The sequence below is a fragment of the Coenobita brevimanus genome, chromosome 68 (genome assembly GCF_032717465.1).
Source record: "Coenobita brevimanus isolate Jiangsu-jjx chromosome 68, ASM3271746v2, whole genome shotgun sequence".
In the NCBI taxonomy this organism is placed as follows: Eukaryota; Metazoa; Arthropoda; class Malacostraca; order Decapoda; family Coenobitidae; genus Coenobita; species Coenobita brevimanus.
In genome coordinates, this window is record NC_137021.1 from 42741093 (window position 1) to 42885271 (window position 144179).

The window sequence follows — 144179 nt, forward strand, 5'->3', positions numbered from 1 at the left end:
TCATGTCCTCACACATTCAAGGTATAACTGAAGACTGAGTTCTTTTGCGGACATGTTTAAGAGCAGATAATAAGTTACTAATGCAAGTGCTTGAGTTTACTTATTGTTCTCAATTGCCTTGACTACATTATTTGTTTCACAAGTCATTTCTCATAGCTGCCATTATGATTCCACTTTCCAAAATGTTCCATTTTGCATAAAGCCTTTGGACCTAGGCATTTTGGATCTGAAAGGTTGTACTGTACACCTACTACTACTGTTCTTCTTAGATGGATACAATAGTTTACATATCTATTATCATTATCATTGTGGTACGTGGTGGCGACCATCATCCACTCTCTTGATGTAGTGCTGCCTACTCCTTCCTTAGTCTTTATCATTCTTTTTCTGTGCCTGCCCTCCTCTCTTCCTATTTCTCCCATCTTTCCTGTCACTTCTTATTGCTTTTCTTTCCTTTACATGTGGCTTTACATTGAGTGACAAGCCAAATGGTTTCCTGTAAGCCAGGAAACCATTTACAACGCTGGGTGGTAACCATATAACCAAACCATACGTGTTCCCTACGTGTCAACAAGTGGGTTGGTGGAGGCTTAGTGCCCCTCCCCGTAAAACAAATAACTCAAAGTCAAATGGCCACCCCTTGCGGGATTGTGGCGTCTGGCGATAGATAGATAGATAAAAAATACAGTCTCATCATACTTCTTTCACGGTGTAGGATCCTGTGGCTAGGCTAACCTAGTCCAATACATGTAAGGGTAGATGACCTGTCTACATCCCTTGGTGGTGTTAAAAAAAAAAAAATCCAATTGCTTTTCGGGGACAAAGCCATGCATGGATGTCATTCTGACTGGGCGTTCTAACCCCTAGATGTCCTTTTCCGGCCGCATGCCCTTACTGGCACCAACCTGTGTCATTGTAGGGTATGGGGTATGATGCATAAAGTGCATGTATAGCAGTGAAGAGCAGGTAGTTATAAAAATGTTTGGCAGGGAATGCTGGCCTACCCTCTATGTTAGTGACACTGAAAAATGTCAAGGGGGAGCTCCAGCTCTCCCTGTCACCAGCTTTTCCACCTTCCTTGAGAGTACAGTACTGCCCTCACAGGCTGGTACCATACTACAGCCTGCTCCCGATAATAATTATAATAATAATTCATTATAATAAAGGACATGGTAATTGGAACTTGGAATGTACGGGGAGCGAATGATGAGGTGAAAGAGAGAGAGAGATTGTCCGGGTGCTTGAGGGTGCGAAAGTGGATGTATGTGGAATATCTATCTATCTATTGCCAGACGCCTCAATCCCGTTTGGGGTGGCCACAAACAAATCGCCTCCAAGTCGCCCTGTCCCTCGCCATTTCACTGCCCTGCTCCCAACTCACACCCCCCTCTCTCATATACCTCTCCACCCCATCCCTCCATCTCATCCTCGGCCTCCCCCTCCCTCTTCCCCCCTCCACCTCACTCACATACACTCTCTTCATCAGTCTGAAACAAAATGGAGAGGAGAAAGTGTGAGAGAATGGGAGTATGGATGGGGTATATGTGCAGGAGTAGGTGAGAATGAGAGGGCAAAGGAAGGAGTATATATTGTTGTGAGTAAAAGATGGAAGAGGAGCATAAGACAGTATGGATCAGTTGGGTCAAGGATTGTGTGGGTAAAGTTGAAAGTTGGAATACAAATGTGGGCGATTGTGTGTGTGTATGCACCAACGCAAGATCGTGCTAGAAGAGTGAGAGAAGAGTTCTGGACAAATGTAGAAGTGTGCATGGAAAAGTCTGGAAGGAATGACAGAGTGTTTTTGATTGGTGATATGAATGGTAAAGTTGGGAATGTGAAGGTGGATGCAATAGTTGGTGAGCGGGGTGTGCCTGCTGAGATAGATGAGAATGGGAGTGCGTTAGTGGACATTTGTGCCGGGAGGGGGTTGGTGATAGCCAATACCCTCTTCAGGCATAAAATGATCCACAGGTATACATGGCGAGCGATGAGAAGGGTGGGTGGTGAACTGAATGAAAGGAAGGCAATGATTGATTTATGTGTGTGTAGATGAAAGGATGCGAAGATGTGTAAAGGATGCAAGAGTGTATAGAGGTTGGGGGAGTGGACTTTCTGACCACTACTTGGTGGTGGCCAGAATTAGGATTCAAGTAAGATGGAGGAATAGAAGAAGGGAAAGACGAGAGGAAGGAGTAGTTGCAAGGAGAGTGGAAAGGTTACAAGAGGATGAGAAAAAGGCAGAGTATAAGAGAGAAGTGGAGGAACGATTGGGCAAATATGAATTGGAGCAGATGGGAGACGTGGAAGGTGTGTGTAGGATATTTACAGAAGAAATATGTGCAGCATGTGATGTGGTGTGTGGAAGGAAGAGAAGACGGAGGGGGGTGCAAGGAACGGCGTGGTGGACTGAAGAGGTGAGACAGGCTGTGGCACAAAATAAGAAAGCATACAATGAATGGATGAGAAATAGGGGCGTGGAAGAAGTTGAGAGGTGGAAGAGAGAGTTATATGTAGAAAGAAAGAAAGAAAGAGGTTAAAAGATTAGTAAGAGAGAGTAAGAAGAGAGTGGATGAGGAATTTGGAAGAAATTTGAGTGTAAAGTGGAGGGACTGTAAGAAAATGTTCTGGAAAGAGGTGAAAAGAGTAAGACAGGGTGGAAGTGAAGTTAGCAGGGGAGTGAAAGATAAAAATGGTAGATTACTAGTGGAGAAGGGAGAAAAGTGAGCAGATGGAGAGAACACTTTAAGGAATTGTTGAACATAGAGGACGGAAGAAATGCGAGTATAAGTGGCTGGGGAATGGCTGGGAGGAGGAGGGAGGTGAGAAGACAGGAAGAAATCAGTAGGATAGAAGTTGTGGAAGCAATGAAGAAAGTTAAATCTGGGAAAGCCCCAGGAATTGATGGAGAGTGTAGTGAAATGCTGAAGCATGGGGGAGAGATAGTAGTAGAATGGATGTGGAAGATGTGCAGATTGGCCTGGGAGGAAGGTAGAGTCCCGGAGGATTGGAAATCAGGTATAATTATTCCCTTGTACAAAGGAAAAGGGGAAAAAGAAGTGTATGGTAATCAAAGGGGCATTTGTCTTCTTAGTATAATAGGAAAAGTGTATGGTAGGATACTTATTGACAGAGTTAGAGAAAGAACAGAGAAATTAGTTGGAGAAGAACAGGGAGGCTTTAGGAAGGGAAGAGGTTGTGTAGATCAGATATTCATTCTTAGATCTTTAGTGGAAAAGTTTCTAGAGAAGGGAAAGAAGTTGTATGCGGCTTTCATGGATTTGGAGAAAGCATATGACAGGGTGGATAGACAAGGATTGTGGAAAGTGTTAAGAATATATGGAGTAGATGGGAAGTTGTTGAATGCGGTGAAGAGTATGTACGATGGTGCGAAGGCTGCAGTGCGTGTGGATGGTGAACTAAGTGAATTTTTCTCTTTGAAAGTTGGGTTGAAACAGGGATGTGTCATGTCTCCATGGTTGTTCAATCTGTACATGGATGGGGTAATAAAAGAGGTACAAGGTAGGGTAGTGGATGTTGGAGTGGCCCTGGTGAAAGAGGATAGTGTCTGGAAACTCCCTGTACTGTTGTTTGCAGATGATACTGTGTTGTTGGGTGAAGACGAAGGGGAGCTGCAAGGCTTGGTGGATGAGTTTGGGAGTGTGTGCAAGAAACGGAATCTCAAGGTGAATGTAGGGAAGGGTAAAGTGATAGTCTTTGAGAGAGGTGAAGTCAGTGAATGTACAGCGAGGTTGGATGGTGAGGAATTGGAAAATGTGAGTACGTTTAAGTACTTGGGTAGTGTGATGAGTAAGGATGGAGGTTTGGAGGGTGAATTGCTTGAAAGGGTACAGCAGGGAAGAAAGGTTGCTGGTTCTTTGAAAGCAGTGATAAGAAACAGGGAAGTGAGCATGGAAGTGAAAAAGTTACTACATGACAGTATTGTGATACCAACTCTAACGTATGCAAGTGAAGCTTGGACGTTGTTGGAAGGACACAAGTCAAGAGTGAGTGCAGTGGAAATGAGTTATTTAAGAGGAGCCTGTGGAGTCACATGGAGAGACAGGCTGACGAATGAGGATATAAAGAAGCGTTGTGGTGTGGATGTGGATGTGATAGGAAGCGTTATGAGAACACACTGAGGTGGTTTGGCTATGTGGAGAGGATGGAGGGTGAAAGACTGACGAAGAGAGTGTATGTGAGTGAGGTGGAGGGGGGAAGCGGGAGGGGGAGGCCGAGGTTGAGATGGAGGGATGGGGTGGAGAGGTATATGAGAGAGGGGGGTGTGAGTTGGGAGCAGGGCAGTGAAATGGCGGGGGACAGGGCGACTTGGAGGCGATTTGTTTGTTTCCACCCCAAACGGGATTGAGGCGTCTGGCAATAGATAGAGATAGATAGAAGATTAAATAACTAAAGCTAACACTGATTTGAACTAATACACATCTGGTCCACAGGTCGTGCTGGAGTCTGCTGCCTTGACGCTGCTTCCTTGCCGCACTTGTCATACCCTGCTGAAGTTTGATCTGCCCTGCCGTGAGAAGCCTGACGGTGGTGTGGTGTCTTCCCCTACTCTGAGATGCCTGGTGGTGGTGGTGGTGGTGGTGGTGGTGGCGGCGGAGGCGGCAGCGGCGGCGGCAGGGTGTCGTATCTTCCCCAGCCGTGAGATGACTTGCTGCTGCTGCTGGTGATCTGCCCTGACCTGCCGAGAGAAGCCTGGTGGTGATGGTGTGATCTGCCTTGCAAGTCGCGTCGCTCCCCTCGAGGATGTTCAGTGGACAAATGCTACTTTTGAATGCATATTTTATATTGCTGTCTCTGTTCATGTATTCTATACTGAAGTGTTAATAATGAAAACTTAAATTTTCTGTCTTGTTTCATTACCTTTTAAACTGTGGGTTTGACTTAATACAGGTGATAAGTATATTGCGCTCTGCAGTCTTGTGTGTTCTGGGGACGGCTTTTGTGATGAGCTAAGACATTCTGATCGCTTCACCAAATTACTACTCAGCCTTGTGATCGTGGACATAAAAGATTATACAATACAATGATATACAGCTAAGCATAAAAAAGGTTATGGGAATTCTCCACCATGCAATCAGTGGACCTAAATTAAAGCCTATATTATAAAGCTAAGCCTGAAGAGGGTTGTGGGAAATAGATAATGATGCAGGGTAGACACTGGTAATGTTCACTGAGCCGTGCCCGCAACACACAAGAACTGGGTGGCGTAATATATGGACCACCTTGTATAATGAGAGGCCGTAAGTGTGTGCTGACCCACAAACTTGCCATCAATGCCCCGTCATAACTATTATTGTGTCTTGTAGGAAGCACAAAGAAAACAGGCCACAGAATACCTCCTTGTCTCTTGTTCCTCCTACACAAACATACACGCCTTTCACTTTAACTTGGCACAGAGTTTTATTTAAAGCATACCAGAATGTCAGGCAGATCAGTAGCAGAAGTAGACAATACTACAGCCCTACATTCTTTCCACAGCACTCATTCGTGACTAACATCATATTCTAGTGATAACTATCGCTACTACTCAGCAAATTGTATGGAAACTATAAGCTATCCGTCTATCCATCTATCTATAGCCAGACGACTTAATCCCGTAAGAGGTGGCCACAAACAAGTCTCCTCTATGCCACCCTGTCCCCTGTCATTCTGCATCACTCCCTCTAATTCACACACACCCTCTCTCATGTACATCCCAACTCCATCCTCCACTTATAAGTAATACATTAAAACAGCCGTGAATTACTGTCGCACAAGCTGAGCCCTAATCTTACCCAACACAAACACGAAGAAGCTTTAAAGAACAGAAAACAATACCTTGATAGCAGAAGACACTAAGACCACAAGTACTGACAGCCTACACCAAGAAACATAACTAATTTCAGTCAGAGACCAAGTGAATATGAGAGGCACACAGTTCATCACTTCAGCTCAAGATCCGTCCCACCTTTGTAACCTTATGTTGCATCATCTTCTCCACAAAGAAACAAAATCGAACAACCGCCCAACACTACACAGATTATCTTAGCAACATATCCCCTCCTCCACCTGACTCTACACTTCCCAGACACATACATAAACTCGCAAACACCCCAGTCAGCCAACACTTTCTGCCAAACACATACATAAACACACAGACACCCCAGCCAGCCAAAACTTTTTATACCAAACACATACATAAACACGCAGACACCCCAGCCAGCCAAAACTTTCTACCAAACAGCATCCTTCATGTGCCACCACCAGGCATACACCCTTCAGACACTACCGAACCCAGAGACACGAGCACACCAACCTTCCCTGCTACAATACTAACACAAAATATAACACACATACAATCTCCTGTTCTCATACTGCAAAGTGGCACCCCCACACCACAGCACACCCACTCACTTCCTGCACCACACCACCACAACACAGACAGTCCTTCAACATAGCACTGGGTTCACATCCAGAGGAGCCTAAGATGTAACAAGAACAACAACAACAACTCAGGCCAAGTAAGAGTGAAACGAGTATAGTTACGAAAGGAAAATTATTTCGAGTTATTTTGTAAGCGCTTCGGGTACATAGAGTTACAAGGCCGCAGGGAACGAACTGCACACCGAGGGTTATAATACTGTGGCGGCTTAGGGGGCTTTATACCACCTTTTCTTCAGTGATTTATTGTTCAAGCGAGCGAGCGTACAGAGCAAGCGAGCGAGAACACTATGTGACATGGTATAATAGGGTGGCAGAGAACAGCGCCAAGACTGTGTTGTCTAGGGAACTATTAAAGCCACAACGGATCTATGGACAGCATTCGAAACCTAGTAAAAAAATAACAGGAGTTAGTTGAGGGACTTTTCTCAAAATTTGCCGCGCCAGTGCTGATAAAATGAAAATAAAAGTACCAAACTGAGCACCAGAACCGAGTTATTATAAAAGTTAAAAGCTACTGCAGATCCGTTCAGACAGCTGGAAAGCTTATGAAGAAGCAATTGGTACTACTTAAGTTAAATAGACTTAGCTTTTAACATCAAGCGAGATGGATGGATGGATGGATGGACGGATGGATGGGTGGACGGATGGGTGGATGGATGGATCGATGGATGGATAGGTGGATGTGGAATCGTGAATACTTGGACCGATGGTAGAGTTCCTGCTTTTGTCCTGTCCTTCCACCTGCCGACAAAAATCATCATCAATATCATCATCATTATAATCATCATCATAATCATCATCATCATCATCATCGTAGTTGTCGTCCACATTACCACCATCATCATCATCATTATTTACACCGTCATTCTCTTTATCATTACCATTCTCATCATCATCATCATCATCATCATCATCATCTTCATCATCATATTATCATCATCACCTACCTATTTATCTATATCGGTTTACCTATAGCCAGACTCCTTAATCCCGTAAGGGGTGACCACAAGCAAATCGCCTTCATGATGTACTGTCCTCTACCATTTAGCTCAAGTATCGCACTCATATGTTTCTACTCTTTCCCTCCATCTCATCGTCGCACAGTAGTCAGATTGTCCAAATACTTGAGCAAAAATCTAAGGATTTTAGCACCCCATTCTCACTAGAACAGTTATTTCTTTTCATCATAATCAAATGTTTGCACGTGTTTGCATATGTATTGTATTATGTATATGTTGTACTATGATTTTAATTGATACAATGAATATTAAGCAAACACTCGTGAAATTAAAAACACTCGTTTTGATCAGGTATGTAACAATTATTATATAAATTTACATACATATCAATAAATAATAACAAAAATTAAGTAGAAATCTTGAAATTAGTATACTGGATGAATAAATGTTAGTCTACCAGACTAGAATTACCCCTTTCTCACACACACACACACACACACACACACACACACGCACACACACTCTCTCTCTCTCTCTCTCTCTCTCTCTCACTCAGTCTCTCGTTCTCTCTCTCTCTCACACACACACACACACACACACACACACACACTTGCTCTGTCATATGTATTACTTCAAACTTCAGGAGACATTAACAGACGTATGACGTCTGATGGCAGCTGCTGTACCTTATGTGCACATTTTTTCCGTAAGCTAGCAAGGACAGGATCTGATATTAAAAGGAGCCAGTGCATGAGGTCAGTGTTGGATCTTATTCTTGATTTTTTGCAGGTATGGTGTTCCATCGAATTTCTCAGAATCATGTGTGTTCCCTCTAATCCCTCTTCAGATGCTTGCCCAACAGGTATACAGAGGGAATCGATAACCTGACTTCCATGCATCAGCATCTTATGGACTGAAATAGGCATATAGTACCAATTATACACGTCAATATAGAGTTTGGCAGTTTTCTTTGCATATTCTTCATACTTGGTACTGTCTATGCTGTATCCTGCATTAAGGGCACAGAGTAGAACCGAAAACTGATGAATAATTGTTCATTAACTCCAGTAATCCTGGATACAATATCTGTATTCGCAAAAAACCTTCTAGCTGTGTTTCCGTTGTTGGTGTTTCCTGACCCTTGAGCTGGACGGTCTACATTTAGTCCCAATTCTTCCTTCAATTCCATGTAAATCCTCTTCTTTTCTTCATTATATATCTTCTTGTTCTCATTCCCTTTAATCATCCACGTTTTTAACTTCATTCTGTATCCTATGTGCAGAATACATTCCATAGTATTAATGAGTAGGTGTAATGGTGATAGTCCATATGAAAGTGCATTTTCATCAACCTCTTTATCCTCTATATCCTTTAAGTTATTCATGGCTGATGGGTTTGTCCTTGGCTTGCATATGTAGCATGATGCAGCAGATGGGATATTAGTTAGAGCTTGACAAACTTTCCCATCAACCATAGTCAGTATTAACTTATGATGAACTTCAACATTTTCTAATACTGTAGGGACAAGATTTGTTATTGCCTCCTGAAGTTCCAATATCTCTTGACGTGTGCTCTCTGCCGTTTCTTTTCTGAAGCCGATTTTGATAGGACGACAATAATAAGGAGAAGAGGGAGATGGATTCTGCCAAATTATTTTCTTGTCATCTTTGAGGGACAACCTTACGGGGCAAATGAAACTTGATACTATGCTTGCCTCACTTACATCACTGTGCATCTCTTGATTAAATTTTATTGAATACAAAGATTGGTCCCCACTTCCATCTATTCCATACTTAGTCAATAGTTCCAGAATCAATTTTCTTGATTCGTTATTTTCGTTGGAGAGCCTGGACTTGATTATATCAATGGCAGTTTGTTGGGCCACTAACAGACGCTGAGCTGTGTGTGTTAATAGACTTTGAAGAGAAATTTGTGCTTCAAATTCAGAGACCTCAACACCTTCAGGGTAACACTTTTGTTTTTCACATAATACCTTTTCATATGAAGGATACATATAACACTCTTTCTGTCTATGAGCCTCTCTTAAGAAAATGTAACTCTCTTTACTCATGTCCGTTTTTACCATAATGTTTAATGCTTCAGCTGGCGAGAATGCAGACTCATTTCTATTGTTAGATTTTTTCAAAATTTTTGCCGCCTTTGATGTTCAGGAAGTAGCTTCATCACATAGCTTAGCGACTTGAACCTTTCCTTCATGGCGCAATTTCATATTAGTAGCATAAGCTAATTCGTCTGTGGAAAAGTTTTCTCGGAGTAGCCTGGTTCTCCTGCGTTTAGTGCTGTCACTTGCCTCACCAAATTCTGTCACAGGTCTTCCCCTACCACAGGTGTTCGAGCTCTCACTCTCAGTTCTCCTGTTTCCAATACTTGCTTCTACACACTCGGTCTCAAGTTTAATGTTACCAGTAAGCCAGTTTCTATTTTTACTTAAGAAGTACTTCTTCACACGGTGACATTTTCTCCACTTAATATTAAAATAACAAATTAGGTTTTTCTTTTGGGTATCTGATAATGTTTTGGAGTGGTTGTGAGTTTTTTGGTGGTTCTTTACTGTTATGTCAATTGCTTGTTCAAAGGTTATGTCTGTATCACTCGACAAATAACATGTCACTATGTCTTCTCTCTTAATAGCAGCCATACCTACAAAGAAAAGAAAAACCCATATATGAGTTTTTTTTCCAAGAGTATACGTAATTATCACAGTTTTCTCTAGTATTCAGTCGATGTTCTTTAACTTTATTTGAGTAACTATTTTAAAATTTTAAACTCATGTTCTGCATTTCATTGTATAATTATACCATAATCACTTTCTTGTTCACATATATTATATTCACATACGCAACCTTCGTATATTCATGTATTATCTAGATAAACAAAATACAACAAAAAGGCAGCTTTTACTTGTAATCTGTGTTATTGTCCATTAGATGAAATGTCAAGTGATTGATGTTTGTTTACATTGAGGAGCGAAGAAAACGGAGGTCACACTACTGACTCAGGCTGAGTGGGCGGTGGATTTGAAATGTCATATGAGTGCAAGCGTGAAATGATAGTCATATATACATTATTTTCTCACAGTATTGCGAATAGTAGCACCCATGTTGTGTTTTATTACATAGGTAAATACATAATCTTATTGTTAATATGTGTTACAGTCTGTAGAAATATGTAACTCTATTAATATTTTACATGTTTTCAAAATAAACTATAATGAAAACAGTATATGCATGTGACCACTCCAAATCATTATACATACTCTTTTTAATGTACATTCATTCGTGCCTCATTATAGGGTCCCTACTGATGGTTTCATTTTTGTGAGAGCAATGTGATGAATTTACAAGATTTTATTTTGCCATGTTTTTCAGCCTATCTTAATGATTATTAGTAAGACAGTCATGTAAATGAATAATATGTATACTATCTAAGATAGTACAAACAGCTTTTGAACAAAATTGTGACATTGATTTTTGCTCACATAATGATGGATTCTGACTACTGTGCGTCGGTCTCCCCATCCCCCTCTATCCTTCCAGCTAACTCATGTGCACTCTTCTAGTCATTTTCATATTCGCCATCTTCTCCACATGGCCAAACCATCTCGAAGTGTTTCTCTTAACGCTTTCAGTCTCATCCACATCAGCATCACAACGCTCCTTCATCTGCCCATTTGTCTGTCTGTCTCTCTATGAAACTCCACATGCTCCTCTCAAGTAGCTCATTTCCACCGCTCTCACTCTTGACTTGTGTCCTTTCAACAAGATCCAAGCTTCACTTATATACTTTAAAGTGGGAATCACAGCATGCTGTGCCTTTTTTTTTTTCATACTTTCATCTTCAGTTCCCTCTTCCTAACCACTGCTTTTTAGAGAATAAGCAACCCTCCTTCCCTGACGTATCATTCCAGTCACTTCATCCTCAAATCTTCCATCCTGATTCATCACATTACATAAATACTTAAATGCACTCATATTCTTCCATTTCCTGACTATGCAGCCTCACTGTGCATTCTGTAACCTCATACGTTGAGATGTTAAAGCATCACCACCATCAGCATCAACATCATTATCATCATCAATATCATCACCATCAGCCTGTGACACACCACTGCATGATAAGGACCCTCTCACCTTTCTCCACTCTGATCCATTGATTGGTAGCCTGTTCCGTCCTTGCTCGGTAGATCTGCATCATATGATCTCTCCATCTTGTTCTCTGTGTACCTCTTCTTCTCACTCCATCTCTGGCTTGCCATTCAGTTACGCTCGCTCTCCTTCTGTTATCTCTTCTGTGAAAGACGTGACCTGAGGTGTGTGTGTGGAGTTACCTGGAAACAAGCTCAGAATTACTAGATGCGGGAGCTTAAGGACCCTTTGGTTAATCCCCTTGGTGTGGTGTGGTGTGGAAGGGTGGTTGGTGTGGTAAAGTTTGGGGTGGTGTGGTGTGGGGTGGTGTGGTGTTGGGTGGTGTGGTTTGGTGTTGGGTGGTGTGGTTTGGGGTTGTGTGGTGTGGGGTTTTGTGGTGTGGGGTTTTGTGGCGTGGGGTTTTGTGGTGTGGGGTTTTGTGGTGTGGGGTTTTGTGGTGTGGGGTTTTGTGGTGTGGTATGGTATGGTATGGTATGGTATGGCGTGTTGTGGTGCTGTGCGGCTTCACTGTCCCTAAAATCTAGAGGAATGTAGAACCTCGTTCGAAAATCATTAGCGAGAAGCAGATGGACATGGCCGCTCTTTGATGTGCCCTGATAAAACGTAAACAAAACGTGTGTTGCATCCTCACAACTAAACCAATATAAATAAGGATAATTATTCCATTTAAATAATTCACGGTCCAGAGAAAGACCAAAACTGAGCTACTATTTCGGACACACATCCATCCCTTTCCTTGCGATAAATAAAGAGACAGTGAACAATGATTTTTGAAACCCATTGAGTGACCTTAGGAATCCAGTATGTTTTTTCAGAATATAGTGTAAATGTTTAGTATTTGTATGGCCAAGAAGAGCAATATCCCTGACCTCATTTGCACTCTTATGATATAAATAGTTCGAGTGTGAGGGAAATGCTGTACACACGCACGCACGCACGCAAATACACACAAGCATGCGCGGACACACACACACACACACACACACACACACATTCTCTCTCTCTCTCTCTCTCTCTCTCTCTCTCTCTCCTACACACAGTCACCAACTACATTTGAAGAGAAACGAAAAACAAGAGGTGACTCAGCCATAGACATGAAGATCGTCGCCGTCACCATCATCATCGTCATCACCATCATCATCGTTGTCGTAGTCGTCATCATCATGATCATCATCGTCATCATCATCGCCAGGAGCAACAGCGTCAAGCACAGCAATCATCACAACCCTGTTAAAGAGTTACTACATAAGTTCCATCACAGTCATCATCATCATCATTATTATCCCAACTGCTTCATCAACATTACAATCACCATAATCTCGGTCCAGTTAGTTGGTTCAGGAGTTTCAACATCACTATCATCATCAGCATCACTATCATCATTATCAATATCATCTCCGACACCCCTATTATCATCATCATCAGCCTGTGACACACCGCTGCAGGATAAGGACCCCTGTTCAATCTAACTTGGCGTAAAATTGCAATCTCTTTCTTAAATTTTGTGTTATGACAAGGGGTTAACACTAGATTGATGCTAGTCACGAAGAAGGGAGGTGGAAATGATGCAGAGCTGTATATTTGTCCAAATTTACCACTGCACTACGGGAAATCAGCTGCAAAAAAAACCGACGATCTCGGCCTAGGCAAATGAAGGAACAACACCATAATATACTTTGTGTGTGTGTGTGTGTGTGTGTGTGTGTGTGTGTGTGTGTGTGTGTGTGTGTGTGTGTGCGTCTGTGTGTGTGTGCATGCGTGAGTTCGAGCATGCGTGCGTGTGTGCGCGCGCGTGTGCGAGTGTGCGCGCGCGTGTGCGAGTGTGCATTTGTGTGTGTGTGTGTGTGTGTGTGTGTGTGTGTGTGTGTGTGTGTGTGCGCTTCAGGACAAAATAATTTACATACAATAATTTTTTCCATCACATTGTCCCTCTGATATCTGAATCGCACTTATCAGTGTACATTCAGGTCCCAAACTGTACTATTGGGTAGACATGGACAAGGAGGCAGGCAAGCCTAGTCCACCAGTCTGATCGGAACGAGAATCTACGGGATGACACTCACACTGCTATTTCACTGGTCTGAGACACCAAGATTGAGGCGGTACAAGGCCTCCTCATCTCCTTCACACCAACAGCCCCCTTGTCTCATTAGAATTACGTCTAGTAGCCTCATAGGTAATATTTCTTTGGGCCATGATACTTCCTGGCTGTCAGTGCGATATCCTTGTGTCCTAAGGGAAGAGGAGGGATCGGATTAACGGGATGGGGGGAGGGGGATTCCACCAGTGAAGAAGAAGGTTTAGATGAGGGAGACATGAATATCGAGTGATAGAGAGAGAGAGAGAGAGAGAGAGAGAGAGAGATTGTATTTTCAATGTAAATTTTAGAATACAATGAATATTTATAAAGGAAATGCTACTGTTGATCCTTCGATCAGTAATACTATTGTAAATCAGTTTATGTTTTTTCATAAAGAATAGTAATAAAACAATAAAATAAAATAAAATAATTTTTCTTCATCTTTCATGGCTATTTCATTGGCTTCCTTACCCAACCCCTCCCCACATTCCGACCCGGGCCACTCCCATCCTACATCCCTCCTCATATGGACCGATATCAGGACACTGACAGATAAATAGAGGCTACACATTGTTTTATTATTTAAGCGTCGTGTGTGTGTGTGTGTGTGTGTGTGTGTGTGTGTGTGTGTGTGTGTGTAGAGGAAAGAAAACGGAAGAGGGAAGGAGGAAGGTCCAGAATCCCCAGGGGACCTCTTAATCCTTCACACGGTCACTGGTGTTCCGATTTTGGCAAAGGCTTTGTAAAATTCTCTCCTTCATGTTTCCTGAGAAAGGGATAGTTCAGGATAATTTTCTTTATCAGTATATCAGGGAGCCCACCAGAGGTAATAATATACTAGATTTGGTTTTAGCTAATAAAGAAAATATCATTAGCGATATAGAGGTTGGTGGACGACTTGGTAATAGCGATCATGAAGAAATTAAGTTCAAATTTATTTGGGATGTCTGTTCCACTGAAAATACCTCCACCGTTCCTAATTTTCGTCAAGGAGATTTCGATGGCTTAAGAGCTTATTTTCGAACGGTATTCCACAGGGAGATTAGCTATTTGAGGGAATGTCAGGTCAGTGGGGATCCCCAGGTCATAGGTCAGGCGCAGGAAGCACGTGGGGATGTCCGTCAGGTGTCTGTGAGGGGGGAGGTGGTAGATAGGAATGTAGTCCAGGTGACGGAAATTAACTCAGCTCCAGTACCAAACAGATGTTCGACCAGTGAGAAATATAACGAGTTAATAAATATAATACACGGAGGCCAAGATAGATATATTCCTTCAAAACCGTTTAGAACTAACAATTCAAAACCAAGATGGTTAAACAACAGATTAAAATCTCTCATAGGCCAAAGGAAAGGAATATATAGAAAAATAAAACGTGGAGAGGAACACTTACGTAACCGGTACCCAATTTTAAATAAAGAAGTAAAGAGGGAGATAAGAAAAGCAAAGAGAAGTTATGAAATTAAGGTTGCAAGTGAATCAAAAGTAAACCCCAAGGGTTTTTATCAAATGTACCAAACGAAAAATAAAGATAGGATAGGACCACTCAGAACAGAATCAGGTGACATTACCAGTGAAGATAAAGAAATGTGCTCCATCCTAAATAATTATTTCATATCAGTATTCACCAAGGAAAATCTAAGCCTGGTCCCTCAAGCAGCAAATATTTACCATGAGAATACGGAAAGTATTCTTAGTAAAATAATCATTAGTAAGGAGGACGTATTGAAAGAAATTACTGTAATAGGTTAAAACCTCAAAAATCGCCAGGTCCGGACGATATATATGGAAAAATTATAAAAGAAACCAAAGAAGAATTATGTCAGCCACTTTTAACGTTATTTAATGACTCTTTAAGTTCAGGAGAAGTTCCAGAGGCGTGGAAAACCGCAAACGTAGTGCCCATCTTTAAAAAGGGTGATAAATCAGCTGCGTCGAATTATCGTCCGATAAGTCTAACGTCAATAGTAGGAAAAATCTTATAGTCAATTTTGGCAAATAAGATTAGAGAATACTTAGAAAGATTTAATCCTATAAACTAAAGTCAGCACGGATTCAGGCAAGGACGATCCTGCCTCACAAATTTGTTGTCATACTACTCGGAGGTCTATGAGGCAGTAGATAGCGATAAAGCTTACGATGTTATTTATCTGGCCTTTAGTAAAGCTTTTGATAGGGTCCCACACGAAAGGTTAGTTAGAAAGGTTCGAGCACACGGTATAGACGGCGATATCTTAAATTGGATAGAATCCTGGCTGAAAGGACGAAAGCAGAGAGTATTAATAAATGGAACTAAGTCGGACTGGGGATTAGTAACTAGCGGTGTACCACAGGGTTCAGTACTCGGTCCCTTATTATTTATCATATATATAAATGATCTAGACTTAGGAGTCAATAGCAGAATCAGCAAATTTGCCGACGATACAAAAATAGGGCGTATCATTAACTCGACTGACGATTGCCATAACTTACAAAAAGACCTCGATACATTGTCCAAATGGTCTAAAACTTGGCAAATGGAATTTAACGTTGAAAAATGTAAAGTACTTAACGTAGGCAAGACCATTGGAGATACTAAATACAGCTTAGATAACAAAGAAATTAGCAAATCGGAATGCGAGAGAGATCTAGGAGTTATGATTAGTAACGACCTTAAACCTAGGCAACAGTGTATTAATGCGAGAAATAAAGCAAATAGGGTCCTAGGATTTATTTCGAGAAGCGTGAGCAATAGATCATCTAAAGTAATACTGAAACTTTATCTAGCATTAGTAAGGCCACATTTAGACTACGCAGTACAATTTTGGTGTCCTTACTATAGAATGGATATTAATTCGTTAGAAAATGTACAGAGAAGAATGACTAAAATGATACATGACGTCCGGAACCTGTCATATGAAGACAGACTGAAAAGACTAAGTCTGCATTCGCTAGAGAGGCGTAGAGTAAGGGGAGACTTAATTGAGGTGTTTAGGTGGATGAATGGTATAAATAAGGGAGATATTAGCAAGGTACTTAAAGTAAGCATACAGGATAGAACTAGAAATAATGGTTTCAAACTAGAAAAATTCCGTTTCAGAAAGGAAATCGGTAGAAATTGGTTTGGTAATAGAGTAGTAGACGAATGGAATAAGCTGCCTAGTAAAGTAGTTGCTGCCTCTTCCATTGAGAGTTTCAAGCATAGGCTAGATAAGCATATGACAAATAAGGGGTGGATATAGAATAAAGAAAATCTTATAACCAATACTAATTCAAAAAAAAATTTCTTTTCAGGTTACACTATGATAGTCTCTATTCTCCTTTCACACTTTCCTGTAAAATGTCCACGCCAGTTTTTCTATACGGCGTGGTGATCTTTCTGACTTTTTCCTGCCGGCTTCGGCTGGAGGGTTTGGAGGGCGGGGGAGAGCCTTCTTCTTTGCTATCCTTATCTCATTCTAGTAGTTCAATTACTCTTCTAGGAGCTGCCTAGCATGGGCCAACCGGCCTACTGCAGTTATCCTCTCTTCTTATGTTCTTATGTTCAAACCCTCCAGCCGAAGCCGGCAGGAAAAAGTCAGAAATAACACCACGCCGTATAGCAGAACTGGCGTGGACATTTTACAGGAAAGTGTGAAAGGAGAATAGAGACTATCATAGTGTAACCTGAAAAGAAATTTTTTTTGAATTAGTATTGGTTATAAGATTTTCTTTTTTCTATATCCACCCCTTATTAGTCATATGCTTATCTAGCCTATGCTTGAAACTCTCAATGGAAGAGGCAGCAACTACTTTACTAAGTAGCTTATTCCATTCGTCTACTACTCTATTACCAAACCAATTTCTACCGATTTCCTTTCTGAAACGGAATTTTTCTAGTTTGAAACCATTATTTCTAGTTCTATCCTGTATGCTCACTTTAAGTACCTTGCTAATATCTCCCTTATTTATACCATTTATCCACTTAAACACCTCAATTAAGTCTCCCCTTACTCTACGCCTCTCTAGCGAATGCATACTTAGTCTTTTCAGTCTGTCTTTGGTAATAGAGTAGTAGACGAATGGAATAAGCTACCTTGTAAAGTAGTTGCTGCCTCTTCCATTGAGAGTTTCAAGCATAGGCTAGATAAGCATATGACAAATAAGGGGTGGATATAGAAAAAAGAAAATCTTATAACCAATACTAATTCATAATTTTTCCTTTTCAGGTTACACTATGATAGTCTCTATTCTCCTTTCACAATTTCCTGTAAAATGTCCACGCCAGTTTTTCTATACGGCGTGGTGTTCTTTCTGACTTTTTCCTGCCGGTTTCGGCTGGAGGGTTTGGAGGGCGGGGGAGAGCCTTCTTCTTTGCTATCCTTATCTCATTCTAGCAATTCAGTTACTCCTCTAGGAGCTGCCTAGCATGGGCCAACCGGCCTACAACAGTTATCCTCTCTTCTTATGTTCTTATCTATGTTAATGACCTCTCACAATTAATATCTGACTGTCGGATAATACAATACGCAGACAACACTCAATTCATCCACACTTGCGGCATTGACGATATAAGTGAATTAGTTCATAGATGTGAGTCCACCTTATCTCGTGCTAAAGAATACTTTCACACTAATGGTTTAATGTTGAACACCAATAAAACCCAGTGTATGTTTATAGGTACGAGAGGACTGTTGTCACGGATCCCACCACACACTCACATGCACATTGATGCCACACAAATCTTTCCCAGCAGTTCCTTTAAAAATTTATCTGTGTACTTTGATGATACTATGACATTCAACACACATATTGATGAAATGAGTCAAAGGTTTTTAATATTCTAATGTACATTAATGGAATAAAGGATAATTTTAATAAGGCCACATGAATAACTGTAGTACAGTCACTAGTATTAAGTATTATCAATTATGGCTTAATGATATGTGCTGCAACAAACTTAACACAACTTGAACGGGTACAAAACCTCAGAACTTGGCCGCTAAAGTAGCAGTAGGCGGTATCGCTAAATACGATCATGTTACACCCTGTATAAAAGAACTAGGATGGCTGACACTTCATCAGAGATATATGTATGTTCTAGGAATAGCAGTTTACAACATAATAAACAAAACAGCTCCCAACTGGCAATTCTCACTCCCTAAAGTACGAGAAATCTATACTGCCAATACAAGACAACAACAACATATGTACGTCCCCAAAACAAACACCAGCATCGGAGCAAAGTCCCTTAAAGTGGCTGCACCTAAATTCTGGAACAGTGTCCCATCTAATGTTTCCAGTACTCATACAATATAGTCCTTTAGAAAACACCTGAAAATGTTTCTTTTAAATACCTAGTTTAAACAGTAACATTTCTACTAATAACGTTAATGACCCCTTACTATGACAGCACGTTCGTATATACTGTAGGCCTATATGTATGTACACATGTGTGTGTCTGTATGTGAATATACACACACACACACACACACACACACATATATATATATATATATATATATTGTTACGCTGTCCGCCTGTCCTTTCCCACGGGTGTATCTGTTACAGCCGGGCTAGGGGATTACGCAGTATGTATCCGTGTCATTCGCGGAGTTTACATTAGCGAGTGTTACAAGTTCTTTTGTTTCTTTCGTTCCTGCCACTGAGGGCAATTTTATTTAATACCATGCTGAGAATGCATTTGATTATTTTGATTGTCGTGTGTGAGCTACCAGTATATTTAATGATGTTTTGCTTGCATTAGAAGTACCAGTTTATTGTAGAGAGGGGCACGAATATAAGTTCTTATTAATTAATTTGATTATGCGTTCGCGCTTGGCCGTGCGCGAGCCTTGATCAGAGCCAGTATCTTCCCAGCTAGCTTCCGTATCGTGCGTGCTTGTACACTCTCTCTCTCCCCAGTCATTTTTCTGCCGAGCTGGCGTTTTCATTTAAGTTTATTTTTATTCTTTTGTTGCTGACTGAGGGAAGTAGTTATTTTATTTTGTTTTTGTAACCGTGTTGTCTTTGGAGGGCCAGTTTGGCTCACCGTGGTCCTCTCGCTGCCTTTGTTAACGTTCCCCAACACACGTACATACACACACACACCCCCTACCCCTACACAGTTAATCCCATCTCTTTGCTCGAGGCTAGTGAGAACCATCGTGAGCTATTAACTGCGTTCCCCCTTGGACACGGGTTAAGTAGAAAGTCGTCACCACCGGAAGTAAGTGGGAGGTGTTCCTGTATACTGTCTCGGGCGGTATTACTTCCGGTAGTGACGATAGTAGGCTAGATCTATAGGTAGGCTGTTCCGTTTATTATCAAAGTACAGAGTGTTGCGTTTTAGTTTTTCCGTTGCGCAGTTTTTCTCTAGTTTGCGGAGTGTCAGTGCCGGGGTCTGCGTTATTTTTGCAACGCAGTGGAGGCCGATCAACTAAGGCTGACTTGTTGTCTTTTTGTAATAGCCCCGGGCTGGCGCAAACCGTAACAGTGGCGACCTCGCATCAGGATATCCTAACAGTGCCTTCTTCTTGCTAGGATATCGTTACCTTGGCGTTCTCTGTGCTTTGAGGTGAAGTTGATGTGTGTGTAGTTTCTCAGTCAGCATTAGTATTTCATTATTTAGTACTGCCATTGATTTGTCGCCATGGAGTCACGCGTGTCTACACCAGATCGCGTACGTGCTGAGTCACCTGTGGATATGGAACAACGAGAGGCACATAGCAAAGGTACTCCCCGTGTGAGCCCTGAGTTTGACTATGGTGCTGAAATGCCTCGTTTCGCTACCCCATTATTACCATCTATGATGCCGCCGAGCCAGTTTAGAGCAGTTCCCCCAGGGATGTCTGGTGCTTTCCCTGGAGTTGTTCATTCCACTCCCATATACCCTGGAGCCTTGTCACCGGAGGCTCAGTTGCAGTTGGAGTTGAAAAAGAGAGGGAGATGGAAATGCAGCGTGCCAGAGAGAAAGAAGAGAGGGAGATGGAGATGCAGCGTGAAAAAATGCGATTTGAGCTGGAGAAGACTCGCTTGGAGGTGACCGCTAATAGACCAACTTCAGATACCCAAACCTCAGGCCGTGCAGAGAATAGGGAGAGTTGGTTCTCAAGGAGTCTAAAATTAGTGCCAGCATTTGATGAGTTGAAGGTGACAGAATGGTTTGTCAGGTTTGAGAAGAAGGCTAGGGAGTTTGAGTGGCCAAGGCAGCGCTGGGTGGGGTTGGTATCTAATGTGCTGAAGGGAAAAGCCTTGGAAGTGTATAATAGGTTGAGCCCTGAGGATGTAGATGATTATGATGAATTTAAAACAGCCATCCTGAAGGCATATGAACTTAGACCAGAGGCTTATCGGTTGTTGTTCCGTGGTGCTCGGAAAAGGCCTGCTGACACCTATATGGCCTACGCTAGGTATCTGGAGGAGAGGTTAGACGAGTGGTTGCTGAGTGAGAGCGCCACTTCGTATAACGAGGTGCGTGAACTGCTTTTGATGGAACATTTTACCAACATGGCTGACAAAGAAATTGGTGTTAAAATTAGGGAGAAGAGATTTAAGACCGTGAAGGAAGCAGCGACGTGGGCTGATGACCGGGTGTTTGCCTTGCGGAGTATGGGGGTCAAGTATGCTAATTTTCAGTATTCCAGGGAGAGGACTGTGAGTGGCCCTGCCTGGGATAAATCTCCCGTGAATCAGTCCAAGGGAAGTTCAGAGGAGAAAAAGAATTCAGGGAGAAAGAGCCCTGTATCCAGTTCGAAGCTAGTTTGTTACTTTTGCAAACAGAGTGGGCACATGAAGCCTAACTGCCCTAAGTGGAAGGCCTCCCAAAATGCCAAACCAGTGGCACTAATTGTAGGTTCGAGTCAGGTGAACGAGAGGAGTTGGGAGAGTGGTAACGGTGAGGGAGAAGTCTGTGGAAAGCTGGAGTGTAGCCGGCTGTGCTCGCTGCCAGCTCAGGCTGAAAAAGTTACCCAACATGCTACGCCACCTCCGGATGAACTGCCTCAGAAATCGTCCCTAGACTGGTGTAAACCTTTTATGTGTCACGGCACAGTGAAAATTCATGGGATCAGTTATCCAGTTACTGTGGCTCGTGATACCTGTGCACAACAGTCTGTGTGCAGAAACGTGACTGGAGGGCCTGTAAACTCAGGGAAGTATGTGCTGTGTAGAGGCATGAACTCAGATGAATACTATGATTATGTTCATGTGGAACTCGATTGCCCCATTGTTCAGGCTGCAGCTCAAGTAGCTGTTGCTGATGTAATGCCAGTAGAGGGGATTGATTTTCTGCTGGGGAACGACCTGGCTGGGGAGAAAGTATTTCCATCTCTTCCCCCACCAGTTGTTGTGGCAGAGAAGTGTTTTGACGCCCCAGAAATTGGTATTGAAGTTGATGCAGAAGTGGAAGCCATGTTCCCGGTCTGTGCAATTACACGATCTATGGCACAGGTTGCAGCCCGGGAGGAAGAACTGGTGAAGTCACAGGTTCTTGGGGTCGACTGTGGTGAGGCAGGGCCACCAATGGAGGAACCTAGTGAGCAGAGTGTTGCTGTGGTGGGTGAGGAGAGTGGGAATGCGTGCATGGGTGCCGCCCCACTTCCCACTCAGGACACTAGAGGTGGTGCTGAGTATGTCTGTGTGGAGACTGAACCCAGCCCACCGACTGAATTAGAATTTCAGGACGCTGGGGTCGACTGCGGGGATGCAGGACCTCCGTCAAACGCGCCTGAGGAACAGAGTGTCACTGTTGAGGGTAGAGGTGATGATGTCAGTGTGGAGTCTGACATTCCTACCCCTGTCGAGTGTACTAGAGGTGACGCTGAGATTGATCGCCCTTCGCAATCCAGTGTCCCGACCAGTCCCTTATCTCAGTCCTCAGTAGAGCTGGCGGGTGTTGGGCCAGCAGAATTGAGGGTGAAGCAACAGGAGGATGTAACATTAAAGCCCTTGTTTGCTCGAGTAGGGGAAGAAAGAAGTATGGAGTGTGGTAAGGAGGAGTTCCTGATTAAAGATAATGTTTTACATCGCCGATGGACGCCCACTGGCGCCACGGTAGATGGAGGAGTGAGTGAGTTAGTGCAGGTGGCGGTGCCTGTGCAGTATAGGGTGCCGTTAATACAGTTAGCACATGAGGGACCTTTAGCAGGTCACTTGGGAAACAGGAAGACAGTGCAGCGCTTAAGATATAATTTTTGGTGGCCAAGTATGCCGGGACAAGTTGCTGCGTACATCAAGAGCTGTCACACGTGTCAGATGGTGGGCAAGCCTAATCAAGTTCTTCCTGTGGCCCCTTTGACTCCCATTCCTGCAGTTGAACCTCCGTTTACCCGGGTAATCATTGATATTGTGGGCCCTTTACCTCCTACTTCTGCTGGAAACAAGTATTTGTTAACCATAATGGATGTTACAACGCGATACCCAGAGGCTATACCAATCAGAAGCATGCAGGCGAAGTCAGTAGTCAAGCAACTTATCCTGTTCTTTACTCATTTTGGCCTGCCCAAGGAGTTGCAGTCTGACCGTGGAGTGAATTTTACGTCTAATTTGTTTAAGCAGACAATGACAGAGTTGGGCATCAAACACATTTTGTCCAGTGCCTACCATCCGCAGTCACAAGGTGCCCTGGAGAGGCATCATCAGACCTTAAAGACAATGCTGCGCACCTTCTGCTATGATAGTGGAAAGGATTGGGACTTAGCGGTACCCTTTGTGATGTTTGCAGTGAGAGAGGTACCAACTGAGTCGTTAGGGTTTTCACCCAATGAGTTAGTGTTTGGGCACAGAGTTCGTGGTCCCTTGGATGTGGTGCGAGAGGCCTGGAGTAACAACAAATCTGGCAACCAGGAATCCATGCTTGACTATGTCTGCCGCACTCGGGAGAGACTGCATTGCGCTTTAGAGCTTGCCCGTGACCATCTAATCGGGGCTCAAGCGAAAATGAAGGCTCATTATGATAAGAAGGTCAGAAGTCGTGAGTTTAAGCAAGGAGATGAAGTTTTGGCACTGCTGCCCATGCAAGGAAAACCTCTGGCAGCTAGATTCAGTGGTCCTTATATTGTGAAGAAGAAAGTTGGGGAACTTGACTATCTAATTGTTACCCCAGACAGGCGGAAGAGTACTCAGTTGTGCCACATTAATATGTTGAAGCCATACTACCGCCCAGTTGATTCTCATTGTGGGATGACTGCTGATGTCTCTCACCTGGGATGTGAAGGACGGGGAAGGGAGGACGTGGCATCAAGGGAACGTGCTGTGGAGGGAGCTGTTGGTGCCGGTGATGTGAGTGGTGGACCAGGGTTACAGCCACAGTCCCTGGAAGGTGACTTTGGAGTGGACGTTGAGGGAACCAGGGAGAGCGCTCCTGTAGTTTTGGTGGTTGGTAGTGAGTTGGAGGAGCAGGAGGAAGTACTTAGTTGTGGTGAGATGTTACCAGCTGACCTATGGGAGGGCAATGGTTATGCAGCTCTGGTGGAGAAATTGCGACATCTTGAGCCAGTAAAGCGAGGAGAGCTCTGCAACAGATTATGGAAACATCCGAAAGTTTTTGGAGATTCACCGGGATTGACAACTTGGGCTACTCATGACATTGACGTTGGGGATAGTAAGCCTGTAAAATTAGCTCCCTACCGCATCAACCCTATCAGACAGAAAGCTCTCGATAATGAGATCAAGTATATGTTGGACCATGGATTGATCAAGAGGAGTTTCAGTGAGTGGAGTTCACCAGTTACCTTGCAGCCGAAGCCAGATGGGAAGGTTAGGTTGTGTGTGGACTTCCGGAAAGTTAACTCACTGTCTAAGACCGATGCTTATCCCTTGCCTCGGGTCGATGACTCCGTGGACAAGGTGGGAAATGCCACTTATATCACCAAGCTTGACTTAGTAAAAGGATACTGGCAGGTCCCGCTGACGGAACGGGCTAAACAAGTGGCTAGCTTTGTTGTCAGTGGTGCAGTATATCAGTGCCAGGTGATGCCTTATGGATTGAAGAATGCTCCAGCCACTTTCCAGAGGCTTATGGATAAAGTGGTGGATGGCATACCTAATTGTGTCGTTTACATCGATGATGTCATTGTGTATGACACCAAGTGGGAGGAGCACCTTGATCATGTGGAAATGCTCATTAAGCGGTTGGAGGAAGCTGGCTTAGTAGTCAACTTAGACAAGTGCGAGTTCGTACGTGCTAAGGTCCAGTACCTTGGATTTGTTGTGGGACATGGGCAAGTGGCTCCACCTCGGGCTAAGGTGGATGCCATTTCCAACTTTGCAGCACCCCAGTGTCGCCGTGCCCTCCAGCGATTTTTGGGCATGATCGGCTATTACCGAAGATTTATTGGGAATTACTCCACAGTGCTTGCCCCTCTTACTGACTTATTGCGCAAGGATAAGAAGTGGCAGTGGACAGCCGAGTGTGTGCAAGCTTTTACTACTGTTAAGTCTCTGCTGTGCCACCACCCTATATTGCGTGCACCAGATTTTGACAGATCTTTTGTGCTGGCAGTTGATGCTAGCCGAGTAGGGGTAGGAGCAGTGTTGATGCAGCCGGATGAGGGCCAGGTTGAACATCCCATATCATACTTCTCAAAGAAGTTTAATAGAGCTCAGAAGAACTATTCCGTCATAGAGCAGGAGTTATTAGCGATTATCCTGGCCCTACAACACTTTGCTGTCTACCTGCCCCCTTTTGGCCCTGTGATCAAGATTTATTCAGACCATCATCCCCTGCAGTTTTTGAACAAGTTTAAATTTAAGAACCAGCGTTTGACCCGCTGGAGTTTGCTTTTGCAAGAGTACAATTTAGAAGTTAGGCATATTAAGGGGACTGATAACGTAATTGCTGATTGTTTATCCAGGGAGGGGTCAGGGTCTTGATTCGAAAATTTTGATCCAGGGCTCAAAATTTTCCCTTGGGGAAGGGCGTGTTACGCTGTCCGCCTGTCCTTTCCCACGGGTGTATCTGTTACAGCCGGGCTAGGGGATTACGCAGTATGTATCCGTGTCATTCGCGGAGTTTACATTAGCGAGTGTTACAAGTTCTTTTGTTTCTTTCGTTCCTGCCACTGAGGGCAATTTTATTTAATACCATGCTGAGAATGCATTTGATTATTTTGATTGTCGTGTGTGAGCTACCAGTATATTTAATGATGTTTTGCTTGCATTAGAAGTACCAGTTTATTGTAGAGAGGGGCACGAATATAAGTTCTTATTAATTAATTTGATTATGCGTTCGCGCTTGGCCGTGCGCGAGCCTTGATCAGAGCCAGTATCTTCCCAGCTAGCTTCCGTATCGTGCGTGCTTGTACACTCTCTCTCTCCCCAGTCATTTTTCTGCCGAGCTGGCGTTTTCATTTAAGTTTATTTTTATTCTTTTGTTGCTGACTGAGGGAAGTAGTTATTTTATTTTGTTTTTGTAACCGTGTTGTCTTTGGAGGGCCAGTTTGGCTCACCGTGGTCCTCTCGCTGCCTTTGTTAACGTTCCCCAACACACGTACATACACACACACACCCCCTACCCCTACACAGTTAATCCCATCTCTTTGCTCGAGGCTAGTGAGAACCATCGTGAGCTATTAACTGCGTTCCCCCTTGGACACGGGTTAAGTAGAAAGTCGTCACCACCGGAAGTAAGTGGGAGGTGTTCCTGTATACTGTCTCGGGCGGTATTACTTCCGGTAGTGACGATAGTAGGCTAGATCTATAGGTAGGCTGTTCCGTTTATTATCAAAGTACAGAGTGTTGCGTTTTAGTTTTTCCGTTGCGCAGTTTTTCTCTAGTTTGCGGAGTGTCAGTGCCGGGGTCTGCGTTATTTTTGCAACGCAGTGGAGGCCGATCAACTAAGGCTGACTTGTTGTCTTTTTGTAATAGCCCCGGGCTGGCGCAAACCGTAACAATATATATATATATATATATATATATATAATTATAATAAATGTGTGTGTGGGCGTATATATGTATATATACAGTTTGTACTGTATATATGTATGAATGTATATATGTATGAGTGTTTATATTTATATCTATCTATCTATCTGTCTATATGCACGTGTGTGTGTATTTATATAGAGTATATGGGTATTTACAGTACGTATATTTATGTATGTTTATACAGATACGTATATTTATACGTATATGTAGATTTTAAATTATAATCTGCCCTTTATGTACTGAATAACCACTGTAATAATGGAAATAAAATTCCGATTCTGATTCCTCCTCCACCTTCTCCTTTCCCCCCATCCCTTATAGCTCCTCCTCCTCTTCTCTACACACCCTATAGGGTCTCTACCCTTCTCTATCCTTCTTCCCTCCTCACCATAACTCCTCCCTTTTTCCCTCCCCCAACCCCCTCCCTCTCTCTCTCCTCCCTCCCTCCCTCTCTCCTCCTCCTCCTAATCTTGCTCCTCCTCCTCCTCCCCCTACCCTACATATATCGTTCTCTCTCACCTCTCAAGTCAGTTGCCTTATGGTCAGACTCAAATATGAAGTCCGTTTGGGTGGGGCCCGCGCGGGGATTTCCCTCTCTACAACTCTGCCAAACCTCCTCTCTCTCTCTCTCTCTCTCTCTCTCTCTCTCTCTCTCTCTCTCCCAGTTGATTGAGAAAGTTTTAATATATTTATAAGTTTTGTTTTCTTCTATATTGTTTCGACCTTTTTTCCACACCACCACTGAGGTAAAAGTCTTGGCGCGTTTTTTTTTTTTTTTTTTATAGAGGTTTCCTTAGTAGGAAAATACTTGTCCACATTGTAAATAAGTTCTTTCTCCCGACTGTGGAGCACACGAGAGCGAGTCGGAGTAGCTGCCATCGTGGGTGGGGATCAGGGAGGAAGTGACCGGTCACCTGTAGTCTGAGGTGGGTGTCCTTGACCTCTGGCAACGTCGGAAAGCGACGTTGTCACGTGGTGTGGAATTTATACAAATCATTGTTATTATCCTAAAAAGCGACACATTCATAGCACTATATAGCCTTATTTAATATATTTAATAAGTACAGAATATTTAATATACAATTTCAAATAGTAAATAGCTGACGTATGACAGAGAGAGAGATAGGTACTGGGGTTGATGCGGCAGAGCTGTAGAGAGGGATATCCCCTCTCGGGCCCCACCCAAACGGACTTCATATTTTAGTCTGACCATAGTGTCAACCAGTTTACCCAGTCCCGTCGGGTGAAACCTGATTAGTAACCAAGGAGAAGCATTCGCCCTCCAAGACGCACTGAATTTCCCGCCACCGCAAAGTTAGTATTTCTGGCCTAGTGGCGTAGGTTGAGCAGGCCTAGTAACCAAGGAGACTCGACTACGAAGCCTGTCCGATATGGCTGAAGGTGTGAAAAACATCCACCAAATGGCGATGGAGGTTGAGATTGTGGACGAAAAGACCATCAGCGAATTTTTCATCAAAGCTAAGGAAATGTTTGACCCTCACGAGATGCGGTGGACGTCCTTCATGCAGGTGAGTTGAACGAGTCTCTCTCTCTCTCTCTCTCTGATTTATCTCTCCTAGGAAATGTGTTTTAGCTAATTCATAGAGCCTAATATTACCGTGATCAAGCTGCGTGCTGTCTATCTGTCTTTCTGTCTCACTGTCTTCTCCGTATGTCTGTCTTTCTGTCTGTCTTACTGTCCTGTCTTGAGAACATAAGAAGCGAGGATGACTGCAGTAAACCGGTTGGCCCATGCTGGGCAACTCCTAGACGAGTAACTGAACTACTATAGTCGTTCTATTTTATGAAGGCAGTTTGGGTGGGACGCTCTGGGACCTTACACTGTTAGCTCTGTTGTCACGTCGCCGCCGACACTTGTATAATTATTTGTGTTCACCTCTCTCTCTCTCTCACTCTCCTATTTTAAGTTAGTAACTACTTATAAATGAATTTTAAACACTCTGTATAGATGTAACTCAATAAAAAAGCTGTAGTATAGTATAAATCTCATAAGACTTGTCAGGGTTGCCTTTGAGACGTTGTTAGGTGGTGGCACGAGGGACAGCCCTGCGTGAGTGGGTCATACTCGGTCAGTCTCCCGCCATGGAAGCTATTAAAAAAAAACAAAAAAAAAAAACGCACCTATAGACTTTTACCTCAGGGGTGGTGTGGAAAAAAAGTCGAAAACAAGAGAAAAAATTAAGAAAATACAATTAGTAGTAGTTAATATATAATGAGAGAGAGAGAGAGAGAGAGAGAGAGCACGTGTGTGGCGACGATGTGGCAACAGAGCTAACAGAGTGAGGTCCCAGAGAGCCCGACCCAAACTGCCTAGATAAAATAGAACGACTGTAGAATGTGATAAGGATAGCAAAGATGGCTCTCCCCCGCCCTCCAAATCCTCCAGCCGAAGCCGGCAGGAAAGTCAGAAAGGAGAAAAAGACATTATCATAGTGTAACCTGAAAAGCAAAATGAATGAATTAGTGCTGGTTATAAGATTTTTTTTTTTTTTCATACCCCTTATTAATTTTGTCATATGCTTCTCTAGCCTATGCTTGAAACTCTCAATGGCTGGGGCAGCAACAACTTTATTATGCAGCACATTCCATTCCTCTACTACTCTATTGCCAAACCAGTTTCTACCCATTTCCTTACTAAAACGGAATTTATCTAGTTTGAAACGATTACTTCTAGTTCCATTCTGTATGCTCACTTTAAGCACCTTGCTAATATATCCCTTATTTATACCCTTCATCCACTTAAACACCTCAATTAAATCTCCCCTTACTCTACGCCTCTCTAGTGAGTGCTGACTTAGTCTTTTTAGTTTGTCTTCATATGACAGGTTCCGAACATCATGTATTGTTTTTGTTATATATTCTATGTACTTTTTCTAACGAATCGATATCCATTCTATATTAAGGACAAAAATGCAATGCGTAGCCTAAATGTGGCCTTACTAATGCAAAACAAAGTTGCAAATCCTACGACCCTATTTGCTTTATTTCTCTCATTAATACACTGTTGCCCTGGTTTGAGGTCTTTACTAACCATAAATCCTACATCCATCTCACATTCAGATTTGCTAATTTCTTTGTTATCCAAGTTGTATTTAGTATCTGCAACGGTCTTGCCTACGTTAAGTACTTTACATTTTTCATGTTAAATTCCATTTGCCAAGTTTTAGATCATTTGGACAATGCATCGAGATCCTTTTGTAAGGTATCCCAGTTCTCAGTCGAGTTAATGATACGCCCTATTTTTGTGTCATCGGAAAATTTGTTAATACTGCTAGTGATTCCTAAGTTTAGATCATATATATATTATATATATATATATATATATATATATATATATATATATAATATATATATATAATATATATATATATATATATATATATACAGGAAAATGTGAAAGGAGAATAGAGACTATCACAGTGTAACCTGAAAAGGAAAAATTATGAATTAGTATTGGTTATAAGATTTTCTTTCTCTCTCTCTCTCTCTCTCACTCTAAGAACATAAGAAGAGGGGATAACTGCAGTAGGCCGGTTGGCCCATCCTAGGCAGCTCCTAGAAGAGTAACTGAACTACTAGAATGAGATAAGGATAGCAAAGAAGAAGGCTCTCACCGGCTCTCCAAACCCTCCAGCCGAAGCCGGCAGGAAAAAGTCAGAAAGAACACCACGCCGTATAGAAAAACTGACATGGACATTTTACAGGAAAATGTGAAAGGAGAATAGAGACTATCACAGTGTAACCTGAAAAGGAAAAATTATGAATTAGTATTGGTTATAAGATTTTCTTTTTTCTATATCCACCCCTTATTAGTCATATGCTTATCTAGCCTATGCTTGAAACTCTCAATGGAAGAGGCAGCAACTAGTTTACTAGGTAGCTTATTCCATTCGTCTACTACTCTATTACCAAACCAATTTCTACCTATTTCCTTACTGAAACGGAATTTTTCTAGTTTGAAACCATTATTTCTAGTTCTATCCTGTACGCTCACTTTAAGTATCTTGCTGATATCTCCCTTATTTATACCCTTCATCCACTTAAACGCCTCAATTAAGTCTCCCATTACTCTACGCCTCTCTAGAGAATGTAGACTTAGTCTCTTCATTTCTGTCTTCATATGACAGGTTCCGGACGTCATGTATCATTTTTGTCATTCTTCTCTGTACATTTTCTAACGAATTAATATCCATTCTATAGTAAGGACACCAAAACTGTACTGCGTAGTCTAAATGTGGCCTTACTAATGCTAGATAAAGTTTCAGTATTACTTTAGATGATCTATTGCTCACGCTTCTCGAAATAAATCCTAGGACCCTATTTGCTTTATTTCTCGCATTAATACACTGTTGCCTAGGTTTAAGGTCGTTACTAATCATAACTCCTAGATCTCTCTCGCATTCCAATTTGCTTATTTCTTTGTTATCTAAGCTGTATTTAGTATCTCCAATGGTCTTGCCTACGTTAAGTACTTTACATTTTTCAACGTTAAATTCCATTTGCCAAGTTTTAGACCATTTGGACAATGTATCGAGGTCTTTTTGTAAGTTATGGCAATCGTCAGTCGAGTTAATGATACGCCCTATTTTTGTATCGTCGGCAAATTTGCTGATGCTGCTATTCACTCCTAAGTCTAGATCATTTATATATATGATAATAAGGGACCGAGTACTGAACCCTGTGGTACACCGCTAGTTACTTATCCCCAGTCCGACTTAGTTCCATTTATTAATACTCTCTGCTTTCGTCCTTTCAGCCAGGATTCTATCCATTTTAAGATATCGCCGTCTATACCGTGTGCTCGAACCTTTCTAACTAACCTTTCGTGTGGGACCCTATCAAAAGCTTTACTAAAGGCCAGATAAATAACATCGTAAGCTTTATCGCTGTCTACTGCCTCATAGACCTCCGAGTAGAATGACAACAAGTTTGTGAGGCAGGATCGTCCTTGCCTGAATCCGTGCTGACTTTCGTTTATAGGATTAAATCTTTCTAAGTATTCTCTAATCTTATTTGCCAAAATTGACTATAAGATTTTTCCTACTATTGACGTTAGACTTATCGGACGATAATTCGACGCAGCTGATTTATCACCCTTTTTAAAGATGGGCACTATGTTTGCGGTCTTCCACGCCTCGGGAACTTCTCCTGAACTTACTGTAAAGAGTCATTAAATAATGTTAAAAGTGGCTGACATAATTCTTCTTTGGTTTCTTTTATAATTTTTGCATATATATCGTCAGGACCTGGCGATTTTTGAGGTTTTAACTGATTAATTTCTTTCAATACGTCCTCCTTACTAATGGTTATTTTACTAAGAATATTTTCCGTATTCTCATCGTAAATATTTGCTGATTGAGGGACCAGGTCTAGATTTTCCTTGGTGAATACTGATATGAGATAATTATTTAGGATGGAGCACATTTCTTTATCTTCACTGGTAATGTCACCTGACTCTGTTCTGAGTGGTCCTATCCTATCTTTATTTTTTGTTCGGTACATTTGATAAAAACCCTTGGGGTTTTCTTTTGATTCACTTGCAACCTTAATTTCATAACTTCTCTTTGCTTTTCTTATCTCCCTCTTTACTTCTCTATTTAAAATCGTGTATCGGTTTCGTAAGTGTTCCTCTCCACGTTTTATTTTTCTATATATTCCTTTCCTTTGGCCTATGAGAGATTTTAATCTGTTGTTTAACCATCTTGGTTCTGAATTATTCGTTCTAAACGGTTTTGAAGGGATATATCTATCTTGGCCTCCGTGTATTATATTTATTAACTCGTTATATTTCTCACTGGTCGAACGTCTGCTTGGTACTGGAGCTGAGTTAATTCCCGACACCTGGACTACATTCCTATCTACCACCTCCCCCCTCACAGACACCTGACGGACATTCCCCCGTGTTTCCTGCCCCACACCTATGACCTGGGGTTCCCCACTGACCTGGCATTCCCTCAAATAGCTAATCTCCCTGTGGAATACCGTTCGAAAATAAGCTCTTAAGCCATCGAAATCTCCTAGACGAAAATTAGGAACGGTGAAGGTATTTTCAGTGGAACAGACATCCCAAATAAATCTGAACTTAATTTCTTCATGATCGCTATTACCAAGTCGTCCACCAACCTCTATATCACTAATGATATTTTCTTTATTAGCTAAAACCAAATCTAGTATATTATTACCTCTGGTGCTCCCTGATATACTGATAAAGAAAATTATCTTGTACTACCTCTAGAAATTCCTCTGACTCTGCATCCCCTGTCTGATTTCTCCAATCTATCCTTGGTAGATTAAGGTCCCCTACAGTTATTACTAAGGTGGACTCTGATGCTTTCCTAATTTCCTCCCAAAGGTATTTACTATCAGCTCTACTTAATTTAGGAGATCTGTAAATTGCTCCTAAGACTAATTTCTCCCTATTGTTACTAGTTTCGACCCAGACACTTTCTGTGTCCCTATTTACTTTAATGTCTACTTTATTGTAATAGTTTAATTAATCCTTTACATAAATAGCTACCCCTCCCCCCTTTCTTCCCTGACGGTTTGACACAAAAATATTATAGTCTTTTATCTGATATTCTGCTAAAAATTCTCGTGTGTCCGTATTCATCCAAGTTTCACTAATAACGGCAATGTCTATTTTCTCTGTACAAATTAAAGCCCTCAGTTCATCCATTTTATTTCGTAAACTCAGGCTGTTTGTGTAGTACACTTTCAGATTATTACTAGTAGTTATGCCTCTACCTTGGCATTTACTGTTATTTATTTTGTTACTAACTGGGAAACTCTTTACTTTACTAATATAACAATTTTTTGTACTATCGCTTATCGCCCTTCTATCATCGCTTGTTCTATCATCTATCATCGCCTGCTCAATTTGAGGTGCCTGAGTGGATGTATCTACACTAATGGTTGAACTTTTGTTCTTAATTTTGCAAGTCTTGATGCATCTATCCAAACATGGTAATAATGATTTCTGAGTGTAGTTGCTGTAACTTCCTGTACACCTACTTCTCATCCTCGAAAAAATCCCTCCAACACCCTATCTATCATTCTAGCTAAAACAGTAACTCACTGCCTGCTAAGATGAGTCCCATCCCAACTATACAAGGCACTCCATCCATAAAACCGGTCCCAGCTGTCTATGAGAGGTATTGCATTATCTTTGCAATACCTTTCAAGGCGGCAATTAAACCCTATTGCCCTGCTCAACCACTCTCTTCCAACCCGCCACCTGGGTAAAACACCAAGCACTACAGGGGTTCCTCCCCTCTCCCTAACTTTTTCTCACATCACCTTATACCTTTGCCACAGTACCTCACTCTTACGGCTACTAATATCATTGCCTCCTACACTGAGGCACACAGTGGGTTTGTCACCACTATCCTTTACGATATTTGAAATTTTTTCTATCACATTAGCCACCCTGGCCCCTGGAAGACACACATGTTTAGCGAGTGGAGTATACATGGGCCTGTTCAGATATCTCACCTGGGAGTCTCCAACAACAGCAATATTTTTCTTACCTTTCTTGTTCTGATTATACTTACCTGTACTGGAAGTTCTCTCACCGTCCTTCTCCTCTACTTCCCTCTCTGCCTTCCCTTCACATTCGTCCCGTAGTGCGTTGAAGGCATTAGTGGTCTTAACTTTCGTTTGCTTCTTAAGAGTGAACTTCGTTGTACCCTTGTTAACTAGTGTCCAACCTTCAGCCTTTTTCTCTTTCTCCTCCAACATCTCCTCGAACAATTCCCTCATTTGTGCCTTCTCCTGCCTGAGAATTTGTACCTCCCGCTTCAGTTCGAGAAGTTCCTCCTTTAATTCAAGGTAGTCCTTTTCAATACCTGCAGTGGGGACACAGCTCTCTGCCGAGGAAGCCATTACGCACAAATTCACACAAGGTAACACAGCACTATCACGGGTCACTACGGGTCACCACAACACACTAGCACAGCACTTTCACGGATTACTAGCACAGCACTATCGCTGATCACTACAACACACTAACACAGATCACTAAAACACACTAGCACAACACTATCACAGGTCTCTAGCACGTCTCCCTATGGAATACCATTCTAAAATAATTTCTTAATCCATCAAAATCTCCTAGACGAAAATTAGGAACGGTGGAGGTATTTTCAGTGGAACAGATATCCCAAGTAAATTTGAACTTCATTTCTTCATGATCGCTATTACCAAGTCGTCCACCAACCTCTATATTATTAATGATATGTTCTTTATTAGATAAAAACCAAATCTAGTACATTATTACCTTTGGTGGGCTCCCTGATATACTGATAAAGAAAATTATCCTGTACTACCTCTAGAAATTCCTCTGACTCTGCATCCCCTGTCTGATTTCTCCAATCTATCCTTGGCAGATTACGGTCCCCTACAATTATTACTAAGCTGGACTATGATGCTTTCCTAATTTCCTCCCAAAGGTATTTACTATCTGCTCTACTTAATTTTGGAGATCTGTAAATTGCTCCTAAGACTAATTTCTCCCTATTGTTACTAATTTCAACCCAGACACTTTCTGTGTCCCTATTTACTTTAATGTCTGCTTTATTGTAACAGTTTAATGAATCCTTTACATAAATAGCTACCCCTCCCCCCTTTCTTCCCTGACGGTTTGACACAAAAATATTATAGCCCTTTATCTGATATTCTGCTAAAAATTCTCGAGTGTCTGTATTCATCCAAGTTTCACTAATAATGGCAATGTCTATTTTCTCTGTACAAATCGAAGCCCTCAGTTCATCCATTTTATTACGTAAACTCCGGCTGTTTGTGTGGTACACTTTCAGATTATTACGAGTAGTTATGCCTTGACCTTGGCATATAACATTTTTTTGTACTATCATTTATCGCCCCTCCATCATCAATTGTTCTGTCCTCTATCATCGCCTGCTCAATTTGAGGTGCCTGAGTGAATGTATCTACACTAATGGTTAACATTTTGTTCTTACTTTTGCAAGTCTTGATGCATCTATCCAAACATGGTAATAATGATTTCTGAGTGTAGTTGCAGTAACTTCTTGTAGGTCTACTTCTCAACCTTAAAAAAAAAACTCCCTATCTATCATTCCAGCTAAAACAGTAACTCACTGCCTGCTGAGTCCCATCCCAACTATACACGGCACTACGGCCCTAAAACCGGTCCCAGCTGTCTGTGAAAGGCATTGCATTATCGTTGGAATACCTTTCAAGGTGGCAATTAAAACCTATCGCCCAGCTCAACCATTCCCTCCCAACCCACCTCCTGGCAGAACACCAAGCACTACAGGGGTCCCTTCCCTCTCCCTAACCTTCTCTAACATCACTTTGTACTGCTGCCACAGTACCTCACTCTTACGGCTACTAATATCATTGCCTCCTACACTGAGGCACACAGTGGGTTTGTCACCACAATCCTTCACGATATTTGAAATTTTTTCTACCACATCAGCCACCCTGGCCCCTGGAAGACACAGATGTTTAGCGAGTGAAGTATACATGGCTCTGTTAAGATATCTTACCTGGGAGTCTCCAACAATGACATTTTTCTTACCTTTCTTGTTCTCACTATACTTACCTGTACAGTAAGTTCTCTCACCGTCCTTCTCCTCTACCTCCCTCTCTGTCTTCCCTTCACATTCGTCCCGTAATGCGTCGAAAGCATTTGTGGTCTTAATTTCCGCTTGCTTCTTAAGGGTGAACTTCGTTGCACCCTTATGAACAAGTGTCCAACCTTCAGCCTTTTTCTCTCTCTCCTCCAACAATTCCCTTATTTGGGACTTCTCCTGCCTGAGAACCTGTACCTCCCGCTTCAGTTCGAGAAGTTCTTCCTTTAACTCAAGGTAGTCCCTCTCAAATCTTGCAGTGGGGATACAACTCTCCTTAGAGGAAGCCAACACACACAAATTCACACTGGGGTATCACAGGTCACTAGCACAACACTATCACAGGTCACTAGCACAACACTATCACAGGTCACTAGCACAACACTATCACAGGTCACTAGCACAACACTATCACAGGTCACTAGCACAACACTATCACAGGTCACTAGCACAACACTATCACAGGTCACTAGCACAACACTATCACAGGTCACTAGCACAACACTATCACAGGTCACTAGCACAACACTATCACAGGTCACTAGCACAACACTGTCACAGGAGACGTCGGAGCAGACTGATAAAATATGCTCTATTTTCTACCAGCCTACCTACTTACCTACTTACCTACCTACTTACCAACTTGACTACCTACTTACCAAAGTGCAGAAGAAGAGAGGATTGCTGTAAGGTATTTGGTCCATGCTAAGCAGGTCGTACATGAATGTGATTAAACTACGAGAATAAGACAAGGATAGCAACGATGAAAGCTCTCCTTCTTGTGGAACCAAGCAGGAAAAAACAAGATAAAAAACAGCACTCAGTACTGAAAAAAAAAAAAAAAAAACTGACGTGGAAATTTTACAGGACAGTGAGAAAGTAAAATATTATTATTATCATTATTATTATTAATATTATTATTATCATTGCTATTATTATTATTATTATTATTATTATTATTATTATTATTATCACGTGTTGTGTTGCTTATGTACTGTTCTTGGCACAGGGTCTCAGGGAAGGCAGGATAATAGCAGAAGATTGTGACCAAGAAGATGACAAGAACAGAGTTAAATCTACAGTCACAAGAATGGCTTTGGACTCACTGGCCTCACGCACCTGGGAGATGTCAGGTACGGTTTAGGGGTTGTGTCTTGGACTTATTTATTTGTGAATGTTGGTATTAGTGGTGATATTATTATTATTATTGTTATTATTATTATTACTATTTTTATTGTCTTCCCTTTTATCCTTCAGTTATGTCCTCCTCCCCTTCCTACTACTAATAAATATTTTTTCTATCTCATTACCCACCCTGGCCCCTGGAAGACACACATGTTTGGTGAGTTGAGTATATATATAGATATATATATATATATATATATATATATATATAATATATTGTGGAAGAGAGTGACGAGAGTGCTAGAACTGATTATGGTGCTGATGACAGATAAAATAAGCCTATCTATCTATGTACCTATCTACCAACAGAGGAGTGGGAGGGAGTGCTGGAGTTGATTATAATGCTGATGATAGATATAAAATAAGCCTATCTATCTATGTACCTATCTACCAACAGAGGAGTGGGAGAGAGTGCTGGAGTTGATTATAATGCTGATGATAGATATAAAATAAGCCTATCTATCTATGTATCTATCTACCAACAGAGGAGTGGGAGGGAGTGCTGGAGTTGATTATAATGCTGATGAGGGAGTGGCAGCCTCACTACACACCCGCGGAATCCTCTAACACTGAAGCCTACAAGATATATATAATAAATCTATTCTCTCATCCACGTCTATGCCCAAATCCATGGTTGACAATGTATATGTTAATGGAGATACAGGTATGTGTGTGTGTGTGTGTGTGTGTGTGTGTGTGTGTGTGTGTGTGTGTGTGTGTGAGAGAGAGAGAGAGAGAGAGAGAGAGAGAGAGAGAGAGAGTTATATAGTTACATAGATACACAGACCACACAGACCTTACGGTCCCTACGAGGTGGTCCGGCCTTAATACTAATATGCCTTAATACTAATACAGTGCATAGGAGCAGGAGAAAAGGATAGCACAGCAGAAGGCTCTCTCCCCAACCCTCCAGACCCTCCGGCATTTGCCGTACAGGAAACAAGAGAGGAAGTAATACCTTGCAGGAATGAAAAACTTGAAGGAATTTTATTGGATCGGCAGAAAGTAGAATAACATGGAAAAGGAGAATTTGGGCAAACAGCCACATACTCTATGCATGCAATTTTTTTTAATGTTTTTTTTTTTTTAATCAAAAGATGACTAGAATGTTTATCTATTATATATATATATCCTATAATATTGTCTGTGTCTAATAGACAGATGAATGCAGACGCGAATATGCAATAATTGCTCCATTCTAACTAAACGATACCAATTGCGTCGAGATACATGTCCAGTCTCTTCTTAAATAGAGAGAGAGAGAGAGAGAGAGAGAGAGCGCGTTGTGATTAGGTTTTTGTTTTTTGCTGTTATTACTGCTAGTAGTACTTACTGTTTGTGTTATTTTTCATCTGTTACTACTATTGCTGCTGCTGCCGCCACCACTACTACTGCTGCTGCTACTACTACTACTACTACTGCTGCTGCTGCCGCCACTACTACTACTGCTGCTGCTACTACTACTACTACTACTACTGCTACTACTACTACTACTACTGCTACTACTACTACTGCTGCTGCTGCTGCCGCCACTACTACTACTGCTGCTGCTACTACTGGTCCTGTTCTTATGCATATTACTACTACTACTACTTCTACTATCTGTATCTAGCTATCTATAGCCAGACGCCTTAATCCCATGAGGGGTGGCCACAAACAAATCGCCTCCATGTCACAGTCCCTTGACATTTCGCTGCCCACCCTCCAATTTATACCCCCCTCCTTCTTTCATATACCTCTCACCTCCATACCTCCTTATCATCCTCGGCAGCGCTGATCCTCGGCCTCCCCCTCCCTCTCCCCCCCTCCACCTCACTCACAGAAACTCCTGGTTAGTCTCTCACTCCCCATCCTCTTCACATGGCCAAACCACCTTAATGTATTTCTCCCAACACTTTCCGTCACATCCACATCCATGTCGCAACTATCCTTCACTTCCTCATTTGTCAGTCAGTCTCTCATGTAACAACACATGCTCCTCTCAAATAACTCATTTCCATTACTGTACTATCATGCAGCGACTCCTTTATTTACATGTTCACTTCCTTATTCCTTATCACTGCTTTCAATGAACCAGCAGCCTTTCTTCCCTGCTGTACTCTTCCAAGCACTTCATCCTCTAAACTTTCATTCTTACTCGTCACACTACCCAAGTACTTAAATGCACTCAAATTTTCCATCTCCTCACTATCCAGCCTCACAGTGCATTCAGTGACCATTTCTCTCGAAGGCCACAAATTGTTGTTGTTGTTGTTATTACTACTACTACTACTACTACTACTATTATTATTATTATTATTATTACTATGACAATTACTCTTACTGTTATTATTCCTATTACACTCATTACTATTATACCTCAAACAGCTGTGGCCAGATTCAGACGTGGCCAGCCCTGAGCTAGGTGGATTGTTAGTGAAGGGGGTCATGGATGCAGTAACTACCTTGACCCTGTCTGACTTTGTCTGTGGCCTAGCTCAGCCTCTCAAGAATGTGGTTCTGAAGCTCAATAGGAATGGACACTTCAACCACCTCACCGCCGCCGTAAAAGACCCGGTATCGAAACCATTTTGATATGATTCTAGATAGACTGTTAGATAGATATACTGGCGTGCTAAGTTCGATAGCAAGGCACACTTTACCCACCTCGCCCACGTTGTACAAAAAAACGGTATCGAAACCATTTTGGTCTCAGTGATACTATACTGACTGATTGGAGGTAGATGGATATAGAGAGATAGGTAGGTAGATAATACATTTTACCTGTGATGCTATTATCTATATTATTATTATTATTGCTATTATTATTATTATTATTATTATTATTGTTACTGTTACTGTTGTTATTACCATTATCATTATTATTATTATTATTATTATTATTATTATTATTACTGTTACTATTGTTATTACCATTATCATTATTATTATTATTATTATTATTATTATTACCATTATTATTCATTTATTTATTTATTTATTTCACATCCAACAGGCAGCAGCTTCGGCCAGTCAAACCGAGTACCGTTTTCTTTGCGGATTTCTGAGGCTGCTGGCAATGAATGCTTATTACGCTGAACACATGCTTGGAGGGAAGTAAGTATTCATTGAAATATTTACTGAATTGTTTATATTACTGATATAATTCTTCCTGTTTATAACTTGGCCTAAATTGTTATCCCTGTTTTGCATAGTAATTTTAGTATCAGCATTTCATTTCATGTTAGTGGTTATTAATATTATTATTACTAAGCATCGCTATATAAATAGAAAGCTTCTTGTTTTCGTCAGTATTATGAAGCTTCGCCATATAAATGGCGAACCTTCTTGTATTCGTCAGTATTATTATTTTTCTTTGCACTTTTTATTGTCGATCTTGATGATATTACACAGGCAGGCACCCTTGGGCAGCCCAAGTCCTTGTGCCTAATATAAATGACTGAACTATTTTTGAAGGCGATATACTCGTTTTTATTCTAATAATTGCACACTGAAACTGAATTATCTCAGAAACTACCAACAGCTGTTTGGTTGAAAAATTATTGGTAAAAATGCCAGCTGAATAATTGTGGCTGAATATTTTGCCATATAGCCTAGTGAAAAGTACGGAATTCTAATCTGCTCAGTGTTTTCTTTGTAACACGTTTTAGAGAAAACCACAAAAGCTGTATTGCTGTAAGTTTATAGAAATACAGCTGTGGTGCCTCTTATGATCTGAAAGGACTATGGTTACAGTTAAGCATACAGTTAGCCATTTACTGAGACAAATGTAAAATGTATCCATGTGTCATTTATTTCTCCCACACCTTTGTCTTCAGATCTTGTTGATATTACACAAGAAGCTACTGTTATAATAATACTAATTGTCATCATCATCATCATCATCATCATCCGAACCTCCTTTCTCACCAGAGGGCAGGGTGAGGAGTAGCAACGTCCAGACAGCCTAAGTTTGCCCAGTCCAATGGGCCACGCGTCCATTCATTCATTAGTCAAGCCTACGGAATCGTGACTCTAGCTGATACGTCATAAACATTCACCACAGGCTGTAGCTTCACATAAAAGTATCCAATAGAGTCAATCCGAACTCTGTCACGTTAAAAAAGGGTGCCAAACCCCTGACATTCTCACAACATTCATGCAGCCAGCTCCATTTCTTGTCAGTTCCCTAGCCTCACCGACTTCCATATCTCTCTTCCCCACAAACTCATTCACCATATCCATCCACCTTCTCCTTGGTCTAATTCGCCTCCTTACTCCTTCAATTTCTCTCAGATATACCTTTCTCACCACTCTATTATTCTCCATTCTCTCCACATGACCATACCATCTCAGTACACTCTCTTCAATTCTGGTGTCCACAGACTCCCTCACTTCGCATCTTTCACGGATCACATTATTTCATATCTTATCCACTCTCTGTACTCCACATATATTCCTCAGCAGTCCCATCTCCACTGCTCTCACTCCTGACTTTTCAATTTCATGCCATCCATATGTTAAAGCTGGCACTAACACCCCTTCATATAAGCCTCGTGCAGCTGCAGCACTCAAGCCTCTGTTTCTTGTCAAGGTCTTCATTGCACCAGCTACTTTCCTTCCTTGTGTCACTCTACTTTCCACTTCTTTTGCACATTTTCCTCTCTTTTCTATCACTGTACCCAGGTAATTGAACTCTCTCACCAGTTTCAGTCTCTCTCCATTTACTGTAACATCACACTGGGAGTCACCTTGTCTCTCAATAACCATCACTTAACTCTTTTCTACATCTGCTGTCAAAGCACGACGCTCACAGACATTAGCAAACCTGATGTTCTTGTCCGGTATTTGCAAGTAGTACTGCATCATCAGCATACAACAAGTTTGAGATATTCCATCCATCATCATTCATCACCACCGCCGTCCCTCTCTCCATTTACTAGTGTTTTTAGTCACTCTATCCATATAATATATATATATATATATATATATATATATATATATATTGAACGACCATGGGGACATCACACAACCTTGGTGCACGCCCACATCAATCGTAAACCATTCACTTAGATGCCCATTAACCCTTACACATGCTTCACTGCCATCATAAAAACTTGACGGCACCTAGTAGCTTACCATTTACATCGTACATGCGCAAAACCTTCCACACTCCTTCTCTGTCTACTTTGTTGTATGCTTTTTCAGATCCATGAATGCCGTAAACACCTTACAGTCCTTCTCACAAGCCTTCTCCATTACCTGTCTTGCTGCAAATATCTGATCCACACCTTCTCTACCACTCCTAAAGCCACCCTGTTCATCACTCACTAGGACTTCTGACATCTCTCTTACTTTCTCTACAATAATTCTTGGATATATCTTCCGTACCACGCTCAGTAAATTTATCTATCTATCTATCTATAGCCCGACGCCCTAATCCCGCAAAGGGTGGCCGCAGACAAAACGCCTCCAAGTCACTCTGTCACCCACCATTTGACTACCCTCCCCCCAACTCACCCCCCCCTCCCTCATATACCTCTCAACTCCATCCCTCCACCTCATCCTCGGTCTACCCCTCCCTCTCCCTCCCTCCACCTCACCTACATACACCCTCTTAGTCAGTCTTTCATTCTCCATTCTCTCCACATGTCCAAACCACCTCAGTGTATTTCTCCTAATCTTCTCAACCACATCCACATCTACCCCACAACGTTCCTTCACTTCTTCATTCGTCAACCTGTCCCTCCACGTCACTCCACATGCTCCTCTCAAGTAACTCATTTCCACTGCTCTCACTCTTGACTTGTTCCCCTCTTGCAAGGTCCACGCCTCGCTTCCATACGTCAGGGTAGGAATCACAATACCATCATGCAGTGACTTCTAAACTTCCATACTCACCTCCCTATTTCTCATCATTGCTTTCAGTGTACCAACAACCTTTCTTGCCTGCTGTACCCTTTCACGTACTTCATCCCCCAAAGTTCCATCCTTACTCATCACACTACCCAAGTACTTGAATGCACTCACATTCTCCATATCCTCACCATCCAACCTCACTGCACACTCTGTGACTTCATTCCTCTCAAACACCATAACTTTACTTTTGTTTACATTATCTTTCAGCTTCCTCCTCCTACACACTGTCCCAAATTCATTCACCAAACCTTGAAGCTCCCATTCATCTTCACTCAACAATACTGTATCATCAGCAAACAGCAACACCGGAAGCTTTCAAATCTCACCCTCATTCATTAGGGCCAGCCCCACATCCACTGCCCTACCTTGCACCTCCTTTACAACCTCATCCATATATATATTAACCAGCCATGGAGACATCACACACCCCTGTTTCAGTCCCACATTGAGATCAAAGAACTCACTCAGCTCACCATCCACTCACACCGTAGCCCTAGCTCCCTCGTACATACTCTTCACAGCACTCAACAATTTCCCCTCCACTCCATATATTCTTAATACCTTCCACATACCTTGCCTATCTATTCTGTCATAAGCTTTCTCCAAGTCCATGAAGGCAGCATACACTTTCCTTCCCTTCTCTCGATACTTCTCCACTAAACATCTTAGAACAAATATCTGATCTACACACCCTTTTCCCTTCCTAAATCCCCCTTGTTCTTCTCCAACTAGCTCCTCTGTCATATGCCTAACCCTATCAATGAGTATTCTACCATATATTTTACCAGTCACACTAAGAAGGCAAATACCCCTATGGTTACCACATACTTCTCTCTCCCCTTTTCCTTTGTACAGAGGAACAATTATACCTGATTTCCAGTCCTCTGGAACCCTTCCCTCTTCCCAAGCCTATCTACACAACTTCCATATCCACTCCACAACAATCTCACCCCCATACCTAAGCATTTCACCACACACTCCATCAATTCCTGGGGCCTTTCCCAGCTTAATCTTCTTCATCGCTTCCACTACTTCCGACCTACTGATCTCTTCCTCCCTCCTATCATCTCTTCTTCTGCCAGCCATTCCCCAGCCACTTATACTCACACTGCTCTCACTCTCTACATTCAACAAATCCTCAAAGTGCTCCTTCCATCTCCTCAATTTCTCTCTCTTCTCCACCAACAATCTATTATTCCTATCTTTCACTCCCCTACTATTTCCCCTTTCACACTGCCTTACATTCTTTACCTCCTTCCAAAACAATTTCTTACTCTCCCTCCATTTCACACTCAGATTCCTCCCAAACTCTTCATCCACTTTCTTCTTACTCTCCTTCACCAGTCTCTTAACCTTCCTTCTCCTGCTCACATATACCTCTCTCTTCTCTCTCTCATCTTCTCCCCTACCTCTACTCGCCAACCATTCACCATATGCCTTCTTCTTTTGTTCCACAGCTCGTTTCACCTCATCATTCCACCATGCTGTCCCTTGCACACCCTTGCATCTCCTCCTCACTCCACAAACCGCCTCACACGCTGCACTCACTTCGCTCACCTTTATTTTTGTGCAGGGGCACAACCAGCCTTTTTCCACTATGCTGGCACAGTTTCACTCATCCATGCCTTCTTACGTATCTCCAACAAGTAATTCATCACGCTCTCTCCAGTACACTGAATCATCTCTGCATACACCTCATCAACCCCAGCTGCTTTCCCATTTTTCAGCCGCTTTACAGCGTTCTTCACCTGTGCGAGCGTCACGTTTCCTGGCACTGCATTCCTTCTCTGCCCACCCCCAAAACCAGTCATGTTTACAGTGGCTCTGTTCTCTCTATTAATATTCATCAGGCTTTCAACATATTCTTTCCATCTGGTCCATACTTCATCCCCATGGGTTAATAATCTACAACTTTCATCCTTCACATTTTCACACTTCTTTTCGCTGTCGCTTCTACATTTTCGCACCTCTTTCCTGAATAACTTCCCATTTTAGTGTAAAATCCATTCATTTTTCTTCCTAGATCATCAGTTACATCCTCCTTTTTCCTCTTCACTAGTCTCTTTACGTGCTTCTTGCTCTCAATATATCCAGTTTCTATTTCAACTGAACCCCTGTCCTGTAACCACTCTAGTAACTTCGTCTTTTCCTCCACTGCTCTCTTAACCTCTTCATCTCACCATGCCGTACCTTTCTTCTTTGTTGTTGCTCTTGCCACACCACACACCTCTTTAGCATCCTAACTAAGCAATCCCTATATGCATTCCACAGGCTGTCCAGATCCATTTCATTCCAGTTCACTGATTCTAACTCCTCCCCTAATTTGGTCCTGTAATCATCTATCATTTCTTTGATCCTTAGCTTCTCGACTTTCAGTCTTTCTCCCTGACTGCTCCTCCCTCTCCTGGTCCAGCTCGCTCCTCTCAGCTTAATCTTGCCTACCACAATCCTTCGATCTGACCACAATCATATGATCTATTATTATTATTATTATTATTATTAATATTAATATTACTCCTATTATACCTCACAGGCCAGGAAGGGAAGAAGAAGTCATGCAGTCTCTAGAGTCCACTGCTTACCTGCTGAAAGACTTCCTTCTCAGCAGTGCCACTCTCTCTGCTGTCCACTGCTGGGGATTGACTAAACTTGTGTCCATGTACATCATCATCATCGTCACTCACACCCTAGGGTCGCTGGCTCTTCTGAGCACGCACTCCCACAAGCGCTGTACTGATGTGGCCACTGCACTGGACTTGGTACCTACATGTGACTGTTTTTTGGTGTACATGACAGTTGTGTGTGCATGACCTGGTGCACATGTTTTTGTGTGTACATGAGATGGTGTGCATGTGTTTTGGTGTACATAATGGTGTACATGAGTTTTGATGTACATAATGGTGTACATGAGTTTTGGTGTACAAATTGGTGTACATGAGTTGTGGTGTACATAACTGTGTACATGAGTTTTGATGTACATAAAGGTGTACATGAACTTATACATAACTATACTACTACTACTACCACTACTTCTACTACTACCTATTATTATTATTATTATTTGCAGGCCTTCAAGGCAATAGCAGAATACGAGCAGCAGCAACTGGCAATCACACTTTCGCGAGACCAAGTCCCGGGCATGACTCAGATTCGGACTTTGGCCAAGGAGGTCAGGTTTGATTTCCGCTACCTGCCAACAACAGGTAACTTCCTAATTAACTGTTGAGTGGGAGTGCCTCTCTCCCTCTCTCTCTCGTTAGGTATGGTTACTTTATAGTTACTATTTAACTACAGATGGGAGAAAGATAGTCAGGATGGTGGTGGTGGTGGTGGTGGTGGTGGTAGTATCGTATCATTTATTAAGGCTCCAAAATGCTTGTATGCGTTGGCCTTGGTCACGGGTCACCTAATGGCGGCTATCCATGCTGCTCGATCTGTGGCAGCCTCACTCCTCAGTTTCTTATTCCTGAGGTCACACCCTATGACCTCGCCCCAGGTCTTTTTCAGTCTGCCTCTCACAACTCTGCCCCTGACGTTCATACTTATAACTTTCCGTACCCAACTGTTATGCTCCATCCTCTCCACATGCCCTGACCATCTCAATCTACCCCTCCTCATCACAGCACCATTACACTCCAGTCCCATCCTTCCTCTCAAGTCTTCCATCCTAAACCTAGCCCCCCCTCCCCCCTCAGGCCTCGCACTCCTCCATCCTTCTATCCTTCCATCCTCTTCTGTCTTCCTTTACTTCAGTCTTTCCTTGTCCTTCTGCCTACGGGTAACTTTACACTTCCTCTTCAGTCTTTCTTTCCTTCATTCTTTCCTCTTCCTTCTGCCTGTGGGTGACTCTACACTTCCTCTTCAGTCTTTCTTTCCTTCATTCTTTCCTTGTTCTTCTGCCTACGGGTAATTTTACATTTCCTCTTCAGTCTTTCTTTCCTTCATTCTTTCCTCTTCCTTCTGCCTGTGGGTGACTCTACACTGAGTGACAAGCCAAATGGTTTCCTGTACACCAGGAAACCATTTACTACGCTGGGTGGTAACCATATAACCAAATTTTGGCGCCTGGTGGTTTAATGAGTAATTATTGCGCTACAATCGGATTGAGCCGGTGAAGGTTTATATCCAAGGGATGGTTGGGGTTGATTGCTCAAGTAATGCCACTCAGGGATGAGTGAGGCTGGTCACTCTCATCGTAAACGTCGGGCCCAACTGCTTAGCCCCGGGCTCCTACGCTCCTCATGGTGCAATGTAGGATTGGATGATGGATGGATGGATTATTATTATTATTATTATTACCCCTATTGTTAATATTATTATCATTATTCAACTTAAAGGATAACTCATTTATTTTCCTTTTTTTCAGGCCAAGCTAATATGCCCAGTGATGTTTAGAGGTATGCATTCTTGGAGATTTAAGAAGGCCCAAGGAAAACTCTTCTACGATCTAGCCCCTTCAAAGAAAAGACAACTTGGAGGGTAAGGAAGCTCCCTAACACCTCTTCCTTTGCGATTTATTTTTGGATATGGCTGGTTAATATTCTTTTGTACGTTATATATGCACGAGTATGGCGATGTTGGAAAGATTTATATGATACAGAATACAACAGTAAGGTCTAATAAGCAAAATAAATCGCTTAGGAAGGGGGGTTAGGGAGCTTCCATAACTGACAAGAACACGAGCCTAAGTTACTAAAATTCTTAGTTAATTAGTTACTAGAATTCTTACTTATACTGGACTCTTACTGGACTTCTTACTTATACTGGATTCTTACTTATACTGGACTCTTACTGGAAGTCTTACTTATACTGGACTCTTACTGGAAGTCTTACTTATACTGGACTTATTAGAATTCTTACTTATACTGGACTCCTACTGGAAGTCTTACTTATACTGGACTCTTACTGGAATTCTTACTTATACTGGACTCTTACTGGAATTCTTACCTATACTGGACTCTTACTGGAATTCTTACTTATACTGGACTCTTACTGGAATTCTTACAAATACTGGACTCTTACTGGAATTCTTACAAATACTGGACTCTTACTGGAATTCTTATTTATACTGGACTCTTACTGGAATTCTTACAAATACTGGACTCTTACTGGAATTCTTATTTATACTGGACTCTTACTGAAATTCTTACCTATACTGGACTCTTACTGAAATTCTTACCTATACTGGACTCTTACTGGAATTCTTACCTATACTGGACTCTTACTGGAATTCTTACTTACACTGGACTCTTACTGGAATTCTGACTTATACTGGACTCTTACTGGAATTCTGACTTATACTGGACTCTTACTGGAATTCTTACTTATACTGGACTCTTACTGGAATTCTTACTTATACTGGACTCTTACTGGAATTCTTACTTATACTGGACTCTTACTGGAATTCTTACTTATACTGGACTCTTACTGGAAGTCTTACTTATAATGGACTCTTACTGGAAGTCTTACTTATAATGGACTCTTACTGGAGGTCTTACTTATACTGGACTCTTACTGGAAGTCTTACTTATACTGGACTCTTACTGGAAGTCTTACTTATACTGGACTCTTACTGGAAGTCTTACTTATACTGGACTCTTACTGGAAGTCTTACTTATACTGGACTCTTAATGGAATTCTTAGTTAAGTCAGACAATAATTTGCCTTAACTTTTTCACTCTAATTGTTTTGTCTTCACCTGAGAGAATCGTAAGACCCTTTTAGGCATAACTGATGGCCAGGTGTGGTTAGACTGGAGGTTTGATTTGAATACGCTCTGTTAAGACTAGAATATGGTGCTAGTCACGAAGAAGTGTTATGGAAATGATGCTCAGCTGTAGTACTATCATCTAATATGCTGAGCATAATGAAGAGATCAGCAGTAAAATATATTGCTAGTCACGAAGAAGTGCTGTGGAATTAATGTTGAGCTGTAGTACTGTCTTCATCTGAAAAGCTGAGCTTTAACAAGAGATATAGAATATGGTGCTAGTCACGAAGAAGTGCTGTAGTACAAACGCTGAGCTGTAGCAAGATATTAACACTAGAATGCAGTGCTAGTCACGATGAAGTGCTATAGAAGGATACAGAGCTGTAGTACTGATCTCTGCCTGGTTAAAATGAATTTGACTAGTAACCAAGGAGCCTCATTCTTACCCCATTACTGGTGTTCACTTTGTCCAGTTCCCTCAGATGAATACAAGATGACTATTCTATTATTATTATTATTTTTTATTATTATTATTATTTCTACTACTACTTGTATTATTATTAGTATTATTAGCATTATTTGTAGTATTATTCTTAGTACTGGCATTATTAATATTATCAGCGTCATTTATTATTATTTTTTTTATCATCATTACAGTATTATTATTAGTATTAATATTATTATAATTATTATTATCATTACATTATTAATATTAGTATTATTAGTACAGTATTATTAGTATTATTACTACAGTATTATTATTAGTATCATCATGACCATCATCATAATTATTACTAAATTTACTATTATTATTAATAATAATATTATTATTATTATCTGTTAGGCTGCCACGATCTTTTAATGTAATCATCATCATCATCATCATCTCTTTTCCCACCTAAGGATGAGGTGAGGTAGGATCCAAAGAGTAGGATATCAATAAACTGTGTAGTTTTGTAATGAATAAATTTTGTATCTGAATCTGTATTGTGTATTTGTGTCCTTTAAAATGTGTGTGTGTGTGTGTGTGTGTTTGTGTGTGTGTGTGTGTGTGTGTGTGTGTGTGTGTGTGTGTGTGTGTGTGTGTGTGCCTTTAAAATTGATTCTTAAGTCTCGTTCCCTCAAGCCCTCACATTCTCTCTCTCTCACACACACATTGAGAAGTGAGATAGCAGTAGACAATTAAGAGTGGCTTAATGGTTAGCCTACTTGCCTACCCCTTTCCTTCTCTCTTCCCTCCCTCCTACGCTCTCTCCCTTCCCCCCCCCTTTTCTTCTTTCTCTCTCTCTCTCTCTCTCTCTCTCTCTCTCTCTCCTCTTTCCTTCTCTCTTCCCTCTCTACTACCCCCTCTCCCTCTCCCCATTTCTTCCTTCTGTCCTCCCTCCCTCTTCCTCTCCTACAATCTCTTCTCCTCTTCTGTGTCCCTCTCTTTCTCGTTCCTTTCTTTTTCTTTTCTTCACCTTTCCCCTCTCCGCATTCCCCCTCTTACCATCCTTTCATTCTCTTCCCCCCTTTCTCCTTCCTCCCTCCTACAACTTCCTTCCCACTCTCTCATCATCATTATCTCCCTCCTTTTCTCGCTTCTCTCTTGTTCCCCTTTTCCTGTGTCTCCTTTCCCCTCTCCCTCTCCCCATGAAAGGAAGAGAGAGAACAGGGAGAGACAACAGGGGAATTGGAGAGGAATGGAGAGGAAAACTAGGCAGACGAGGGGAAAAAAGAGGAGGGAAGTGGGAGGAAAGGAGAGAAACTGGGGGAGGGGAGGAGGAAGGGGGAGAAAGTGAAAGGAAGAGAGGGTCACGTTACAACATAAATACCCAACAAATAACACACTCATCTCTCCACACAAACACGTATGCACATAAATATTTACCTCCGTCAACGGTGTTGGAGGTTATGTACTGTATTCACCCATGTCGTGTTTGTCTGTGTGTGTGTTTGCTTGTCCACAGGATCTAAAATGTTATTCATGGATTTCAGTGAATTTTTGCAGGTATGTGGGCATGGACCATGGAAGAGTTGATTTTGCTGGTGATCTTAGTTGTCTGGTATACCCGTTGGCGGAGGTATGCGCTCTTTGAGTGCACTTTAATAGTTTAATAGTGATAAAAGTTTGCTGGCCTCTAAGGAACACGTTGTTGGGTTTTGTAAGTCACTGGTCACGGTGTTTTTCTTTTTCTTTGTGGGGAGGATTAGCAATTGTTAGTAACTGTACACACACACACACACACACACACACACACACACACACACACACACACACACACCTATAAAACTCCCCCTGTGTATCAGACACCCTCACAATGACATCATCAATGTCAACAGTCATGGTAACCCCATCACCCTCACACGCATGTCAATTATATACGAAAGTGAAAAAAATAAATCAAGCAGAGTGGGATGGACGAGTTACCCCTAAAGTTCCATGGAAAAAACGAGAATATATGAATACATGCAATGAACATGGGGAATGAGAAATACGAGAGAAATAACAGAAAACGGTACAAACTGCAAATAAGCAATGCAATGAAAAACAGAATTAAGTGGAAAATATATCAGAAATATGCGGAAAATATATAAGAAATATGCGGAAAATATATCAGAGCTATGCGGATAATATATCAGAGCTATGCTGGAAGTATATAAGAAATAAGAGAAACTATGAGAAACACCCACAGCAAAATTCTGCAGCCTCACTCCACAACAAAAGAACTCTAAAAGCAACTGCAGATGAAGCCATAGCTATCCCCCTCTCAAAAAATCCGTAACTATACCATGTTAGCTCTATTTCGTTTTCTACAATGCTTTTATATCAGCACCACCTCCACCTCCTCCTCGTATTTCTCCACTGCAAAAACAATGCGTCTTCCACTCTCAGGATACGGACACCACTATTAACAACCAATACATTCAATAACGAAAAAAAAATTAATAACGGGAAAACAATAACAGTAATGCAACGATTGAACAATGACGTCAGTTGTTAAAAAAAAAAAAAAAAAAGAATAATATAATTCAATCGGCAAATGTAAACATGGTTAATTCAGAAAATAAAGTAGTTTCGGCATCCATATATGTTCCGTATCCACTCATCCCGGAAGTGTCCAACTGTGGTGGAAACTGCCGAATTATCTTAATAATAAAATTTCCATATCTGATTGTAGATAGATGGCCTGATAGACAGACAAACTGATAGACAGGTAGGTAAACAGATGTTTTCCTTTACAAAAAAAAAAAAAAAAAAAAAACACCCAACAGTAGTGTATCATGTCCGGGTACACGAGAAAGCAAGGACGCCCCGCTGGTGGCAGGGGCAGGAAACACATTGCCCTAAACAATGATATCAGGCGCACCAGGGAAAACCCAAAAATACGACCCACATATATAAACTAACGCCGAGAAAAAGGGAAGGACGCAAAACGGCGGCGTCGGCTCTATTGTATATTACGGGGCTGAGAAAAAATGGTGGATCAACAAAATGCAAAAAGGCGGGAAAACAAGGTAGGGCGGCTGTCAGGCTGGGAGGGAGGTTGTTGCTGGCTGACGTATGACTACGCAGCAACCGTGGAACATAAAACTTTCAAACCTGGCCTTATGAGATTTAGAAAGCAGTGAATGCATGGAAGAAAGAAAAACGTGGGGGTGAAGGAGTGAGATACATCACTGACAAAGTAGGAGAGAGAGAGAGAGAGAGAGAGAGAGGTGGGGAATTTATGAAAGGGAATAGTCATAAATTTTATCTGCAGAGGTAAGTCATAAAATACAGTATAGGGTACCTAGGATGGAGGACGGTTTAGATTTTAAGCTAACTGATAAACAGACTGACTGATGTAGATAAAGATATAAGAGGGCCTCATACAGGTAAAACACGCAGCTTATATTAAAGGATACGACTTAACTGCCAGGCAGTCGAGTTTGACAAAAAGCTTCGATTGGTAGCACGCAGAGGTAATGAAAGCCCAATGGAAAGTTGGACTGAAGGCAAATTAAAATATAAAGTTAGACCAGATACATAGTAACAGGCTTCATATAGATTTAATTCTTCTGTTGTAGCGTCTGTCCTACCCTCCTAACCCCCTTATGACTTTACGTTCAACCCATGTTTTGCGGCTCGTGAGGGGAAGCTGATCCGTAGGACTGAGGACCATCACTTTGTATCACAGGAGAAGTGACCCGCCCCCTCCCAATGCTTCAGGCACAGGTACAGGTGTGGCAGGCTTTTTGGAGTGTGGGAGGAGAGAGAGAGAGAGAGAGAGAGAGAGAGAGTGTAGGAGTGGGTGTGTTTGTGAGTGAGAAAGTGTGTTTTATCAATGAGGAAACCTTAACTAGCTGCTAAATATATAAGAACACATGGAAGGACAAATCACTGCCTCCTCTTAAGTGTCTCCTCGGGTCGGATTGAACCCAGGTTTAGGCAATACACACGCCGTACCTACCCTACCCACACACACTCCTCGCCGTATACTCGTACATAAAGCAGACATACAGAGTGGCCAATATATTATAACGCTACACTTCCACTCCGCTGGCCGATTTCTCGTGTGTTGTGGGGACGGCTTAGTGTTAACGGTGTCTACCCTGCATCAGTTATTCATATCCTACCCCAAATGCCACACTCACGCCCACACCGGCAGACTGAGCCGTCCCTGCATCACACAGGATACCGCCTGGTGTGTCTAGTGGTGTGCTATTTACGGGCCGCCCTGTAGGCTATAAAGTCAGACAAAATACGTATAAAACGAAAGAAATGTTGTTTTCCTGTTAATCCGAGTTCGGCAGAAACCTTACATACGCAGCTTACAAAAATAATGCTTAATACCTTCATTACCCTGATGGGTTGCGTATTTTCTCCTCGTTCCTCACCATATTATTATTTAGAGTTTATAAGATAGTTCTGACTTTATGGAAATATAACTCTCTTTAGTTCAATTACGTCTTATGGTTTTATAATTTATCCTTATCACAGCCAAATTAAAACCGTAAATTAAGGTGGACGAGATTGACTATGAAAAAAAAAAAGTTTAGTACATACCATAAAGATGCCCTGATGCAGGAAAGACAAAACTCACCTGAAAAAAGAAAAAGAAAATTTAGTGCATCATCTCTGGCAGGGAATGGGTTAGATATAGTGTCCATTAGATTGAGAGAGAGAGAGAGAGAGAGAGAGAGAGAGAGAGATTCTCACGAGTTCACCCAGTGAATTTATAAGCAACATTTTTCACTGTCTCCACGATATTTTCTGAATATGGTACAAATATCCATCTTTCTTCATACTGCTTCGTAGAATTTATAAAATATTCGTCAATATGTTGTTAAGGTACAGTACGTGCCTTAGGGGCAAGGCTGTGGTAGTAGTAGTAGTTGTGGTATTGTGGTAGTGGTAGTGACGGTTATGGTGTTGGTGGTAGAGTTATTGATGGTTGTGGTGTTGGTGGTAGTGGTAGTGATGGTTGTGGTGTTGGTGGTAGTGGTAGTGATAGTAGTAGTGATGGTGGCAGTGGTAGTGATGGGTGTGGTGCTGGTGGTAGTAATAGTGGTAATGAGGATCTTGGTGGAGATTGTAATACTATACTACTTTCACCTTAACCTGGCACATATTTTCGTCCTTTTGCTGCTTATTTCACGTAGTTAAGTGCCATAAAAAATCACTACTACGGTTCTAGATCGTTTCCACGGCACTTCTTCGTGACTATAGTAGCCGCAGCGAGAAATGAACGCTGTGGTGGGGCAGGCGGGATGACCTGGGATTCCCCCACTGTTGCCATATCCACATGTCACCGACCATAGAGGTAGGATGTCACCGACCATCGGCCACCGCTGCAGCCCCGCTCCATGATCCTTACCCTGTGTCTCTGGCTTTCTCTTTCTCTCTCGGTTTCTATATAAACTGGTGTATTTCCGAAACTAATTATGAAATTATTATGACTTTTGTTCCACACCACCTTTGAGGTAAAAATCAAGGAGAGTTTTCTGTATAAAGGTTTCCCCCCCCTCCTAAATGTGGCATATGAGCGGGGGAGTGCGGCCTTGCCGATACCTCCGCCTGACCTATAATTATACACTCGCCAGAACTGACCTGCCCTCAGACAAGGGGGGGGGAACCTTTATACAGAAAACTCTCCTTGATTTTTACCTCAGTGGTGGTGTGGAACAAAAGTCATAATAATTTCATAATTAGTTTCGGAAATACACCAGTTTATATAGAAACCGAGAGAGAAAGAGAAAGCCAGAGACACAGGGTAAGGATCATGGAGCGGGGCTGCAGCGGTGGCCGATGGTCGGTGACATCCTACCTCTATGGTCGGTGACATGTGGATATGGCAACAGTGGGGGAATCCCAGGTCATCCCGGCTGCCCCACCACAGCGTTCATTTCTCGCTGCGGCTACTATAGCATCATATTCTAGTGCTAATCTATCGCTACAGCCCAGCATTCCCGATGAGGGGATGGTAATTTTAGGCCAAGTTAGAGTGAACAGAATATCACTGTGTTGCTGGTTATAATACTTGTTGGTGGTGGAAGTGGTAGTTGTGGTGGTAGTGGTAGTTGTGGTGGTGGTGGCAGTAGTAGTGGCCATGGTGATAATGGTGGTGATGGCAGCTGTGGTAGCTGTGATGTACTAATTGCAGTAGATGTGTTCACGGTGTTACTGATTGCTGTGCTACTTCCATCGTTCTCATTAGTCTCTCTCTCTCTCTCTCTCTCTCTCTCTCTCTCTCTCTCATCTTTCCTTCTGTTTAATATTTTCTCTTTCATCCTTCCCTTTCCCTCCTGTCTCCCCTATCATCTCTTCTCTCTCCCCCACCCCTTCCTCATTCTCATTTTCCTCTTCCCATTATCTTTTTTTTTTCCTTCCACTTTCCTCCCCTTCTCTCTCATTCCTTTCTTCTCCAATTATCATCCCTTTTCCCCCCCTCTCTTTTTCCCCTTCCCTCTCTCTCTCCCCTCTTCCCGCTGTTCCACTTTTTCTCTTTTTTCCCTCCTCCTTTCTCCTCCACCTTTTCCTCCTCCATTTTCCCGTCGTCGTCGTCGTCCTCCGCCTCCTGATTAATTGCTGCCTACCTTAAAAGCGCCAGGCAAAGCTGCCGCACCACCCCTAAACATCCACACTGTGCACTGTGCAGTCCCCTCGTGTCTATAAGACGCCCCGTAAACTTAACAAACGGCGTCCCCCAAGGATCTGTTTTGTCCCCTACACTCTTTAACCTATACATGCACGACGTACCCACACCCCGCACACCACAGATACACATAGCTTCCTATGCAGATGATATAACACTTACATGTACGCAGCAAAACGCAAACACAGCTGCACACATCATTCAACCTTACCTCAAGACACTACACAAATGGTGCACCAAAAACAGGCTCAAAATAGCCCCAGCCAAATCTACAGTGACTCTTCTCATAAACTGGACAGCAGAACACGGTCATATACCACACCTCACCATAAACAACTCCCCTACCACACACACACACACACACACACACACACACACACACAATCCTTGGTGTAACATACAATACATCAATATCATTTAAACAACACATCACAAACATTAAAAATAAAATAACACCAAGACTCAATCCTTGAGGTCACTTGCCCATACAACATTCGAACACAACAAAGAAACCACCACCACAGTATACAAACAAAACATACGTTCAGTGATGAATTATGCAAGCCCTGCCTGGGCTTCTAACCTCACCAAAACACACTACAACACTCTACAGACCATACAGAATAAGGCCCTAAAAATAATCACAGGCTGCACAGCTACTACACCCACAGACCATACTGTGACTGCAAATAAGGAAACAGACAGTAAGCACAGATTAGTATCTGCACAGATAGTCCTGAGTTAACGGTCACTACTCTTACTTTCGACCTGTGATGGGCTGTGGATCACTGAGGGTCCCTGTTAGCCAAGTGACCACCGACGGGATTTTTTTTAATGTACCAGGGGTCACTGCTTCAGGAGGAAACTTGTGTACTTGTCCCATATGGGAGAGTTCCTCGTCTCAGTGGAGTGAATGGAGCTTGGGCCTGACTGACTGCTGCCTACCTAAAACGCGCCAGACAAAGCTGCCGCACCACCCCTAAACATCCACTCTGAGCACTGTACATCCACACTGTGCACTGTACAGTCCCCTTTTGTCTATAAGACACCCCATCTTTTATATTTATTAATTTCCTCAATGCAAAGAAAGCAATATAAGCACAGATTAGGATCTGCACAGATAGCCCTGAGTTAACGGTCACTACTCTTACTTTCGACCTGTGATGGGCTGTGGATCACTGAGGGTCCCTGTTAGATAAGTGACCACCATAGGGATTTTTTTTTAATGCACCAGAGGTCACTGCTTCACGAGGAGACTTGTGTAATTGTCCCACACGGGAGAGTTCCTCGTCTCAGTGGGGTCAACGGAGCTAGGGCCTGATTGACTGCTGCCTACCTTAAAAGCGCCAGGCAAGGCTGCCGCACCACCCCTAAACATCCACACTGTGCACTATGTAGTTTCCACGTTATGTGTACAGATGCTCCATTAACTCAACGTACCCGTCTATAATATCATGCCGTAACTATTAGTTTATTTGATTACTTTCTCTTTCAGGTTACTCAAATGGGTAGCTTATAGATAAAGTATTATAGAATGTGACTTTTCCTTTCCAGTATTTCCTGTGAAATTTCCATGTCAGTTTTTCCATGCTGCATGGTGGTTTTCCTCACTTTTTCCTGGAGGGTTTGGGGGTTTGGGAAGCCTTCTTGCTTTACTATCCTTATCCTTCAACATGTAGAGTTAGATCTTGTAGTCCTAGTCTTCTCTAACAAACAGCCTCGAAAGGACTATAAGGTCTGTTGCTGTTTGCCTTCCTATGTAATCCTATGTAATCCTCCTCCTCCTCCTCATCCCTTATCTCTAAAATATATTGTGAGAAATTGAGTTTTTCATTGTTATTGTTACTATGGTATGGAAGGTAAGTAAGTGAGAGAGAGAGAGAGAGAGAGAGAGAGAGAGAGAGAGAAATATTCAGACATTCACATACATACAATTCACTGTATACACACAGACATGTTCATACAATTACACATACATATGAAGTACTTAGGTATAGTACTCAAACACATACAGAGAGTGACACACACACACACACACACACTCACACACACACACACACACACACACACACACACACACACGGTACTGACAGGTGTTAATAGCACCTAATTAGGAGACCACATCTTGTACCCTGACCTCTTAATTCTCTCTCTCTCTCTCTCTCTCTCGTGGTGGTGAAGACTGTGACTAAATTGTCGCTTTTTCTTCAAGACTCACTCGAACTGCAGTCGAGGGGGAAGTGGAGGACGGGAGGGTAAGGGGTGAGGGAGGGAGGACGGGAGGGTAAGGGGTGAGGGAGGGAGGAAGGGAGGGTAAGGGGTGAGGGAGGGAGGAAGGGAGGGAGGGTAAGGGGAGAGGGAGGGAGGGAGGAAGGGAGGGTAAGGGGTGGGGGAAGGAGGGAGGACGGGAGGGTAAGGGGTGGGGGAGGGAGGAAGGGAGGGAAAGGTGTGAGGGAGGGAGGAAAGGAGGGTAAGGGGTTGGGGAGGGAGGAAGGGAGGGTAAGTGGTGGGGGAGGGAGGAAGGGTGGTAAATGTGTGGGGGAGGGAGGAAGGGAGGGAAAGGAGTGAGGGAGGGAGGAAGGGAGGGAAAGGGGTGGGCGAGGAAGAAAGGGATGGAATGGAAAGGGGTGGGTGAAGGAGGAAGGGAAGGAAAGGGGTGGAGGAGGGAGGAAGGGAGGGAAAGGGGTGGAGGAGGAAAGAAGGGAGGGAAAGGGGTAGGGGAGGGAGAAAAGGAAAGAAAGGAGTAGGGGAGGAAGGAAGAGAGGGGAAGGGGTGGAGAGGGAGGAAGAGAGGGGAAGGGGTGGGGGTAGGAAGAGAGGGGAAGGGGTGGAGAGGGAGGAAGAGAGGGGAAGGGGTGGGGGGGTAGGAAGAGAGGGGAAGGGATTGGGGGAGTTAGGAAGGGAGGGATAGAGGGAGGGAGGGAGAAAAGGAGGATCTATGGGGAGGGAAGAGTAAGGAAAGGAAGGGAACAAGGGAGGAGGAGAAGGGAAGGGAATGGGAAACTGACAAGGAAGTGGCCTTGAAGAGAAGGTAGAAGGGAGGAAATTAGGGAGAACCGGAATCTACACACACACACACACACACACACACACACACACACACACACACACACACACACACACTCACACACACACGGGTGATGGAGAGGGACGCCTTCACTTGGTGGCACAAATACAAATATAACTGGCCTGAACCACTGCCTTCCAAAAGAAACGCCCTTCACCCACCCCCCTATGTCCTGAAAGGGGGATGGTGATCTGTAGGAGACTGTTTACTACTACTACTACTACTACCGGTACTACTACTACAACTATAACTACCACTACTGCTACTACCACTACTGCTACTACTACTACCATTACTATCATCACCACCGCTATTACTACTACTACTACTACTACTCACCACCACCACCACAACATCACCATCACATCACAACCACCACCACCGCTACTACTACTACTATCATCACCAACGCTATTACTACTCACCACCACCACCACCACCGCTACTACTACTACTATCATCACCAACGCTATTACTACTCACCACCACCACCACCACCACTACTACTACTACTACTACTGTGTACAAATAAAGATATTATTTTAACCTTGAATTCCATTTCCTGCAATAAAGCTCAGGTTAACCTCAAAACACCGACATTTTAAAATAATGTATGTACCTTATGACCTAAAAAAAAATGTATGATACAGCGGCAAATACACGAGAGAGAGAGAGAGAGAGAGAGAGAGAGAGAGAGAGAGAGAGAGAGAGAGAAGGGGGGGAGGGAGAAAAGCTAAAGATACTAGACCAAGATACAGAGATTTACGAATTGATAAAATAATGTTATGTATTGGTTTCTCCTCCTCCTCCTCCTCCTCTCTCTCTCTCTCTCTCTCTCTCTCTCTCTCTCTCTCTCTCTCTCTCTCTATCAATCTATCTATCCCCCTTTTCCCTTCCCTTCCTCTTCCCGTTCCCCATTTTCTTACCCCTCCTCCTCTCTCTCCTCCTTCCTTCCCTCCTTCCATTTTCTTCTCCCCTTCCCCTCCTTTCCCCTGCAATTGCTAACTATTGGTCCCTCCCCCTTCCCCAATACCCAATCCCTCCTTCCTCTTCCTCTCTCTACCCCTTACCCTCCTCTCTCCCCCTTCTTTTCCTCTCTCCATCCCTTACCCTCCTCTCTTCCCCTACTCTTCCTCTCCCCTCTCCCATTTTCGTCTCTTCTCCCCCTTCCCCTCTCCTCCTTCCCTCTTCTCATTACTCTTATATCCTGTCACTTTATCCTCCTCTTCCCCTCCTCCCCACTCACCCCACACCCTCTTCTCCTATCTTCTCCTCCCCTCCTCTCTTCTTTCTCTTTCACCTCATTCGTAGACTTCCTTTATTCCATCTTATACTCCTCTCTCTCTCTCTCTCCCTCTCTCTCCCACAGCAGCGTGCAGGACAAAGCAGCAGGGCAAATATACCGTCACTGCCAGAAGGCCACACCAGCATACACAGTAACATATACCGTATATAATCTGTCTCTTCAGTTATTCAGGCGTGTTTTAATAACATAATGGAGACGTGTTTTTCACGATGGTTTAGCTTAAAGGAGGATTTACTGGCCTGAGGAAGTGAGGAAAAATAGGAATGGAGAGGAGGACTGAGGGAGAGGAGGGAGAGAGAGGGTTAGAGAGGTTGAGAATGGGGTGAAGGGAGAGGAAGGATCGGCTAGGAGAGGAAGAGAATGGAGGAGGAGGGTAGGATGCGGTGAGGGAGGGAGAGGAAAGATAAGGTAGGAGGGATGAGGGAGGAATGAGGAGGAGTGTTTGTGGAGGTAAGAGAGAGAGAGAAGACATAGGGAGAAAAGAAGGAATATGTATGGGAGGGAAGGGAGATGAAGAGGGAGGGGACTGAGGGGGAGAGGAGGAAGATGGAGAAAGGGAAGGACAGGAAACGGAATAGATGACAATGTGGACAGCGAGGAAGGGAATGAAATGAGGGGGGAGGAAAGTGATGAAGGGAGGGAAGGGAAGTAGGAGGGGGAAGAAAATGGGGAGAGAAGAGAAAAGGGAGAGGAAAAGGAAGGGAAGAGTAGGTGGGAATTAATGAGAGAAAGGGAGAAGGAGGCAGTTATGAATCTAATGCAGGAGATTATTAAGGAACGTGAGAAGAATGATAAACATTGATAGGTACACACACACACACACACACACACACACACACACACACACACACACACACACAAATGGAGGAGGGATGAGAGTGCACAAAAAGGGAATGAACGAAGGGTTATGTCACAAGGTGCCGATATTGGGAGGGAAATGAGGGAGGGATGGAGGGTTGGAGGAAGGAAGGAAGGAAGGAAGGAAAGAAGGAAGGAAGGAAAGAAGGAAGGAAGGTAGGGAGGAAGGAAGGAAGGTAGGGAGGAAGGAAGGAAGGTAGGGAGGAAGGAAGGAAGGTAGGGAGGAAGGAAGGAAGGAAGATAGGAAGGAAGGAAAGATAGATGGAAGGATGGTAACAAAGAATCAATAAATAAAAGGATCAAGGAAAGAATGTAGGTTGGAAACAAGAAGACGGAAAACTGGTGAAGGAAAGAAGGAGGGAAAGAGGGAAGGAAAAGTTACAAAGTACTACATGGGTAAAGGAAACTGCAGACCACGCAAGATATTTCAGTCCGTTATTTTAATAAACGATTTACCCTGTATTAAAAAAAAAAAATGCTCTGAAACCCAGAAGGTTTAGAACAGGACATCAGAGGAGCAATTAAAGAGAAGAACTGAAGTGAGGGAGAGAGAGAGAGAGAGAGAGAGAGAGAGAGAGAGAGAGAGAGAGAGAGAGAGAGAGAGAGAGAGAGAGAGACGGAAGTGAAATAAACGAGAAAATTAACGCAATATTAAAGCGAAATAATTCAATCAACCATAAGACACTGAAGAAATGGTCGAAATCTACTGAATGGCAGTATGAGTGAACGTTGGAGTGAATGAACATAAGTGACAAACCGAGAGTAAATGAAGTGAGTGAAAGCGACAGTGGGCGAGTGAGTGACAGAGTAAGGGAGAGTCAGGGTGCGGCAAAACTGATAACAAGGCTACTGACCAGAGAGAGAGAGAGAGAGAGAGAGAGAGAGAGAGAGAGAGAGACTCGCGAGGTATGTGCCTCCTGAAAAGTTTGATTTTTCGTTCCCCCCCCCCTCTCTCTCTGATATACGATTATTTTTCTCTCTCATATCACACACACACACACACACACACACACACACACACACAGTGAAAGAGTTGGGTTTATTGAATTAACTCTCATTCGCACATCCTATTGACACACACTGTAGACTCATTTACATACACATACACACACACACAAATGCATACACCAGCATGTATACACATACATACCCCCACACGTATTAAAACATACATCGAAATACGTACACACACATACGGCTTCAAAAACTCACACTCCATTCCATACATACAAACATACAAACATATGTACTGTTGTAAACACTTCCTTATTAAACGCCTCTTCACCCCCTCCCCCCACACACATATGTATCTAAATTATCATACCGATATCCACATATATTTACTCTTGTTTACACACACACACACACACACACACACACACACTCCTCTTCACCCACTCAGTCTCTCTCTCTCTCTCTCTCTCTTACGGATGATAATTTAATTAAATAAACAAAAAAATAATACTAGGATGGCAAAACGGAGAACGTGGATGAGGAGAGAGAGAGAGAGAGAGAGAGAGAGAGAGGAAGGTATGAGGGGGGAAGGGAAGAGGTAGTGAGGATGGAGAAATAGGAAATGAGATCGACATGGAGAGGAAGAGTGAGGCAGGAAAGAACGGGAAGAGCAGAGTGAGAGACGAAGAGATAGAGGAAGGGGAGGAATGGAGGAGAGAAGGGGTGTTAAGGAGGAGAGAAGGGGTGGAGAAGAAGAGGAAGGAGAGCCAGGGACGTGGGTAGTAAAATATAAGGGAGAGATTTGGGTACGAAAGAGAGAGAGAGAGAGAGAGAGAGAGAGAGAGAGAGAGAGAGGACAAACGTGAAAAGTTTAAACCAATATACTTCAATATTCATGGGACGGTCTCTCATTTCGCACACCACTTCAACACTCTCTCTCTCTCTCTCTCTCTCTCTCTCTCTCTCTCTCACTCTCGTAGTTCCTATGGTATAATGTCAGAAGAAATATAATTATATTAGAAAAATACATGAAATACTGTTAGTGTGTGTGTGTGTGTGTGTGTGTGTGTGTGTGTGTGTGTGTGTGTGTGTGTGTTACAAAAATGTTTCAAAACAAGTGGGCAAATTGTATCCAATCTCTGTTGGCAGTATCCTGGGATATGAGGCCTGTTGGTTATATAATAATTTTAGCGAAGCTGCGACGATATGTCTCCGATTGAAAGAGGATTACCGATCTATTTTTTTTCTTTTCTTTTTTACAGGAACGTAAAGAGACAGTGAAACGCGGCGGGTGAAATCTAAAGACTTTGTTTTTTTTTCGATTTTGACGAAGCTGCGATGATAGGTATGGTAGATTACTGGGCTTTGTGTGTGTGTGTGTGTGTGTGTGTGTGTGTGTGTGTGTGTGTGTGTGTGTGTGTGTGTGATGGTGGGCGATGCGTATTCGTGGGCGAATGCTTTGGTTTTTATCTACTGATACTTTCAAAACCTGAGGCTCACAGACGTCCACAGAACTCCACATCACTATGTACAGCTCTTGCTTACTACGGAACGACCAAGGATGAGACAGAGGGATGGAGTGGAGAGATATAAGACAAAGCGGTATGAGCTGAAGGGAGGGCAGCTAACAGCAAGGGACAGGGCGACGTGGAGGCAATTTGTTTGTGGTCGCCTCTTGCGGGATTAAGGCGTCTAGCAAATGAATTACACAGCATAATCTGCAGCCTCAATCGGTAGAAAGGTGGCCTGCGGTCTTACCGGACCCAGGTTCAAATCCCCGCTGGGGCAGGGAACAGTTTAAGGATTTGAATTTCATAAAATCAGACTTTACTGATCTACCAGAAGACCCACCGACAAGTTGTAAAAATACCCCAGCTAATACCAATACACCAGTCCTGTATGAGACAGCCCTAGCATGTATTTAATATGGACGGTGGGTGCTAGCGCCAAAGTGGTGATATGTAGAGGTTTATGGTATGTAGGAAGACTACTGGGCCTTGGGAGCAGGCTGTAACGCCTGTGCCCAAAGTCGAGCACATAAAGAAAAAAAAATCCATCATATTTTAAGCTAATCCATCGTTAATCGTTCAGTACCGTGCTGATCCCTCTCTAATATTTACCTGTGCCATAACCCCATCCCTACACAGCCTATTATATACTGAACAACCAAGGCCATATAACACAGGCTTTTCTTACTCCAACAATGACAAGACCAAAGCCTTTAACCAAACCATGGCACAAAAACAAACAAGAACACACACACACACACACACACACACACACACACACACACACACACACACACACACACACACACACACGACCAAAATATAACACTCATCAATTCCACGAGGCAGTATCACCTGGAAAAAAGAACACTTAATATAGTTCATTCTGCGGAAAAGAAAAACATTGCTGTAATCTGTAAAGAGAAAACAATGGATTGGCGTACTCTGAGGAGAAGGGGTGTATATAATTACATTTGGAGAGAGAGAGAGAGAGAGAGAGAGAGAGAGAGAGAGAGAGAGAGAGAGAGGGAGGGGGGTGGCGACAAACGCGAAAAGTTGAAACCATCAAATTTCAATATTCATGGGACAGGCTTTAATTTCACAACACCACTTCAAGTCTCTCTCTCTCTCTCTCTCTCTCACACACACACACACACACACACATGCACTTCTCATTTTCTTTTACATTCCTTCTTATCTGTTCTTTCCTTTTCTTAACTCATTTTCCTCCTGTCCTTTTATTCTTGTCTTTCATTCTCACATTTTTCCATTCTTTTCATTTCAATCTTTCATCTTTTCCTTCCTGTCTATCTATATATCGTCTTTCTTCCCTTCCCTTTTCTCCTTAACTCTTTCTTTTTAATTCCATTCCCTTTCCTTCATAACCTTCCCTCCTTCCCTCCATTTTCTTTCTGTTCTATGCTGTTTCCTTCATCTCTCTTCTTTCTTTCACTCTCTTCGCCTTACGTTCCTTCCTTCTCAGTCAGTTTCTGCTACTGCAGTCCTTCCTTCCTGTTCCTTAATTCTTTTCCTTAAACTCCCTTCTTTTTCCACTTTCTTTCCTTCCGCATATTCCATATTCTCTCTCTCTCTCTCTCTCTCTCTGGCAAATTGCACCCCACACCACAGCTAAAATAGCACTTCATATTTTTTTCCCAACCTATCTCTATCTTTTCTTCTCACTTATCTTCCACCTCCTTCAGGCTTCTCCCACCTCCATCCCCATTCCCCCCATCCCCACCCCTACCCCTCCTCCTTCCTCCTCTCCCGCCTCTTACTTCCTCTCATATTTCTTTCCCTATCCTTCCTCCCTCTCCCTCTACCTAGAACACCCCCACTCCCCTGTTCCTCTTATTTCTCCTTTCCCTCTCCCTTTACTAATTCATTCTCTTCTCTTCCCTTCCCCTACCCTCCTCTCCTCTCCTGTTTCCTCATTTTTCCTCAATTCCTCCCCCTCTTAATTCATTCGTTTCTCCTCCTTTCCCCAACTTTCCTTTCTTCTCCCTTTTCCTCTTTTCTTCCCTTCCATCTCCCATCCCTCCCTACTTCCTTTTCTTTTAATTCCTCTCCCATTCCTTTCCCTCCCTTCTCCATCCTTTCCTCTTCTCTCCCGCTTCTTCCAAACTTTCATATTTCAATTCTCTCTTCTTCTGCCTTCTCTGTCTCTCGAATCTTCCCTTCCCTTCCCTTCCCTTCCATTCTCTTCTATATCCCCTCCCTCCTCTTTCTCTCAAATCGTCTCCCCTCCCATCTGCTCCCTTCCTCTCCGTCCTCTCTCCTCTCTCTCCTCCCCTCTCTTTCCCCTTTCCTCCCCCCCCCTCCCCAACATTATATCTACTAATAAAACTTGGTCTAAATTTCAATAACCCTTCAAACAATTCAGTACCTCCTCCCTCTTCTTCCCCTCTCCCTTTTTCCCTATTTTCATCTCTCTCCTTCTCCACCTTCCTTATTTCACCTTTCTCCCTCCTTCCTTTACACTCCCATACATCCCTCTCTCTTCCTCCTATCTCCCCTCCATCCTCTCCTCTCAATCCTCCTCCTCCTCCTCCTTCTCCTCCTCCTCCTCCTCCTCCTCTTCCTCTTCTTCTTCTTCTTCTTTTCTTCTTCCTCCACCTCTTCGTCTTTCTCACCTTCTTTCTGCTCGTCTTCTTCTTCTTCTTCTTCTTCTTCTTTTTCTTTTTTTTCTTCTTCTTCTTCCTCCTCCTCTTCCCACCCCCGACTCTCCCTCTCTCTTTTCCCTCACTCCCTCCTCCCCATCCCTTACCCTCCACTCTGATATAATTCCGTACAAAGGAAAGGAAACAACAACACATCTAGGCCCGTATTTCCATCAGGTAAGAAGGCTCCCTAGCACCTCTTCCTTGGCGATTTATTTTTGGATATGGCTGGTTAATATCCCTTTGTACGTTATTTATGCGGAGTATGGCGATATTGGCTTGATTTAAACGAGTATAACACACAGGGCGACATTAAGGTGTAATAAGCAAAATAAATCACTTATGAAAAGGTGCTAGGGAGTTTCCTTACGCGACAAGACTACGGGTGCTAGAGGTCGTTTCCATTCTGTGTGTTGTAGGGAGGATTGCCATATTACCAGCGTACCTAATGTATTCTATGAGCTGAAGATTAACAAAGAAAACAAGGAAGCCCCCCCCCCTCCCCCAACCAAACCCTCAGGCCGAAGCTGGCAGGAAACAGTGAGAAGGATTACCAAGTACAATATAAAAGCTGTCAAGAAAATTTCACAGGAAAGGAGGAAAGGGAAGTGCTATTGCTTACTAGTGCAACCTGCAAGGGCAACTAAGGCTAAGTAAAGGGAAGCGCTATTGCTTACTAGTGCAACCTGCAAGGGCAACTAAGGCTAAGTAAAGGGAAGCGCTATTGCTTACTAGTGCAACCTGCAAGGGCAACTAAGGCTAAGTAAAGGAGTGCTATTGCTTACTAGTGCAACCTGCAAGGGCAACTAAGGCTAAGTAAAGGCAAGTGCTATTGCTTACTAGTGCAACCTGCAAGGGCAACTAAGGCTAAGTAAAGGGAAGTGCTATTGCTTACTAGTGCAACCTGCAAGGGCAACTAAGGCTAAGTAAAGGCAAGTGCTATTGCTTACTAGTGCAACCTGCAAGGGCAACTAAGGCTAAGTAAAGGGAAGTGCTATTGCTTACTAGTGCAACCTGCAAGGGCAACTAAGGCTAAGTAAAGGCAAGTGCTATTGCTTACTAGTGCAACCTGCAAGGGCAACTAAGGCTAAGTAAAGGCAAGTGCTATTGCTTACTAGTGCAACCTGCAAGGGCAACTAAGGCTAAGTAAAGGGAAGTGCTATTGCTTACTAGTGCAACCTGCAAGGGCAACTAAGGCTAAGTAAAGCAGCTGCTTAGCGATGCTGTTGTGCGGGTGTGTCCTGAGGCTTTGACCTGTAACAAGCACAACACTGATAATATAGTGTTCAGGTGTGTACCGATTTACCTGGACATTAATAGATATACACTTACACCTGTAACAGATATACACTTACACCTGTACCAGTATACACTTACACCTGTACCAGATATACACTTACACCTGTACCAGATATACACTTACACCTGTACCAGATATACACTTACACCTGTACTGGATATACACTTACACCTGTAACAGATATACACTTACACCTGTAACAGATATACACTTACACCTGTACCAGATATACACTTACACCTGTACCAGATATACACTTACACCTGTAACAGATATACACTTACACCTGTAACAGATATACACTTACACCTGTAACAGATATACACTTACACCTGTAACAGATATACACTTACACCTGTAACAGATATACACTTACACCTGTAACAAGCAAAACAATGATAATATAGTCGTCAGGTGTGAACCGATTTACCTGGACATTAATAGGTATATACTTACCCAAGCCATTGTGTTATATTTGTCCTGTAACAGTTTTATATAGTCCGAGGAGGTTTCCTCTATATTCTTACAACTCTACCATCTTTCTTTCCCCCCCACCTCTCTCTCTCTCTCTCTCTCTCTCTCTCTCTCTTTCCTCTTTTTTTCACATTCTATCCTCTTCCCTTTCTCTCCCCTTCCCTTCCTAGCTTCCCCCCTACCTCTTTACTCCCACTCTTTTCTCTTCTCGTTCCCTCTACTATTAATCCATTTCTTCCCCCTTCCTCCCCAGTTTCCTTCTCCTCGTCCTTCTTCTTCCTTCCTCTCCCTCTTCTTCCCTCACTCCTTTTCCCATACCACAAATTCTCGCATAGTCTCTTATATCCTCATAGTATCTCTCTCTCTCTCTCCCTACCTTCCCTCCTCCGTTTCTCCTCTCTTCTCCTCTTGATCCAGTTCTTTACCTTTACCTCCTTCCCTTCTTCCTAACTCTCCTTCTCTCCTCCCCGTCTGTCTCCCTCAGTCTCCCCTACCTCCTTCCCTCCTCCCTTTGCTCCATCTCTTTCCCCTTCGTTTCACTTTGCTCCCTCTCCTCCATCTTCTTTATCCCTTCTTCTCTTCTTCTCCACCATCTTCCCCTTCCTCCTCTCCCTCCCTTTTCTTCCCCTCCCCTTCCTCTTCGTCCCTTTTCTTTCCCTCTCCTTCCTCTCCCTTCCTTTTCTTCCCCTCTTCTTCCTCTCCCTCCTTTATCTTCCCCTCCCGTTCTCTCACCTTCCCTTCCACCCAAACCCTCCAAGTCCCGCAGTATCTCGTATAGTCTCGCGCAATCTCATAAAACCTGGCCATTTTCTCGCTTAATCTTGCAAGTTCCCGCAGAATGAGAGACTCAGTAAAAGTACAACGGTATTCCTCCGCCTGCTACAACACCTGTTGTTCCCATCCTCACTACGACAGCTGATCTGTGTTGTGATGGACGTGGGTTCGAATCCCGGTTGGGGCAGGGAACAGTTTAAAGGATTTGCATGTCGTTACAGAGGACTTTCCTGATCTACCAAAGACCCGTCGACATGTGAATACACTCCCGCTAATACCAGTACACCAGTCCTGTATGAGACAGCCTTAGCATGTATTCGGTATGGACGGTGGGTGTTAGCGCCGAAATGGTGATAAGTACGAAGGAGCACAAAGGCAAGCAAACAGCAACAGACCTATTGGTCCTTTCGGATCTGTTTGTTACCAAGAAGACTCTGCCTATGATATCTAATTCTATGAGCCGAAGATAAGTACAGCCAAGCCAGAAGGCCTGGATGTGGAGGTGTAGGGCACGTACCACCACTGATGGGCCTCAGGGAACGGGCTCCTAACCCTTGGCCCAAAGGCGAGTACAAAAGAACAAGAAAATTAAATACATTCTTGCTAGAACCAATTATTTTCTTTTCTCCTTTTCTCTCCTTTATGGGGGGCTCATCTTAGGACAGATGTTCAGAATTTTAGGGTCTTAATATTACCATCATTATTAATGATTAGTTTAAGTTCAACACAAACGTCTACTGGTACCGAGGATAAATTAATTAAATATATTTTCAGGGTGAAGAGAATTATATATATTATCGGGGTGAAGAGAATTATATATATTATCGGGGTGAAGAGAATTATATATATTATCGGGGTGAAGAGAATTATATATATTATCGGGGTGAAGAGAATTATATATATTATCGGGGTAAAGAGAATTATATATATTATCGGGGTGAAGAGAATTATATATATTATCAGGGTGAAGAGAATTATATATATTATCGGGGTGAAGAGAATTATATATATTATCGGGGTGAAGAGAATTATATATATTATCGGGGTGAAGAGAATTATATATATTATCGGGGTAAAGAGAATTATATATATTATCGGGGTAAAGAGAATTATATATATTATCGGGGTGAAGAGAATTATATATATTATCGGGGTAAAGAGAATTATATATATTATCGGGGTGAAGAGAATTATATATATTATCGGGGTAAAGAGAATTATATATATTATCGGGGTGAAGAGAATTATATATATTATCGGGGTAGAGAGATGGATGGGTCACTGCTGGATTTATCAGTAGGATTATACACACGATATTTCAATGGAGAAGCGGTGGGATTTACAAGGATTATCTCCAATATGGCAGGGGATTAGTGGATTTCTCGCTGTACCTCGTCATGTCTCGGTATTTCTCGCGGTATATCCAGTGTCCTCGCAAAAATTCGGAATGTCTCGTAATCGATATATTCCTCTGTAGCTATCGTTTGCTGTCTGAAGATATTATGCCTGTCTGGAGTTTTATTATTCTCTCTCTCTCTCTCTCTCTCTCTCTCTCTCTCTCTCTCGTTCCCTTCCTATTTTTCCTAGAGAGAGAGAGAGAGAGAGAGAGAGAGAGAGAGTAAATAAAAATAATCCTCATGGTACAGAAGGAAGCTAAACTAAATCACCAGTAACAAAATCCATGACACAAATTCTTCCTGAACACACACACACACACACACACACACACACACGGTTATCAGAAGCATTACAACTCCTTATGACTGTGTATGTCTTTTTAGGTCTCCACATCAACGCGCGACCTTCTGTATTTCCTCCGATTCCCTCTTCTTTCTTCCATTTTTTTTTTCCTTTTTTGCGCTTGTTCTTTATTTCTTCACTAAATACCTTCACACTTTTTACAGTTGTTCCTTGGACCGATAGCCTCATACATTTTTTTTTTTTTTTTTACTTAGGTCCTTTTTATAAGAGATTTATTTGGTCAAACGTCAGGCCATATAAAGACCCATAGTTAGAGATCCGTGTTTATGTATGTTCATTAATCGTCATGGCAATGTGTACAGAGTTATGTCATTGTAGTGCAGCTGTGTGGAGACCATATTGCATTCCCTTGGGTATATCAGCAATCCTGTGCTTCACTCTCCCTTACTTTATAATATACCACACTACCTCCCTTGTGATGCTGCCTAGTAAAACACTGTACTCTCTCTCTCTCTCTCTCTCTCTCTCTCTCTCTCTCTAATATACTACACTACCTCCCTTGTGATGCTGCCTAGTAAAACATTGTACTCTCTCTCTCTCTCTCTCTCTCTCTCTTAACAACATTCTCAGAAGCGAGGCTGTAAGCGAGCTGGCAAACATACGACTTCCAGTTGCTTTGTCAGTGAGTTTTTTTCTTCTTGGAACATACCTGTGTGTGTGTGTGTGTGTGTGTGTGTGTGTGTGTGTGTGTGTGTGTGTGTGTGTGTGTGTGTGTGTGTGTGTGTGTGTGTGTGTGTGTGTGTGTGTGTGTGTGTGTGTGTGTGTGTGTGTGTACATGCGCCTACGTGTACAACCTGTCATCTGGAACAAAGTTTAAACTTGTTTGTATGTATACTTGTTGCTGTTGTTTGTTATTGCTGTAGTTAAAGAACTGGTTAGTGTTGTTGTTGTTGTTGTTGGTTTGTTTTTCTTTACCCCTTCGGCTGCCTGTTATCTACTTTTCATTTCGTTTTCCAACACAGAAAAAAAAGAAAACTTAGATCATCACATATGTTAATTCCACAGCTATTAAAATCTTCGCTTTTTACCCCAGCTTGCAATGGAAGGTTAATTAGTCCCTTACAACATACACGATTTTATGCAACGTGTGATGGATTTTCACCCTCGCAAACCCATGACGTAGTTTCGGTTTTATCCATGCTTTCAGACGATTTTACTCAACAAACGAGGGATTTATCACCGTAGTGAAGCAAACGAAGGCTACATCTAACCCCTCCAGTTCGAAAAGCCTCCCTTGCTGACAAACCGTCGGGAGAAAGGGGGAGTAGTATTAAGATCCACATCACCGATATGAAGGGGTTGCTATTCTCTTTTACTCTAACTTAGCCTAAAATTCTCATCTCTCCATCAAGAATGCCGAGTCTTAAGGAAAGATTGACACTGGATTATGATGCTAGTCACAAAGAAGTGCTATAGAATGTATGCAGGGTGATGGCACTGTCTCCTTCTGCCACACAGCTGCGTGAAAGAAGCTGCAAAAGGACGAAAATATGGGCCAAGTTAGAGTTAAAAAAAAAAAAAATGTAGATCGGTCCTTTGAGGCTGTTTTCCATATACATTTTTTTTTCCTATATATCATTTGTTTTTCCATTCCTAAGTTCGTCTTAAAATCGAATCCCTCCCGATATTAGCCTCTCTGATGCAGAATACAATCGTGCGGAGGCAGCAATGTTGAAATACATAAACAGGCAAGTGAACTGAGGGGACAGTGTGTGGTTACTGTTAGGGGATGGAGAGGGACGCCTTCACGTGGTGGCACTGATATGGCCAAGGAGTTCGTCTGCTTAGTTACATAAAGGTCCCTTGAATATATCCCTGTTACCAGGTAGGAGGATGGTGGATTGCAGAAGATCAGCGTAAGTCTGCAGTCTACCAGGTTCGTGTTGAAGATGAATGTGGGGCTGCTGCTACTACTACTACTACAACTACTACTACTACTACTACTACGACTACGACTACTACTACTACTACCACCACTACTACTACTATTACTACTACCACCAACGCCACCACCACTGTTAGGACTCCATATTATAAATACAATTAATTATAGAAAACATGATAGATAGATAGATAAACAGATAGACAGACAGACAGATAGAAGCAGCAAGTCAGAGGTATTGTGTCTGCGAGAATCGAGCAATGCTAAACATGCTTACACACTCTAACTCAAGGAATGCTTTATAGGCACACGACAGCGCCTAGTGACCATACACACACATACACACATACTCACACATAGGTTTCTAGAACATGCCAACCACAGTGTAACACACGTGACACGACCCCTGCTACACCAGAAAACCTCTGACTTGCTGCTTCTATCTGTCTGCCTATCTATCTATCTATCTATCATGTTTTCTATAATTAATTGTATTTATAATATGTAGTCCTAACACCACCACCACCATCACCATCACTGCTACTACTAATACTAAACCTAATACTCCCACAACCACCACCACAACCGCCACCACCACCACAACCACCACCACCACCACCATCACAACCACCACCACTACTACTAGTAGCCTACTACTACTACTACTACTGCCACCACCATTACTACTACTACTACTACAGTTAGTTTCCTGTTCACAATGGTAACGTCCATTATATTGTGCTCTGGTCACCTCGAATCTTTTTTATTTTTAGTTCAGAAATATTCCCGGGCCAAATGTAATTATCCCCCGTCACTTCTATGGTATACTTAAATATCTTACTCTTGATACTTTATCTATTTTACCTTAACTTGACCCAGATTCACGTCCTTTTCCAGCATATTTCACCAGGGTCAGTGGCAGAAAAAAAAAACAATACTGAAGTTCTACATCCTTTCCATAACACTTCTTCGTGACTAGCATCATATTCCAGGGTTAATCTCTTGTTAAATCTTGCCATTCAAAAGGAAGACATGACAATTTTAGGCCAACCTGGAGTAAAAAGAGTATAGAAATTTTATCTGGGTCAGTAGAGCACCCTAGTAGTAAAGAGGTAAATAACAGACATACCTGAACCCTCTACCTCCAAAAGTTAACGTTATACAGAGAAAAATGGTCTGAATGTAAAAATGTACTACTACTACTACTACCACTACTACTACCACTGATAATAATAATAATAATAATAATGAACAATCAGTGAAATGGCTCAACTCATTGTCCACTAAGCCCTTCAAAACTGTACTGACGTATCTGCCGTTTCCTTGTCCTGAGCACCGACCTTTTTACTGATGAGAGAGAGAGAGAGAGAGAGAGAGGTGGAGGAGGGGAGGGGAGCAAAACAGGAATGACGAGGGATATAACGAGAAAGATCGGGGATAAGAGAGAAGAGGCGGGAAGAGGAAGAAGAGAACCATGCAGGAAAAACAAGGAAGGAGGGATAAAGGACAGAGACGAAGAATAAAGAACAGTGATGGAAAAATGGGAAAGAAGAATCAGAAGAAAATTTAATGAGCTTAAAATGATGAAGTGGGAAGACAGCAAAGTGATGAGAAAGGGAGATGAAAAGAAGAATAAGACAATGAAGAATGTGGAAGGGAGAAGATGATGAAAGGTAAAGAAAGGAGGAGAAAGGAGACAGGGAAAGAGAAGGAAATACAAGACAAAAAGGTAGAAAGGTAATACGAGGACAACGAAGGAGAAGAGAGGCAAGGAAGAGGGTGAGAAGAAAATCATGAGAGAAACACAGAAGCAAGATTGATGATGATGATGATGATGATGATGATGATGATGATGAGGATGATGATGATGATGAGGATGATGATGAGGATGATGATGATGATGATGATGATGATGATGATGATGATGATGATGAGGATGAGGAGGAGGAGGAGGAGGAGGAGGAAGAGAAGGAGGAGGAGGAGGAAGAGAAAGAGAAGGAGGAGGAGGAGGAAGAGAAGGAGGAGGACTAGGAGAAGGAGGAGGAGGAGGAGGAAGAGAAGGAGGAGGAGGAGGAAGAGAAGGAGGAGGAGGAGGAGGAGGAGGAGAAGCAACGTCTAGGCGGCAAAATTAAACTCTCAGAGAGGAGTACGAGTAAAATGAAAACTCGAGCAGGCTATAAAATGTGGAGGAGGAAGAGGAACCAGGAGGAGAAAGGACGAGGAGGAGGAGGAAGAGAGAAAAAGAGGAGGAGGAGGGGGAGGAAGAGGATTACATAGGAAAGCAAACAGCAACAGACCTTATGGTCCTTTCAAGGCTGCTTGTTACAGAGAAAACTATGACTACAATATCTAACTCTACATGCTGAAGGATAAGGATAGTAAAGCAAGAAGGCTCCCCCCACCACCAAACCCTCCAGGAAAAAGTGAGAAAAACCACCATACAGCATGGAAAAACTGACATGGAAATTTCATAGGAAATACTGGAAAGGAAAAGTCACATTCTATAATACTTTGTCTATAAGCTACCCGTTTGAGTAACCTGAAAGAGAAAGTAATGAAATAAACTAATAGTTACAGAATAACATTATAAACCGGTACATTGAGATAATGCAAAGTCTGTGGACATAACGTGGAAACTACATACTACACAGTGTGGATGTTTAGGGGTGGTGCGGCAGCCCTTCCTGGCGCTTTTTAGGGAGGCAGCAGTCAATCAGGCCCTAGCTCCGTTCACTCCACTGAGACAAGGAACTCTCCCATGTGGGACAAGTACACAAGTTTCATCCTGAAGCAGTGACCCCTGGTACATTAAAAAAATCCCGATGGTGGTCACTTGATTAACAGGGACCCTCAGTGATCCACAGCCCATCACAGGTCGAAAGTAGGAGTAGTGACCGTTTACTCCGGGCTATCTGTGCAGATCCTAATCTGTGCTTACTGTATATTACCTCATCTGCATTAAGTAAATCAAAAAATGTATAATGACATGACGCGACGCTACGTTAAGTTTACGGGATGTCCTGTAGACACGAGGAGAGAGGGAGGAGGAGGAAGAGGAGGAGGGGGGAGGCAGAGAATGAGAAAAATGGAGAATAATTAAGAATTAGAAAAAGCAGAGAGTTAGATAATGTAATTAGAGGGTCACTCAGTGGAGCGCATCTCTCCAACAAGGGCAACGTAATTTCCAACCCACTCTTCATGATGGGTTACGTTTTCTCATCATTGGTTAGGGTTTTACAAAAAGTGTTTTCCGGATCCAGAATCTGTAATACGATCCGGATCGGTGCCAAAAGTTAATCGATTGTTCCCTGGGACATGGGCTATCTGCCCACCATATTTGGTCCAAATCTCTCTTTTAGTTTTTGAGTGATCCTGCTAATAGACAAAAAAACTGACAAACAAACAAACTGGGATGAAAACATACTCTCCTTGTCGGAGAGAAGTACAAGTTACACGTAGCCCCCCCCCCCCTCTCTCTCTCTCTCTCTGCCAAGTAGTTTCTCAGTGAGACCAATTTTCATTTATTTTCTGCTCCATTTAAATCGTTTTTCTAATTCCATCGTTAAATTCCCCAGTGTACTTAGGGGAGAGAGAGAGAAAGACACACACACAGACAGACAGACAAAGAGAATCTACTTCAATACTGATGGAATTCATTCGAAGTTTCTGCATAAATAAAGCAAAGATTTTCCGCACTATCAATCCTTACTCATTCCTAATACTGTATATATATATATATATATATATATATATATATATATATATATATATATATATATATATATATATATATATATATATATATATATATATATATATATATATATATATATTATATATATATATATATATATATATATATATATATATATATATATATATATATATATATATATATATATATATATATATTGGAAGGAATGAGAAAGTGTTTTTGATTGGTGATATGAATGGTAAAGTTGGGAATGTGAAGGTGGATGGAATAGTTGGTGAGTGGGGTGTGCCTGCTGAGGTAGATGAGAATGGGAGTGCGTTAGTGGACATTTGTCCTGGGAGGGGGTTGGTGATAGCCAATATCCTCTTCAGGCATAAAATGATCCACAGGTATACATGGCGAGTGATGAGAAGGGTGGGTGGTGAACTGAGTGAAAGCAAGGCAATGATTGATTATGTGTGTGTGGATGAAAGGATGCGAAGATGTATATTGGATGCAAGAGTTTATAGCGGTTGGGGGAGTGGACTTTCTGACCACTACTTGGTGGTGGCCAGAATTAGAATTCAAGTAAGATGGAGGAATAGAAGAAGGGAAAGACGAGAGGAAGGAGTAGTTGCAAGGAGAGTGGAAAGGTTACAAGAGGATGAGAAAAAGGCAGAGTATAAGAGAGAAGTGGAGGAACGATTGGGCAAATATGAATTGGAGCAGATGGGGGACGTGGAAGGTGTGTGTAGAATATTTACAGAAGAAATATGTGCAGCATGTTATGTGGTGTGTGGAAGGAAGAGAAGACGGAGGGGGGTGCAAGGAACAGCGTGGTGGATTGAAGAGGTGAAACGGGCTATGGCACAAAAGAAGAAAGCATACAATGAATGGATGAGAAATAGGGGCGTGGAAGAAGATGAGAGGCGGAAGAAAGAGTTATATGTAGAAAGAAAGAGAGAGGTGAAAAGATTAGTAAGAGAGAGTAAGAAGAGAGTGGATGAGGAATTTGGAAAGAATTTGAGTGTAAAGTGGAGGAACTGTAAGAAAATGTTCTGGAAAGAGGTGAAAAGAGTAAGACAGGGTGGAAGTGAAGTTAGCAGGGGAGTGAAAGATAAAAATGGTAGATTACTAGTGGAGAAGGGAGAAAAAGTGAGCAGATGGAGAGAACACTTTAAGGAATTGTTGAACATAGAGGATGGAAGTAATGCGAGTATAAGTGGCTGGGGAATGGCTGGGAAAAGGAGGGAGGTGAGAAGACAGGAAGAAATCAGTAGGATAGAAGTTGTGGAAGCAATGAAGAAAGTTAAATCAGGGAAAGCCCCAGGAATTGATGGAGTGTGTGGTGAAATGCTGAAGCATGGGGGAGAGATAGTAGTAGAATGGATGTGGAAGATGTGCAGATTGGCCTGGGAGGAAGGTAGAGTCCCGGAGGATTGGAAGTCAGGTATAATTATTCCCTTGTACAAAGGAAAAGGGGAAAAAGAAATGTGTGGTAATCATAGGGGTATTTGTCTTCTTAGTATAATAGGAAAAGTGTATGGTAGGATACTTATTGACAGAGTTAGAGAAAGAACAGAGAAATTAGTTGGAGAAGAACAGGGAGGCTTTAGGAAGGGAAGAGGTTGTGTAGATCAGATATTCATCCTCAGATCTTTAGTGGAAAAGTTTCTAGAGAAGGGAAAGAAGTTGTATGCGGCTTTCATGGATTTGGAGAAAGCATATGACAGGGTGGATAGACTAGGACTGTGGAAAGTGTTAAGAATATATGGAGTAGATGGAAAGTTGTTGAATGCTGTGAAGAGTATGTACGATGGTGCGAAGGCTGCAGTGCGTGTGGATGGTGAACTAAGTGAATTTTTCTCTTTGAAAGTTGGGTTGAAACAGGGATGTGTTATGTCTCCATGGTTGTTCAATCTGTACATGGATGGGGTAATAAAAGAGGTACAAGGTAGGGTAGTGGATGTTGGAGTGGCCCTGGTGAGAGAGGATAGTGTTTGGAAACTCCCTGTACTGTTGTTTGCGGATGATACTGTGTTGTTGAGTGAAGACGAAGGGGAGCTGCAAGGCTTGGTGGATGAGTTTGAGAGTGTGTGTAAGAAACGGAATCTAAAGGTGAATGTAGGGAAGAGTAAAGTGATGGTCTTTGAGAGAGGTGAAGTCAGTGAATGTACAGCGAGGTTGGATGGTGAGGAATTGGAAAATGTGAGTACGTTTAAGTACTTGGGTAGTGTGATGAGTAAGGATGGAGGTTTGGAGGGTGAAGTGCTTGAAAGGGTACAGCAGGGAAGAAAGATTGCTGGTTCTTTGAAAGCAGTGATAAGAAACAGGGAAGTGAGCATGGAAGTGAAAAAGTTACTACATGACAGTATTGTGATACGAACTCTAACGTACGGAAGTGAAGCTTGGACGTTGTTGGAAGGACACAAGTCAAGAGTGAGAGCAGTGGAAATGAGTTATATAAGAGGAGCCTGTGGAGTCACATGGAGAGACAGGCTGACGAATGAGGATATAAAGGAGCGTTGTGGTGTTGATGTGGATGTGATAGGAAGCGTTATGAGGAACACACTGAGGTGGTTTGGCCATGTGGAGAGGATGGAGGGTGAAAGACTGACGAAGAGAGTGTATGTGAGTGAGGTGGAGGGGGAAAGAGGACGGGGGAGGCCGAGGATGAGATGGAGAGATGGGGTGGAGAGGTATATGAGAGAGGGGGGTGTGAGTTGGGAGCAGGGGAGTGAAATGGCGGGGGACAGGGCGACTTGGAGGCGATTTGTTTGTGGCCACCCCAAACGGGATTGAGGCGTCTGGCAATATATATATATATATATATATATATATATATATATATATATATATATATATATATATATATATATGTATATATATATATATATATATATATATATATATGTATATATATATATATATATATATATATATATATGTATATATATATATATATATATATATATATATATATATATATATATATATATATATATATATATATATATATATATATATATATATATATATATATATATATATGAGAGAGAGCGAGAGCGATGATATAATAACAAGTCATGTTAACCAGGTGTTCCATTAGTGGCAGGAAAGCGATTAGACAAGAGATGGAGAGAGAGAGAGAGAGAGAGAGAGAGAGAGAGAGAGAGAGAGAGAGAGAGAGAGAGAGAGAGAGATTAACCGCTCACTCTCACCAACCTCTTTGTCACTGTATATCTACCTACCTGTGTGTGTGTGTGTGTGTGTGCTTTTCCTAATGTCTGCTGCGGTGCCATGTGTATGTGCATGTGTAAATGAACACGTATGCATGAAATTATGTATGTATGTACGTATGTATGTATGCATCATGTGTCTCAGTATGTTGTCAGGGTATGTATGTGTTTCTGTGTATATATATGTTTGTATATACTGAAACGATTGTGTGTGTGTGTGTGTGTGTGTGTGTGTTCGTTGGACTATGTATTTCAGAGTGTTACTGAGCTCGACTTGTATGTATGTACGTTTGCATGTATGTATGTTTGCATGTATGTATGTATGTATATGTATGTAAACTCTGCTCTTCATTTAACATCTAACTCTAATACCCAGGCATTTGCGGAGGCTGGTATGTGCGTGGCTAAATGAACTTATGGAAGCGGCAAAAACGTACATGTGTATGCAAAACAGTTCCATGTTCAGCTGTTAAAATGGACGTTCATGCAAGAGAGAGAGAGAGAGAGAGAGAGAGAGAGAGAGAGAGAGAGAGAGAGAGATGCGTAAATGGAAGAGCTAAAGGATATAAATACATCTTGATATAATGCAATATATACCTAGACACAGATAAAGACAAACAGGAAAACAATTTAATAGAAAGAAAGAAGGAATGAAAGATGAAAATAAATATTTAAGTAAGAGGGAAGGAAAGAAGGAAAGATTGTAGGACAGAAAGTGAAACAAGCAATGAAACACAATGGGAAAAGAAAGTCAAAACCATTAAGTGAAAACTCTGTAATAATGTTAACTGTGTTGTGAAGGAAAAAAGAAACTAAAGAGGGAGGAAGACAGCATGTAAGAAGAGGAGAGGGAATGAAAACAATATATATGAAAAAAAGAAGAAAGTAAAATAATGCATGAAAGGATGGAATTACAGAAGGAAAGCATGACAGAAGGAAGGCAGAAAAAGAGTATGAAAAAATGAGTGAGACAGGCAGGAAAGAAGAAAAGAAGAAGGATAAGGAAGGAACGATATGAGGGAGGTTGTGAGAAAGTCGATGATGAAGAGAGCAAATAAGAAAGGGAGAAGGGCGCGCGCACACACACACACACACACACACACACACACACACACACACACACACACACACACACACACACACACACACACACACACACAGCCATGAAATCATAGCAAATGGTAGACAGTGACAATAATGTGACGGCAGGGAGGCAGGAAGTGAGAAGATGCATGGAGAGAAGGAGGGAGGGAGAGGGAGGGAGGGAAGGAGAGAGGGAGAGGGGGAAGGAGAGAAGGAGAGGGAGAAGGAGAGAAGGAGAGGGGGAGGGAGAGAAGGAGAGGGGGAAGGAGAGCAGGAGAGGGGGATGGAAGAGGGAAAGAGGGAGGCAGAGAGACAGGAGATGAGAAGAGGCATGGAGAGGAGGGTGGGTAGGAGGGACAGGGAACGAAGAAGCCAGGGAAATTATGGGAGGAGGAGGGAGGCAGGGACAGAAATAGCCAGGGAGAGAGGAGCAGGGAGGGAGAAGGAGAGGGAAGGAATGACAGCAGAGAGGGAGAGACATGGAGCTGGGAAGTAAGATACAAAAAGGGAGGAGAGTGAGATACAGAAAGAGAAGGTGTACAAAGGCGTACAAAGGAATGCAAACAGCAACCTACCTGTTGGTCCTTTCGTGGCTGTTTGGTATAGAGATGGTTATAACTAAAAACTACTCTATCACCTAATGACAAAGAGAGAACAACAGGGGCGGAGGGGAGTAGGCAGGAATGGAGAGCCATGGATGGAGGAAGCAAGGTACAGGGAAGGAAAGAGAAAAGCAAAGAGGGATATGAGCTGGAGGGAGGAAGTCGTAGGGAGAGAGGGAGTGAGGAAGGAGGAGAGGCGTGGAGTACAAAGGAAAACAATGTATGGTCCTTTCAAGACTGTTTCTATAGGGCTGACAACAACTATGGTAACTAGTTTATGGGTCCGAGAGAAGGACAGAAAAGCAGGAAGACCTCCACCACCAACAGACCCTCCAGCCGAAGCCGGCAGGAATAAGTGAGAAGGACCACCATGCAGTATAGAACTGAGTCAAGGAAATTTCATGAGAATGGATGAACCTAGTGTGTAAAGGAAATGTGCTATTACCTGGTAATCTGTGTACTGTTGGTTTATTTTCGGTAGTGTGGAGAAAAGGATAATTAATATTCTTTAATATTATTCAGCTAAGAACGTGGTTAGCTGGGAATCAGAAGTCTCGTACGTACACATGCGAGTCTTCAATGTCATTACCGTGTCACATTCTACTACATTCCAAGGCAATTTATAACACAACTATACAACTCCATAACGAAGAAATGCTTTACTTCATCTGACGGGAAACGTTGGGCAAAAATATTGTCATTACCTCTAGTGTAATTTCACTAGTCTATCATGAAGTACTTATCATGTGCCACAGTATCATGTCATTTAAAAATATATACTTGACTCCGATTCCCCCGCAGCCAGTGTTTTGACTGACTGCACAGGATTGGATTTTATAAATATTTCCTGTATGGCTTTGTCTTCTGTCGGGGTGGCATTTTTGTCACCATTCGTTGTTCTCTCTCTCTCTCTCTCTCTCTCTCTCTCTCTCTCTCTCTCTCTCTCTCTCTCTCTCTCTCTCAAAATTCTCAATACAATTTTGACCCACGGTGACCAAAACTGGAAACACCACTCCAGGTGCAGGCACGCAAATGTATTATATAAAGTAAGGATGATAATCTCTTATTTAAGTGAATCTAACCAGTCTGTTTGCTTTCTGCCTCTGTGCACTGTCGAGGAGGTTTTAAATTGTTTGATTAAATATTTCCCTTTGGTTATCTCCTCCACTTGTCTACAGCGTACTGAACTTTTTCATTTTTACTCGCAATATTAAGACTGCATTTTCTCAACAGTAAAAAACTTTTGCCACGGTTTAGTACAGTTGACTAAATTACTGTTACTGATCTCTCTTTCAATTATTAGTGTTTGGTTAGGTGTATCTGCCCTGTTACTAATTTTATATCGTCAGCAAAGTTGGATATCTGACAACACAACCCTTCGTCAATGTCACTAATGTAACTTAAATGCAGAATGGGACTCAAAACTGAACTTTTCAAACCTTTTCGTACTCTGATTTTAACATTTGTCTAGTCTAACTTTTTGTATTCTATTTCAACCCGTTGTTTCTGTTCTGTAAGCCAGTTTTTCTTGATCCACTTACTAAACTGCCATGGACACCACGGATCCCGATTTCTCAACAAGCCATTTATGGGGCACTTTATCATCAATAGGTCTGTTTTTATCTAATATATCAGTTCTATTACAGAAAAGCTTGAGGCGAATTATAAGACATTAATGACTGTTCCGGAATCCATGCTGTGAATTCTGATGAGACTGTTCTGTATTAAATGCTTAATTAGTTTATCTCTAATTATGGTTTCCAACAATATGCACACTACTGATGTTAGGCTGATTGGATGATAATTTCCAGGTTATGGTTTATTACCTTTTTTTTTTTTTTTATAATAGTCACATTAGTTAGTTTGTATTCATTTGGTACTGAGCCGATCTGTAATGCCATACTGAAAATTAAAAAGTTGGAGATTTGGATGCTTTCTGTTTTACATCCTTTAACATTGGGGGGTTCTCCACTGAGGCTTAAGTGTTTTGTTGATCTTAAGCTTACTAATGGAAACCAGGACACCTCTTGCATTCACTACAATGTTGTTGATGTTGCTGCTTTCATTATATGCCTATGAGGGAAGACGAAGGAATCAAAGCTGAATTTCCTAAAGTAAATATCTGTACAAAGAAAGCACTAGATGTTTCAGCCATTTCGATTTCACTGTTAGTCTGCTTTCCATTTGCTAACTCTAGTGGCCCGATTGCTGGCATTGATACCTTTTTGCTTTTGCTTCAGTAAAAAAAATTCTTTGGGGCTGGATAATGCTTGAAATATGTGTTTCGAGGTTTTTCTTATATTCTATTCTAAACTTTGGCATTAAGGCAAAGGGGTCACACCCTGGAAAAAAAAAAAAAAACGAATCGCGGTGTAGGTCGACCACTGACCGAATTTCGTGTTCCTAGTTTTAAAAAATAAATAAATAAATAAAAAGAGGGGGGCATTCTCTCTAGGTAGTGCCTCACGGCTGGGAAGGGGAAGTATGGCTGGTCTAGACCATGGGAAATTAAACTTTCTTCGGTAAACAACTGACCGTGCATACTGGCGTTGTCTGTATGTTTTTTTTTTTTTTTTCTGGTTATAATTGGTCATGTAGTAATATTGGCAACGTCGGATCAAGTGCCACGAGAAAAGACTCGACAACGTCGTACCTTCGTCATCTCCCAAAACAAAATTAGGGATTATGGTTGGTTAACGTCAGGTTAAGCATAACTAGGCATAGGTTGGTTTAATGTTAAAAAAGGACTTTTCTGATTATTTTAAGGCTTAACTAGTTGAATCGTCTCACGTATTTCCGAGCGAAGGTGCAGCGTTGCTGACTCATTTCTCTCTGACCTCGGTGCGACGTTGCCAATATGACTGGATGACTAAGTGTACCCGAAGGGGAAAAAAAAAAAAAACTCTGCCCGGAACCCGCCTGTGCCACTGGTCTGCCCGGTGCGGGCGGCCCTTGGGGATTCCATCCTGCCATAAACTACTCTTTTGTGGAAATGTAACACAATGTCAAATGCTGTTATATCAAGCGCTGCCGGATACTTCTGGTTGCCAGAGAATGTCTTTAATTACAACCACTTTCTCTGCCTCCATCCAACTTGTGAATTCCTGTTCGTTGACAGATTTGTTAAGTAGGCTAAGAGGAAGTGAGAGAAGGAAGAGGTGACAGAAGAAAAGAAAGAAGAACAGTGGAACAAAAAAAACGGAGTGAGGGAAAAGTAAGGGGAACAGACAGGAGGTAGGAGATGAAGGAAGGAAGGAGAATACGAGGAAAGATGCAAGATAATGGAAAAGAAGGGAGAGAAACAGGGAGGCAAAGAGAAGAGAAAGGAGAGGGAGGGAGGGAGAGTAGGAAAGGAGGGAAGGAGAGAGTGAGGGAAGGACAGAGATGCGAGCAGACAAGCAGAAGGATAAGCTATGTAGCCAGATAGAGAGAGAGAGAGAGAGAGAGAAAGAGAGAGAGAGAGAGAGAGAAAGAGAGAGAGAGAGTTGCACAATCTGCATCTTCCTCTTTCTCTTCTCCTTGATTCCCTCGCTCATTCGTTCTCTCCCTCCTCCTCCTCCTCCTTATCTTTTGTTATTTATACGGAAGGGATGGTAACAAAGTCCCTCCAAACTCTCTCTCTCCCTCTCTCTCTCTCTCTCTCTCTCTCTCTCTCTCTCTCTCTCTCTCTCTCTCTCTCTCTCTCTCTCTCTCTCTCTCTCTCTCTCTCTCTCTCTCTAACTCTTGACAGATGCCAGACACTGAGTTGAACATTATGATGTCAAAGTTACTCTCCCACTCTCATAACTAATACAGTGATGTTAGTAGTGGTAGGGTAGTTGTGGTAGTAGTAGTAGTAGTAGTTGTTGTTGTTGTTGTTGTAGTAGTAGATGTAAGTGTACTGGTGGTAGTTATGGTGGTAGATGTGGTAGTAGTGTCAATGGGAGTAGTTACAATGTTGGTAATAGTGGTAGAAGTGGCGGTATGGTGGTGGTGTGTGTACCTGTGGTGGTAATAGTTGTAGCTGTGGTAGCTGTGGTGGTAGGTGTGGTAGTTGTGGTTGTAGCTGTGGTATTTGTGGTGGTTCTTCTGGCAGTCTTGGTTCTGGTAGAGGTAGTAGTAGTTATGTGTGGTAACTGTGGTGGTAACTGTTAACTTTGTGGGTAGCTGTGGAGGAGGGTGCCGTAGCCGTAACTGTAGCAGTTGTGGTGGGAATCGTGGTAGTTGTGTTAGCAGGTGTGGTAGCTGTGTTGCCAGGCGTGGTAGGTGTGGTAGTTGTGGTAGTGGTGGTGCCAGGTGTGGTAGCGTTGTTGATAGGTGAGGGAGCTGTTATTGCTAAGTGTGGTAGTTGTGGTAGTAGGTGGGGTAATTGTGGTGATAGGTGAGGTAGTTCTGGTGGTAGGTGTGGCAACTGTGGTAGTTGTGGTGGTGTGGTAGTTGTAGTGGTAGGTGTGGTAGTTGTAGTGGTAGGTGTGGTAGTTGTGGTGGTAGGTGTGGTAGCTCTGGTGGTAGATGTGGTAGTTGTGATGGTAGGTGAGGTGGTATGTGCAGTAGCTGTGATGGTAGGTGTGGTGGTGGGTGTGGTAGTTGTGTTGGTAGTTGTGATGCTAGGTGTGTTGGTAGGTGTAGTAGTTGTGATGGTAGGTGTGGTGGTGTGTGGTGGTATGTGTGATGGTTGTGGTGGTAGCTGTGATGGTAGGTGTAGTAGTTGTGGTGGCAGGTGAGGTAGTTCTTGTGGCAAGTGTGGCAATTGTGGCAATTGTGGTAGTTGTGGTGGTAGGTGTGGTAGTTGTGGCTGTACCTGGGGAAGTTGTGGTGGTTCGTCTGGCAGTGTTGGTTCTGGTAGAGGTAGTAGTAGTAATATGTGTGGTAACTGTGGTGGCAATTGTTAACTTTGTGGGTAGCTGTGGAGGTGGGTGCCGTAGGGGAAAGCGGAGTAGTTGTGGTGGGAATCGTGGTAGTTGTTAGCAGGTGTGGTAGTTGTGTTGGCAGGTGTGGTAATGTTGGTGGTAGGTGTGGTAGCTTTGTTTGTAGATGGGGAAGTTGTTATTGACAGGAGTGGTAGTAGGTGGGGTAACTGTGGTGGTAGGTGAGGTAATTTTGGTGGCAGGTGTGGCAACTGTTGTGGTAGGGGTGGTAGTTGTGGTGGTAGGTGTGTCTTTGTGTTGGTAGTTGTGGTGGTAGGTGTGGTAGTTGTGGTGGCAGATGTGGTACTTGTGTTGGTAGTTGTAGTAGGTGTGGTGGTAGGTGTGGTAGCTATGTTGACAGTTCTGGTGGTAGGTATTGTAGTTGTGGTGGTAGGTGTGGTAACTGTGGTGGTTGATGTGGTAGTTGTGGTGGTAGGTGTGGTAGTTGTAGTGGTAGGTGTGGTAGCTGTGTTGCAAGTTCTGGTAGTTGTAGTAGTTGGAGTGGTAGGTGTAGCAGGTGTGGTGGTAATGTGGTAGTAAAGATGGTATGTCCGGTAGTTGTGGTGGTAGGTGTGTTAGTTGTGGTGGTAGGTGTGTTAGTTGTGGTGGTGGTAGTAACACTGTCAACAACAGTCCTATTTTTACCGACTACAGGAGAACTTTGGTCAGAGGGCACGCCTTGATCCCAAGAATTTCACTCATATATATAACCCATTGGATCCCAGGATTGTTGGGCGAGGCACCGTTCCGGGAGGGTTCTAAGCGTACCGCCTTCCGCCCATCGGCTCATAGTCGCGAAGCTCATAGGTCCCTACCCGGGGGTTCCCTACTTTATTAGGATTTGAAAATTCCCAGTTCTGTCCAGTACTGTGGACACTGGGCTCCAATGGGATGGATATATATATATCTATCTATCTATCTATTGCCAGACGCCAAAATCCCTTAAGGGGTGGCCATTTGACTTAGAGTTATTTGTTTTATGGGGAAGGGCACTAATCCTCCACCAACCCACTTGTTGACACGTAGGGAGCACGTATGGTTTGGTATGTATATATATATATATATATATATATATATATATATATATATATATATATATATATATATATATATACAGAATGACCTCTCTACAATGGATTTCACTAGACCAGAGTTCGCTTTTTCGGAGTCATGGAGCCTACCGAAATTTTTCTTATTTAACAGGAAAACTTCAAACATAGAAGCAGCTTGGACTGCCTAACCTCAGGCCAGGGCAGCCATACTGTCTGCACGGTTTGTGTGTTTGTGCGTCAGATGGTGGTGGGCTAGCGGCGTCACCATCGTTCCCCCATGCTCTGGCCTCAGTCTGACCCACAGCATTGCCCTGGAAGTCCCTGATATACTGCTCGAGGGTGACGAGTGATAAGTGAAATATACAAATTGAACATGTTTAGTTTGTAAGACCGTAAATAATAAGGTGTATAAAGTGAACAGTACAGTATTTCAAAAGTGTTTAAAATCAAGTTATATCAATAAAGGACTTTCTAAATGCTAAAAAATTAGAAAAGGGATTTGTATTAATACTGATACACATTCATGACACCGAACATTAATCACACGGCGAGAGGTTTGTGTGTCGGTTGGTGTCGGGCTGGTGTTCCCTAGCGCTCTGCCTCAGTCAACCCATATCATTTCCCCCCCACATCATTTCCCCGGAAGTCTCTGATACACTATATATATATATATATATATATATATATATATATATATTATATAAGATTGAATATGCGATGCTGTATCTATTATTACCGTTCCTTTCCTAAATCAATTTTTAAAATCTACCTCCTGTGTACAAGACAAGGAAAAAATGAAAATTACACAGCACTCAAAGGCCGCCTTCGGAGGCCTTTCCACTGAACGTCTAAAAGGCAGGTAAGGTAACTTCAATGCCCACAAAGAAAGTGATCCGCTACTGGCCGCCGAAGCCGCTCGATGTCAAAAGGTCAGAAATGAGTCATAACCCGGGGACCTGTGGCCCGATTGGACTGAAATCTGTTTTATTCTTCAAGTGAGAGCACCGTGCTCTGACAAAATTGCGCTATAATGCGACATTTTTGCTGTGTTAAGGTAACAAATGGACTAACCAACAAACATACAGAACACGGATCATTATAATATAGAATCATTATAATACTGACAGACTGCCAGTGATTCTGTCTTGCGTCTCTTAATGGAACACATGTAACCCCTCCCCCCTCTCACTCTCCTCCCTCTCTCTCACTCTCTCTTGAAAACACACATTCCTCACTGGACTGATGTGCTCGGTGTAACGTCATTAAAATCCAGGTATAACAATGGCAATCCCTGTGACGTTATAAAATTTCACCTTTCTCATTGGCCATCGCTGTGACGTCATAAAATTTCACCCTTCTCACTGGCCATCGCTGTGACGTAATAAAATTTCACCCTTCTCACTGGCGATCCCTGTGACGTCATGAAATTTCACCCTTCTCATTGGCGATCGCTGTGACGTCATAAAATTTAAACCTTATCTGACGACTGCAATCCCTGAGTAAGTTTTTGATTAATATGAATATCATCTTTCTGTACATATTTTCGCCTTTTTTTTTTTTTTTTTAACTCAAAATGTGGGGAGTTGATTTTTTGTTGACAGAGATGCTAAGCTACCATATATCCACACATACAAACATACTTGAATACAAACATACATACAAAAATATACACACTCATGCAATCATAACATATATGAGATAATACTGTATAATCTAACCATATATTTATACATATACGGTACACACACAGAAGCATACTCAAGCTTACCAAGGCAAACAAGAATGTACGCAGGACTCTCTCTCTCTCTCTCTCTCTCTCTCTCTCTCTCTCTCTCTCTCTCTCTCTCTCTCTCTCTCTCTCTCTCTCAGCTCTAGTTTTAACCCTTCAATTTTTTTACAATTTCACCTGGATAGAATATTTGAGAGGGGTTCGGTTTCTCTCTCTCTCTCTCTCTCTCTCTCTCACACACACACACACACACACACACACACACACACACACACACACACACACACACACACACACACACTTGTCTATCACTCTCACATTCTCTCTCTCCCTCATATTTTCCCCTCCCCCTCCCATTCCCTTAAGGCCAAGTTTTTTCCGTTATTCCTGAGAACTGTGCAATATTTTTTTATATACTGGATTAACAGTGGAAATAGTATGTATGGCAGAATGTATGAGCGGTGTATAGGATTGACTCTCTCTCTTTCTCTCTCTCTCTAATCATCTCACCTCTTCTCTTCTATCTCTCCACTTCATCTCGCTCCTCTCTCGTTCTACGCATTCTCTCTTCTCTTCCGTCCTCCTCTCTCGTGTCCACTCATCCCCTCCTCCTCCTTCCTTCTGCACTCCATTGTGTATATCCATCTTCTCCTTCCCTATCCCTCCCTTCCCTTCTCATTCCTCTGTTCCCATTCTCCCTCCTCCTTCTCCATCCTCCTCTTCCTCCTCCTCCTCCTCCACATCTTTTCAACTTCGACCTTCCATTCCTCGTCCCCTCTTCCCCATCTCCCCATCCTTCCTTCATTCCATCCTTTCCTGTATCTCATTTCTCTCCAGTTCCTCCTATTTCCCCTCCTCCTTCCTTCTCTTTCTCCAATACTTTTCGACGTTCCCTTCCTCCTTTCTTTCTCCCCTTCCCCTCGCCCCTTCCACTTTCCTCCATTCCCTTCACCTTCCCTCCCCTCTTCCTTCCTTCTGTCCTCCAACCGAGTATTCTCGTCTTTCCTCCCTTCCCCTCTCCCTTTATTCCTCCATTGCCTCTATTCTCCTTTTCTTATTTCCTATCCCCCTCCCCTTCCACTTCCTTCCTCCCCTCCCTCTTCCCCTCACCCCATCCCCTCTAAATTTTACATCAACCTGTCTCCTGCCCCCTCCCTCTTCCTCCTCCTGTTCCTTCCCTCTCATTCCTTCCTTATTCTCCTCTCCTCTCGCTCCCTCCCCTCCTGTCCCCTCTCCTTTCCTCCTTGCATTTCCCCTCCCCTCCCTGCATTTCCCCTCCCCTCCTAACCTATCGCCTCCCCTTTCCTACTCATGGCAGGTGTCTTTGCCATTATCATATATATAACAGGTGGGGGAGGGGGAGGGGATCACTGAAATCAAAGTGTGTGTGTGTGTGTGTGTGTGTGTGTGTGTGTGTGTGAGAGAGAGAGAGAGAGAGAGAGAGAGAGAGAGAGAGAGAGAGAGAGAGAATCAAACAAAAAACGAAGTCGAGCTCAATAAAATATTAAGCAAATTAGCGGGAACTTTAGAGCGAGTACTTCCTCTTTCTACCTGTCTGGCTAACCTGGCCCCTCTTAATTAAGGTCAGGTGTGGTCTTAGCACCTGAGAGAGAGAGAGAGAGAGAGAGAGAGACCCACAAACAAAAAACGGAGTAGAGCTAAATAAATTATTAAACAATTAGAGGGAGCTTTAGAGTGAGTCCTGTCTCTCTCTACCTGTCTAGCTCACCTGGTACCTCTTAATTAAGGGCAGGTGTGGACTCAACACCTGAGGAGAGAGAGAGAGAGAGAGAGAGAGAGAGAGAGAGAGAGAGAGTTAATTAGACCAGACGTGAGAGAGGTGTTAGGTAAGGATGTCGGTGGCTGTTGTGGCAGTGGTGTTAATTGTGGTAGTCGTGGTGATAGTGGTTGTGCTAAGTGCTGGTGGTAGTAGTAGTGGTGCTGGTGGTAGTTATGGTGGCACTGGTAATTGTATTTGTGATGGTAGTTGTGGTGCTTGCGTGGGTAGGGGTTGTGGTGGTAGATGTGGTAGTGGTGATGGTTATGGTAGTTTTGGTGCTTTTGGTGGAAGAAGTGGTGGTAGTAGGGATTGTGGTGGTAGTCTTGGTAGTGATAGTAGTTGTGTTTGCGTGGTAGTTGCCGTGATGATGGTTGTGGTATTGTGGTCGTAGTGGTGGCTGTGGTAGTTGTTGGTAGTTATTGTGGTAGAGGAAGTTGTGGTAATAAAAGAGGTAGTTTTCACGATAATGGTGGTTGTGTTAGTATTGGGGGTAACAAGAGTGACAGTAATTCTGGTAGTGGTAATTACAGTAGTGGCAGCTGTAGCAGTAGTGACGATGGTGGTTATAGTAGCAGCAGTAGTTGAGGTGGTGGCGGTTGTTTTGGTTAGGCCAGAATCATAATAATAATCACATGCTTGTAATGTGTGTGTGTGTGTGTGTGTGTGTGTGTGTGTGTGTGTGTGTGTGTGTTAAAGCTGTGTATGTATCTATGTAAGAGATATGTACCGGTATGTACGTACATATATAATATGTGTATACCAATACGCCACATACACAAAACATGCTTGTAAATGTAATGGTCTCACAAACACGAGGGTAAACTTAAGTTCAATAATCCGTATACTATTTTAAGTACAGACAGACATACAACTATCTTCCCAAAGTGTGACGAATATATAGCGGAAAATCGAACCATGAGAAGTACACGTTAGTAGGGATAGGTTTAGCAGTGTATCTCGCCAGCTGTACATTTCATTCAGACGGGAGTGGGAAGAGAATTGTTTAATTTACTGTACAAGTGTCTGATGATCCTATATATACAAATATGTGCGTCTGTATAACCATTCTGCTATCCAATGGACGCAGGTTCGAATCCCGGCTGGGATGGGGAATAGTTTAAAGGATATGAATTACGTTAAGGAAGACTCTACTGATCTGCCAAAGCCCCACCGACATGTAAAAACACCCCCGCTAATACCAGTACACCAGTCCTGTATGAGACGGCCCTAGCATGTATTCAATATGGACGGTGGGTGTTAGCGCCGAAGTGGAGGTGTATGGTATTTAGGAGGACTGATGGGCTTCAGGGAACGGGCTCTGATGCCTATGCCCAGAGTCAGACACATATAGAAAAAAAAAATCTCGACCACACAAATAATTCTAACAAAAGAATTGATATTTAAATGTCGTATGCAAATCAGGCAGCGCAATCCACCGTTCTGGTGTTGAGGAAATTAAATTTTGGCGACCTTGCTATTTTTAACATTTTATATTTATATTTGCAGTGGCTGGCATATAGCTTTTTGGAAACACGTCAGTATTGCTGTGCAATCTTATTTTTTGAGGATGTGGTTGCTGTTGTTATTAGCTATTATTAAAATATAAAATCAGCAATTATTTTTATCATCCTTATCATATCAAATAATAATCCCAACTTATTTTACTACTACTACTACTACTATAATAATAATAACAATAACAATAATAATAATAATAATAATAATAATAATATAATCAACATCATCATCAACCGGACCTCCTTTCCCACCCTAGGGCAGGGTGGGGAGTAGCAATGTCCAGACAGCCCAAATTTGCCAAATCCAATGGGCCACGCTTCCATTCACTCATCATTCAAGCCCCCGGAATCCTGGCTCTATCGGATACGCCAAAAACATTCACCACGTTCTGCAGCTCCACATACATGTATCCGATAGAGTCAATCCGGACGCGCGCTGCCACGTTAAAAAGGGGTGCCAAAATCCCTGATCATGCACTTCTCCTCACAACATTCATCCAGCCACCTCGATCTCTTGTCAGTTCCCTAGCCTCACCGACTTCCAAACCTCTCTTCCTCACACACTCATCCACCATATCTCTCCACCCTCTCCTTGGCCTATCTCGCCTCCTCCCTCCTTCAAATTTGCTCAGATATACCTTTTCACCACTCTGTTGTTATCCATTCTCTCCACATGACCATACCATCTCAGTACACTCTTTTCGACTCTGGTGTCAACAGACTCCCTCACTCCGTATCTTTCACGAATCACATTATTTCGTATCCTATCCACCCTCTGCACTCCACATACATTCCTCAGCAGTCCCATCTCCATTGCTCTTACTCTTGCCTTTTCATTTTCATGCCACACCATAGTCTCACATCCATATGTTAAAGTTGGCACTAACACTCCTTCATGTAAGCCTCGTGCAGCTGCAACACTCAATAATAAAATAAAATAATAATAATAATAATAATAATAATATAATAATAATAATAATAATAATAATAATAATCTATCTATCTATTGCCAGAGGCCTCAATCCCGTTTGAGGTGGCCACAAACAAATCGCCTCCAAGTCGCCCTGTCCCCCGCCATTTCACTGCCCTGCTCCCAACTCACACCCCCCTCTCTCATATACCTCTCCACCCCATCCCTCCATCTCATCCTCGGCCTCCCCCTCCCTCTTCCCCCCTCCACCTCACTCACATACACTCTCTTCGTCAGTCTTTCACCCTCCATCCTCTCCACATGGCCAAACCACCTCAGTGTGTTTCTCCTAAAGCTTCCTATCACATCCACATCCACACCACAACGCTCCTTCATATCCTCATTCGTCAGCCTGTCTCTCCATGTGACTCCACAGGCTCCTCTTAAATAACTCATTTCCACTGCCCTCACTCTTGACTTGTGTCCTTCCAACAACGTCCAAGCTTCACTTCCATACGTTAGAGTTGGTATCACAATACTGTCATGTAGTAACTTTTTCACTTCCATGCTCACTTCCCTGTTTCTTATCACTGCTTTCAAAGAACCAGCAACCTTTCTTCCCTGCTGTACCCTTTCAAGCACTTCACCCTCCAAACCTCCATCCTTACTCATCACACTACCCAAGTACTTAAACATACTCACATTTTCCAATTCCTCACCATCCAACCTCGCTGTACATTCACTGACTTCACCTCTCTCAAAGACCATCACTTTACTCTTCCCTACATTCACCTTTAGATTCTGTTTCTTACACACTCTCTCAAACTCATCCACCAAGCCTTGCAGCTCCCCTTCGTCTTCACTCAACAACACAGTATCATCTGCAAACAACAGTACAGGGAGTTTCCAAACACTATCCTCTCTCACCAGGGCCACTCCAACATCCACTACCCTACCTTGTACCTCTTTTATTACCCCATCCATGTACAGATTGAACAACCATGGAGACATGACACATTCCTGTTTCAACCCAACTTTCAAAGAGAAAAATTCACTTAGTTCACCATCCACACGCACTGCAGCCTGCGCACCATCGTACATACTCTTCGCAGCATTCAACAACTTCCCATCTACTCCATATATTCTTAACACTTTCCACAATCTTTGTCTATCCACCCTGTCATATGCTTTCTCCAAATCCATGAAAGCCGCATACAACTTCTTTCCCTTCTCTAGAAACTTTTCCACTAATAATAATAATAATAATAATAATAATAATAATAATAAAGTAATACTATAACAATAATGAGAGAGAGAGAGAGAGGGAGAGAGAGTGACTGTGTGTGTGTGTGTGTGTGTGTGTGTGTGTGTGTGTGTGTGTGTGTGTGTGTGTGTGTGTGTGTGTGTGTGTGTGTGTTATAAGGACAAGTAGTACACCAAAAGGTCCCAAACCCATACCGAGGAAGTATCATGCATAAAATTGCCTAGTACAGTACTGTACACGTTGCTACTCAAACAAGACCATCATAAAAGTGACGGCTCTCCCCACCCACCTCTCCCACCCACAGAAAGGACATGGAAACACAAGTGCACCTGACCTGCAGGAAACAGACCGGGCTGGGAAATTTTACAGGAAAGACAGATTCAAGTTATCACTACATTCGGCCTAATAAAACTTTACCTCACCTTTTGAACTGCTGTATCGAGTAATTGTCAGCTACCTCTGTAATTGTCAACTACCTCTGCTGGTTACTATTACTGGCTATTGCAGATCTTGTACCTGAAGCTGTTACCTAATGTTTTATGGTGGAAGCCCTTCAGGTTAATATTCCATCCCTGATTCGTTAAGTTGGTGTTTAAGCTAGATACAGGGTGGTGCAAAAGTAGGTTGACATTTACCATTTATTTATTCCAACACAAAAGACACACTTTTAGTCTCGTAAGTGTTCAAAGTGTCCGCCCTTACCACTGACACATTCCTGGAGTCTGTCAGCCACACTTCGGCACATAAGAGTTTACTTTTACAAACATAATAAAACATAGTACTGTCAACCTACTTTTGCACCACCCCGTATATTACTGTGCTGGTATACTCTTTTCACTCTAATTTGGCCTATAACTGCCGTCCCTTCAGCTCCAAAACTGAGTGATAATAATAGACTGGTATTAGAAAATGTTACTAGTCACAAAGCAGTGATAATTAAAGGACATTAAGTTGTGGTGTTGCCGTTTCTACCACTAAGCTATGTGAAATAAGGTGGAAAAGGGCGAAAATCTGGGCCAAGTTAGAGTAAAAATAAGTATAGTCGAGGTTTTCAAGTCCATGTAGGATACTGAAATATTCTGTGGCCTGTCGGAGTCTAATGAAAACAGGTCCATTGTCTGCAGCAGTGTCTGCAGCATTGTCTGCAGCAGTGTCTGCAGCATTGTCTGCAGCAGTGTCTGCAGTAGTGTCTATTGCACTGTCTGGCATCCCATGTACCTGATGGATGGGGTCAGTTTACTGGCCCCTGCCTGGACCCTCCCAAGCCTCACATTATCCATCCTCAAAATCGACAACCAGAACTGTACAGCATAGTCCCCCTGATGTGGCCAGTCTATATTATAATGATCCCATTTCTGTATATTTGTTGGTTTGTTTGTTACCGTAACACTGCAAAAAACGGCGCAACACAGCGCAATTATTGTTAGAGCAAGATACTGTTAAAATGCTCTAACTTAAAGAATATGAAAAATTTCAGTCCAACTGGGCCACCGGTTCCCGAGTTACGACTCATTTCTGGCCTTTTGACATCGAGCGAAGGCCGCTGAAGGCAGCCTTTAAGCGAGTGCCTCTAATGGGATAGAACTCTGGAGGGTGTACCTGAGACGGGGTTATGTCCTCTGTATGCCAGTGTGCCTGTGTAAGAAAACAAGACTTTCTCAGTCAAAGAGGCATATTAACTTTCATACCTACAGCCTGCAGCCAAAGGTAATATGCCAAACATGGGATGTAGACTTTATCTTCCTGGAGGTCTGCCTTTTATGACAGGGAGATATAGAGATAGTTTACACCCCAAATGGTGACCAGTATCCCAGGGTGGGAGTGGGTAGTAGTTTACACCCCAAATGGTGACCAGTATCCCAGGGTGGGAGTGGGTAGTAGTTTACACCCCAAATGGTCACCAGTGTCCCAGGGTGGGAGTGGGTAGTAGTTTACACCCCAAATGGTGACCAGTGTCCCAGGGTGGGAGTGGGTAGTAGTTTACACCCCAAATGGTCACCAGTATCCCAGGGTGGGAGTGGGTGGTAGTGTCACAAGCATCGCCGGGTGGGAGTGGGTAGTAGTTTACACCCCAAATGGTCACATGCATCCCCGGGTGGGAGTGGGTAGTCAGAGACGGGCTTACATTGCCAGTATTTTTTTTTTTCCAGCACAGTGGTTAGTACCTAATGACAAGGGAAACATCCCCAACCAATGCCTGGGCATTCCAGGAGGCAGGCTTATGATCGACAACTTACCCTATGGAAACACCCTATGGAAACACTCATAATAATAATAATAATAATAATAAATGTTATTATTATTATTATTATTTTATTATTATTATTTTTATTATTATTACTATTATTATTATTATTATCAGTAGCATAAAACAATTTTAGCATATGTACAAAAACAATAGTAATAATACTACTACTAATACTAATAATAATAGTGAAAACAGTAACAACAGTAGCAACACTGGACATCCACACTCACCACACACAGCCAAAGGTCAGCCTCTTACCTGAGGGAAGAAACAGCAAAAACGTTACATACACAGTTATATATTCACACCACCAGCAGTTTTACAATCTACATTTCCTATGCATCAGTCCACTCCCTGAGGCCCAACAGTCCTCCACACCAAACGCATTACCCCTTAAAGGTTGAGATTAGGACCCGTACTCTCGACGCATAAGAAAGAGCCCTAACACCTTTCCCTAAGAGATTTATTTTACTTATTACACAGTACTGCCCTCTTATGTAATAAATAAATCCCCCTAATATCGCCAGACTCTGCATAAATAAAGCATATAAATATAATGACCTAAAATAATTAGCTTAGCAAGAGGTGCTACAGAGCCCCCTTACCTGGCGGGATTACCTGTCTAGGTTTATGATGGCCTTACAGTCGAGTCTAGGGTCCGTATTCTCGTCGGGTAAGGAAGCTCCCTAGCACCTCTTCCTTAGCGATTTATTTTTGGATATGGCTGGTTAATATCATTTTGTTCGTTATTTATGCAGAGTATGGCGATATTAGACTTATACAACACAAAATTGGACAGTAAGGTGTAATAAAAACAAATCGCCTCAACCAACGAGAATGCAATCCTGGGTGCCTTTCTGAAACCTTGGCTGTGTTTGTAGCAGTGTGTCATGGCTGCTGTGTGTTGCTGTGTGTTGCAGTGTGTTGCTGTGTGTTGCAGTGTGCTGCTGTGTGTTGCAGTGTGTTGTTGTGTGCTGCTGTGTGTTGCTGTGTGTTGCAGTGTGTTGCTGCGTGCCGTGGCAGTTTACCTACAGATATCTACTCACTGTAAAACCTTGGCTGTTTTTGTAGCAGTGTGTCATGGCTGCTTTGTGTTGCTGTGTGTTGCAGTGTGTTGCTGTATATTGCTGTGTGTTGTTGTGTGTTGCAGTGTATTGCTGTGTGTTTCAGTGTGTTGCTGTGTGTTTCAGTGTGTTGCAGTGTGTTGCTGTGTGTTGCAGTGTGTTGCAGTGTATTGCTGTATGTTGCAGTGTGTTGCTATGTGTTGCAGTGCGCTACTGTATGTTGTAGTGTGTTGCAGTGTGCCGTGGCAGCCTACAGTACCTACACATATCTGGCCACTCGTTCTATGCAGCGCTCACTACACCTTCACTGCTGCCCCATCATGTGCCATGCAGTACTATGTTGCAAGAAGTGCCACCAGCCGTATTGCAACTGTCATCAAGAGAGAGAGAGAGAGAGAGAGAGAGAGAGAGAGAATCATATACACAGCTTATATCTTCTGTCATACATACTGACACACATATACAGTTAACACAGTATATAAAAATGTATATTTCACAGTTCTCAGGTATGGCTGAAAAAAATTAGGCCGCGAGGGAGTGGAAGACGGAGGGGAAAATGTGAATGAGAATGTGATAGACAAGTGATGGAGTGTGTGTGTGTGTGTGTGTGTGTGTGTGTGTGTGTGTGTGTGTGTGTGTGTGTGTGTGTGTGTGTGTGTGTGTGTGTGTGTGTGTGTGTGTGTGTGTGTGTGTGTGTGTGTGTGTGTGTGTGTGCTCTACCCAACCCCACTCCAATATTCTACCCCCCAAAAAATATAGAAAATAACAGGTGAACAAGCTCTGAGAGAGAGAGAGAGAGAGAGAGAGAGAGAGAGAGAGAGAGAGAGAGAGAGAGAGAGAGAGAGAGAGAGACTAATCTGTGATGAATTTAATACAGAATGATGGGGCAGACAAGAGGAGAGGCAGGGGAGAGGAAGGGAGAGGAGAATGGCAGGAAGGATGAAATGAGAGAGAAATGAGAGAGGGAGAGAATTAATATATATTGGTGTGTGGTGAGTTTTGGACGTAGTGGCTGATCTGTCTGTCTGTATAACTACCTACCTATCTATCTATCTACTTATTTGTATATCTATTTATCGCTCTATTTATACAAGTTGTCCTAAATATTTATTCCCAATTCCATAGTTTTAAAACGAAAAACTGAATAATATGTTATTCTTTTTACATAAAGGAACTGCATCTTAAATTCACTCTCATCTTAAATGTCAGGACCAACTGCCTAGCCCCGGGCTCCTACGCTCCTCATGAGGCAACGTAGGATTGGATGACGGATGGATGGATGGAACTGCAGGTACAACATCGCCTAAAGTGTGTACGTATCCGGAGTAAGTAGCTGTGTATGTATCCAAAGCAGCTGTGTACGTATTCAAAGTGGCTGTGTACGTATCCAAAGTAAGTAGCTGTGTACGTATCCAAAGTAAGCAGCTGTGTACGTATCCAAAGTAAGTAGTTGTGTACGTATCCAAAGAATGTAGTTGTGTACGTATCCAAAGTATGTACTTGTGTATGTATTCAAAGTATGTAGTTGTGTACGTATCCAAAGTAAGTAGTTGTGTATGCATTCAAAGTAAGTAGTTGTGTACGTATGCAAAGTAAGTAGCTGTGTATGAATCCAAAGTGGCTGTGTACGTATCCAAAGTAGCTGTGTACGTCTTCAAAGTCGTGTACACCTTAATAAGCACAAAACTGTAATACACATGGAGGGTGTAGGGCAGGGTTGGTACAGGAAGCATCAAAAGTTCTCTCTCCTCTCCTATTTTTCTCTCCGCTATACTCCATTCACCTTAACTTGGCCCAGATTTTCGTCCTTTGGCAGCTTATTTCACGTAGCTCAGTGGCAGGAGACAATACTACGACTCTACATCCTTTCCAGAGCACTTCTTCGTGACTAGCATCATATTCCAGCATTAATCTATGGCTACAGCTCATTATTCAAGATGGAGAGATGGTAATTTTAGGCCAAGTTAAAGTGAACAGAGTATAATGACCTTATTTAGCGCTAGATCAGTGTTATCAGTGTCTGTTGCTGCGGATTGACCACACTGTAGCAGACCGTGGAGAGAGAGAGAGAGAGAGAGAGAGAGAGAGAGAGAGAGAGAGAGAGAAACTCATATTCGCTTTTTTGAGATAAGAGGAAGAAAAGGATGAGGAAGTAATCAACATGATAATAATAATAATAATAATAATAATAATAATAATAATAATACGATAACAATCATCATCATCATCACCATCATGGTTGTCGGCATCATCGTCGTTCTTTTAATATATAGTATATATAGCATTCATTACTGCAGTAATGTAAAGTAAGTGAATGGAGAGAGAGAGAGAGAGAGAGAGAGAGAGAGAGAGAGAGAGAGTGTGTACACACTGGTGTATGTATTTTTGGGGATGTGTCAGTCGATGTGTACGCGTTGGGGAGGGGGGGAGGCAAGGAAGGGATCTGTGATGCCAGTGTGTGTGTGTGTGTGTGTGTGTGTGATGTCCTTGTTAAGTGTACATACGTGCGTGAGAGTCAACAGGTAATTTCCTTGCGTGTGTGTACATGGATCTGTAATACAAGAACCAAACACATTAGAAATACAATACAGACAACACTTACACAATGTTTGTCTCTCACATTCATTCTCATTCTTTCTCTTATTCCTGTCTTCCTTCTTTCCTTCTCTTCTCCTCCTCTCAAGTCTCTTCTACCTCCCTTTTCTTCTCTTACTTCTTTTTCTCCTTCTATTCCTCTTTTTCCTCCTCTAAACTCTTCCTCCTGCTCCTCTTCTCCTTCTCTCCATCTTCCTCCTCCTCGTCTCCTTCTTCCTAGACCCAATTAAGAATGGACTCTCCTTTCATGCCTCTCTCTCTCTCTCTCTCTCTCTCTCTCTCTCTCTCTCTCCATTATTTCCTCTCTCACTCACTGTCTTTAACCTTTTAGAGCTGTCATAGCCAGAAAGCAGACTAGCACACTTTTTCCACGTCTCTTTTGCCCTCTTTCTCACTTATTTGTTCGCTTCTCTATCTTTCAGACTTTCTTACTCTCATTCTCACTCTGGCTCACACTCCCAGTCTCTCAGATTTGTTATTTTTCCTCACACACTTTTTATTATTAATGGTGTTATTTCTCACTCACTCTTGTTCACTTTTTACTTTTGCTAACTTTATTTACTCATCCCCCTATCTCACTTTCTCACTTTTGTTCATATATATTGCCACTGAATTCCTTCGTTTTAAAATTTCACTCATTTTTGCCCACTAGCTCACTCACTCTTGTTGATTTTATTTCTCTTTCTCAAAAATTTACACACAGAGAATAGGCCAGTCATTCTCAATCTGCCATTCACTTTCCAGCAACTCTCTCTTACATTATCTCACAATTTCACTAGTTCTAATTTACTCACTATTCACTCTAATTTTTTCACCTTCTCACTCACTTTCTCACCTTCTCTTACTTTTGCTTACTTTTCCGTCCACTCTCTTACTTTCTCACTCTCACCCTCTCCGTTACATGTACACATTCTCTCACTTATTCTTCACTATCTCATTTAGTCACACACACACTCACTCACACTTACATACATTTTCAACTCACTCATTTCTTCCGTCATCTCTTCTCACTTTCACTCACTCTATCTCCCTCTCTCTCACTCACTCATCTCTCAAGCTATCTCAACATAATATCTCAAAATAGTTCACCCTCATACTCATTTACGTCACTCACCCTTACTGTTTCACTCTCTCTCTCTCTCTCCCTTAATGACTGTCTCAAGGACTCATTAAATGCACTACTCTCTCACTATTCTCTCTCACATAGTTCTCGGGAGCGTCTCTCTCTCTCTCTCTCTCTCTCTCTCTCTCTCTCTCTCTCTCTCTCTCTCTCTCTCTCTCTCTCTCTCTCCATCAGATAACGAGATATTTCCTTAAATTCTATTTCACTTGTCAAGAGAGTGACGGAAATTTGAGAGAGAGAGAGAGAGAGAGAGAGAGAGAGGAAAGGAAATGCAAAGAAGAATAGCAGTATGTATTGAACAACGAGCAAAACAGACAGAAAACGCGCAATGAGAGAAAGAGGCTATCTGAAGATAGTGGAGGGAGGATGGAGATGGAGGGAGATGAAGAAAATAGTGGAGGGGAAAGGGAGGGGGGAACGGAAGGAGAGAGAAGAGAGGGGAGGAAGGAGAGACTTGGAAAATAACACTAAGATGGGGGAGGGGAGGAGAAGATGGAGAATGGGATGTAGAAGAGAGAGAGAGAGAGAGAGAGAGAGAGAGAGAGAGACTAAATCCTTCACATAAATGAGCCAAAGGGACTAAGATTTACATAAATGATTGAATAATGAAACAAATAAATTGAGAGAGATCAAAGGAGGGAGAGAAAAGGAGGGATGAAACAGAGACAGAAATGAGGAGGGAAGGAGGAAGGCGGAGGTAACTGTGTGAGAGAGGATGAGGAGAAGGAGGGAAGGACGGAGGGGAAAGCGGACAAGTGAGTGGTGAAAATTAGGATATGAAAAAGACTGAGTGAGGACATGCATGTTAACAGTCACGCACGCATACATGTTTATAAGCTTATAGTATAATTATACTGTAGATCCGTACACACACACACACACACACAAACACACACTCCAACACGCACATCACCACTTATACACACACACATAGACAGACAGACATAGATAAACCAATAAGTAGACAGAGAGATAGAAAGACAGATAGATTGTTGCAGCATGAAAACATAGGAAAAAAAAATACCTGCGATAAATATATAAACGATTAGCAGCCAATGATCTCGTTCAGGTCAATACAGGTGGTGGAGAGGGACGCCTTCACCTGGTGACACCTATGCATTATGGCTACCTCACTACCCGGTTATAGATAGACAGATACAGATAGGTAGATACATAAATATAGATACAAGCGTCCCTCATTTCCCTCCCTATCCCCTGAAAAGAGGATGGTAGACTGCAAGAGGCAGACTGCTTCGATCTGCAGTCCACCGGGTTCACGTTCAGATGAACCTGGGATTGTAGTAACAACAACAACCACCACCACTGCTACTACTACTACTACTACTGATACTACTGCTACGACTACTACCACTAGTACAACTATTTCTACTGCTACTACTACTGCTACTGTACTACCAGCACTATTACAGCTACGTCAGAGGTATTATATATCTTGTTATTGCTGCCTCCAGTTGAGTTATGGTGCCCAGGAGACGCAGTGGAGGGTTATATACAGGCTGGTCCGGCAGGAAAGGCCATCACTTTAGGACATTATAGATGAGCGAATTCTAGGCCAAAAATTCTATGTAAACCAAGGATTTCCAGAAAAAACTATATAAACAAAGAAATCTAGGCAAAAGGCCGATCATAATCACGGGTCCAAAATCAGCCGTCACAGAACTACAACTGCTGATGTCCTTAGGGCTGAACAATGGTCTCCTTCATAAGTTCTCCAACAAGATCTTTAATAACTGTAGCTCCGTAATGGCTGAGATTTGATCTCATGTTGATACTGCATTTTTATCACCCGCCTTCAGCAAGGCGAGGCGATATTGTGTGTGTGTGTGTGTGTGTGTGTTGCCAAAATATCCCCTCTTCAAATTTGGGTTGCAGGCAGCTTGTACCTTAGCCAACAACATATTTTTGCGGGCAATTAGCATTCGGCCCCTTGATGCTAATGTTTCATTTAATAAGGACTAACTCTTTGTGAAACGCGGTGGCTGAATGCCGTAGAGGTTTGCGAATTTTCTTCAACTTTGGTTTGTGGGCGGCTTGTAACTTTGCCAAACAACACATTTTGGCGGGCAACTAACATTCAACCCTCGCAAGCGTTTATTTCATTTTAAACAATATCTGCATCTATCGTTTCCCAAAATTAAGCCCTTTCCTTCTGGGATTCCCTGTAACACTCCAGTTAACCTCTTCAGTTCCAGAGAGGTTAACGAAGGCTATATCTAAATCCCCCCTCCCACTCCAAAAATCTCTTGTCAGTTGAATACAATCGTCTGAAAACAGCAAAAATGATTTAAAGTACTATTATCGCCATAAATAACGATCCACTGCTTTACAAATAATAACAAGACAATGATCAGTGACTTCTGAAACTCAGTGATGTTATCTACGGAACCCAACAAACTTTTCAGAGTATAGTGCAAGAGTTTCACAATTCTTCGACCAAAATGTCATATTCCTGACGACGACTGTACATCCACGGGCTGAAGTGGTTAGCCGTGTCGTTCTATATTAATGACCCCATTTACAACGCCGGTGCTCCATTCATTAGCATAATTAACACTTATTATTACCACTAACCCTAATTGTAATATTATACCTTAATTTAAAGGTGGGATTATTCAGGCCGACAGGTAGTTAAGGACAAGAGGGAATTATATTGTGTGTGTGTGTGTGTGTGTGTGTGTGTGTGTGTGTGTTCTGTACTTCTTTTACTTCAGTTAGGCGTAAAATTACCATCTCTCCATGTTTAATACTGTTGTAGCAATGCATTAACGCTACGATATAATGATAGTCAGGAAGAAGTGCTATGGACAGGATGTAGGGCTGTAGTACTGTTGTGTTCTGTCACAGCAACGTGACACAAGCTGCCAAAGGATGAAATTCAGGGCCGTGTCAAAGTAAATAAAGTATAGTGACGATGTTAAATGTAATGAATTGAGCAGTAAAGGGTAGGACGGTATTTTGTGTTTGTGTAGATAGGTGTCATAATTTGGAAATATAATAATTATGTGTTATTTAGGAGCTTGAATGGTTAATGAAAAGAATATAGAGGTTTATCAATGCGCGTATGTGCTTGTGGGTAGGCTATGCCAAAAAATAATATTAATAATAATAAATATAATAACCTCTATAACCATTTCTTCTTCTTGTACTACTATTGCTGTACTATGACTAGTACTGATTCTTATTAGTCTCCACATACTACTGTTTTCGTTGCAGCTAATTATAATTATTATTAATTTTTTTTTTTCCGATATCAGGGTTGTTCTGGTGCTGGACATCGTCTCCATGATGTACGTTGTAGTCTCACACTATTTTTACATATCACATACAAAGGCGTTTAAACATAATTAACGCGTGTGTAATATAGTGTGATGATAATCAACCCAACACCATCTTACTACACAGTAAGTGTGGTGTGGGAATGAGATGAGCACTAGACTTGCAGAGCCCAGCATTTTCTATCATAAACAACGAGGGTAAAGGGAAGGCGATAGAGAAATAGGAATTGTATATATGTTTAAAGTCTTGGGGCAAATACTTACCCTGTTGGTATACTTTAATGTAATCACTACTACTTTATTGAGGTGTGTAATGTGCATGGTAAAGTTGTGATGCTTCTATTCATGTATAAATCCCAGTTGTCTGTGGGGTTTGGCACCTCTGATTTAGCTGACCTCAGCGCCACTCCCAGTGGGGAAGCCGGCCAGCTAGGGCAGAACGCACTCATCATTCAAACGAGAGGGACGTATTTACTCTGGGCTCTCTCTGTGTCGCAGTTGTATCTTTCTGTGGCCAATAAAGACAGATAAATCTGCTCAGTTTTCAGTTCACCTGCACACGCTACCTCTACCATTCCTTCAACAGGATCTACACCGATTTCCCACCATCTCCAGTGTGTGAGAAGACATTTGGTGGAGAGTGTCAGCCGGAAGTGACTTCAATCAGGCGGAACGTTATATCTTGATAACCTTGCCTGGACCAGTGCAGTCACGTCTAAGCTGATATATAAATTGGTGATCAGCTGTGGGGTTCCAATAAGCTGATATATTAGTGACTAGTTGAGGAATTACTACAAGCCGACACAGTCTCGCAACGATTCCAGGAGAACCGAAGGTTGTGGAAGGAATCTGAAGGGTCCAGTTTATGTGTCCTGGCATGGCCCAGGGCCCAGTTTATGTGTCCTGGCATGGGCCATTGCTGACAGAAAAAAAAAAAAATCCAAATACTTAACGTGCATTGGCAGAAAGTCATGCCATTATTATAAGTGAAGGTGATGAACTGGGCTTCTCTGCTGGAGATTTCAACAGGTCATCAATAAGTGACCATAAAACTTGGCAGACCGGATCCTAAGAGTTTAGTTATAATGCACAGTATTAAAAATGTCAAATCTCCCCAGTGGGCTCAAGGTCGTTGAAAAAAACAGTAGGTGGAGACTAGTGACTGTCCGTAGGAGAGGGTTCTATAGTCTATTTGATTGATCTATGCAGCTGTGATGTATGGGCCGAGTAGGCTGTGTTTGAATCGCGGCTGCTGATTGGCCGCCGATGATTTAAACCTACACCTCTTCTTATTTTAACACATGTATATTTATATTTTTAAACTGCCTTCAGTACAAGCTGCCATATTAAATATGGAATAATTTCCTAAGCTGAAGAGGTCAAAATTAGCTTTAAATGTTTACTGTTATCAAAGAAAATTAAAGTTGATTATAAAGTTTCATAAAACGATGTGACGTTTGAAATAAATTATCCACCCACGGTGTACATCCACGTCCGCATGTTGCACTACTTCCAGGCATGGTGTACACCCACGTCCGCATGTTGCACAATAAAATCCACCCACGGTGTACACCCACGTCCGCATGTTGCACTACTTCCACGCACGGTGTACACCCACGTCCGCATGTTGCACAATAAAATCCACCCACGGTGTACATCCACGTCCGCATGTTGCACTACTTCCACGCACGGTGTACACCCACGTCCGCATGTTGCACAATAAAATCCACTCACGGTGTACACCCACGTCCGCATGTTGCACTACTTCCACGCACGGCGTACACCCACGTCCGCATGTTGCACAATAATATCCACCCACGGTGTACACCCACGTCCGCATGGTACACTACAGAACATGCCTGCATTTACTTCAATGACATCATCGGCGGCCAATCAGCAGCCGCGTATCAAACACACCATACTTGCCCTATACATCTCAGCTGCACAGGTCAGTCAAATACACTATAGTTATTATTATTATTATTATTATTATTATTATTATTTGTAGTAGTAGTGGTAGAAGTACTAGTAGCAGCAGTAGTAGTAGTAATTATTATTATTATTACTATTATTATTATTATTATTTGCAGCAGCAGCAGCAGCAGTAGTAGCAGTAGTAGTACTAGTACTAGTAGTAGTAGTAGCAGTAGTGCTTGTAGTAGTAGTAGTAGTAGTAGTCGTAGCAGTAGTAGTAATAGTAGTCGTAGTAGTAGTAGCAGTAGTCGTAGTCGTAGTCGTAGCAGTAGTAGTAATAGTAGTCGTAGTAGTAGTATAGTAGTCGTAGTCGTAGTCGTAGTAGTAGTCGTAGTAGTAGTAGTAACAGTGATAGTGATAAACAAATGCTCGTGGGCCCTTCGCGTCCCTCGCACTTGCTCCTGCGGAGGGCTCTCGCGCTGCAATAATATATTTTAGTTATTGCTGTGGGCAAAAAATTCTACGGAGATCCTATGCCGGGCGTCGGGAGCTGGTTTTTTTTAGTCAAAATGTGATCGCTCATTAAATATAGCAAAAGTTTTTCAATCGTGATGAGACCAAGTTTTTTCACATCAGCGAATTTTTTGCGATTTTTGTGCCAATTTTGGTGCGATTAGAAAGTGTAGTTTCGGCTGCCCAAAATACACACACACACACACACACACACACACACACACACACACACACACACACAGCTAGTGCTATAGTATATTAGATAATAATAATAATAATAATACAATTAATAATAATAATAATAATAATGCAAAAAACAGACCACAGCCTTACACGACCCACATCAAAAAAATTTTGACTGAAAAAAAAATCACAAACATTACAAACGAGGGCTTAGAGAGAGAGAGAGAGAGAGAGAGAGAGAGAGAGAGAGAGAGAGAGAGAGAGAGAGAGAGAGAGGTGTTGGTAATTAAGGACAGTACATCAACATGTGTCCCATAAGCAGACAGGCAACGACCTAGGCTGGATGATGAGGCAGAGAGATAGGCAGGGTAGGCGAACGGCAGAGGGAGAGACAAAAAGGCAGGCAGAAGAGAGGGTAAGTAGGAAGGGTGGCAGGGAGAGAAAGGGGGGGGAGGAAGGGAGGGAGGCATTAAAGGTGGCAGGAGGGAGGCAGACAGGGGGTGAGGCTAGGCAGACAGGATAGCAGCGATGCAGTGAGATAGGCAGGGAGGTAGGCAAGGAAGAAGGGTAGTCAGTAAAGGAAGGGGAGAGTGAGGGGGAAGCAGGGAGTCGGACAGAAAGGGAGGGTAAGAAGGAAGGGAAGACTGGGAGGGAGAAAATGGGATACGCTGGCAGGTAGGTAGGAAGGCAGGGGGAGAGGCATGGAGGTAAGGCAGGCATGGGATGTAGGGAAGGAGGCAACAAGAGAGACAGAAAGAGACGGGCAGAGACAGACAGGCAGGTCAGGCAGGGAAAGTGAGGGAGAGAGGCAGAGGGAGGCAGAGATTCAGGTAGGGGGGTAGACAGAGGTATACAGGTAGGGGCTAGACAGAGGTATACAGGTAAGGGGTAGACAGAGGTATACAGGTAGGGGGTAAATAGAGGTATACAGGTAGGGGGTAGATACAGGTATACATAGGGGGTAGACAGGTAGACAGGTAGGGGTAGACATAGGTATACAGATAGGGGGGTAGACAGGTATACAGGTAAGGAGCAGGCAGAGGTATACAGGTAGAGAGGTAGACAGAGGTATACATGTAGGGGGGTAGACAGAGGTATACAGGTAGGGGTGTACACAGAGGTATACAGGTAGGGGTGTACACAGAGGTATACAGATAGGTGGGGAATCAGACACAGGCATCATTACATGCAGGCAGAGAAGATGGAGGCAGGAAGTTATGCAGGAAGACGCCTTAATTAAGAGATGGAGGGATGTAGGAAGACAGACAAGGAGGGACATAGTGAAACAGAGACATACAACTGAGGCACAGAGGCAAGCAGACAGACTAAGACACTGACAGATGGATTAAGCAGGCACACTTAAGCAGGAAGGACACAGGCAGAGAAACAAAGGAAGAACAGTATACAGATTTGAGACAGAGGCAGGCAGCAAGACAGGCAGAGACACAGGTAGGGAAAGGTAGGCAGGCAGAGAAGCAGTGAGAGACAGGCAGAAAAGGGCAGACATGCAAACAGAGACTGACAGTGGAAGAAAAGCAAGCAGACAGGAAGAAAAACAGACAAGGAGAGAGAGAGAGAGAGAGAGAGAGAGAGAGACTAATCGCAAACTAAATTAATAAGGGAATAAAAAACAGTATATAAATACCATGAAAAATAAACACAAAACAAAAACTAATGGCAATAATAACACCATCACAACAAATAAATCCCAAACGAAACCAAAACACGACACGGAATCCAATTTCTCTGGAAAAATGGAGCGCGTTGGAATCAGCTGATGCGATGTAAACAAACTATCAGCTGATCGCGTGTCAGCATGGCCGCCACTGCTCTTCCCCTGACCCATCATCATGACTACAGAAAAATGTCGACCCCTTTCTCCAGGTGAGGGATTTTGGATTTGTGTTCTGGGACGATTTGTTGGTAAGTGATTGCTGATTTTTTTTTTTTTTTTTTTTAATGGTATTCGTAATTTAAGCGGCCGGAATTGAGTTCAAAACAAAACTGCTAAGTGTCAAGCAGTATCCATTAAGGCAGATTAATTCTCCATTTACTTCTTTGTATCTGGACTAACGTTTGTTGAACATCTGTCTGTCTATCTATGTCTACATATAAAAATGTCAAAGTGTGTGTATGCATGCGCGTGCGTGTGTTCTCGCATGCGTGTGTGTTCTTGCATGCGTGTGTGTTCTCGCATGCGTGCGTGAATGCACGCACCACTCCTCCTTAACTATTTAATGGATGTGAATAACTCTTCCCAGGTGAGTTCATCTGGTTACTGGGAAGGTCTTCCATTACATACAATTTTCCCACCATGATTTTTAGGGGGCCAACCGCTTCCCACTGCCACCAAAATTAAAACTCAGAAACAGTGAAATGCAAGGCAAATACTGACTTGATACCTTGTGCAATGGGGCTCAACCGTACTGCGATAGTTGGGGAGCGTGATCCCCCCTAGTGACTCTTGGGGGGTGAGGCCCCCTCCCAAAAATAAGAAAAATAAAAAACAGGAGAAAGTGAGCACATAGATTTCAAAGAAATAAGCATACATATCCCCGGACTGTGTATGCTTTCTCCGAATGCACAGGAAGAAACTGTACAGCTACATCATCGTCATCATTATCGTCATCGTTATTACTATTATTATTACTACTACCTGTACTACTACTACTACTACTACTACTTCTACATTATCATTATTATTATTATTATTACTATTCTTTTGCAGTAGTAGTAGAGGTAGTAGTAGCAGTCTTCATTATTACAATTACACATGTGCTTGCGAAGCAAGTAGGAGCATTGTTTTAATAAGCGTGTGTGTTTGTTCACCTACAGTTATGTGTGAATAAAAAACTCAGTTGTAATCCGACTGTAACCAAACTTGGTGGATGGGTTGAGGCCTGGCGAAAGGGATGACCTATTATTTTCGAGAACAACAGATCAAAGGTCAAGGCCATATATCAAAGTGACATTCTTTGCGATTTAGTGCAATCTTTAATGAAGAGTTAAGCTATGGCAAGGATGAAAGAATTCAATTTTGAGAATATTGTCAAAAGTCAAGGTCAAAGGTCAGGGTAATATGGCAAGATCAACATAAACAGCTTTCATCTGATTTAGACCGAAGTTGGTGGAAAGGTGAAAGGTAAGGGAAGGTCAAAGGGAATCGATTATAAGAACACTCAGCCAGTGGTTAAGGTCACTGGGCAAGGTCAAAGATCAAGGGCACATGGCAAGGTCAGTATAAACAATTCTGAACCATTTAGACCAAACTTGGTGGAAGCCTTAAGGATAAGGCACGAGTGAAGGGATTTGATTTTCAGAACACTAAGACAATGGTAAAGCTCAGGAAAGGGTAAAAGGACTCTGACACATGGCAAGGCCACCTTGAGTTTTATTCCGATTTAAACCAAACTTGGTGGAAGGGTTGAGGGAAAGGAAAGGAAAAGGCGACTTGATTTTGGGAACAGTAGACCAAAGTTACGGTCTCTGGGCAGGTTCAGATATTCGGTCTTTAAACTCGATGTCAAAATCCAGAAATGAGTCATAACTCGGGAACCAGTGGCCCGACTGGACTGGAAATTGTTTTGGTCTTCAAGTTAGAGCATTTTAACATACCTTACTCTAACAAAAATTGCGTTACGTTGCGCCATTTTTGCTGTTACAGTAACAAACAAACAACAAATATACAGAAATCGAATAATTATAATACAGATTATTATAACTCACCATACCAGTGGTGCGTTATATTGTTAGTCAATATTATTATTATTATTATTATTATTATCATCATCATTATTCTCTCTTACGAAGAAGTAAATTGCTCGTATTCGGTCTGTTTCAAAGCTACGGCCATCACACTTGGCCATCTGAGTCCCCCAGCTGGCGGCTTCATATGACCCAGCATCATCCAGTTCCCAATACTGGTTTTCCAGTTACATCCAAAAACCTATTAAACTGGTCTGTTCGCGGATTCTCACAAACCGCTAAAGGTACAGACTTGACATTCTTGTGGGACATAGCCAAGGTCAGGGAGCAAGTCTGAAATGACTTTGGGCCCATTTGGGCCAGTAGCTTCTGAAATCGCCCAGGAGTCAATGGAAAGTAGTGGCGACACAGAGTGCACAATTTTAAAAAGCAAAAGAGAAATGAGCTACAGTCACCAAACTTGGCATATTTTTATAGAACTTGATATACTACGCATGGCACCCAAGTATGAATGACCTTGACCCAAAACTCAAGGTCACCACCAATGTCAAATGCATTTATTTTTATGTACTCAGGTCACATGCACAAGACGGATGACCTTGTCATGTGGTGAGTTATTGAAATTGCTAATGGCAATTTCCGTTTTCTAGTTATTATTATTATTATTATTATTATTATTATTATTATTACTGCTGTTACTGTTATTATTATTATTATTATTATTATTATTTATTATTATTATTATTATTATTATTATTATTATTTATTATTATTATTATTAATATTATTAGTGGTGGCGACCATCATCCACTCACTTCATGAAGTGCTGCCTACTTCTTCATTAGTCTTTATCATTCTTTTTCTGTGCCTGCCCTCCTCTCTTCCTATTTCTCCCATCTTTCCTGTCACTTCTATTGCTTTTCTTTCCTTTACAGGTGGCTTTACATTAAGTGACAAGCCAGATGGTTTCCTGTAAGCCAAGAAACCATTTACAACTGGGTGGTAACCATATAACCAAATCAAACGTGCTCCCTACGTGTCAGCAAGTGGGCTGGTGGAGGGTTAGTGCCCCTCCCCGTAAAACAAATAACTCGAAGTCAAATGGCCACCCCTTACGCGATTATGGCGTCTGGCAATAGATAGATCATTATTATTGTATTAATGTTATTATTATCATACTTTCTATCACTTTCATATAAATAGAAAAAAATACATACATACATACATATATACATAAATCATATACAGACAGACAGAGCGTCAAGCAAAGTAACAGAAAGACACAGAGTTATGGGTATAAACAGACAGAAATATAGACTGATCAAGAGAGACAGATACTTATGTATATAAACTACAAGTCTGAAACTGCTGAAGCAATATTCAAAGAACTCGACACTCCAGATGAAAATAGTTTTATCACTGTACTGTAGGCATAACATAAAGGGACTTTTGGTATGACTCAATAATTTTTACGGATTTTGAGGATATAAAGAAGCGTTGTGGTGTGGATGTGGATGTGATAGGAAGCGTTAGGAGGAACACACGAGGTGGTTTGGCCATGTGGAGAGGATAGAGCAGCGTTTCTTAACCTGGGGTGCTGAGGTCAATTTTAGGGGGTGCTGGAAAATGCAACATATATTGGTTTTGCTTAGGATTGGCATCATTGATATTTTATTTTTAGAGAATGTATAAAATGAACTGTCAAGGAGTGCGTCACTTCACTTTATCCTTGTAGTAGTGTAGTAACTGTATCTGTGTAGCAACTGTATTCCCAGTAACCAGATGAAAGGGGGTGCTGGACTATGTGGCCTTATTGCAGAGGGGTGCTGAGGTCGGAAAAGGTTAAGAAACGCTGGGATAGAGGGTGAGAGACTGATGAGGAGAGTGTGAGTGAGGTGGAGGGGGGAGAGGGAGGGGAAGGCCGAGGATGAGATGGAGGGATGGGATGGAGAGGTATATGAGAGAGGGGGGTGTGAGTTGGCAGCAGGGCAGTGAAATGGCGGGGGACAGGGCGACGTGGAGGCACTTTGTTTGTGGCCACCCCATACGGGATTGAGGTGTCTGGCAATAGATATATAAATAGATAGATAGACTTGTTGCCTTGAAATCAAGGTGAGGGTAATTCATACTGTGTAAATCAAGTCACGACCCACTACATTTCCACGGAGTTTGGTCAAAATTGGCAAATATTTTCCGATTTCGCACTTTCAGGCATGAAGCGGCCATTTTGATTTTCCTCAATATCTCAAAAAGTATTCGCTGGATCTCAGTATCAATACCCAGGTGCACTAGTATATGTTGACCACTACATACTGCAGCATTTGCAAAGCAATCGATTCAGTAGTTTTTGCTGAGCAGAACAAAAATTGAAAAAATAACAGAGGGCGCTAGTGCGGCGCTGATGCTGGGGAAAAAATGCGCCAAAAGAAGCCTGCAACTAAGGTACATCACTCCTATAAATTTCAAGTCTATCTCAAACGGTCTTGGAATGCCAGCCTTCTTGATCTTCCCTCCCCCCAAAAAAAAATAATATCTACAATATCAATAAGAACTCCGCATTCTGTGGATTTCTTAGCTGTCTATACAGACAAAGAGATGGACAGACAGTGAGAAAAGCACATATATAAGAGCCCGTACTTTCGTCGGTTGAGGAAGTTCCCTAACACATTTTCCTAAGCGATTAATTTTGTTCATTACACCTTACTATCCTCGTCAGTGTGGAATAAATCCTTCCAATATCGACGTACTCTACATAAATAACGTAGAAAAGAAAATTAACCACCCGTACCCAGACATAAATCACAAAGGAAGAGGTGTTAGGGAGCTTCCTTCACCGACGACAATACGCGCCAAGGACACAGACATACAGATATACACTGGAGGACAGACAGAGGCACCAACACATACTATGATCCGTCTCCCTCACCTCAAACCAATCCATTTCTGTCACCCACAATACTCATTCCCACAACGTCTCTCTCTCTCTCTCTCTCTCTCTCTCTCTCTCTCCTTCCTTCCTTCCGCTTCCAGTCCTTCCTCTTCCCCTTCCCCCCCCCCTAATCTCTTCAGCTTCATTTCCCAATTCCCTCTTTCCTCCTCTTCTCTCCCTCTTCCTCTTCCATCCTCTCCCTCCCCTCCACTTATTCACATACACGTTTTGCTCTTCCCCTCATTCAACCCTTTACCTTCTCCCCTCATCATCATACCCCTCCTTTCTCTTCCCTTCTCCTCCGTCCATTTAGCTACACTGCCTCTCCCTCTCCCTCGCTCTCCCGTCCCCTCACTTCTCTTTCCTTGACTTCTGTCTCTGTCTGTCTGTCTCTGTCTCTCTGTCTGTCTGTCTGCCTCTCTCTCTCTCTCTCTCTCTCTCTCCCCCCGTTTATCTCACCTCCCATTCTTTCTCTCCTCTTCTTTCTCTCTTGTCTCCTCCTTCATATTTAGTGACAGACACTTCATCAGTTACCAGTATTAATATTTGACAGAGAGAGAGAGAGAGAGAGAGAGAGAGAGAGAGAGAGAGAGAGAGAGAGAGACTTTTCTGCTGCAAAAGGCAGGAATTAATTAACCTGGAAATGAGTCTGTTTTCGGTTCTCTCCTGTGCTGTCTTTGATTGTCGTTTTCCTTCTTTTAATTTCAAGTCATTTTGGGCGGGAATTTTTCTCACAACTTAATTACGGTATCTGCTGTATTTTTCACCGCTGATATATTTCATTTTTTTGCTTTTTGATGATGATGATGATGATGATGATCGTTAGTAGTAGTACTGGTAGTAGTGGTGGTAGCAGTACCCCCCTACTCTTTCTCTCTCTCTCTCTCTCTCTCTCCACGCACAAGCAGTGGAAAAGACGTTTACAAAGGACTAGTGGCTGAAAAGAAAAAGTTATGTGTCTGGATGTGGATGAGAGTTGAAGAGAGGGAGGGAGAGGAGGAAAGAGAGTGAGATACATACCGTAACTGAAAGAATCCGGGAGGCAGGGGAGACGGAGGGAAAATTAGAGAGAGGTAATGGGGGAGGGAAAAGGAGGAAGAAAGAGAAGGGACAGAGTTTTAGCAATGTTTTTCAGTGTGGGAGGAAGGGATGCAGACAGGACAGGATGGAAGGTGAGAGAGAGAGAGAGAGAGAGAGAGAGAGAGAGAGAGAGAGAGAGAGAGAGAGAGAGAGGGTAAGAAAGAATGTATTTTCTCTCAGGTCACGTCACTCACGCCAACACCTCCCACGGAAAACAGACTGATATGGATAAACAGAGGCACAGACAGACAAACAGGCGGGATGGTGGAGCAGATGGATGGATGGGAGGACAGAAAAATAAAATATGATTGATAGATAGATATTTACAGACAGAAGGATAAATGCAAACAGCAAATATAAATACAATACAAACATATTACTTGATAGATACATAGCTACAGACTGATAGATACAGATTGCTAGATATAAACAGACTGACAAAATGAGAGACAGCTAGAGAGATACATACAGATAGACAGACGGATAGATAAATGGTCATATGGATGGATGGACATAAAGAGATGTAGATAACAGACAAATACAAATATCCAAAGATAAAAACAACAGATAGGCAGATAGAGTGACACTGACAGACAGACAGAGATTTATGGATGCACAAATAGATTTAAAGAGACTGAAGGACTGACAGACGGACACAAATAGATAGATATAGATAGCAAGACAGACAGAACGATCGCTACAGGGCCAGCCAGACTGGTATACAGGTAATTTTAGTGCCATAAACCCCAGCGTGCCTGGGGCTATAAGGTGAGGTAGGCTATTGGTGACCCAGCGTCGCTCAGGGCACAATGGCAGATCCGACTCACTCACCCTACATGTCAGGCTGGCATTACCAAAGGTATTTACCATGGCTGCCCTGGCCTACCTCACAGCACTTATTGCAGCACCATCAACCACACTGCAATCTTTACCTGGCTTGCGTTCTCTCCTCAAAAACAATGCCTGGTTACGAGAGGACAACTGTCATTAATGTTGTGTGTTTTGGATGCAAGGACAGACAAGGACAAGAGTAGGAACTTGCAATGTCTCCAGATCGTCTTGCAAAAACAGATCATACTTACGACAGGGATTCGATCGTAATTATGTTGGAGCACCCCACCCCTGGACGCTAACTCTGACCCAATGCTTCTTACAGATGCCTGGATGGATGTGCTTTGAGTTAACTACTAAGCCCAAGAACTTTCCTTATTTAATTTCACTTCAATCAGTCAATGTTATTCAGCTTAGGTAGGCTAGATGGTTAGTGGGACATAACTGAGAAAGGACTCTATCATTACTAGATTTTACTAAGATTCGACCATGTTATTCAGCATAGGTACAGTAACTTAGATGGTTAGACTGATATGCTAAGGGCTATTCCTTTGGGGGCGAGAACCTCTTTCTTTACTAAGTTTACTAATATCAGGCCGTGTTATTGAACTTGGGGAGGCTCTCTAGAAGGGAAGGGGTCATGGAAAGCTGCAAGTAAAATATCCAGTTCGAAAAGCGTATCCGACGCTTGGTAATAATTATACTTTTTTCATGTCATCTTGGCCCCAAGTTTCGTTCTGTTGTTGCTCAAGTCACGTAGTTCAGTGGCAGAAAAAGACACTACTACGGCTCTACTTCCTTGACTACATAGGGTACCACTTCTTCATGAGTAGCGTCATATTCTGTTGTTAATATATTGCTACAACTCAGCATTCTAGGTAGACAGATGGCAATTCTAAGCCAACTAAGACAAATTATGTAAGATGTCCTCAGGCTTGTTGATTTGTGGCCCCACGCTCATCTGAATGTGACTCCAGTGGACTGCAGTCTCATGTTGCGTTTCTTCTGTAGTCCACCATTCTCCTTTTGGGGGATAGGAAGGCAACAGAGTTACAACTGTATAGCCTAATGTACTGATGCCACAGCGTGAAGGCGTCCCTCTCATGGCACATTATCAGGTTAAAATAGTAAACGGAAAAGCCCTGAGTTTGCAGGCTTTTCCTTAAGTGAAATGACCTGACCTGACCCAACCTCGTCCCACTGACCCTCCTACGGACCTAACCTAACCTAATTTAACCCAACCTAATTTAACCTAACCTATCCTAAATTGACCTAACCTAATCCGTGACCTGACCTAACGAGCTGACCTAATCTCGCCACCAAGACCTCCTACTGACGTAAAATGACCACCCTTACTTAATCTGAGCCAATCTACGTGACCTGACCTGACCTGCCCATGCCCCACTGACCTGCTTAATGACCTCGCCTCACCGCACATCACTGCCACAGGTGACAGGGATCAAAGGATAGCTCTCTCTCTCTCTCTCTCTCTCTCTCTCTCTCTCTCTCTCTCTCTCTCTCTCTCCCTGTGTGTGTGTGTGTGTGTGTGTGTGTGTGTGTGTGTGTGTGTGTGTGTGTACCATCCACTCAATGTTTAATGTTGCCTTCAGGTTACGATAAATCAAGGTTACTCAGTTACTGTCTAGTAACAAATTCTTAAGTAACAAAGATTCGGATGTACAATGTGTGAAAAGATTAAAATACGTAAGAACAATATAATAGACAGGAGAGAAACCCACATCGCAAGTCCAACACGCTACCACCAGACCACCGTGGCTCCACTACCTACCTATATACCTACAAAATCCTCATAACGCCTTGTAATTTACTCCTTCAATCACCTACTTGCCTATCTACCTACTGCACTTATCGACGCACAAAATCCACCTATCACTAATTCCTTCTTTCATTTACCTGCTTACATATCTACCTATCTACCTACAAAATTCTCATATTACCTTGCAATTCCTTCTTCGCTTACCTACTTACCTATCTACTTTCCCACTCAGCAACCTAACTACAAGAACATAATCACGTGTAATTCTTCCTTCACTTACCTGTCTACTTAACTGCACTTCTTAACTTTCCTAACTTCCAACATACTGTAGCTCCCTACAATAACGTCAAAAATATCGTAAAATCTCTTCTTAACTAACTTCCTTAACTCCCTACCTACCGACAAGCTAATACCGGTAACATAATGTCTTGTAATTCTTCCTTTACTAACCTTATACAACACTCCTTCGTCACCTTGGTCCCTTCGTTGTCACCCTCACGCCCACTCCAAGCCACACAGCTCTTGATTCCACTCCTAATATTCCCGTTCTTATCTTCACACGCGCAAAAACACAGAAAAAAAAAAAAAACGGCCACCCACGGCCACCACACTGGATGAGAAGAGTCTGTCACTATCCGGGAAACAGAAGCTGAGAGCCGTCAAGCGTACCCTGATGAGTTTGCCATTAATATTTCTAACTGATTAAACAAACACTAAGAAACAAGAGTACCGCCGCTTTTCCTGTCTCTCTAGTCAAATTATTTCATCCTCGTCATAGTCCTCCTCAGTATTATCTTGGGAAACTGGAGATTAGTTGGTAAAGAAAAATGTGTATGATATTTACTGAAGGCATCAGAGTACACATTTCACGGCTTCTCACCAGCGCCACCTCGCACAGCTCAGTTGCCAGATGTTTCAATTAACCCTAGATAATTACAGCCCACAAATGACACCACCATTGATTCCGATGCATTATTACGAGAGGTAATAGAACTGGCAGTGCAGCTGTGAGGGACATTTAACAAGAACATTTTCACCAACGGCCATCCAGATTTCACGCATCTCTCCCACCCCAAACCAGCCCCTCCCCACCTCCCTCTTCCTCCTTCCCCCTGCCCGCCCCTCCCCTCTCCCTCCAGCCATTTTTTTTTTTTTTTTTTTTTTTTTATGTGTCCGCTCTCAACAACCCCTCTTATGAACCTGGAGATTTGGTTGCTCGGTGTGTTTACCTGCATCACAGTTTATAATGATTAAAGAGTCAACTAAGGAACGCTGTGAAGTGACTGAATGTGTTTGTTTTGTATCATTAGAGAAAGATAAGGTTTTGTCTATTTTATCTTTGCTGTCCCTCCCTACCTTCCACCTTACACCTCCCTCTTCTCTTCACTTCCTCTCTTCTCCAACACAGCTCCATCTCCACCCTCCACCCATCCTCTCTCCCATCTCCTTCACCTTCCACCCTCCTCTCCAACTTAAGCGTGAAGAACAAAATTCTCTCTCTCTCTCTCTCTCTCTCTCTCTCTCTCTCTCTCTCTCTCTCTCAGCCTGGCCTTAATTAGCTGCAACATCTACCCCTTCCCTCCCCTCCAATACCTTCCTCCCCTCACAACATCCAGGAAATCTGTTTAGAGTGGGGGAGGGGGGAGGGGGAGGGGAGAGAGGTGGAGAGCGGGAGGGAATCACGACGGAAGGAGGGAAGGGGAGAAGAGGGGAAAGGCAGAAAGTAGGCTAGTGTGTGATTAGTTGGAGTGGAGAGGAAGGGAGGAGGAAGGGGAGGGGAAGAGAGAAAGGAGGAAAGAGGTAGAAGGAGAATAGTAATGGAAGGAAGGGGGAAAACGACAGTGGAGGAGAGAGAGTTACTGATGGAGGGAGGGAAGGAAGTAAGGACAGAAAGATGGAAAGGAAGGGAAGGAAAGGAAAGACAAAAGAAGGAGGGGAAGGTGAAGATGGAAATGAACTGGAAGGGAAGGAAAAGGAGAGGACTCTTGGGAAGTTAAAGGGAGAAATGGAAGAAGAGATGGGAGGGGGACGGAGGAGAATGAGAAGAGGGAATGGAAGGAAAGAGAAAAGAAGGAAAGAGGAAGGAAAGTGGTATAATAGAATGCAGAAAAGGAAAAGGAGAGTGGAAGGAATGAGGAAGGAAGGGGAACTTAGAGAATGGGAGATATGGGAGAGAAATAGGTGGAGGGAAGGGAGGGAGGGAGAGAGGAAGGGAAGGAAAGAGGAGGGGAAGAGAAGGGAAGGGAAGGACGGTAAGGAAGGGAAAGGTAAGGGAAGTAGTTTTTCTCTCAATTTCTGTCGCTTTTAAAGGCAACGCAATATTTTAAAGAATGTTTCTCTCTCTCTCTCTCTCTCTAATACCATTACTCATTTTCTTTGCAGGGTGGACAATGAGTAAGTAGGTAAGTAGGAAGGTTGGTAAGTAGGTATGTAGGTAGGTTGGTAAGTAGGTATGTAGGTAGGTAGGTAGTTACGTAGGTATGTGCACTGGTATGTAAGCAGGTAGGTATGTGAGTTTATAAGCAAGCAGGCAGGCTGGTACGTGGGTAAGTAGGTATGTAAACAGCTTTGTGGATATGTAAGTACGTAGGTAAATGGGTAAGTTGGTAAGTAAGCAGATATATGGATGGATAATTAGGTGAGAAGGTGGGGAAGTGGGTAAGTAGACAAGAAAGTAGGTAGGTTAGATACTGTTGGTAAGTAGGTAGGGAGGGAGGGAAGAAGAGGAGTTGAGCTGACAAATGATTTTAAGGAAGGAAGTATATTTAATGCGGAAGGGGAGGATAGGAAAGGAAAGGTGGAGAAAGGGAGGAAGGAGAGAGGAAGGAACAGGGAGAGAGGGAGGAAGGAGAAGAGAAGGAGGAAGAAGACTAGAGGGAGGAAGAAGGAGAGAGGAAGGAAGAAGGCAGGAGGGAGGAAGACGAGGAGAGAGAGAGGGAAAAAGAAGAAAGGATGCAGAGGGTGGAGACAGGAGGAGATGAGAAAGTTGACTAATTGATGAAGGAAGGAGAAAGAGTAAATAGACAGATTAATTGATATATATAGACAGATAGATAGATAAATAGATAGACAGACAGACAGACGTGTATACATATATATATATATATATATATATATATATATATATATATATATATATATTATAATGAATGGAGGAAGGAAAAACAAAGGGAAAAAAATAAGTCCATGTGCCTAAAGGCATCCTCCATTCATAAAATACTTATAACAATTGGATTTAAAATCGAGAGGATTAAATGTATGTGGGAAGCAACTCCCAGGAAGTGAATTCCAGAGGGTAGTAGTTCTGGGGTTAAATGAATTTTGATAGCAAAGGTTCTGCATTGCGGGGGAGGGAGTGTGAGTTCATGGGCGTTCCCAGCTGCCCGAGTATTTCGGGAGAAAATGTGAAGGGGAGGCACAATTGAAGCCAGTTCGTCAGAGCACTTACGGTAAAAATATCAATAAAATAGTGCTAAAGAAGCAACATCTCTACGTACTGATAATGGAGGAAGGTCCTGCGTTATGGCAAGATTATTGATTAATCTAATGGCTCTATTTTGAATTTTGTCCAACTGCCTTAATGCAACCGCTCCACATCCACTCCACAGTGGTGAACAGTATTCCATCTGAGAACGCACATGACTTTTGTATACTGTGGCCATCTGCTCGTCCGTGAAGAACTCACGAACTCTGTACATATATATAGGTACATATGTATAGAGAGAGAGAGAGAGAGAGAGAGAGAGAGAGAGAGAGAGAGATCCTTCAACCCACTTCTTTCAAGCCGAAATGTGTATGTGTGTGTGGGGGGGGTTGAGGACGGTGGAGGGGGAAGGAGGGGAGGGAAAGAAATTGATAGAGGAGATATACATCGACTGAGAAGCGAGGAAATGTGGAGGGAGAGGGAAAGAGAGAGAGGAAGAAAGGAAGGATTAAGGAGAGAGACATGAGGGAAATGTAAAAGTTGGAAAAGGGGAAATCGAGGTGGGGAGGGGAAGGGGAGGAGGGATGGAAGAGGGAGGGGGAGAGGAGGGAAGGGAGGGAAGGGAGGGAAACACTAAAATAGAAGAGAGAGAGAGAGAGAGAGAGAGAGAGAGAAGGAAAGGAAGGGTAAAGAATTCTACTGGCAATGGGAGAGAGAAATAAGATCTAATGAAGAGAAGTTGAAGGTGTTGGAGGAGGAGGGGGAGCAAGAGGTGGAGGAGGTGCAGGAACTGGAGGAAGAAGAAGGGAAGGAGGAGGAGGAGGAAATAGGAAACAAAAATAGGAGGGAAAACGTTCGAAAGATATCGAGGAGGATATGACCTGAGAGAGAGAGAGAGAGAGAGAGAGAGAGAGAGAGAGAGGGTAACAGATACACCAGCAACACAGATATTACGGTCCATGTCAGGTGTTCCAATGTTAATTTAAAGAATTCCTTAATAACTGATTAGAAAATTACAAAAAAATTAATGGTAAACAAGAATGCTATCCTGATCTTCTTCCTTAGCGATTACGTTTGAATATTATCCCTTAACATTGTCTTTTATGCTATTAATATCGTCTTGAATATCGACAAATTTGTATCACTAAGACAGAAGAAGAAAATTGTAAGTGTACTAGCAAAATAATTTGCTAAGGATGGGCAGGTGCGAATTTTCCCAACCCAATCAGTATACTCTTCCAGCCTTATGGCTATACCCCTGGAATATGCCTGAAAAATATACCAGGATATGTATGGGACGGTACGAATATTGCACTTCCATTATACTTACATGGCAGGAAACTTTTGTGACGCGGTAACGGTTGTGTGTGTGTGTTGTGTGTGTGTGTGTGTGTGTGTGTGTGTGTGTGTGTGTGTGTGTGTGTGTGTGTGTGTGTGTGTGTGTGTGTGTGTGTGTGTGTGTGGATAATATACATACTATACCGTATATACCGTCTCCCTGCTCTCAGTGTCTTGAGGGGGAGGGAAGATGGAGAGAGGGCGGCGGTACCACATTTGCCAGGCGTTGGGTCGCTCAGCCTGGCAGGACGTGATGTGTTTACGTGTTAAGACTCTCACACCAACACCATAAATACTTATATAAAAACTTGTGATAAAGTTAGGTTAGGTTGGCTTGAGTCTGGTCTGGTTGGGCTGGATTATTGGTACACTACTGTTTTTATTCTTACTTGGACTTAAATTGTCATCTCTGCACCTTCCACGCTGAGCGGTAACAATAAATTAACGCTAGAATATGACATTCGTTGTGGAATGTATGTAGACTGCAATATTGTCTTTCTCTAACTTGACCTAAAACTGCCATCCCTCCACCTTGAATGCTGAGTTGTACAAGATTTGCACTAAAATATGATGCTAGTAACGAAGAAGTTACGTGGAAAGGATGAACAGTTGCTTTATTGTCTTTTTCTCCCACCGAGTTTTTCTTCTATGCGAGGAAAAAGGAACCAAAGGCTGAGCTCGCAAAACAGTTCCTTTCAAGAAACAAAACAAAAACAATACAAAGGAAAGCCAGATTCAAAATCCGTTCATTTCGAGATGCCTGGAAACACTGCGTTTGAAAGACTGGAGATCATAGGCAGCAGGAAATACAGACAAAGGGAGACAGTTCCAGAGTTGACCTGATGCATAAATGAAGGACTGGGAGTAACGGTCAAATCTTGCATTAGAGAGTTGGACAGAAAAGGGATGAGAGTTTGCTGCTAGACGGGTGCTACGCGCCCGTCGTAGAGGTGGAGGAATGCATGCAGACAGTTCAGAGGAGCAGTGACCATTAAAGTAGCGATAGAAAAGAGATAAAGAGGCAACAATGCGGCGAAGAGACAGAGGTTGAAGGGAGCCAGTAAGAGGATGCGAGTTAATGAGACAAAAAGCCTGTGACTCTACCCTATTGAGAAGAGCTGTATGTGGGGAGCCTCCCCACACATGAGAGTTGTACTCTAAACAGGGGCGAATAAAACCCGTGTATAAAGTTAACAACCGTGCAGGGGTAAAGAAGGTACGGAGTCGGCTTAGCACACCTAATCTCTTGGAAGCAGATTTTACAAGAGATGCAACATGATCTTTCTAAGATAGGTCCAGAGTGAATGAAACCCCAAGCATGTTCAAGGATGATGCAGTTTTGAGCTGGATATTATTAAACATTAGTGGGTACTCCTGTGGAAGATTTGGTCGGGTTCGTAGGTGTGAAAATTAAGTTTCTGATTTATTTAAAACAACAAAATTATTTTTACCCCAGTCAGAGATACGAGCCAAGTCAGACATTAGGTGTGCCATAGCCTAATCCCTTGTTTGTTGAAGTAACTGCTGAGATGGACGTTGCGGGAACTGAATGGAAAGGTGAAGGGTGGAATCATCAGCGTACGGGTGGATAGGGTTAGATGTACAGCTTGGAAGATCACTGATTAATAAAAGGAAGAAAACAGCAGCTATAGAACGACCAGGAAGGAAGCTATAGATGAAGGCACAGATAGAAGGATAGAAACCGTAAGAGGGCAGTTGGAAATTAAAGATTTATGCCAGACTCGAATGAAAGCCTTTGAAATGTCAAGTGCAATGGCAAAGCTTTCGCCAAAGTCCCGAAAGGAGGATGACCAGGAGCCTGAATGGTAGGTAAGAAGATCGCCAGTGGAGCGTCCCTGACGGAGCCCATATTGACAATCAGAAAGAAGGTTGTGACAAGAAAGATGCTTTAAAATTTTTCTGTTAATAGACTCAAAAACTTTTGACACACAGGACATTAAAGCAATTGGACGATAGTTTGAGGGTTGGGAATGGTCACCCTTGTTTGGGACTGGCTGAATGAGAGCAAACTTCCAGCAAGAAGGCAAAGTACAAGTTGACAGACAAAGGCGGAAGAGTTTACCTACGCAGGGTGTAAGCACAGAAGCACAGTTCTTAAGGACAACAGGAGCCACTCCATCAGGCCCATATGCCTTGTTAGTATTGAGGCCAGTGATGGCAGAAAATACATCAGCTGAAGAAATTTTAATGTCAACCATGAGGGAGTCAGAGGGGGGAAGTGATGGAGGAACAGCACCGGAATCGTCCAAGGTGCAATTGGAGGAGAAAGTCTGAGCGAAGAGATCTGCTTTATCAGTAGAAGAAATAGCTCCAGAGCCATCAGAGTAGAAAAGAGGAGGGAAGGATGATGAGGTAAAATTGTTAGAAAGGTTTTTGGCAAGGTGCCAGAAGGAAAGGGATGAATTCGAGTTGGAAAGCTGAGAGCATTTAGTATGGATGAAATTATTTTTAGCAGAGCGAGGAACAGACTTAGCACGATTCCGGGCAGAAACATAAAAAAAGATGCGATTCAGGGGTGGGTTGGCTCTTGTACCTTTTATAGGCCCTCTCCTTGTTGCGGACAGCATTAGAACAAGCGTGATTAAACCAAGGCTTTCTTGCATTTGTCAAAGGATAAGAGAAAGGAATGTATGCTTCCATGCCCGAGAGAATAATCTCCATAATAAGCAAGGCACACTCAGATGGCTCCCGGTCATGGAAGCAATAATCATTCCAGGGAAAATTAAAGAAGTACTGCCTAAGGGCCTCCCAATCGGCAGCTCCAAAGTGCCACAATCGACATTTCTTTGGAGAGTCCACAGGGCATACCGAAGCGATAGGACAGGTTAACCCTCCGCATGCTGGCTATTTTTAGCCCTCTGGGTCACCCCAGTGCCGGCCATTTTTCGACCTTTTTTTTTTGGCTAAAATGATAGATTTTGATGTGAAAACAACGAATTTCGCCATTAAAATGCTCATTGAGGCTCGGAAATGAGTTTCACTGAGTCCTGCATACTCTTGTACAGGTATAGCCGCTCTCTCACGCTCACCACGTACGTGTGAGAAAGCCGTTTTCTATGTAAGGTATACTCAGGTATTTATGCTGGGAAGGTATAGCAATGTTCAGTACACTTTTCTGATCACTTATTACTTCAGCATCTATCACAATTTGTGTCTTTCTCACTGTGAATCCATTATCTTACACTACTTGAAGATAGGTACAACCTGACTTCATTACGTAAAGTCCTGGCACTTACAATAAGGTATTTACAACTTGACTTCACTATATAGTCCTTACACTTATAAGAAAATATTTACAACATACACTTACATGAAAATATTAACAAAATGCCTTCACTATGTACAGCATTGGGTGAGGCACACAGGCAGAGTGAGGCAGAGCGAGCATGATGGGGGGAGCGAGTGAGTGTATGGCCTTGACAGCCTGAGGAATGGTAGAGGAACAGTTACCTTACATGCCTGCCAATGTCTACCTGCGAATCTAGAAAAATGCGGTCACAGAGAAGTTTTTTATTTTAGACCGTTTTAAAACAGCACTGGCACTGGCCGTGGCATTATGTCAGACCGTTTTAAAAAGACACTGGCACACGGCGGGTTAAGGTAATAAGGTTGTGATCGGAGCAGCCCAATGGAGGGAAAATATTAACAGTGTAAGCAGAAGGATTAGTTGTAAGGAAGAGGTCATGTATGCTGGAGCTCTCTCCAAGGGGATCAGGGATACGGGTAGGGTGCTGTACAAGCTGCTCTTGGTCAGTGATTCTCAAACTATGGGTCGTGAACCCAAAGGTGGGTCGCAAGAGGAATTGCGATGGGTCGCAGGGACACAGAATAGGTCTAATGCTTTCAATGTGTTTTATTTACTTAACTGAAATTGTAATTATCCTTATTACACTAATAGCATATTCCTAATAACTAAGATAGGCTATATACTGGTTACACTCTCTCTCTCTCTCTCTCTCTCTCGTGTGTGTGTGTGTGTGTGTGTGTGTGTGTGTGTGTGTGTGTGTGTGTGTGTGTGTGTGTGTCTTGAAAATAAAGTTTATATTCCACTGTGTATGTTTGATTTTTTTACCCTGTGGGTCGCAAAGTCTTGAAATATTCCGAATTGGGTCACACACTAAAAAGTTTGAGAACCGCTACTCTAGGTCATTAAAGATAGAAAAGATGTAGGCTTGTTCACCAGGTGGATCAGTGAAAGGAGTGGAGAGCCAAAAGTGGTGGTGAATATTGAAATCTCCTAGAAAGGAGATTTCAGAGAAAGGAGGAATGGACAGAATGTGTTCCATCATAGAAGTAAGATACTTGAAGAACTTTTGATAGTAGAATCAGGCGATAAGTAAACAGCGCAGGTATATTTAGTCAGAGAATGACAGGAGAGCCGGAGCCAGAGAGTAGAGAATTCAGAAGAATCAAGTTCAGGAACACGAGAGCACGATAGGTCGTTGGTATATATACACAACAGCCACCTTTGGCTTTGAAATGTGTATAAAGAAAGTAGGAGGATACAGGAAAGGGTCTGCTGTCAGTTGCCTCAGACAGCTGAATCTCTGTTAAGAAGAGAAGGTGAGGTTTAGAAGAGGAGAGGTGATGTTCAACAGAGAGAAAGTTAGAGGAAAGGCCGCGAATTTTGCAGAAATGAAGAAGTGAGTCAGACAGTGGTTCCAGGCACGTTGAGTCGTCTCCGTCTCCGGGAGAGGGGTGAATGGCGGGGGCAATTATGGTCTCCCCCCCCTGGGGACTCAGAGGCATGGGTATAGTGCGCCATTTTTTTTTTTTTTTTTTGAAAGGGCAGTGTACTGTAATGTGTACTGTGCATGTAGATTGGTGTTTACAGTTAGAGAAACTTGTATTGGAGAGCATGCTGGCCTACTCTCTGTGTAACTGAAACATTGAAAAAGTTCAGCAAAGGGGGATGGTCAGGAACTAGTCCCGAGGGTTGATGAAACGGGAGCTCCAGCACTCCCTGTCATCAGCTTTCCATCCACCTTGGGAGTACTGCCCTGCTCGACTGGTGATACAGTGCAATAAGCTGCAAAAGGACGAAAATCGGGGCGAAGATGAGGTGAGCAGAGTATAGTACACTGGGCAGGGTTGGGATGAGTTGGGTTAGAGGAAACAGGTCAGGCTAGGTTAAGACTGTTTACGTAGTTTTACATGAGAATGGGTTTGCTGTGATGTGTTCAATTGGCTTTGAGTACATTAGGTTAGGTTAGGTTAGGGTAGGGTAGGATAGGTTATGGCAGGGCAGGGTGGGTTAGGGTAGGGTAAGGCAGGGTTGGTAGGGCAGGGTAGGGTAGGGTTGGGGATTATGGTGGTTTGGTTAAATTTAGATTTGATTACCTTAAATTTGAGAATGGTAAGTTAGATTTGGTTTGGTTGTTAAATTACATTAGGTTATTTTTTTATTAAATGAAGTTGTATCAAGTTTGGTTAAATTAGTGTGATTAGTTTCAGTGAATATTTCTCTTTGAAAGTTGGGTTGAAACAGGGATGTGTCATGTCTCCATGGTTGTTCAATCTGTACATGGATGGGGTAATAAAAGAGGTACAAGGTAGGGTACTGGATGTTGGAGTGGCCCTGATGAGAGAGGATAGTGTTTGGAAACTCCCTGTACTGTTGTTTGCAGATGATACTGTGTTGTTGAGCGAAGACGAAGGGGAGCTGCAAGGTTTGGTGGATGAGTTTGGGAGAGTGTGTAAGAAACGGAATCTAAAGGTGAATGTAGGGAAGAGTACAGTGATGGTCTTTGAGAGAGGTGAAGTCAGTGAATGTACAGCGAGGTTGGATGGTGAGGAATTGGAAAATGTGAGTACGTTTAAGTACTTAGGTAGTATGATGAGTAAGGATGGAGGTTTGGAGGGTGAAGTGCTTGAAAGGGTACAGCAGGGAAGAAAGGTTGCTGGTTCTTTGAAAGCAGTGATAAGAAACAGGGAAGTGAGCATGGAAATGAAAAAGTTACTACATGACAGTATTGTGATACCAACTCTAACGTATGGAAGTGAAACTTGGACGTTGTTGGAAGGACACAAGTCAAGAGTGAGAGCAGTGGAAATGAGTTATTTAAGAGGAGCCTGTAGAGTCCCATGGAGAGACAGGCTGACGAATGAGGATATAAAGGAGCGTTGTGGTGTGGATGTGGATGTGATAGGCAGCGTTATGAGGAACACACTGAGGTGGTTTGGCCATGTGGAGAGGATGGATGGTGAAAGACTGACGAAGAGAGTGTATGTGAGTGAGGTGGAGGGGGGAAGAGGGAGGGGGAGGCCGAGGATGAGATGGAGGGATGGGGTGGAGAGGTATATGAGAGAGGGGGGGGTGAGTTGGGAGCAGGGCAGTGAAATGGCGGGGGACAGGGCAACTTGGAGGCGATTTGTTTGTGGCCACCCCAACCGGGATTGAGGCGTCTGGCAATAGATAGATAGATAGAGTTTAAGTTTGACTAGCTTATGCTACATTAGTTAAGTCGGATTAGGTTATGGTAAATTATAGAAATATGTATATTAAAATCAAACTCATCACTTCATCACAATATTTCAAGCACAGTCTGGATGCACTCTCCAACCATGAACTTTCCATTTTTTTTTTTTTTTTCCAGTGACCAAAAGATTGGACGGGGAAGGGTGTATTTAGTGTCTGCCCGGTTGTCTAAGCGTTTAAAAGCTGTGTTTAGGATAATTACGCTCTCTCTCTCTCTCTCTCTCTCTCTCAAACCTGGACCAGATTTTCGTCCTTTTGCAGATTACTGTATTTTGCACAGTTCAGTGGCAGACAGAAATAATGCTACCGCTCTTCATACTATCCATCCATAGCACTTCTTCGTGACTAGCATCATATTCCAGTGTTAATCTATTCCTTCAACTCAGCATTCAAGATGGAGGGATGAAAATTTTAGGCCAAGTTAGAGTAAAAAGAGTACAGTATGTGACTCACGGCCTTTCCTTGTGAGGCTTGAAATTAGTCCATTTAATATTAACCATTTCAGTGCAAATGTAATTTTTCTATGTGTGTGTGTGTGTGTGTGTGTGTGTGTGTGTGTGTAATAAACTGTCAGGCCATTACATATAACATCAGTTATTTTAATCCTGTTGCCTCCACACGATTTTATTCACTTTAGGGGACATTTGAAAACTAGAGAGAGAGAGAGAGAGAGAGAGAGAGAAATCTGAGAGACTAATCCTCAGAACTCATCAGACGTGCTAGTGGCGAGCTGTTGTTGTAATTGCAGGTTTATCTGAATGTGAACCCAGTAGACTGCAGGCTGAACTTGCCCCCCTTCCTGCAGCCCACCAACCCCCTTTCAGTAAACAGGTATAAAATTAATGTTAAAGGCTAAACCCAGAGGAAATATAAGCAAGATAGTGATGTTCCCTTCCTGGTTGAGTCCTTCCATTCGGGCTGAACACGTGTTGGTAATTGGACGACCTCTGGCGGTGACAGAGTTAAGCAATTCAGTGGAAGGTGTCTTTATATTATTATTATTATTATTATTATTATTATTATTATTATTATTACGACTACTACTACTAATACCACAGTACTACTACAACTACTACTACTACTACTACTAGAAGTAGTAGAAAACAGTAGATCCTTTAGTGGTAGTAATCGTAGTAGTAGTAACAGTAATAATAGTAATATAGTAATAGTAGTAGTAGTAGTAGTAGTAGTAGTAGTACTACTACAAGTAACAACAGGAGCAGCAGTAAACGTATCATTTATCTTTTGCTATCACGTGATATTTGTCATCCCGGAAGGGCCGTTAATGCCGGAAGCTGCAGATCACTGCAATATTGCACAGGACTGCATATTCATGAAGCCGTTTTGTAGGCAATTAATTCCATTAGAAAAACAACAGTTAAACGACAATTGGCTGACGCGCAAACACACACACACACACACACACACACCAGGCCACATACCCACATCGATAAGATCATATCAGTGTTATCTAAGTTCATTTGTTAGTTTTATTTCCTTCTGCAATTCAATGGAATCCTTTGAAAATTTATTGATGTTACTACTACTACTACTACTACTTCTACTACTACTACTACTACTTCTACTACTACTACTACTCTCTCTCTCTTTCGGCGTTGTGTGATCGTCTCCATATAACTGAGGGGACGTATCCAATTAGTAGCAGTTTCTTAGCAGTTTGAGAGAGAGAGAGAGAGAGAGAGAGAGTATTCTCTGGGAAATTCATTTTCGGTAATAAAGCAAAATTTCTGGACTTACTTTATCGGCAACATTTAGCATCGTAGCTCCATCACTAATTTGTTTATATAACAGAGGGATATAATGTTAAAGACCATGCTCAGTAGAGAATGATCGATGGTAGTGTGTGTGTGTGTGTGTGTGTGTGTGTGTGTGTGTGTGTGTGTGTTTCACTTAGATTTACGTGACTTACAATTATACCTACTTTCAAAAAAAAAAAAAAAAAAAGGAAGGAGGAAAATATTCGAGTGCCTTCAAAAATGTCAGTAAAATTAATCCTTACGTTTAGCTTGATAATATGACTAAAAGTTTATCTACTCTGTGCCTAATACCCTCGCTGTGTGTCTATCTACCAACTACCTACCTATCCACCTTTATATCAAGCAGTCTGTTTGTCTTTCTAGCTATATTTCTTACTATCTTTGTCTTTCTACCTGCCAGTCTGTCTATCTTTCTGTACGTTTCTCTGCCTGTTTATCTGCTTATCTATCTGTCTGTCTGTCTGTCTATTTATGTCACTATCTACCTATCCATCCATTCATTTATCTATCCATGCATCCATCTATCTAAATACCAATATACATAAATATACAGATATACTTGTGTATATAATACATAGATAGATAGATAGATAAATAGATAGACAGATATACCAATGCCAGTGTATTTACCTACTCTTAATTACTGTTGTCTAATAAAATTCTACTGTAATTTCACGGCATCACACATTCTCACTGTCATACAAGTGCTTTCACGCTCTTTTCCTCACTTAATCCTCCACCCTCGTCTCTCCCTCTCTCCCTGTCTCTAACTTTCACGAACACTTTCCCTCACGGTCACTGGCTCACTTTCACGCTCGCTCACTCTACCACTTTCCTCTCTCTCTCTCTCTCTCTCTCTCTCTCTCTCTCTCTCTCCAACACGTCACAGGTGCACAAGCTGGGTAAATGGGAGAGCCAACTTGCCAGCCTCCCCGCCCCAGAGTTGACTGACACGATTTTATAAACCCCGCAACACCTGATAACAAAACACACTTAATTATGCCATGGACAGACACACAACACACAGCCAAGTTGGTAGTGGCAGCAATTATACCGCTACCAAGAATACACTGCCAGCTGTGTGTGTAAATAATTAGGCCATGGACAGACACACAACACACAGCCAAGTTGGTAGTGGCAGCAATTATACCGCTACCAAGAATACACTGCCAGCTGTGTGTAAATAATTAGGCCATGGACAGACACACAATACACAGCCAAGTTGGTAGTGGCAGCAATTATACCGCTACCAAGAATACACTGCCAACTGTGTGTGTAAATAATTAGGCCATGGACAGACACACAATACACAGCCAAGTTGGTAGTGGCAGCAATTATACCGCTACCAAGAATACACTGCCAGCTGTGTGTGTAAATAATTAGGCCATGGACAGACACACAACACACAGCCAAGTTGGTAGTGGCAGCAATTATACCGCTACCAAGAATACACTGCCAGCTGTGTGTGTAAATAATTAGGCCATGGACAGACACACAGCACACAGCCAAGTTGGTAGTGGCAGCAATTATACCGCTACCAAGAATACACTGCCAGCTGTGTGTAAATAATTAGGCCATGGACAGACACACAACACAGCCAAGTTGGTAGTGGCAGCAATTATACCGCTACCAAGAATACACTGCCAGCTGTGTGTGTAAATAATTAGGCCATGGACAGACACACAACACACAGCCAAGTTGGTAGTGGCAGCAATTATACCGCTACCAAGAATACAAAGCCAGCTGTGTGTGTGTGTGTGTGTGTGTGTGTGTGTGTGTGTAAATAATTAGGCCATGGACAGCCACACAGCACACAGCCAAGTTGGTAGTGGCAGCAATTATACCGCTACCAAGAATACACTGCCAGCTGTGTGTGTAAAACAGAATGTAATTATTGAATTTGGGAACTTGTCAACGAAAAATATATCAATAATAATTATACCATGGGGAGAGACACGGAACATACAGCGAAGTTCGTAGCAGCAGCAATTATAAAAGTGGTAAGAGTTTATTTCGAGGTTCAATAAGTAAATGGGAAACATGAGTTTAGTGGGTTTGAGAATATGTTTTTAAAAAATGCCACACGTAGTCAAAGGCATGATATTCATAGCCTTTTCATGGCACTGTTAGAAATTTGGTGTTATAGTTTGGTTATTGAAGGACGATTTTATGTGACGAAAATATCTTTATTCCAAGCATAAGCTTTTGATGAGACAAGGGTGGAGGGGTGGGTGGCTCGAGTAAGTGAATTATGGCATATGGGGAGCGTAGAATTTACCATCTTTATTAAGTGGTGACTGCAGGAAGATGATTTAATACATTGTTATACCCCCGCGCGTGATAATGTCATGGATTTTGTGTGTGTGTGTGTGTGTGTGTGTGTGTGTGTGTGTGTGTGTGTATTAACGCTCCTTCGTCCCCCACTTTAAACAAATTTTTCGGAGGGTTGAAGACCATAGTGCAAGATCAATTTAAAGTGTTTACATCAACCTCAGTGGAAGGGACAGAGATGGTAAGGATGATGGGTTTCATTTTAACAACAAGTCAATTAAAGATCAAGGTGACGGGTCAAGATGAAGGTAACAGTTTAAGGTCAAAAGTCAAGGTCACGTTGCAAGGTCAACTTCAATAATTTTACAGTATTGCATGAACGTAGGTAATCGATTTTTAGAACACTCACGGTCAAAAGACATATTTTAAATATCATTAAGGTTATTCATAGGCTTTCAATCCCTTTGGGAAGGAGGTGCAGTAGTGAAGTGTGTGTTACAACTACTGCTCCTAAACACACTTTAGGAAGGCGGTGCAGCAGTGAAGTGTGTTACAACTAATGCTCCTAAACACACTTTAGGAAGGCGGTGCAGTAGTGAAGTGTGTGTTACAACTACTGCTCCTAAACACACTTTAGGAAGGCGGTGCAATAGTGAAGTGTGTGTTACAACTACTGCTGATAAACACACTTTAGGAAGGCGGTGCAGTAGTGAAGTGTGTGTTACAACTACTGCTGATAAACACACTTTAGGAAGGCGGTGCAGTAGTGAAGTGTGTGTTACAACTACTGCTGATAAACACACTAAGTGTTGGGCTATTTAAGTGTTGGCACAGCCAGGCGATTCTACTCAGCAAGGAAGAGAGGAGTGGTAGTGACGGAGGTACCAATAACAACTACACAAGCACTAACAATTTACCACATTCTCCTCCCTGGCTAAACTTACAATTACTTTACTGGAGCTTGAGTGAAAACAAACAATCAGTAAGCGAAATGTTATGGTACAGTACCTTGTTGGGTGTGGCATTGTGTGGCCTGTGTGTTGATGCTTAGCCTTGTTTGGTTTGGTTTCGCTTGATGGATTTTAGGTTTGCTTCCTCTGTTTCTGTGTTACTCTAGTTTATACTCTTATCCTCTCTGGCTGTCTTCCAAGTTTCTTCTTCTTCTTCTTGTCATTTTCATTCTAAAATACTCTTTAAAATTTTTCCTTCCTCATTACCCTTCTTTCTCCTTTTTCCCTACTTCTCTCCTCTTCTCTCCTCTTGTCTTCTTCATCCTGTTCTTTTTCCCATCACTTCATCATTGCCTTTATACTTTCTTCCTTCCATCCTTCTTCTTCCCTCCTTCCTTTCCCTTACCTACTCCCCTCCTCTGCTTCCTTGTTCCTTCCTTATCTCCCTTCCTTTCTCTTTATATCCCCCGTTCGTTATTGGCTAATGCTTTAATCCCTCATTATTATTCTCTCTCTCTCCCTCCCTCCTACTTCCACTCTCCTTCTCTCTCCTTTACCATTCTTGCTTTCTCGTTCAGCCATCGCAATTCTCTCTTTATATCCCTGTTGTTTTAATGTTATTACTATCTTATATACTGGTAGGAGGGTTCGGTCACCATCCACTCCCTCGATGTAGTGCTACTTTTGGGTATTATTTGAAGTGAGTAACAATACAACTGGTGTTCTAGTACCCAAGAAATCATTAACAACGTTGGGTGGTAATCATAGCAAAAATTATGGGTCCCTCTTGGTCTAGTGGGTTAAGGGGCTCCAACCGGACGTCAATCATACAGGGTTTAATTCCAAAGGTTGGTTGATGATTATAATTCCATTCAGGGAAGAAGCACTGGTCATTCTTGCCTTAATGCCTTAACTGAGTTGCATAGACCAGGTTCCTACGTTATTAACGAGGAAGGAAAGGTGTATTTTGGTGTAATTCTCTCTCTCCCTCTCTCTCTTTCACACACACACACACACACACACACACACAAAACTTAAATATTTTTCCAATGCATTTCATGACCTGAGAAAATGGGAGGAAACTGAAAGGAATGTAATAGGAGAGAGAGAGAGAGAGAGAGAGGGGGGGGGGAGGTCTGCATGAATAACGAAAGACGAAGGAAATTGAACGCAAGGACAGTGTTGGAGGGAAGGAGAGAATAAACAAGTGGAAGAGAAGGAAAGAGAGTGAGAGGAGGAGAAAGGAAGGGATAGGGAGAGAGGAGACAAAAGAAAGGATTGTGAGGTGAGGAGAGAGAGAGAGAGAGAGAGAGAGAGAGAGAGAGAGAGAGAGAGAGAGAGAGAGAAGAAAGGAGAGGACAGAGTAAGAAGAGAAGGGATGGAAAGGAGAGAACAAAAGAGTAAATAGAGGATAAAAGAGAAAAAGAAGAGAAAAGAATAGCAGCAAGAGGAAGGAAAGAAACTAGAAATGAAAGAGAGAGACGATAATACGACAGGAAGAGAGAGGAAGAATGGAGAAAGGAGAGAGGATGAGTGAAGAAGGAAGGAAGGCGAGAGAGGAAGAATGAAGGAATGAGAGAAGATTAGAGAGGAATGCTTGAAGGAGAGAGAGGGGAAGGTGTGTGTGAGAGAATGTGAAACAGGGGAGTTACGCGCAATAAGTTTGTGTTACATAATATCCTCTCTCTAATCCAGAGAGAGAGGGGGAGGGAGGGGTAAGGTAGACAGATACATACAGACAGACTGATAAATAAACAAACAGCCAGAAAGACACAGCATATATAACAAACAATTTTACTTGACAAAAAAAATTTAAAGGCTTTAATTGCGTTAATAAATTAATAAGTATAAATGAGCATACACTTCACCCAATAAAGAACTACGTGTCTGGTGTTGGGTGTCGAGGCCTACAGGTGTTGGCATCAATATAACCGAGCGGCCCCTCTGCCTGGTTATGCAAACATCTGTCAACTCCCTCCCTGTCCCCAAAAGGACGATGGTGCATTGCTGAACAAGGACACATTCAGCCTGCAGTCTACTGGGTTCGTGTTTCACAGCAACCTGAGGCCACAACCACTATATGTATATCTGACTATCAACTCTATGAATCAATTTGTATATCTATCTATGTGTGTGTGTGTGTGTGTGTGTGTATCAATTTGTATATCTATCTGTGTGTGTGTGTGTGTGTGTGTGTGTGTGTGTGTGTGTGTGTGTGTGTGTGTGTGTGTGTGTGTGTGTGTGTGTGTGTGTGTGCAGGCAGGAATGAGTAAGTCTGGGTTGATGTCAATGGGTTTTAACAAATGGCAGGATGAAATCTGGTTGGCATACATTATTATATTCACCAAAACGAAGTCAAGTGTGTTGGGCAGCTAACTTAGAAAACAATATTCTGTCTGTCTGTTCCTTGTTTATTGCTTCTTACTATTTATTTATTTATTTATTTGAGCTGTGCAGACAACATTAATGGAACGATTTTGTTAATTAAGGTGTCAAATGAATCCTGTCCAGCCGTCGGTGTGTCCTGGTTGTAGTGGTGGACATGCACAGGTCAGCGACAATAAATATATAAATAAATAAATAAATAAAATGTGTAGGTCAATCGGGTGGTAATGTCCTTCATAGCCAGCCATCCAGCCAGCACCCTCACCCCCCCACCCTCCTCCTAACTCACCCACCCTCCGCCCACCCATATAGTTGATCTACTTTACAGAGAGAGAGAGAGAGAGAGAGAGAGAGAGAGAGAGAGAGAGAGATCGTATTCCGTTTATGTGCTAAAGGACTGACGTTCCCCTTTATACCTCTGAGCGAAAAGATCAAACTGCCTAAAATAACGAATGCAAAACCCAACATCATCGCCTAACTAACGATCCACTGTACACGGCAAGGATCACACGAGTCTTCAGTTTCGGGACCCTACTGTGACAATGCTCAGATTGTATAATTATCGCCCGTCTTTAGCAAGGCGGAACGATAATGTTTTTGCCGTCGTCTGTGTGTGTGTGTGTGTGTGTGTGTGTGTGTGTGTGTGTGTGTGTGTGTGTGTGTGTGTGTGTGTGTTTTACCAATGTCTGTGTATCTGTTACCATTATATCTCATGAACGGCTTGAGCTATCAACATGAAACCTTCAGGGTATCAAGATATGGCCAAAATCTTGGACGAGTTCAAAAATGGGCACACAGGGTCAAGGTCAAAGTCACCAAAATGGCTGCCAAATGTCAGCTAGCCTTTTTTTTTTTTTTTTTTTTTTTAAGATTGACCTTTTGTGAAACGCGGTGACTGAATTCCGTAGAGTTCTAAGAACTTTCTTCACATTTACTGTAGTTCGTAAGTAGCTTGTAACTTGGCCAACAGCATATTCTGGCGGGCGATTAACAATCAGCTCCCGAACGCTTTTCTTTCATTATATATATGCTGTTATGAATGTGCACTGGTAAATATGAGTTAGTCCGAGTTAGCTGAGTTTGGGATGGGAAATTTTAAGTAACAAAATGCGACTGTGGGTTGATTTGGGTACGCGTCAGCGTGTTCAAGTCTGTCACAGCAATCCTTCATTAACAGATACATGACTATCATCAAAAACAAATACATAACTATCATTAACAACAGATATATAACTGTAATTAATAACAGATATACAACTACCATTAGCAACACATACATAACAACCAATAATAAGAGGTACATACCTGTCATTAATAATATACATAACTGTCATTAACAACAGGTACATACCTATCAATAATAATATACATAACTGTCATTAACAACAGGTACATACCTATCATTAATAATATACATAACTGTCATTAACAACAGGTACATACCTATCATTAATAATATACATAACTACCATTAACAACAGGTACATACCTATCATTAATAATATACATAACTGTCATTAACAACAGGTACATACCTATCATTAATAATATACATAACTGTCATTAACAACAGGTACATACCTGTCATTAATAATATACATAACTGTCATTAACAACAGGTACATACCTATCATTAATAATATACATAACTGTCATTAACAACAGGTACATACCTATCATTAATAATATACATAACTATCATTAACAACAGGTACATGACTATTACTAACAACAGATACATACCTATCATTAATACGATACATAACTACCATTAACAAGAGGTGTACATACCTATCATTAATAATATACATAACTACCATTAACAAGACGTACATACCTATCATTAATAATATACATAACTACCATTAACAACAGATACATGACTATTACTAACAACAGATAGATACCTATCATTAATACGATACATAACTATCATCAACAACAGATACATACCTATCATTAATAATATACATAACTACCATTAACAACAGATACATGACTATTACTAACAACAGATACATACCTATCATTAATACGATACATAACTATCATTAACAACAGATACATACCTATCATTAATAATATACATAACTATCGTTAACAACAGATACATGACTATTACTAACAACAGATACATACCTATCATTAATACGATACATAACTATCACTAACAACAGATACATACCTATCATTAACAATATACATAACTATCGTTAACAATTAATCATACCTATCATTAATAAGATACATGACTATTACTAACAACAGATACATACCTATCATTAACAAGAGATACATGACTATTACTTATTTTGCTTGTGTTCCAGAAAATATTGGGGCAATTTAAGGCCGCATCATTAGATATACGATCTAGATTTACCACAAAGAAAAGGTGTAGATCAAAGGTCGTAGGGCTTTTTTAGAGTATTACCCAAAAATTTCTTTGAGTACAATGAAATTACTCCCAGCCTTCAAAGTAAAGTGCTTTGAGTACAATGAAATTACTCCCAGTCTTCAAAGTAAAGTATGTCTGTGTACACATCTGTCAATGGTACGGCGGCTAAGCAACAAATATGATGCATGATACATCAATTACATCTTGTTCACCAAAACTTACATCATTTGTGTGAAAAATCAGTAATATACCGCACGCAATACTTCTCACACCGCACGCATTACCTCTCATACCACACGCAATACCTCTCACACCGCACGCATTACCTCTCATACCACACGCAATACCTCTCACACCGCACGCATTACCTCTCATATTGCATGCATTACCTCTCATACTGTACGCATTACCTCTAATACTGCACGCATTACCTCTCATTCCGCACGCATTACCCCTCATACTGTACGCATTACCTCTCATACTGCATGCGTTACCTCTCATACTGCACGCGTTCCCTCTCATACTGCACGCATTACTCCCAAAATATTTACATTGACCCCATTTGGGGTAATTTACTCCTGCTCCCCGACCCCTGGTGTAGACACTTATTTGTGAGTAAATTTGGGTAATCGCCAGTGTGTTCCCTGCCACCAAAACAATCCCTTAAATCAGAACATTCCATCATTCGGTTCGGCGCTCCAGCCACGATCATAACACCACCATCCATTCCGGCAGAAAGATAAATATATATAATGACCCTAACAACAGCAATAACGCAAAACAACAGCAACAAGGATGGTAAATAAGAGAGAGAGAACCCAATGGAGTGGCAGGCCAGAGAGGAAACAGTCATAAATCAGATGAGCCGGGGTGTTTGTCAGGACCGAAGCTGTTAATTTAAGTTACGGTAGTATTGCCTTGATAGTACACACACGTACACACTCAGATGTGCGTGTTCAGGTGTACACAGATCACGCACATACATGCATACATACACAAACATATATACATGCACACCGATACTTATCTACTAGTATATAATCAATACACACAATATACGGCAAACAAATCACACACACACACACTCTAATATGCAAATAAATCCACGCAGACAATTAATGTACATACACACGACAGAGAGAGAGAGAGAGAGAGAGAATAGAAAATACCCACGCCCCCTTGACAAGCACACTGATATATGGATGATTCTGAGGACTGACAGATGTAGGCAGATAGAAGGATATACAGAAAAAATACAGAGAATAAAAAAGGCACATCATGAGGAAGAGAATGATAATAGATAAATACACAGAGGGAGAGAGAAAAATATAACTTTAGGTTAATTAGGGAGTGGATTTACACACGTACAGATTCACATAAACGTACATTCTCTCTCTCTCTCTTTTCAATTTTTACCCTATATTTCTCTTCGTTTCCAATCGTCTGAGTTTTTCCTTCTCTCCCATTCTTTTCTCCATGTTTGTTTAAAATCTCTCTCTCTCTCTCTCTCTCTCTCTCTCTCTCTCTCTCTCTCTCTCTCTCTCTCTCTCTCTCTCTCCATTCCAGTGCCTCTCGCTCCTGGTTTTACTCTATATTCTTCTCTTCTTTTCCAATCGTCTCAGTTTTTCCTCTTCTCCCCCATTCTTTTCTCCATGTTCGTTTCAACTCTCTCTCTCTCTCTCTCTCTCTCTCTCTCTCTCTCTCATGTAATATCACGCCTGGCCTCCAGCGTCCCACACTAAATTTAAAACAAAAGCACAAAAGCAAACCAATCACACCAAGACAACGTAAAGACAACACACGACTCCTAAAATAATAACAAATACATAATAAATACAACAAAGGAAAAAATAAATGCAAAATAAATACAAATAAATGACTAAAGACAATAAAGACAACCCAGGACTCCTAAAAAAACAATTAATTCAAAATAAACATAACAGAGAAAACAAGACAAAAACATGAATAACATGTCTATACCAATGAATACGAAACACGAAAAATGAAAACAAAAGAAAACTCGTCAATACTGAAATACATCAAAAGGAGACACATTCCAACAAACATATAAACAAACAAACAAACAGATATTCCCATCCCCCGAAAGTATGTAAAAATCACAAACAAATTCGAGAATACCTAGAACATTTACAAGAAAAACACCAGAAAATACGAACAATGTATAAAAGAAGGCATTGATTATGATCATTATTACCATCATTATCATTAGGCCAACCTAACTCCTTACGTTCTCTCTCTCTCTCTCTCTCTCTCTCATGCAATAAGAGCAAGAAGCACAGATAACGTAAGACAAACACTTCTCAAGAATCACAGACAAAAGAATAACAATCTCGCTCAATTTTCGTCTCACTTTTTCTCATTCTCTCTCTCTCTCTTTAACTGGAGTAACATTAACATAAGACAACACACACTCCTGCAATTTGAATTTCCTTCTTGTTCCCTCTCTTTCCAGCACACATAATTCCTGTGTGTGTGTGTGTGTGTGTGTGTGTGTGTGTATTTAACTGGAGTAACATTAACATAAGACAACACACATTCCTGCAATTTGAATTTCCTTCTTGTTCCCTCTCTTACCAGCACACATCCTCTCTCTCTCTCTCTCTCTCTCTTTCCCGACCACAACTATGAGAACCCTGCGGCAGCTCGTAATGTACAATAGATCACCCTCCAACCGCCTATCTATTTAGGTAGGTACCAACCAGCCTACCTACTTACCTACCTACCTACTTACTACCTAAGTATCGACGGATCAACCTAACAGTTCTATGATATGTTTCTCTCTGAATCTAGCATTCTATGGCTACCTTCAGACTAATCAGCTAATTACCCTCCCCTTTTACCTACCAACCTAACTACCTAGCTACTTAAGTACCTGACTACCTATCTACCTGTCTACTGAACTACCTAACTACCTATTTACCTGTCTATTTATCTATCCGTCTGTGAATATATCTACTGTATTTACCTACGCATCATCCATTCAAGTACCCCTCCTACCTGCCCTGCTGCCTGTCTACCAGCCTACTTTATCTATCAGTCAATTACTCTACCTACCTACCTACCTACCTACTTACCTATCTATCTATCTACCTCTATTTATCTATCTAACTATATACCTACAAACCTATCTATCTCTTTCAATCCATCTATTTTTCTCTCTATCCACCTACTAACCCATCTATCTAGTCTAAACACTGGCTATCATACTGCAATCTGATCACTGTGCAATATATCCCAAATGACACTGATTTTTCAACATATACACAATGGCGATGTGTGAATCAGACATGTGTATTTTCAGAAGGACTGATTTATGCAACGTATCTGAATTGCAAGCCTGTGAATATGCAAGGTATCTGAGTTGTATGCCTGTGACAAAGCTGTTCAATATTCCACGTATGCAGACTCAAAGTGATGGATTCTTGATCATACTGAAATGTTCCTTGAGTTCTCTTTTTATCTGGATTGCAGACCTGAGAATATGCAAGATTTTCTAAACGCTTATAATACGGTCAATATAGCAACATATGCAAACTTATTTTTAATGCTCCCATCTCTGAGCAAAGCCTTTAACAGCCTGTTCCCTGGGGCCCAGCAGTCCTCCTACTGTACGTACCAAACACCTCCACATGTCACCACTTCGGTGCTAACTGCCACCGTCCATACTGAATACATGCTAGGGCTGTCTCATACAGGACTGGTGTATTGGTATTAGCGGGGGTGTTTTTACCACATGTCTGCGTGTATACTTTACAATATACAAAGCCTTAAGATGTTCCTTGCCCCAGCCGGGCTACGACCCCTGTCCACTGTATCGGCAGGCAAGTTTTCTTCGTCTCTGCCAAGGCCGCTGCCAGCCACGAATCTGCAACACACCTTAGTTACAAGTCTGTGAATCGCAATATACAGGAGCTGCAATCAGCAAACTCTGCAACGAACCCGATGCAAGTGCAACAGTTTACAATTCATCCCAACAGCACACCTGTCAGCATACAACGAAACCAAATCCTACCCAACAACCACTGTAACATATCCCAACTGCCAAGTGAGAGGATTTGCAACATACCTTAACCGGCAGCTTGTGAATCTGCAATGAACCCGAAATGGAACCGATAAACTTTGCAACGTGTGTGAGGCAAATGGGGCAGCGCTGCAAGCCTGTCAATAAGAATCGGGTCTATATTGCAGCTACCAAACTTTGCAACGTACATGGAATGCAAGTCTACGAATCTGCAATATATCCGAGTTGTTATGAACGAACTTTGCAGCGTGTTAGGGGAAAGGAACAGAATATGTTTATACATCTCAATTGCAAACTTATGCAACGAATCCGTGCAGCAAGATAAACTTTGTAACCCGCCTCTGTTGACGGTGAAATTCTGCAACAAACCTGAATCTCACGCCTCTCAATGTTCAGCGAAAACATATTGCAACCGCCAGACTATGCAGTGTATCCAAACAGCCCCTGACGGACCTACGATATACATGAAGTCAGGCCTGTACACATGCAACGAGTCAAACCTGCAACCAGGTTTGCAACGTGTACGCATTGCAGACTATCAACTTTACAGTGATTCTCAACAGCCACTTACGTATTTGCAAAACGATTTCCAAGCCTGTGAATATATAGTCATTACAAAATGCAGTCAATAACACTTCACGTACCCGAACTTCCGCTGTCATCTGCAATGCGACCAAAAAACTTTGCAACATATCCAAACTGCGGGATTGTAAATATGAACTGCATCCCCACTGTATCTGACTTATTTTTCATTGTATCCTTCCACTGACATCTGATAACTGCAACCAAAAACTGTGCAACGCAAGTGAATTGCACATCTTTCAACATCCAACGATTCTGGTGTGTAGCCTGAGTGTGTGGGGTGTGCATCCCACTTGGTGTTGAAGCCTACCACCCTCAGTCACAGAAATACCATTAAATAATCGCCAATGCCACTCTACTACGCTGAGTTATTTATCTGTGAGCAATGCAAGTACCATACTGTGCAGCCAAATGTAATGTCCATGTAGATTACTGTATGATGTAAGCAGTATGTGAGTAGCAGATTATGCAATGTAACTGAATCATATGTGTATCTGTTTATTTAGCCATCTTTCTATCTATTCATCTGCCTATATAATCATTCTCTCTCTCTCTCTCTCTCTCTCTCTCTCTCTCTCTCTCTCTCTCTCTCTCTCTCTCCGCCTACTTGTCGATAGGTCAGTTTTATATTGATTATCTGTTATTCTACCCCATCTGTTTATTATTTATCTATTTAGCTATCAGTCTGTCTGTCTAAATATCCATCCAACGTGCAGTACCGTATATAACCGCTCTAGCGTAAACAAGTGTCTCCTGATCTGAACAAAATCGTCACGAAATGGCCAGAATGAAATAAACAAGCGCTTCCGTCGACTGCGTGGCCTGCGTCGCACCAAGTTCCCGTCACAGGTGGATAGAGCAGTGAACGTGGTGACAAAGAAATGGACGTG